Source organism: Aythya marila (genome assembly GCF_965140915.1).
Source record: "Aythya marila genome assembly, chromosome: 8".
Classification (NCBI taxonomy): Eukaryota; Metazoa; Chordata; class Aves; order Anseriformes; family Anatidae; genus Aythya; species Aythya marila.
In genome coordinates, this window is record NC_139049.1 from 28,067,057 (window position 1) to 28,188,952 (window position 121,896).

A 121,896-nucleotide genomic window follows, 5' to 3' on the forward strand; every position below is an offset into this window, starting at 1 on the left:
CACACTTAGGAAAGATTGGCTCTGGGGGAAGGAGAGAGGCAACCCCTGCCAATGGACCCAGCAGCTATGCCAGGAGCATCTCATTTTGCTGAGCTTGGGGGCCATGCTCCAGGCAACACCTCACAGGCTGGTGAGCCACGTGCTTGCACGGCTGTCCCTCGGTGAGCATGAGTGGAGCTCACCACGTTCCTCCTGCCACCCCAGCCAAAGGGCTTCCCAGGAGCAAGCCTTGCAGCCACGCTTTGTTAAAAATAATGAGTCTTCTCTTGCTGTTTGCATTGTGTCTTGAGGTACAAAAGAAAAGGAAAACACTCCTCAAGCACTTTGAGATTGTAAGTGATTTTGGAGATAAGGAGTTTTTTTGTGTGTGTTCTTGGTGCCTGCAACTATGTAGATCTGCATTGTAACTGGGAAAACAGATTTGAAAAAAATTGTTTAACATTTCCTAATGGGGATTCGTATTTTGACTTTCTGCCTCAATTCAAGAGGAAAATAGTAAAATATCTGAATTTCTCAAGGGATAGAAACCCCACATTCAAAACTGCCTTAATAAAGTGGGGAATGGCTAGCAGAACCCGCCAGTATTTTTGGCAACTATAAATACCAGCAGATCTTCTTGCTGATTATGTACCTTGGCTGATGGAGTAGCTGGTGGGACATACCATACAAATGTGCCTTTAGGATGTCCTTCCCTTCTGACTCGTGACATCTGCCTCAGTTTCCTGGAGTCACTAAACCCAAATGTGAAAGGTTTTCCTTGGACCAAGAAGGGTGAGTGCCTTAGAGCCAAAGCCATCTCAGTGCAGCAACCTCACCTCACTCCTGTCCGCCTTGGCACCACACAATATGTAGATATAGAGGTTGTATTTGCCTGTTGTGTTCTTAAGCTCATTTTTTGTTTAATAAACCTCTTGATTGCATGGCTGTTATGTGCAAAAAATGCACAGTTTTCCCTGTGCAAGGAAAGATAATGCACAGCATCTCATGTATGGACATGACCCACCCCAAAAGATCTCCCCGTGTCCATGTAGATGCCCCAAGGGCTGCAGCAGTGTGTGCAGGGGCAAGTGGAGCTAAATCTGTGCCATTTTTCCCCCTTTCCTTACTTAAACAGAAATAGCTGCTCATAAATATAATCAAATTGGGAGAAAACGTCTCGAGGCAAACTCAAAGCTCATTACAGGTCCCATGCTGGAAATGTTTGTGTTATGTTGCCCATAAAGCACAACGGGTATTTTGGTAGCTTGGCTCCAAGCAGCCTGCTCCTGATCGAACCCTCTGGCTGCTTGCAGAGGTGCCAGCTTGTCGTCAGCAGTACCGCTATGTGCTAATATCTTCTCCCAGAGAGGTCTGGCGGGTGGTTCATTAGCTTAAGCACTAATCCTCGCTGCCTTGGATGTATTTGTACAGAGACCTGCTCTGCAAGAGAGCTGCTTTCCATGCTCTTTCCTCTGAACTGTTAATCCACCTGCTCGGTGCCTAGCCTGGCCCACTTCCGCGGGGAGCTGCTCTCTTCTTTGCAAGATGAGACATGCATGGCTTAATGCCTCGAGTGAGCTTGCCTGTACTATTCAAATCTTCCTGCAAGGGCTTAGAAATACAATTGCCGCCTTATTTTCAGTGCCAGTTCAGACAAGGAGCAGGCACACAATTATTTGAATATTTTGTCCTTAATAAACAAGACTGAAGCTGTAACCCCAGCCTGGCATCCCTCCCCTTGCCCCTCTGGCCTATTTAGCATACAGTGGGTGGAAAGTCTTATGCAGGCTTTTGTTCGGCTCTCGTTCGTCGGTGTCTGTGCAGATAACTGTTATCAGCCCCATGTGCCGCTGTTTACTTTCAGCAAGGTCACATCTGCATAAGTCAGTTGCACTGCAAGAATGTAGCATAGAGGTAACCTCTGGTTCCTTCGTAGCTCCTCTGGAAAGCTGAAATGACTATAGGAATTTCTGCTGTGTGAATTTTAAGGTAAAGGTCAATATGTGGCAAAGCTGTCTTTCCGAATATATCTTAACCCTCCAGCTTTGCGTCAACCAAAGAATCATCTCCAAACCTCTCAAGGTCTTTTGCCATGTGTACCTTAGGTCATGGGGCCTGGTTCACACCCTTAACAGCATCACACCTGATTTATACTGAGTATAAATGAGCACGAAGTAACTTAGCCCCCCACTCCAAGCTTGGAAACGCAACCAACCTCCCCAGCATCACCTGACGAATTGCATCTTACACATTGGCATGGAAATCACTAATGCTCATCTTGCAAAGAGGCCTCTTCTGCAGCTATGGACAACCCAACAAGAGTGCAGTTATCCTTTCCCCAGAGCACCCCAAGGTCAAGCAGATAAGGTGCCTGACAGAAGCAGGCATGAAGGAGGGCAAATGCCATCAAGCGGTGACTCTCCCGGGGCCTGGTAGGGGTTAGGACCTGATAAGGGATCTCCTCTTTGACAGTGTCAGATAAAATCTGACCTACAGGCAGAAGGTGCTCCTCTCTAATTGCTTCTAAAAAGGAAAATTGGTCCTCAGCTATTCACTTCCCCACCGGTTTTGTGTTAACTTGCAGCCTTTCTGACATTTTTGAAAAGCGAGGAAAAACCTGAACAAAAAGTGAGCAGGCTTTAAACTTAGAAGCATTATTTACAAGCAAGGCCCATGAAAAGCTAACTAGGGGACTTAGCTATGGGAAAATGGTGTGATTTAATAAGATATTTTTTTTTTGATAAATAAAAACAAAGGGATATGGTACTTGAGAATACAGAGGCAGTTAGTAATGAAAAATAAGGGAGTTAACAGCACATTTTTAACAGTGAGGCCCAGGAGCCAGTGGGACAGCTGGCCAAGGCATGTGGTAAATCCTACGCAATTTGGCACCTTTGCATCAATCCTGGATGACTTCCTAAAGGCCATGCAGTACCTTAGCCATTGCTATCAGGCTAAACACAAAAGCTGTGGGACGATTTCTGAGCAAAGGATGGAGTGTTGGTGTACTGTTGGCCTCAGCATCAGTTAATTTGTTTGCCATCCATGTTGACGACTCCTGGAAATCCATGAGTTGAAAATGCCATGTCCAACCAGCCTGCACCCGTTCAGGGGAACCCTAGGCTGGGTGTGCTGAAAAGCACTGCCTCTCTTCAATTAAGCAGTGTTTTTTCAGCTGCTATTGTCTCATCATTTACAAGCACAACTTCCATAGACTTTTTCTAGTTTTTATTATTTTCCCATGGCAAGAAATACTTCATAAAGAAAAAAATATCAAAGCACAGCCCATTTTTTGTTTTAAGGAAAAGCTTCAATGGTATTTTCCCCCACCCCCCAAGCCTTGGTAGTTATTCTTGCTTTAATTTGAGCAAGGCTTATATCAGTTGAAGTTATACTTGTGCTTACTTGACTTCAGGTAAACAGGACTAATCCTGCTTAAAACTAAACTAAGAATATCTACACAGTTTAATGAAATGGATTAAAATTTTACCTCATATTAAACATTAACAATCTTTCTTGTTCAGACAAGCCCTGGGAGGCTGGAGAAACATTATTTATTTGCCTTCTACGTCACTGAAATTTCCTTGAAAAGAAGCAAATTATGCACTTGTGTAGAGGGCCAGGCCCTTTGATATAATGGTGTTACATCGGCTTGTGCTCATGGGAGATCTGGCTCCCTTCCTCTGTCGGATGAAAAGAGTGTTTCTTTTCTTTTTTAGATTTTATTTTATTTCTGAGTTCCTTATTAAAACAGCACAGTTCTTCCCGTTCCATTTGTGAGGTTTCTTTAGGGAAAAGATCAGCCTAGCACGTATTAAATGCTCTTTGATTTAATTTATATCTCCAAATGACCTCAGCTGGCACGCACCCACACCACACACCTGGAGATGGAGATGTCAAAGTTTGGGTGGAAAGCCAAGATTTTCACACCGGTTCCTGTACAAAGTGATGGCTTTGTTTCACTTCACTCTTTTTCAGGGTAAGTGAAGTCACATTATTTCAAGTTTTGGTGTAGCTTTAATTACTTCAAAGACTGCAGGAGCAGGCTGAATTCCCATTAATTCCCATTTTTCCCATCTGTGTATATGTATGTGTACGTATATTTTGGTGTTTGGTGGTTCTTATCCTCAAATTCCTGCTGACACGTGAGAACACTAAAAGACGTTTTTCTTAAATCACAACCCATTGTTCCTGTTGGTTGTGAATTCTCAGTACAAAGCGAGATCAAACCCTGCAGAGCTCGTGCCTTTGCACACCGCAGATGCTGGTGCCTTTGCTACCAGCAGAGAATTAGCCGGCGGCCTCACACTTCACGTGTCCCAAAAACACAGCACGGAGAGTCACCTGATTAGCGATGGAAAAAATGAAACACACCAACAAACAAACAAACAACAACAGCAGCAAAACACCAAACACCAACACAAAGACGGTCATATTCTAGGGGAAGAACAAAAATTAAACGTTTCACGCAGCCGCGCCTGTATATATTAAAAGCAGCGCTGCCTGCGAGCTACCGCCGCGGTCGCAGTCGGCGGCTCTCGAGCAGGGCAGGAACAGGCCGAACGAGACTTTCTAAGGAAACCAAAGGGCACTGGGAGATTTTTCCTCGTGACTGCGCTCCCTTCTAGCTACAGATAGGACGGGCTAGGTATTCGTCGCAACCAGTCTGATCACTGCTACCCAAACACATGCATAGGTGTAGTCTGTGCCCCGAGGAAATCATAACTTAAGACAAGCTCACACAGGCACTCCCACGCCGGCTGGTGCCAGCGGGGGTGGCGTGCAAAGGTGATAATTGAAAGTTGTTGGGTTCGAGGGTTGTTTTGTGTGTGTTATTTCCCCCCCCCCGCTGAATCAACAGGTTGTTGTTTTGGACCTCCTGCTTCCTTCAGTGAAGGTGGCGACTTGTCTTCAGGCTCACAGGTCTGAGCCCAGGCCTGGCAGGCCCCTGGCACCCCGTCAGCAAGTGTCGGGAGGTGTGCAGGGCTGGGCAGCAGCCCAGGTCTGTAAGGAGGCCCCCAGCCTGTGTTTACAGACGGCAGGAGCCGGGTGATTCACCTCATTCATAAAATCTGCCTCTCCGATCTCGGCCCCAGAGGTGAGGCTGAGCACCAGGCCTGCCTTTTGGGAGGGGAGCGGTGGGTGAAGCCGAGGGTGCGGCAAGAGAAAGGGGACGTGGGGTGAGAAATGCAGCAAACACGGGGTGCTGTCTCCTGAGGTGTCCATGGTGTGGTCGGGAGGCTGAAACCAGCTTCCAGCACCGAGCTGGAGGAGCTCAGCCTCACAGGTCCTGTGGCCCTGTGGCTGGCTGCTTGCTGGGTCGCTGCAAACAGCTGGATGAAACCTCCGGCCACCCAAACGAGCCAGGTTTGGAGCAGAGCACAGCAGGTCCCTGCTTGCAGGAAGGATCTCCTCCCTCTCCCTCCCTTGATTGAAAACTTCATATCCAAAAAATCATCAAGCAGAAGTTCAACAGCTTCAGCGTCTGAAGGCTGCCAAGCATTCTTGCTGAGGGAAGCTGTTTGGGTACACCGAAACACGGCCGAACCTGGGGCTTGCGTAAACCTTTCTTACCTTGGAACAAAAGATCTGCTCCCATAGCAGTCAGGTGCACTGCATGAATCGTGTGAAAACACGCCGAACCGGTCTCTGTGCAAAAAAAGACAGGTTTGACTGGAACAGCCCCTTGTGCAGAAAGGACCTGCCAGCATCAAAGGCAGATGTGTGCTGGGTGCTCCACAGCCTCCGATTAGCATCTGCAGGAGCAGAGCCCACGTTTTGCAGCACTGAAGGCCACAACGGGCACCCAGCCTCGGGCTCCAGCAACGTGCCTGGTTTGCATAAATGTGTTTGAGTCTTTTCATCCATCAAACTCACTGGGAGAGCTGCAGCATGAAAACCACCGTGCTGCCCAACCCAGCCAGCCACAGTCTCGTGGCTGCTCCCCATCCCCGCTGATGTGCATGAAGGACCAAACCTGGCACGGTGCTTGCTCCAGCAGCATGCACAAACTCTGCTCAGGGACTGCCTGCAGAAGTGGTTGCCTTCAGATCCTAGAGCATGTATGGTTTGGTTTTAAAAGTGGTTTTTTTTTTTTTTTTCTTTTTTCTTTTTCCATTTCACTCTTTTCTCTTTCACTTCCTTCCTGCCCCGCAGGAAGCGATGATAACAGATATGCCCCATTGCTGTTCTCATGGCTCACACTGCCTGCTCAGATCCAGCCACCCCATTCAGTCTCCCCTCCACACTTGTGGTGGTGCCTGTGATGTGCAATTGGCAGCTCACAGTGCTGCTGGATGCCTCCCACACTGGTGTCCAGCATGACCCTGCCACTGCCTGGACCAGCATGCCCAGAACTCATTTCTCCTCTAGCACCTATACACTCACTCTTCTGCTAATCGGGACAGGGCACTCTGGACTGTGCTGCTGGCAGTCATCACTCCCCTTTGCTTATTTACCAAGCAGTCAGCAGGGGTGAGCAGCAGAGCCAGAAATAGGACACGGTGCTACTGACACCAGGACACACATTATAACCTTAAAGTCTGCTGCCTTGTCCAGAAACATGCACTGACTGCCTTTCCTGCCCCGTACCTGGCCTACACATCCCACACAAGGCCTCCAGCATCTCACCACCTCACCAGCTGCCTGATGCTCCCCAAACCCTCCTCTGTCCCCCATATATCTGTACACCTGTTTCCATACACCCAACACTAGCAAAGCTCCCTTTACATTTAGGACAGGCACAGGTTTACTAAGTTGTTCCACACGTAATAAAATACTACTACTAATTACGGTAATAATAGCAAGTGCTAGCTGAGCTCTGCCTGCTTAATTTCCACCTGCTATTTATTTTCAGTTTGATGTGGTATTCACTTCCTGTCATGCATTCTTGCAAATTATTTCTGTGCTGCGTTATCTTGCCAATGTGGTTCACCCAAGGAGTGGCCGAAACGCAGCTCTGACTGAGGGTGTCACCACCAAGGAGTTAATTTTGTTCTCAGATCCTGTAGGAGTGGGGGAAAAAAAAATCAAGCCTGAAGTGGAACTGTACGCTGTGCACGTGTGTGTATGTGAGCACACGCCACTGTGGGATGTTTTTTTTTCCTCTTTTCCCCTTCCACCCACATCTTCACAACCCATCAAGCTGCAAGGCTTTTGGTTCAGTTGCAAAGTATCATGGGGTTGTTTCATGGGAAAGGTGTTGGCAGAGTTGTGAGCCCTCCTGGGAGACCCAGCAGCCAGACTCTTAAAAACAAACAAACAAAAAAAACCATATTTATTTAAATCTTAGAATATTGATGAAGAAAGGGATGCAATCAATAAAAAGAAATGTCTTTAAAGCCTGCGCATTGTCAGGAGCAGTTCAATGCAGACCTGTGATTGCAGCCACCATACCCTCTCCACCCAGAAGCCTACCTATGGTGGCATCGGGTCCCCTACATCCAGATGACTCGTGCATCAAGTCCCAAAGGGTGACCCGAGTTCCCTGGGCAGGAGGGCTCAACCCAAAGGCAGGACGCAACACACGTGGGGCTGTTTAGTTGTGTTATGAGCTTTTATTTAAAAAGCACATTTATACAGCAATAATTTCGCAGATACAAATTTTAATTTTGTATTCTACAAAAGTCTTTGAATATTCTTCTCTTTACAAAATGGAACATTACAAAAATACAGACAATTTAATATGATTTTTTTATACAAATGTCTCTAATTGTAGTTATTTTCATTAAAATATTACTACCACAGAACTACAATATTTTAGTCGACTATAAAAAATTAATTCAATGCTTTTTTAAGCAGCAAAATGTAAATAACACAGGTCAGGACACAGTTTATAGTCATAGTGGATATATCTAAAATTGTTTCAGAAATAATATTTTACATAGTTAATTTTTAAGGTTTTATACATTATTTATATAATATTTATATATAAAAAAATCATAGCTTGCTATAGTTGAAATGATAGGACGGATTCTGTACGAAGGATGTGCAAATGGCCGTTCTGCATGCTTTGCGTGATCCCTTTGCAAGCGCGCTCTGTGAAAGGTCTGCAAGCCAAAAACCTGTGGTTTCCGGGCAAAAACAAAAACTAAAAAAAAAAAATTAAAAAAAAAAAAAATCACACTCGGCGGAGGCACAACTGATTTCCCACCGGCGTCCCCGAACAGAGCACTCCGCCTGGCACCCGCAGCGGCAGCGCACACCAGGGCGCCAACGGGAGAAGCAGGGGGGGGGGATGCACGAACCGACTGACACCCAGGCTGGGACGTGCCGCCCAGCAGCCCGTCCCAAAACGGCAGAATTAAAGTTTCCCCGGGACTCAGCCCCGAGGTCGTAGTGCGAACGTGCCTCCGGCAGAGCCGCCACTGCCCAAACCGTGAGCGCACAGAAAATCTGCTGCAATTTTGAGGGGGGGGAGGACCGGGAAGCGGAGGATGCTCTTTTCCATTTTAAGGCCATTTGCGGCTGCTGCATGCGCCCAGTGGCTCAGGCAGGATGAAGCCTCGCCAGGAAGCGAGCGGGAAGGAAGAAATGTGGCTTTCTGTGCCAAGGGTGGGTTTGTTCAACCTCGCTGCGTGTCTCAGGACTGCTTGTGAAAGGTGTGTAGTGTGAACAGAGACCCTCCGGAGATCTTTGACTGGGCAAGCTTCTTCTACGCTAAGTCACAGTATGGAACAGAGGAGGCAAAAACAAACCAGCATCCGATAGGAAAAAAAAAAGCAACTCTTACAAACCAATCCCAGATCTTGACTCAGTGCTGTTTCTCATACATAGTGCTATATAATTCAATTGTGAGTTGTTTTTTTTTCCTCGCAGGCATTGGACATCTTCATCATAAAAAAGAAAACAAAAACAACTAAGATGGCCAGCTTTCCAAAATCCCTTAGTGTTCATTACGCTATGAACAATTTGGCGTTCACTACAACATGAACACTCAAACCAATTGCACATCCAGGACTCCGGCAGCTCTCTTTGCTTGTTCATCTTTTTGTCGTGTGTCTGTTTCTCACTGTCGCTTCTGACTTAGTTGACCACCACCCCTCTCCTCCAAATGTCGCAAGTTGAAAAGACCACAGAGTAAGACTTTACCGGTCGGGCAAGAAAGTCTCTCCCTACATTCTACTGTCTGATGAGATTTGAGAGCAGCAGGTAGTTGCTGTCAGCAGTCATTTTTTTGCAAAAATAAAAAATAAAATAAAATACAACGCCAATCCGATCTCTCAAAGGCCTACACCATGTTGTGATGGTTATTGCGTTCAATGATGTCCACAGGTGAAAGGATCTCCTTCCGGATGGGGGGCGGTGGCAGGCAGGTCTTTGTCTTGGGTTTGAAGAGGTCTGAGACGTAAAACACCTGGGGGAACAAGAGGGAAAGGCAAACTTAGCCCCACTGGGAGATGCTTCATTCACAAATTTGGTTTACAAAGCACGTACAAAGCTGCAGGCTCAAACACTTCTTGTGCTGTTGAATTCCTGCATGTAGCCCCAGCACCTGCTACCACCTTCCCGTAGGACACAGAAGGCTCAGACCTCACATAACACAGCATAAAAACATGACAGAACAATTTCATTTATTGCTGTGTCTTCACCAAGAGCAGGACCCCAACCCCACTGCTGAGCGGGTTAAAAAGCCAGGAAACAGACACACGGCTCACACTCACACAAAACAAAGGTCTCCAATGAGCCTGCCTGACTCATACAAGCCGTTTTAGGGATGGGATCGATGTGAAATAACACATTTAGGCAGACACCAGGTAGGCAATGAGACGCCCTCAAATCCAAATTGTACTAAACGTTACAGGCAGCAAGTCCAAAGCACACGATGGATTTGATTTACATCTTGCCCTTTCCCCACCAGCCCAGAGAATAGAGGAGGAGCCATTCCTGACTGCTTTTTCCTAAATATCCCGTGATGTAAGCCCTCTCCCGGATGTGAAAAAGCCAGCGCTTGGCAATTTTGGGAGGCAGCAACACAATAAGAAACAAAGTGCTGGGAGGAAACTTCCACATCCTCCCTTGGCAGCCACTGCACTGAGCTTATCAGCACCGTCAGACCGGGGCACTTTCTCCCATGCCAAACCTCAGCCCCACACCAGGAGGGAAAAGACTTAGACAGCACAGATCCTCCAGAGGTAGCAAAAAGCAGCCAGAACTCTTTTTTTTGTTAGCTGGTACCAAATCCCAGAACTTCAGTCGTGCCATCAGTGGCTTCTGCCAGCCCGAAGTCGCTGGCTCAGCTTCAGGTATCATCAAGCGCTGGTAACTCAGAGCAAGGTGTGGGTTAGCTGAACTGAAGCCCTGGGAAGAGCAGCATGTGGCAGCTGCAGGAATTAGCAGCACATTTGACTTTTCTCCTCCAGTACTCAGATCCAACATCTAAGCAACAAGATAAATGAGGGGGGAAAAAAAATCCAAGGTGCTCAAATGAGTAATATCAGATTTACACCTTCAGGCTGGGTAACACAGGGAAGGAGCTGAGACATTCCCCTCTGCCTCTCCACATTTTCTAGCTACCCACAGCCTCACACGGCAAGTTTAGTTGTCCTTGGAAACAACTTTTGCAAGTCCATATCAGCACAGGAAGATAAGGAACTGAGCTGAATAGACACCAAACCTGCTATAAATGGCAATTCACTCCTACAACCATAACTGCGGATTCAGGAAGCCGAGCTGTTGCTGCTCAGCTTTTATTGCTTCACAGACAGGCACGGAAGGAGCTGACATGCAAAGTGGCTTTTTCCTTGGGGACATGTTGGTATCTGGCTGCCTGGTTTTGTAACGGAGCTGGTAAAGTCATTTACAGGGCATCCAAGCAGCAGCATTTGCGCCTCTATTTCCATCACAGGATCCAGCTGAACCCACAGAGGATCACAAGCCTGGATCTGGCCTCTTGCTGCCGCATCTCAGAGCATGAGCATCTTGAGCTGCTCTGGTGATGGTTTTCCTCTTGGCTGTTAACAAGCGTAAAACCTCCGCTCGGCTGGCTGCTGGTGCCAGCGTTCTCGCGTGCCCACCTCGGAGAGCTGGATTCAATCAAAAAGATGTCCAATTTCTGCACCGACACAGCCATGACAAATTGATTTACGGGAGGAGAGTGCTCAGTTCAAGAAGCATATGGGGATTACGCTGAGCCTGGTCCTTGTTTTGGACAGGAGTGAGTTATGGTGGAGTGTCATCCTGCGCACTTCAGCCTTTACTGTGCTGCTTGCTGCTTTTCGGGGTTTCATTCAGAGACTGGGTAAGAGGTTTCCTTTCTCTTTAAACTGTATTTCACTTCAACGTGGCTGGAGGTTATACAAACACTTATAGGAATCATGAAACATGATCTTTTGGGGTTAAAACAGTGTGTTAAATCCTCCTAATGCTTGAAGTGTTTAACACAAAAAAGGACTAATAAACGTGCAAAGTTTTTCACTTGGATTAGCTCCATTTCCTGTAGAAGGTGCTCTCCACCCATAAAGAAAACTTGACAGCAGAAGACTGAGCGCCTGTTGTACAAAGCCAATATCTTATATTGCCACTTAGCAAGTCATATTCCTTTTCGGTATGCCGAAGAATTCCTTAATCACAGACAGAGAGGTTAAATCAACCTTCTGATCAAACCAGAGCAACACCAGGAGCGTGTCCTTCTGACACCTCCCCTTTTCTCTCCATCAGAAAAGACATAAACTGCACGACACATAGCAGGCTGCCTGCGACGTGCATAAAAACTATTTCCATTTAAGCAGTCCTCATTATATTTCACCCTGGAACCAAGTCCGAATGTTTCATCAGCTGGAAGCGCTTGACACTAATGTCTTCTGCTTGTTATTTCAGGCACTGGAGGACAAACGCGTCTGCTGCAGCACAACCTGGATTTAAGTCCTGGCAGTCCTCGGAGGTGAAACCCACAATCGGTTTCTAGCAGAAATTATAGCCTGATAACTACGGTGTTTTAACGGCCATCATCCGGCGTGCTGCTGAAGGCTGTGCTGCAGGGAGGGGAAGAGCAGCAGGTCCCTGCCTCTGCTTTGCAGCATCCCCTGCATGAGCACCTGAACCCAACCTGGGCTAGCAGCCCTGGGACACACCAACAAAACGCTCTAAGACCTCCACCTACCCCAAAGAGTCTGGGGTGAGGCTTTCCTGGCCTCCAACCCCTGTCTCCAAAGGGCATGGAGATGACCAGCCCTTCCACAAGCTGGCTGGAAAGGGCAGCACCAGCAAACTCGTGCCCACCTGTGAAGCTCGCAGGCAGCTGCTTCCTACACTGCTTTGCCTCCATACAGGAAAACCAGCCTAGCGCTGCTGTGGCCTCCCCTTCCCAGCACAGCTTCCATCTGCTGGGGGGAAAACGGCCAGATCTGCTGCTGGCCCCAGCCAGGAAGCCTGGGGATGTCTGCACCAAGCATCCGGAGAGCTGCTGTCTTCCTGACACCGTGATCCGGGCAGCCACTGCCCTATATCCCAAATACTGCTGGCATATGGAAAGGTTAACTGCACCCCTGTAACACAGCCTGGTGATGTGACCCGGTGTCTGGACCTCCTGCAAACCCCGCAGAGGAAAAGATGACCAGGATGTGTGGAAACACCCTGGCAGTATTGGTACGGAAGATGCAGGAGCTGTGCTGACGCTGGCGGCAGGGTTAAGGCAGCTGCCTTCTGCATCTGCTGGCTCCACGTGCCTGAACGGGACTTTGGCATTCAGCAACGCCACAACCCAATCTTTGCCCAGTGGGTTAATAATGCTTTATAACAACTTTCCAGCCGTGCCATTTTTGACTTAGCTATGGATTATTATCAATGAGTGGAAAGTATATACACAACCTATTTTCTCTCCCTGAGAAATAAAGCATTAGGGAACTTAATTCCTTGCCTCGTTTTGCATCACTTTTCCATCAGTTAAAGAAAAAAAAAAAAACAAAAAAAAACACCTCTAGACCAGAAAGTGGTAAGCTGTTACAGCCTTGGTTTGGGGAGCTTGTACAAAGACACGAGTGACCCCAGCCCCTTTGTTTCCAGGCAAGGCAGCAACCCTGAGAACAGCCCCAGTGCCCCCCACCACTTCCATCTGTCACTTCCAGTTACGGGTCCTGCAGTCAGGTCACTCCTCAGAGAGTAAATTGCATGAGAGCAGCCCAGGCTGCCACAGACAAGCAGACACAGCTTTTGTTAACAGTTTTCTCACGAGCCCTTCCGCTACATTAAAAAGCCGAGCTCACAGCAGCAGCACCAGTAACCCCTGCCCCAGAGGCCCCCCCTGCAGCAGCACTCACCACGCAGTAAGCCACCAGGGCTCCCTGTGCAAAGCCTGCCAGCACGTCGGTGGGGTGATGCTTGTGGTCTGACACGCGGGACAGGCCGGTGTAAAACGCCATCATGATGAGCGTGAACTGCAGCAGGGGACGGAGCAGGCGGGCGCCCTTCCACGTGAACCTGGCCTGCAGATAAAACTGCAGGGAAGAGAGAAAAAAAAAAGAAAAAAGGGTGAGTTAATTTGAGGGTCCCACCTGCACTGGGGTAGATGCAGGGGCCCCATGGAGCAAGGAGGGGGAGTTTTTAACACAAAGGATGCTCTCTACAGGCCTGTGACCTCCTGCCTGCCACTTTGGAGCCTGGCAAGGGGCTTGATACCCATTTACAGCCCCTTTTGTGCACCCAGAGCAGTTCACACTGCCTTGAGACAGGAGGGAACGAAGCTCTCACCAGAAACCCCAAGCAGCTTAATAATACCATTTACCTACTGAAGCAGAATTAATTGGAAAGCTGATATGGGGGAACCCTGTGTTGGTTGATTTAGTGTGTCTGGCTGTTGCATAAGCATTCTATTTACCCCTTTTTGGAAGGAATACACACCAGGCTTGTTAAAGGAAACGAAACATCATGTCATCGGAATGGAGCAGATGCTCCAAATTACCCAAATTGTTAGCCAATTAGCATGGAAGAGAGCAGCACCAAAACAGCTTGGTGCTGGCTAGCTCACATTATGATTCTGGGGAATATTTCTGCAAACCAGCCAGAGTCTGGGAACGGGGCCACATCCCCACAGCACACACCCCACACTGTGCAAACTGGTCCACAAGATGCTGGGGGACAAGCTATGGCTCTCAGATCCTTGTGGCACCCCCCACTGCTGCAGTCTGGTGAAGTAAATGTCTCAGGAATACTTTCAGGTCCAGGGTACAGTGCAAAGCTCAGCTTCCAGTATGTTGTTGCAGAGCAAAAATAGTTCCATGTACTATATCTTACAAACTGTTACCCTTAGTTCTACCAGGGGGTTTGAAACTTAATGTCTTACACTTCAGGCTGTGTCCCACTAAAGCCATTAAGAATGAAATTTGATGCTGGGTAACCTGACATTTGTCCCTTTAGACCACCCCAACATCCCCTCAAATCCTTATATCCCACAAGCTCGAACTAGATAGGTCTAAGAGATGAAGCAAATTTTTGGTTAAAAATTAGCAATAAAAAACTAACACTGAATTTGAACATGATAAAACAGACACCTTTTGGAGTCTGAAGTGATTTAAAAAAAAAAAAAAAAAAAACACAGGAAATTCTATAAAACAAGGAAAGAAATGTCTAACTTGTTTGAGATTTGTGCTTTGGGCAAACCATTTTATCAACTAGATTATACGGAGATTTTACCTTTTCTTTAGAAACACTTGCAAAAACTGCCCTCCCTTCCCCTGCCCAGCCTCTGCCCCCGTGTCCTCTGGCCCCGGTGCCTCCTGCTCCAGGAAACAGCCAAGTCCGAAACCACTTGGACTTGGAGCAAAACTTGCATGTTTGCATCGCGATGTCCCGTTCCCCTACTTCCATGCAACTTGCACTCCATCCCCACTGTGCCCTGCTGAAATCAGCCCAGGAGTTCAAAAGTTATCACAAATTGCCACGCAGATGCAGACAGCAAGGTCACGCAAGCCCCGTTTCCTTCAAATGGTGCAAGAGGCTGTTTGCAAACTGATTCCCACTTTCCCCAGCACAACCCTGGCCTGTGCAGCTCGTGTACACCCTCTGGCCCTGTGTAAGGCGTGGAAAGGCTGAGCAGCACTGTCCTGGGTGTCCTGGAAGCCACCAGAGCACCCAGCACCGACTCACACCCACACTTGTCTGAGAACCTGCTTTGGAAGCAGGCTGGGAGCACGTACCGAGCGATGCCTGCTAAGGACTGCCAGGTTTGGGTGGGAACGTGGGGCTGGACAAAGCTCTTCCAGGGAGGGGACGGCAGAGCAAGACCACAGCCTGGGTTATCTGCACCACAGACTGTCACAGGGCAGCTAAAGGCAGGAGCAGCATCAATGGGAACAGCCCAGAGAAGGGGTGGATGGAGAGAATGAAGCGAGATCACAGCAGGAGCTGTCTGGAGCTCCCACCCACTGCCTGGCTTCTGGCAGGAGCCGAATTACCACGGAGCAGATGGCTTCGAGGGCATCGCATAGCTCTGCTCCTGCCAGGGGACTTCCACAGCGTCGGCGGGGACAACCCGCGGCCACACACAACCCCTGAGCGAACCCATTGGGGAGGAGCTGGCAGGGACACGGGCTGAGAACCTCATCTCCAGCCTCCCAGGGCTCTCTGCCACCCAGACATCCCATCCCCTTCACGCTGCCCCCACCACAAGGCTGAGCTCCACCAACCACGGCTCTGAGTCACCCCAAGGTTTCCTTCTGGGAAGCAGCCGGTCTTGTTTCGGAGTTAACCTGACGTTACCTCCTCCAGCCCCATCTGGAGCAGTAACTGAAACGGTGTGAGGCCAGAAGTCCTCAAACCCTCGATGTAGGCAGAAGGATAAAGACCTCCCAGCACCACGTGGACGAGCTGATTGCCTCTTCCCCGCCTCTGCTGGCTGCACAGCATCCTCCCACCCTACTGGGAATATCGCCGTCTGCTCGGCAGAGAAGGTCGCACCTCGGCCCCAGCCTCTGGTATAAACCACTTTTTTCACGTACTTAGGTCACCACCAAGCCTCAATCCAAGTCCACAACCACCGTGGAGCTTCCCTCGTACACATCATCACTCAGCAGCACGGCAGCATTGGGAGCTTCTCTGCCCTTGGCAAGAAACGCCAGTGCAAAGCTCCATGGTCACCCAGGCAAAACCAGAAGCACCTGTAAGTTTCCATACAAACAGCAGACCGCACTAAAACCCCTTCTGATCTGAAGGCTTCAACCTCACCCACTGAACACCCATTTAACACCCAAGCTGCTCTGTTTTACTCTCATTTTCTCCAGAATCAGCCAACGCTGCTGAGGGATATTAACTTATCTATATCTATCTAACTTAACTATTTTCCTTCACCCTCTGAGCAAATGGCTGGGGTTTTGGGGAAGTTCTGGCTGAAAAAGAATAATCAGCATTATGGTCTCAGGTGCCTGATGGGAGCAGAAAACCCCACTGCTCCTCTCGAAGCCTCGCCACAAACTTGAGGTGTGGGCTGGGTGCACCGTGAGCTGTTACAGACCTCCTCCTTCCTCAGCCTGCTATAAATATGGGCTATGGGCTCGCTCAGCCAAGGAGCAACAAAGCAAGGAAAATTAAGACAAAGAGGATTGCCCAAGCGCAATTTCCCCTTTTAAATTTTTATACAAAGGCCTGATGTTAATTGGGTATTCTTGGTGACAAGGAGGCTGCGAGAAACTTAGCCCTGAAGTCTCAGGGCTTATAATGAAATCCCAGGAGCTCTGACTGTGTGGCAAACGCCTTTCTGTGGGACTTTTCCACCAAAGCCCTCCAGGGCTTGGCATCAATTCACAGGTCCCTGTTGGGATCCCATGCCCAAACCAATAGTGCCCAACAGAGACCAGCTGGCCACAGGGCTCAGTGCTGAAACCAGGCACTGGTCACCCACCGCCTCCCTGTTCCTGCCCAGCCTCAGACCCTGCAGGACCCTCTGCAGACCCAACACACTCCAGCAATGATGGATTCTGCAGGTATTTTCCCCAACGGAAGGCATTTTGCAGCATCCTTGAGGTCTCCAGACAGACCCTGTTGGCCACAGATCCCACCACGACATACAACATATTACTGACCATAAACTTGTTTCTGCACGGGGTTTATACACACCAGCACATCACTGGTGAGCACACACAGAGCAAACTTCCATCAAAAATATCCCCCTGCCCATGTGTGGATGCTGCATTTTAAAGGTGGCTTGACTTCAAGCGTGGGGTGATGTAATATCTTTTAATAGACCGACTAAAGCTTTCTGCACCCACGACCTCCATCGCATGGGACACAGGACTTGAAGCCATCGTCGTGCTGAATGGGCTGCAAGAGCCATGCCAGGGCATGCCAGGAAGTGACTTGTTCTTGGAAAATGAAGTATTGTTCAACACAGAGCTTGGACGCTGCACTTAGGACACGGCTGGCCAGCTGAACCTCTGCAGCTCTCGCTCAGCTCCAAAATGCCCCCAAAGTGCCTTCACCACCACCAGTGCCTCCAGTTTGCAGAGGTCCCCTGCCAGCTCCCAGTTGCCATTGCTCCAGCAACAACCTGCTGCCATGTTACAACTTCACCATCCCTAGCTAGTCTTCCAAAAATCCTCTCATTCATTTATGGCTGAACCCTGGGTGTGATTTTTTCCCCTGACTTTTTAAGGCACTGCACAACTGAACAGCCGGTCAGAGGGAGCCTGCTACCAACCTTATCTCGGTCACTGGACAAGGTATAGTTTAAAACAAAGTCATTCTTAGGGGACAAAACTGCTCCATGGAGAGGAATAAGGGGAGCAGATGGGGAGAGGAGCAGCGGCTGCTGGGTGCTGACAGCTCCAATGTTCCCATAAGGGGAAAGGAAAGGATAGTGAACAGATCGGAGCTGACTTTTTGCTCCGAAGTCATGGCCCCCAGAGTTACACAGGAGCACTTCCAAAGCCTGTTGCAAAGCTAAAAGAAAATTAGGCTACTTTGTATTAGTGCAGGCACTAGTACAAAGCAGCATTGGAAAATGAGCCACATTTTTTCCACATGTCCTAAGGGAATGCTACACGTTACTGCTTTAGGGTCTCCAGCGCACCCCCTGCCACCAGTGCCTTCCAGGCATCTGAATTCTCATTTTGCATCTCACTTGTTCCATAACCACTGTTTTTTCAGAAAAACAAGGGACAAAAAGTCCTGGCAAAGCAGAGCGGTCTGCATGGCGCCCTTTGGAAAGCGGGTCAAGCCCTGGCAGCGTCGGCCAGCTACGGCCAAAGCGAGCAACTGGGAACATGGGATGGGGCTGGGCTCTCCCCGAGGCACTGCCTGGGAAGCCCAGGTTTGTCCCCTACCCTGCCACAGGCTACGATGCTGTGAAAAGGGTGAGAGGTCGTGCTGGGCTTCCAAAAAGGCCTGGGAGCTGCCTCTCCTAAAAAATAAAAGTACCAGTAACCTTGCTAAGTATTCGAGGAAGAAACACGACCGACTTAGTGGGGACTGGCAGTCCCTGCTGCCTCCAGATGCCAGGCCAACTTATCTCCCTGCCTGCAGAACACTCAGAAATAAATAAATGCCCCTCCCGAGGCAGTGAGAGTGACAATTTCCAAACTCAGCTCGGAAAGTTTTGCGAGGGCAGGGCAGGAGGGCCGAGCCTCCTGCGAAGCATCACGAGGCGGCTCCGGCACGGGGTGGGGGAGATGCTGCCAACCACCACGCTTCGGGTGCCCTGGCTGGGGCACAGGAGGGCCATTTTTGTGCAAGCAGTGATTTTTGTCGGTGGGAAAATGGAAAAAAAAAAACAAAACAAAACACCACACACGCTGCGGCAGGGAGCTGGTTTCTCTTTTGTTTCCTGCCTCGTCCTCCCCACACTGGCTTCTGGTAAGGGCAACACAGGGGGTGCGGGCTGCTTCTCCCCCAGCCTAGCACCTGGCAGAGCTTCAACCTCATTATTGTAACGTGGCTGGGAGGAGGAGATGGCCAAACTGTTTCCCAAAATATTTCAAGAACAGATTAAAAAAAAAAAAACTACAGGGGGAATGAGGAAAGAATTTAATACACTCTCCCCATACAGCCTGGAAAGCTTAGTAATTAAATTACAGGAACAGCGCCCAGCCCACGGAGGGTAAATCCAGGGATTAAAAGCCAGGAGGGAGCTGCAGTAATTTATCTTTTCAGAGGAGAAAGTAGAGGGACGGGGGAAGCACTGCTAATAGATAAATAAGAGTTCATGTTTAATGTTTTTACAAGCACTACAAGCACAGGGCTGGTTCTTTGCTTGCCAGTCTGAGCTTACAGGAGATGGGGAGGGGGGACAAATCTTGAAAGGAACCTGAAACCGTTTTTTTTTTGTTTTTTTTTTTTTTTTTAAAAGCACAAATCACTATCCAAATCCCTTCCACAAAAAAAACTCAGTGCGGGACCTTTTTGGGGGCGCGGGGAGCGTGCCTGCGGCAGCCCTGGCAGGAAGCACCTTGGCACGGGCCCCGCGCAGGAAGGGCAGAGCCATTTGTCACCGACAAAGGAAAACGAGCCTCAGCCCTCCACGACAGATCCGGCCGGGCAGGCAGCTTCACCTGCTCCGCCAGCCCTGAAACACAGCCTAGGAATCAACCCACACCCCTGATGGAGATGCCACGGTGCATCCCCCCACCACCACCATGGCCAATGCAGTATTTTGGCACCCTCAAAATTCTCCCTGGTGGAAACCGCAGCTTGGGGTGAGCAAAAATGCACAAGTCATCTGCTGGGGTAGCAGGGCTCGGATTTAATTGCAGCCTTGGCTACATCCAAAAGCTGCACAGCTCAGCTATAACCCGGGAGTTTCCAGCCCAAATAACACCGCAGGGTCCAAAAGTGAGATTTTTTCCACCATTGGCGTGTTTGGGCTCTTGTTTTCAACCAACTCCCCCATCTCTAGTCCTCATCTCACTACTATTGCTACCGAACGGGGGGGAATGCCTTGGGGTGGGGGTCAGGGGTTGAACCAGCTCCATCTCCAGTAAGGCTGAGGTCACTTACCACCAAATACAGCATGGTGTAGAGGGAGAAGGACGCGTGCCCGGAGAAGAAGGATTTCCTGCAAAACAAACAGGTGCTAAGAACCAGCCACTACCATATTCTCGGTGTCACAAGATTACACATAACAGGGTAACTTGCCCATTAGCTAGCGAGATGGCCCCAAAGCAGAGGGAACCACAACTCCCCCATCTTTCGGGTTACAAAAGCCCTGTTATCCGCCCTGCTCGCTCCCGAGGCCGAAAACGAGCGGATGGGCAGGATGTGCGCATTGTTCGTCCCTTCCTGGTCTATTCGTGGGACAGCGCAGCTATTTCCAGGACAGCACGATAACTCATCGTCTCGCCTCAAATAACCAGGAAACCGTGAAGAAATGAAAAGCAAGCACTTCTCCGGTCGCTTGATTACGGCATTTAGGCGCCCCTCATTTAGGTTCCCCCTAAAAATGTCAAAACTGGGCATGGGATGAGTCTGATGAGGAGCGTGAAAGGGAGGTGCTAGGGACCTAAAGGAGAAGCCCTCCCTGCACAGCGGGACGGATGGCTGACATTAACTCAGCTCTTATGGTGAATTCCCACATTGAGCAACCTCTCACGAAACAATAGTGTAGGAGTACAGAGAAAGGAAGAAGAAAACTATTCAGGCGAACCCCACGACTCCCGAGGGAAACCACCCGTTGCTGCAGCCTTCCCAGGGACAGCAGCAGCGAGATCGTCTACTGCTGGCAGAGAAACCCTGAGAATATTTAGCGTGAGACACCGTTTTGGCATCAGCAGCCCATTTCTTTGGACGCTTTCCCCCCGACAGGGACACAAGGGCTCTCACCTGGCTTCCTGGACCTTGCTGTCGTTTCCCCTGCAGGTGTAGTTCTGGATGTAAACCCCCTTCCCGCAGCTGATGGTGGAGAAATCCAGGTCGCAAACCTCCAGGAAATGCGGCCGCAAGCGCCCGACGGACACTTTGGCAATGTCTGTGAAGGACTGGCTGATGGCACAGCCGAAAACGAAGCAGCCCACCTGCTTGTAGAGCGCTGCCACGTAGGGGTTCTGGATAAAGGAGTGCGACTTCTCCTTCAGGTAGTGGATTCGGTACAGCTCTCCCGTGATGATCTGCGGGGATCAAGCAACACAGAGGGGCTGGGGTTAGAGAGAGGGAAGGATGCTTTGCAAAACCAGCCGAGACAGCAAGATGAAGATGTGCCAAGCTGCAAGCCAGGAGAGACAAAATTCACTCTTACAACAGGCTGCTTAATGATTTGCTCTTCTTGCTATGAGCATCTCAAACCAAGAATCTGTTGCCATAGTGAGTAAAGCTTAGTCCAGAGGTTGCCACCTCCTGATCCTCCTCATCTTCCACTTTTTACTGCCTCTCAAGAAGAGATTGCACTCCTCAAAGTTTCGTTAATAGAAAATTTCAAAAAAAAAAAAAAAAAAAAAGCTGGATTTTGGTTTAGCATGTTTGTGTATCTTCACAGAACTGAAATAGTGCCCCATTCTATTCTATTTCAGTGTCACAGAAATAAAAATTCAACATAAAACAGATACATAACATGGGATTGTTTGGGAAGGAGAAGCCAGATCCACTGTCCCCACATCAAAGTGACTTTGGAAAGGAAAAAAAAAAATGAACAACTTCCCAACCTGTCTCTCTTCCTCTTTGAAACCCATGCACACAACAGGGCATGACTCAGAAAACGCTGAGCTTCCCAGATTCTGGCCCCAAATTTGCCACCACCAGACTCCATTTCAGCCATGCAAAGCCACCACACACACCAGGTATTGCTGGGAACCTCAAGGGATCCCTAAGTTGCATGGCAGCAAACGATGCATTTGTGGTGCCACCAAAGGCTTTGGCAATATTGCCATCGCAGAGCAGAGGGCTGGCTTCTTGTAATCCCAACTTTTAAAAGGCAGCTTAATGAAAATCTGGCTGTGAAACCAAGTCCAAATGTCTCACCTCTCCCAAAGAGGCAAAGGCTTAAGTTGTTCTCTGTCACGTTACACACCTAGCTTTTGAGCTCCAGATTTACAACTTCAGGATTTCATTCATTACTTTAAATGCTTTTATACCTGACCAATAAAGCAAGGCAAGGGGTTTCTTTGTTTTGTTTTGGCTGCCCCATCGTCTCTGCCCCTCTCTGGTCTGGTCACAAGGACGGCGATACGTAAATTCAACCATCAGGAAAAATGCCTTCATGTTAATCCCTTTCTGGAGCAGGCAGCAATATTCCTGCTGGTGTGGCAGCCTGCCAGAGGCGTTCAGGAGACAAGGCTCCCCTGCCTACCTTTTTAAAAGCTTGGCACAACGTTTGGAAACTAATAAACTGGAAAAGTATGGCAATTAGGCCAAGAAGAGATGAAGTTGTATCACTGTTTGAACTCACTCGTACCACAGCTTGGAAAACAAAGGTTGACCTAAGGCGTCTGAAATCACAGCTAAGCAGGGTTTATCAAGAAGAGATACAAGTACAATAATGAAAAAACAAAAACCAAGCCAGATCTTTCAGCAGCTGTACACAGAAATATATCAGGCAGCTGCACTGTCATCCAGGGCTTACACGTCAAATCTAATATTTACTCTTGGAAGCCTGGTCGTGCCCAAGAGCTGCCTGGGGAGCTGCAGCTAACCAGCTCCATTTTAATCCTCACAGACTCCAAACCATCATTTGCACAGTCTTTATCCCCATTCTGGGCTACCTTCAAGCCCAAGCTGGGATCCAGGAAATCTCTTTGCATGAGAACCACAGAAGAATGTCAGAGCATCTCCTGCTCCTCTGCCAGGAGGCAACACTTGGGCATCCGGAGTGGATGCAGATGATGGATGCGGATGGTCCTTGGGGCTGTTTGGAGACTCACTCCCATCCATCTGCATCTCCCTGGGCTCATTCTCATGCTGGTGACAAAAACCTGCAAGTACCTTGTCTCTGCCTTCATCATGCACCCAGCATACAAAGGCTTCTGCCATGCACACAAGGGCACAGCCACTGCCTGCAGCCTCCTAAACACCTAAATCTGCAAGAAGGGAGTTTTGAGCCTTGCAGCTCTCCAGCTCTTGCAAAGGGGAGACGAGCTGAATTAAGGGCGACATCTGATACCAGCTGATGTGCCATTGCTCCCAATGCACAAACAGCCACGTAAAGCTGAGGCTCCTGGCCTGGGAAAAGGCATGTGACCAACATTTTTAGCAAGGACCAACAAAAGTCTGGGGATTAATATTTTTTTCTCACCGTTGGTGGTCTCGGTAATTGCACACATGTAGCAGATTGTAAATTGGAGACTTCATTCCCTCACTAACACACGGCTGGGCAGCCGTGAGCCCTCCACGCTCAGTTAAAGTCATGGCTCAAGGTTAATGAGAAACTAAAATTGGGTAAACTTGTTTTTTTGGCAGTGCCGTCCCAGATAAAGCAGGATGGTGGAAAATTAACGTAGCACAGATGTGCAGGAACTGAAAAGACATCCTGAAAATGAGCAAGTCAAAGCTATCCATTCAGCTCTGCTCCTGCCTCGTGTCCCTGGCGAGCCATCCACGTGGGATGAGCGCCGTGACTGCCACACGTGTTCAAAAAAGTTGGCCATTATGACAAAGGCAATAGCAAGCTCTTCTGTCTGTGCATGCCTTTTGCACATTTTCAGTTCTCATGCCCATTTCACTGTTATCACAAGGTATCAGCTGCAATTCAATTAGCCTGTGATTGCTTAGAGTCTTTCGAACCCTTAGGTCTTTGGAGCATCGTTCTCTGTGCTTAATTGCATTGAAGCCTATCACCTCGAACTGCAAAACAGTCAGCTAACCTGGATGTGAAACTCATATTACCCATGAAATCCACCTCCTTAGGTATTTTCCACAGGTGTTTACAGCTCATCAGGTGTCAGGGCTGGGGCCACACTGCAGTGGTGCCTGCACAAGGCTCAGGAAGAAGAAAAGGGCATTTTCCATCCCAGTGAACACCAACGTGCTTCTTTAATCCAGGAAGATCAAACTGACAATTTTCTAGCAGAAACAGTCAGAAGAGATGTGGGAGCACACAGCCCACAACTTCAGGGTCATCTGCATGGGAATTTGCCTTTCATCAGTAAATACGTAGGTATTAAAGACAAATGTGTATCTCCTCACAGCCTGATGGAAGCAAAGGTCTGTGGCTCTGTGTTTACTTAACTGGAGCTCTGAGTGTCCTCAAGCCATTTAAAACATGACCTGGACCTTTTGCCCAGGGCTAGGCTGCCCATCACGCCACGTAAGGCAAGGGTGTAAGATTTTGGCTTTGCCACCCAACATGCCATCCCCCTGGCAGCCCTCCTAACCGCTGTCCTGCCTTTCGAAGGCAAATGTTTTGAGCAAAAAGGAACAGAGTCAGTGCTTTGTGGATTTGGAAGGAATTCCTATTATGCTACAATAATTCTGGTATCTGGGTTACATCTGAAAAAGAGGTCAGACTGACTTGAATTTTCCACACGTGCTGCCATAGCACAGAAATCTGTTTCTTCAATTCCTCGTTAGCCATTTGTATCACTCACCAGCAAATAACGGAGCTTGTGAATTTACCTTATTAAATTACATTTGTTGTGGGCACAGTGAAACCAGTGCAGAAACATCTAATTCTTTGGGGATTTTCTTTTTCTTTTAATTGACCTGCTATTTCTTGGTAGAAAGCTGATGGATCACATAGGCAGCTGATTATGTTTCCAGTTTCTGTTCCAACTCCTCTATTTGCCACCGCCTCATTACTGATCCGAAGCACACTCCGCATGCAGCCAGCATGACGATAGCTCAGGCAGTAATGTGAAAATGAGGGGCTTTCTCATTTCGTTTTTATGGCTTTTCCACACTCGGGGGTAATTCACCTGCAGGGTAAAATTCTGCTGCACTTATGGAATTAGGGGGTTGTCACCTTTTGGGGGTTGCTTTGAGTAGGGAGGGAATAAGGAGAAGGTGTTTTGGGGACCTATTCTGCTAAGTAAATGCACGTGGTCAGGGAATGATGGAGAGATGGGCACAAGCTGGCAGATGCACTGCACATCTCGCTGCTGCCTGCGAGCAGACTCATGGCCTATTGGCAGCAAAATGAAAGGAACGGGATGGTTTCTGCTGGCCCCAGTGAGAGGGAACATTGGCGCTTCATGAGCGCCCAGGGACAACACAGGGAGGCTATTCTGGGGAACATTCATTGGACTCCAAGATCTTTGAATGTCCCTTCCAACAGAACCGTTCTGTTATATTAACTACTCAAAGCAGCAAGGCTGGGGACAAGGTGTTACTGGAGCAGGCACCATGCCACACTAAAATATCTACCAGCCATGACATTGCTCCCACGAGGGAGGATGGAAGCCAAGAGGGGAACAAGTGCTCCTGACCTCCCCATCTCCAGCATGGAGCAAGAGGAAGGCAGCATCTTTGGGAAAGCACCTGAGCTGTGCTGCCAGCAGGTGAGCAAGGAAAATGCAGGTACTTTTCATTAAATAACTCATTGGGAATTTCATCTGCAGATGCAAGTGTTTGACCAGCAGCCAGGAGACGGCTCCTGCCCAAGCATGAGACACGTGCTGGTGGAAGGAGGCTCAGCTCCATGGGCTGAGTTCAGCTTTTTGGCTGAAATATAAAGCTCTCACTGTACAATCATCATCTCTTAGCATAGCTCTAGGAAACCTGGCAGGAAAAGAAATGAAGACGTTGGGAAGGTGGTGTATCAACTACCTTTTACAGTGAGGGCTCTGGGAATATGCTCCCCGTGGAAGATTTTAATTGTCTTTTTAATATGCCTGTATTATACAATCTCTTAAAAATCTAATACTAACCTGTGAAACTTTTCCAGGTACTGGTTAGCTGAAAAGGTTCATCTTTTTATTATTTTTTTTTCAGCCTTATAAAATAGGCAAATACCTAGAGTTATTTGAATAGGGACAAACCATGCCAAGTCCTCACTGACACTCAACTCTTTTTGCTTCTGCTCTGAACTCCTACCACAGGGTGAAAAAGCTCTTGCAGAGCTCCCAGACTTGCCCAAACAGCTTTGGGCCTGTTTATGAGCTTCGAGAGTAATCTTATTCCTCCCATTACCAGCTTTCATTTGCAAATGTTCACTGAACTTACACGGAAGTCAGATAGCCGCCGAGAAGAGGTGCACCTCAGTACATAGCACGGACCGGCTACAGAGGTTAAAAAAAGCTGTCATGAATGCCCAAGGGGCAGGAGAGGAGGCTTCAAAGATGGTACTTACAGCAAGGATGGCAATGAGGATGCCTGCAGCACACAGCACTGCATCGTTGATCGTCTCCATCGACTTCAGCGGGTACCTGATGCTGTCATCGTCGCAGTAGAAGCCCCGCTGGTAGGGCTGGATTGTGCTTGTTTCAATGATGAGGAAGGGCAACCCAGCTAGAAAGAAGGGGAGACGATAAGCAACCCATCAGTGATACAAGGTAAATACAAACAAGCCATAAAAATTATACATATATACATATATGTACACACATATAAAATAAAAGTAGAAAAACCCTTGCAAACCACCCAGTGCCATTCCTGATGCTTCTCTTTTCGTATTGCTATCTTTCCAGAGGGGATAGCTTTGGGTTTTGTTTTTCCAAGTTGCTCTTGTGGGGAGAAAGCATCTCTCCTGTTATGGTTATCAGATGTCTGCTCTGCCTGGTTTCAGTTAAGCCTCATGCACTGCAAATATTAACTTACAGGAACGGACCCCAAAAGCAATCCCTCGGCAAAAAGCCATGAAAGCAAAGCTGGCACTTTTCTCCACGGTGGGCTGATGCCCCACCACAGCGCCCTGCCGCCAGGCAGGACGAGCTGTGCAAACAAACACTGAGGGATTGGGTATCAGCACTGCATTTCCTACCTGACTGGCCCAGCTAAAGTCAACCCACGTTCCTTTTATGCCTTGGAAGCCTTCCCTTGGCTCCCTCCTATTTACAGGGTACGGGCATGCTGGTACCCTCCCATGCCCTAAGTCTATGTGTTTTAGGCAGCCACAGGACATCCGTCCTCCACCCATCCACACAAGGGTAACCTGAGCTTGCACCCAGCTCCAGTAGCTACTGAAAGCCCATCAGAGCCCATTCCCCTTCAATCACACTAAGGCCACGTGAAAATCGTAATAAAACACCATTTGAAAGCCCCTGCACAAGTCAGATGCATCCAACCAGCTCAGCTGGAGCTCTGCATCAGGTGCTGGGCTCAAAAAACAGACTGCCATGGATTAGGACACACAAAAGGACACCGAGATTGCTGTGCATGTGAAACTCCATATTCTCCTTAGTGTTTTGGTGAAACACAGCGTTACCTCAAAAGGTATTTCCCAGCCACAACGTTAACTTGCACAGGGCACACACATTCCTCATGCCTCAGTCTCCCCATCCATCTTTGCTGTTAAGCAGTACATCCCCATCAAAGCAAGGCCCTAATTCCCTGAACCCCGTTCAGAGCAAATCACAGACCACAACGTGCAGGAAACCCTCCTCCCACTCACAGAGCAGAACACTGGCAAGAGGAAAACAAACAAGGCAGAGCACCTGATGCAGCACAGCAAGAATATGTAAAGGATGGGGCCAAGGCAAAGCAGAAAAACCATGAGCCGTGGCCAGTGGAAAGCACAGGGGATGCCATTTAGGTGACAACGCAGAGTGGCTCAAGCTTTGGGCCAAAATAGCAAGTCTTATGCCCAGACCTAGTAGAAAGCATGTGGGAATGTTTGTCAACCATCAACTTGCTTAAGCCCCCCTTGGTTTGTTAGCACAGCTAGAAGTCCAAGAGATCAGTGTTTTTTTTTTGTTTTGTTTGTTTTAACCAGCAATGAAAAAAATAAAACAATTTTTTTTTTTTTTTTTTTTTTTATAAATTTGGATCACAGTCCACTGAGCGTGATTTGCAAAGGTACTGCTTGAGGAGTTAACACATAATCAAAATAACTTTCCTCATCTCCACGGGAACAATTTTTGTCCTTTGTTTGCGCAATCCATTTTGGCTCCCTTTGCTCTCTGTTAACAGGTTTACCTAATCCAGGATTATTAGGGGTTTTTTGTTAGCCTATTAACAAAAAAAATAAAAGAAGATAGTGCCACTCATCCGCTGCCTGCTCCAAGTGAGCAGGGCCAAAACCACTCATACCCAAAGCCTTTTGGAAGTAGCCAGGGCCACCACTCAGGACTCCTACCAGATCACCTCCAAAAGCTCCAGAAATGGGTTAATGGTGAGCATTCAGCCCTGCAGTGCTTGGCAGGACAGGGCAGTTTCCAACACATGTGAAATGATAAACCAAGGTTTCAGACCTGCATGCCCATCTCGGATTTGGTAAATACGATCGGACATCTCGTGTGAATCCAGTTGATCTTCATTCTGCTATTTAACTGTTCTGAGGCATAGCCAGCTTGGCCCTGAAATGTGCCTCTGATGCCAGCAATATGATATTAATAGGCCACTTAAAAAATCCTTAGTTTCCCAATGAAAAATTGCAGTAGAAGAGCTAACGGCGCTCGGTGTGATCCAATTTCACATGCACTTGAAGCGGCAGCGTAACAGTTGAACTCGGGGAGTAGACATGCCACGGTTACGTGGCTTATTGTTATTTCTCCAGTTCCTCTTGTTAATAGCTTTCACATGACAGGTCTGTAAAACACATGTTCCCACAGACAATAAAATACATCTGAAAGCTAAAACTGGCTTAAAATAAAATAAAAAAAAAAAAGACAATAGTGTTCCTATATATTATATGAACCCAGGAATAATAAAGATTTGTTTTCCCTTCATTCACTGAACAGCATGGGGTAGTATTTCCGCATTTCAATTATATGTACGCTTGCCACAGCTATAATAAGAGCATAACTGACCTATATGGTATATATTTTCTTTAAGCGCGCATAGGCATAGTTCAGAAAATCCAATGGTTTTGTTTTCTCTCCTACAAACTTGTGGTTTAGTGGGATATTGCCAATCGAGTCTTGACATTTTTCCAGCAAAACAGTAACCTCAGATTCCCTTTTTTTTTCTCCCCTCCCCTTTTTTTTTTTTTTTAACATGAGAAACATAAACACACTCCATAGCTGAACGGATATTGCTTAGAAGACATAACATGCCCTTGATTTCGAGGGCTGGGTAAGAGGCTGCTTTTGCAGCCATAATTACCCAAGCAACAGAAGACCCTAGCCCCAGCCTGTGCTGAATGGTAAATTGTGCTAAAGATGGCTCTTCTTCCAAGAGATTATTTCTTGGAGCATGGGTTGTCTACTGGACTAGGTCACCACCCACATTTTTTTGGCAAGGGGGTTCCAGCACGGAGAGGCCTGAAGCAGAGCCAAAAGGCGTCCAGAGAATGGGTTTTGCAGAAAACACTACAGAGGGAAGTCTGGAAGAACACAGAAAATTAAAAGCGGAGCAAGATGCCTTTGAGATCCCTTAGAAAAACACCACAGAAACTTTATTCACACTAGGAGGCAAAGGTAGCCAGAACTGGAGCTACAGCCCATGCACCCTTGGAAAGGCAAGGCAAAGTAGTGTAGGGTTATACCAGAGAGATCACATTTTGCCTCATGACTTCTTATGCCCCAGTGTAACTCATTTTAGTGATAAAAAATTCAGGTTATGAATCCCTGCCTGCAAAGATTTGCATCAACAAATTCAACAGCTGAACTGCCCACAATGGTGCTGACTTTCCAACCTCTACCACTTCCCATCTCCTCCACCCTTCCCACTTCCCATCCCCAGCCACAGTACAGAACTACTGAGGATAGATGAGGTACGTCTCAGAACATGCTAACAAGTGGCAATTTGCACTGAAGTGACCAGTAGCCCTACAAGGCATACAAAAAATTACACTGACTTAGGGATGGTCCACCTTCTCCTAAAATGGCCCTATTTGGCCATTCTGCCTGTCGCTATAAGGCACCTGTGTTCTCAGATCACTTGCAAAACCTTTAATAGCACTGCAGAAGGACTTCACATCCTTCTTATTACTGCTATCACCATGCTGAGATATTTTACGCAGCAGCCAATGAACCATCCCCTAATGCATCAAGACCACCCTGGCATATTCATATGGGACCATGTAGCCAGAGATGGGATTATTATCCCAATTTTTCAGACAGATAAAACCAAGGCAGAGTACAACAGAGGGATTTGCTTATTCCAAAGTAAAAAAGGTAAATGGAACAGAGATTGCCCTTCTGAATTGTAACATCCTTTGTAAGGTAAAGGAAAGGCTTTTTCCCCCGTACATAAAGGGGAATTTCTGCTTTAATAACAGAACAAGGAAATCCCAACCACATGCTTTTATCTAACTACACTGCAGGAGATCAAACAGGGCTCCAAACCATGAGCATAACAGAAATCTCCTGGGGGCTGATCCTGCCCCATCCAAACCCACAGGGGTTTGCCATGGGTCCGCGTGGAGGGCGGCACAGAGCAGGTGTGGACACTAACGAATTGTGCGAGGCACCACAGGATGCCACGGGGCTGGACGTTGAAAAATGATGTTGCTTTTGTTGGGAGGAAGTCCAAGTGACTTCGTGACCCCAAACCGCTGGTGTCCCATGCTAATATTGGAGGCTTTCAATTTATTTATCTTTCCATTTAATAAAGCCAATCAAGTTTGGAAAATCTAGCACCAAGGGAAAAAAAAAAATCCTTTCCTTGATCAGCACCTTTATCAACAGGCAATTAATAGGCAATAATCCTGGGAAGGCTGGCAGGGTGCAGGGGAAAGCTAAAACCTCACCGCCGAGCCCAAACAAAATCCCTTGCAAAACCCCAATGTACTCTCCGACCAGCTTGAAACGTGCAGAAAATCAAAGGCAGAAGAAAGGACTCAGTGTTGGGTACAGCACTTTGAATCTTGGAGCCTTTGAAAAGTTAGCACTTGTGCGGATTTAATGAGAAAAAAAAAAAATAAAGGGATAAGCTTTCCTTGGCCACCCATTGGAAAAGTTGTGGAGGGAGCAGGAGGGGAAGAGCCATTTTGGCAGTGACCCACCTATGTAGCTCTCATCTTCCCAGCCCAAACTTCACCTTTGCACTAAATTAAACACCCTCTCAGTCTATTTTTTTTTAATAGTTTGGTTTTGATGGAGGTAGTTTTTTTTTTTTTTCCAGAAAAAAAAATTCTTTAAAGAGAGCAGGTCAGTGGGATGTTGCTGGCTATCTCAACAAAGCAATGATAATTTCTAGCGCTGTGATGGGTTTGGCTGCCAGTGTCCAGGCCGTGGGCATGTTTTTAAGGTTTCAGTAGATTACAGGTCTAGCTTAGTAAGTGAAAAAAATCATTAAATAATTTGGCAGGGCTGAGTGGGGCATCTAATTCCTCATTCAAGATACATTGTGTAAATATTTGGGTTCCAGCAAGAGACAGGCTTTCTATTTGAACTATTTAGTGGCTGATCTTGGGTACATATAAACCTTATTTGGTTTACAATATTTGTACATATTTTATAATGCATAAAACTATATTTGGCTACGGTGAGCTTTTACTGGGGCTTTAAATGTTGGCTTCCCCAGCTTTTGGAGGAAAATGGCAGCACTTCAGATGAGAAATAAACACATCAAGCTTTGGCAGCTACTGCAAGAGTGAATGACTCTTGAAGACAGTTGACATTATATAGATACAAATATATGTACACACCGATAAAATTTTATAACACGAAGAATAAAACTATTTCCACATCTTCATCATATCAGGCATATGCTGACAGTCACTATAGGGCCTGACTCTGCACCAGCACCAACAAAACGGATGGAGGAACAAACAGTAGGAGGTTGGTCAACAAAAACTACATCTCAAAGGACCTGATCCATAGTCAAATGACAGCTAAAAGAAGAATCATGCTGAATTATGCTGGGATCTTCAAAGTTCTTGAAAGGATCAGTGAGTGCCCCCTCAATGTTTTTTTGACTGAATCTGGATACTTAATGCTCATATCTTCACCAGAAAGCTAATATCAGAAATGCACAATACCTTCAGCCTCACATTTTATTAGCTGCTCAGTTGTAATTGTTCTTCACCATGGTTCCAGCTGTCCAGAAGACCGCTCTGGGCATCTTCCCGTATTTTGGAAACACATTTAATGTCTTTGTTTTCAAAACAGATTCCCATTCAACTCACTCTATTACGGTTCTACTACTCAGCTACGCAGAAACGCATGGGGATAGAAGATTCCCTAAACATACATGTACAAACAAACCCTAGACTTTACTGTAGACCAGGTACCTGCTTTAGAATACCGAAGAACCTACAAACAAGGAGCAGTATGCATGGCATTTCACTGATTTGACCCGTTTGGAAAAGTCCCAACACACAAAGGGCTGATTTCCACTAGAACCAAGACCCTAGTCCATTTTCTACCTGCTGTAGGTTCTGCCAAGTAGCTCACACTAACCTTTGCGGCTGCCTACATCAATCTGTCTGGTGCTCTTCCTAGCTATCAAGACAGCGACACTTCCATCCACTTTATAATTATTAGTTCTATTTCAGCCAATTCATAGGGACTACACAATGTAAACCTCACCATTTTTTAGGTCTACCAGGTCTGCTTCCTGATGGGCAGACACAGGTTCATTGTTCATTTTGACCTAGATGATGATATTTTCTAGACTTTACGTTGTGTTCCCCACAACACCTCTTTAATAAGAGCTGGTTATGCAGGAATGCTGGGCAAAATGCCTTCTCATGCCTGTGAGAGCAATGGCAAATGAAGAAAGCAAAGAGCACTCATCTTCTATATGGACAACCCTGTAATATTTATGACCCCAAGCCGCACAGGTATTTGAGAAGTGCCTCTAAAAGGAAGTGGTGACGGTGGCAGGAACGCCACTGGATGACTGACAGCTATCTCTACCTTGAGACCAAAACCATTATTCAGCAGCACAACCCATCTTTTGCAATAAGTACTATCTGGAGTACGCTCATTGACCCAACCATTCTGGAGGACATTAAGAGAAAAGCTCTTGGTCACAGATACTTTAAACCAAATGTGAAATTATTCTCACGCACTGCAAATTCCTCTGGATTCGAAACCCCAGCAGGAAACGCTTCCTTATGTGGCCGGAGCTCGCTGTGCCAGACCCATGCACTCGCTCTCCAAAGGCTCCAGATGAACAGGAGCGCTGCCATTGCTGTTGCTGGGAGGAATTCTGCTCTTTCAGAGAGTACCTGTTACCTATTTCCAGAAGTAAACACCATGTACAAAGGAAAAAAGGAGAGAAAGGAATTCTAAGAAGTATGTTAAGTTGTTCCTCCTGGGAGTTTGGCGTTAGCTGATATATTAAAAAGAGCTTTAATATAAAGTGTGCATATATTTTTAATACCTAAAAAATGCGTTAATAAGAACAAAAGCTTATCCAAGTCACAATATCTAGATGCATATAAAATTCTGCATTTGTGGGGTAGAACGGATCTAAGCCAGACTGGCCAACCCGCAAAAGCTGGAGAGGATGATTATAAAAGACATTATAAATAGGAACCCAGAGACGGCGCCAATCAAGCATGATGGAAAAAAAGCCATAAGCTCACATTGTCTAGAAAAACAAATAAAAATGCAATGTGCCATGAAAACCCAAGGCATCAGATCTTTTGATGCACCTCTATATGGCCAAGTGCTGTGGAAGGCCTTCCAGATATGCCAAGTCTGACCTAGGATGACCCAGCTCAAATAGAGAGGGGAAAAAAATTAAGAACACATCCTCAAACCCTGCAATACCCAGGGCAAACAGAGCGTGTGAAAAACACGCTGTGGCGACCATTATGTTTTCAATTAGAAATGAAGCGAGCCCAGTTTCCTCTGCCAGTCAGTGGGGTTTGGAAGGAGCTCTGCCTCGCCACGGCTTCCCTGGGTCTGCCTTCGAGGAAGAGCTCGCACTGGCCCCACTGACACACACTGCCATGGGCACCCTCCAATTTGCCCTTATAACAAGGGGTCTGCTCAACTCTGCCAGCCCCTACTCAAAATTAAAGTTCTGCGGGCTGTAGGTCTCACGTTAATATACAAGAATAATGAGCAGCGACTCCTTACCTCAGCTCACTACTCCAAACACTGCCAGGTATAAGCTACTTTTCATTGCACAACCATGACAAACCTTAGCAAAAGCTTACAGTGGAAATATAAAGCTGCAGCCAAAGTGATGCAGTTGACCAAATCCTATTATTTTTTAAAACAGTAAAGGAGCAAATGCAGGAATACAGCCAGCTCACCTGGTCCACATCAGGCCCCTTAAAACAAAAACAAAACAAAATTCATCTGCTAAACTTCCCGAGCTTCCTCCCTGCTTGCCCGGAGCATCCTGGCCAAGCTCTACAGCCATAATTGAGCACGTTTTTGGGAGCAACTGCTCCTTTGCAGGAGGAGGCCGCGAGTAGCTTTGTGACCCCGTTCTGTCAATGTACCTATTGTAAATGCAAAATCCTGCTTCGGATTTGCAGCAGCAGCCACCTGCACAAATAATGCGGGGTTATAACTCTGTAACCGAAGACAAGCACTGAAAGCTTAAGAAGTTTGTAGTCCAAAATGCACTTCTGACCTCTTCCTTAAAAGTTCACTAATCACTTTTAATTCATAATTTATTTCCTCTTAATATACTCGCTTTATATAATACTCCCTCCTCTTATTTTTTTCCTTTTTTCTGGAAGTTCCCCAGGAGAAAATGGTATTACACAACTCCCTTGATTAACTGGAAATGAAACTTTTCCCCCTCGGTAGTCGTGATCTGGTACACTTTCCAGGATATAATGCACGGCGCTGAAAGAAAATCAAAAAAGCATGAGTGCAGGTGGAAATGGTTCAAGAGCCCTTCAAGTGATGGGGGTTTAATCTCACTGGTCCCATAGGCAAAGCCCCACAAGGCTGTGCCTATGCCCAATGGGTTAAAAAGATCCAGGATTATCTCATTTCTTCCTCTCCTGTACTTTGACTGAAGTCGCACCATGAGAGTGGCACCCTAATATACGGCAATGTGTGACATAGCTGAGACTGTGCTGGTATCCAGGTAATATTAAAAATATATATAAATAAAATAAAATCATGCAGTTAACTATACGAGCTTCATATTACAGGGAGGGCAAGCCTTGTACATGAAGGCTTCTGCCTTGGCCTTGCTGCCCAGTTGTGTGGGTTAAGATATTTTGGTGAAAAACAGCTGTGAATGGGCTACTTTGGTGGTCACCTTGAGCAACAGAGGTGGCTGCCCCGTACTACCAGCAAGGATGGGATGAACTACCTCTCTAACAGCAGCTCTGTGGCCAGGTGACACTACATGGCCCTGTTCCCTTAAGGCAGGGCAGAAATGGGGCCGGATCCGAACAGCACAGGCAACATCCAGGCTCCTTATTTACACGCACCCAGGGGACACAATGCATACAGTGTTCTTTAAGAGCAAAAAATGGATAACTCCCCATTTCCCTTTCCAGCCCCCTCGTAACAATGCCCTGCCCCGCTGTCAAGGAACGTGTGAATAAATTGGGGAAAAAAGGTTAAAGAAGCCCAAGGGAATGGCAGTCCCTTTTTCTTTATTGCGGTTAATTTTGACAAAGGCTCTACTGTTTCCCTATTTTTTTTTTTTTTTCTTGAAGGGCTTCGTGCCAAGTTGCATTATTCCTCTTCACCATGGTACTGCCATGAAACTTGCCTGGTATGTTTGCCTGAAAATTGCAGGTTTTCAGGGAAATTGTTTTTTTTTCCTTCAACAGCTCCCTTTGTCACATCCATCATGAAAAGAGGAGAGGGGCTCAGGCCTGACCACAGAAACAAAATGCCACAGAAAAGCACCCCCAAGCCTCTGAACCGGGCACCCTACAATGCCACTGCTCAGCATCACAAAAACCTGCAGAAACCTCCAACACCCCTTTTCCCACCTCCTTTGCAATCTCAGCCCCATGCAATGTGCCGCAACCCACTTCGCACAGCCTCTTTTCTAAGCGCTTCGACGATTGGGAAAAAGCCCATTTCTCCCTCTACCACTGGCATGGTTGTTTGGAAGGATGTTTTTAAATGGAAATAGTTTCTTTTCTTGCAGCCCATCGTGGCAACCAGAGCCCCCTGGCTCCTGCTGCCCAGGCAGGAGCTTAGCAGCTCGTAGGGGGTGTCCTCGATTTCCAGCCTATTTACTGCTCCGGTGAGAAAGGCGCCTATAGATGCTCCAGTTCTCAGATCAGAGCTTGGAGGGACTCTCTCATTCAACAAACCAGCTCTTTCTAAACGCTGTCAAAGGAGTGATTTGATGCCTTTCAGCGCTCGCTATACAAAACACTGAAAGACCAGCAAACTTCAAAAGCCGCAGAAGCAGAGCTGGAGTTTGGCAGGAGTTCATTAGCTGCCTGTGTCCTTCTGTGTGTGGCTTGTAATTACATGCAGACCTGATGCCAAATCCTAATCTACCGAGGGGTACCAATTAACATGCTGCTGGATGATTCACAGGTAGCTAATGTCGAGGTTTATACAGCCAGCATGTCAAATAATGCATGCATTTGTTGGGGGGTGGCAGGTTGGTTGTTTGGTTTTGGAGGGGGAGTAAGCTGGTCTTTTTTTCCTCCCTTCTTTCTGAGTTAGTGTAAAAGTGAGGTTCTGGCAGCAAAACTGGGATTGTCCAGCTCGCTCCCAGGCCACACACCAGTGGGGCTAATCCTGCTGTCACTGGGGGATGTGCACATCCCTTGGTGCACGGTCTGGATGGAAACCACTGGGGTTTTGCTCCTACACTACAAGCCATCAAAGCTCACCAGAAACATATTTCTTTAAAAAATGGATGAGTGGCATTAAATAGTTCATTACTGCTCTTTTGCTTCCGCTCACCCCAACAAGGGCTTGCAAGTTGAACCACCTATCATGTTCTCCCTTCACATAAACACTACTTTTCTGCTCCACAGAGGGAAAACTCTACAATTAAGGTGCAGGTTGCACTCCATACTTGCCATTCCTGCTGCTTTCACCCTCTTGCTGATGTAGGTAGTAAAACAGTGACAGCAGGAGCTTGAACAGCAACTGGAGAAATTGAGGAAGCAGGTACCTGAAGATAATTCACCTCTGGAGGAATAAATATATACAAAGCTCTATCTCCTGCAAAAGAAAATATAGCAGCTACCAGATCGTGGGAGCAAAAAAGCCCTTCTCTAACTTGAGATCCGCGTCCCTTCACAGCCAGCTGGCTCCCGGAGCAGCCCTTGGCAATTAAACCTTGGGAAGTCAAACAACGGCACGGAAGCTAATCTTTTGTCTTCCTGCTTTTTAATTCTTGTCCTGTATTTGATCTCTGAGCAGAAAACACAGGCATCGAGTTCTCAAGCAAAGGGGAAGCCACAGCGGAGCAGGTCTCTGCCTGCCGAGCCCCTCGCTCTGTCGAGCAGATCTCCAAGCACCACCACTGGTTCTCCCATGGAGAGAAGGAAACCTAGCCCTCATCTCATTTTCCTACTTGATTTTACACTTTCCAAAAGCCAAGGCAAGTCCTCTGAGCCTCTCTTCCCCCTGGCATGCTGTGGTTCAGTGGCCTCCTGTCCACAGAGGCACCATGAAACGAGTGGCACACAAGATGGGCAGCAAAGCTCTCTGCCACAAAAATGCATGCCAGCAGGCTGTCCCATCACCTACCACTCATCAAATGGGTGATAAAAATAATGACCATTACAGCTTGGAACTGTTAAAATGGTCTCTGGTCTCTGAGATGGGCTAGCCAAGCACGGGACTTTTTCAACATGCATCTGAAGACATTTTTCCATTTGCTCCCAAAGAAGTAAACCTTATTGGAAACAAAAGCAAAGGGGATAGGGATAACAGTTTGTTCCTGGCTGCCTCTCTGCCCAGGAGCCCTATGGATCTTTATTTCAGATTTACTGGAGGTTTGAGGCTGCTAGCCAGAAACAAGGCTGGACGTGTTGAGAGGGAATTTGCAGAACTGGTCAGCCCTGGTGGAACATTGCTCCTGGAGGCATCAGTCACGGGAGAGCTATGCACTCAAAAATCATGGTTTGGTTGCATTATGGATATAGCACCCAGAGGCCCTCATTAGCAGTAATTTGATAAATTTTGCTCTTCTACCTTTACCCAACAGCCAATTTCTATACAAAATTTTCCAACAGCTTTTAAGCATGCAGACGCCCATGTCTCCCACCATCCCTCCAGACACCCCTATTTCCCTACATTTGTATTTCCCCCTCTCCATAGGGCGAGCAATTCTCCCATCACACTCCTTCCCCCCATACCACTGCAAAAAGCCTTCAGCCCCACAGGGTAACTCAGCGCTGACACCGGCGGGCTGCAAGCACAGCCCAACGCTCACACCACTTTATCTTCCTAATAAACTTTTCAGTGCATTTGACACGATACAGATCTTGTCCAGCCAGGAAAGCTTTCTTGCTTATCAGAAGCATTTTTAATCAACTAGAAGGGAAAACATGGCCTGACGTTTTATTGCTTCCTTGCGCTTTGCTTTGAGATGTTTCAGTTTTCTCTGATTTGTACTATTGCTAATCTCTTTACACGGGGATGGGTGGAAAGCCTCAAGTCTTTCATGGCCAGCAGCTTCCCCCAGATAATTTGGAGGCAGGGCAGGGAGAGGGGCATGGGGCAGTGGGGAGGGCACATGGTGGGGTGAGAGAAGAAAGCACCAGGCACCAAGCCCTCACCCTCGCGGCAGGTCCTGGGACACGGTTTTATCCTGGCCACAATTACAAAACAACAAACAGCGTCTGTGGGGAAGGGTCATAAGAAGTTCAGCTTTCCTCTATTAAAACCATCTGGTGCCTATAAAAATAAAAAAAACGACTGGTTGGTTGAGATGGTTGGTAGCACCTCCTCTCCACTCTGCTCTTCCTGACATTTCTTAAAAGCTCAGTGGCACTTGGAGGTGCCACCAAAAGGGAAAGGGCTTGCACTGTGGGCCGTGGAGTGCCCTGCCCTCAGCACAACAGCAGTGGGGCGCCTTGTGGATGCACATCCCACTTTATCATGAAGGTGTCCTGGTATCCATTTCTCCCTGTCTGAGCCAAACACTTGCCCACCAAGATCCTGTCCCCCCAGCAAAGGGTTTCTCCAGGTTGGAGACACCACCAGGTTCCTCTTCGGCACCAAAACTCCGGGAGCTGGAGGCAAGGACCTTTATTTTCCCTCTCTTTAAAAAAAAAAAAAAAAAAAAAAAAAAAAAAAAAAAGAAGAGCCTAAACCTCCCCTTTGTTTCCAACAGAAATAAAGGGGAAAAGAGAAAAAAAGAAGAGAGGGGAGCACTTACAGGCAGGTCCCCAGCCTGTAACACAAAACCATGCTGTGCTGGGAAACCTTACACCGCGCCGCATCCAGCTCGCGCACTCCCGCGCTGCTCACTGCCTCCCGGATGCTTCCCCAAGCCCAAACTGCCCTTGAGAGAAGCCAAGTCTCAGCCTCTGCTGAAAAGCCTCTTTGTTTGGATTCCCTTTCCAAATCAGCGTATCCTGAGATTGAACTCCCTCCCACCCCTCTGCAGGGCTTTTTAATGTTCGGGTGCCTTGGCAGCAGCCAGATTCGCCAGCAGGTTTGCGGTCCTGTAATAACGTTCAAAACCTCGGCGCTGGGGCACGTACGGCGCTAGCAGCTTTCTTCACGTTAAAGGAGGAGGGGGGAAAAGTATTGCAGAATTACTTCAAACAGTCCTTTAATCGTGAGTTGTGACCAGAGGAGCTAAGTTCTCCTTAATTAAACAGCAGCTTTAATCAGGATTCATTAGGCTGCGTGAAGACACAGCAGCGAGCTGCAGCAGATTCTCAATGGGATGTTAAATCCACTTTCCTGTACTAACCCACTCTGTCTGCAAGCTCGGGGGAACAAGTGTGCTAAACCCACACAGCTGCAGCATGCAACTTGGTCTCCTATCTCTCTTTAGGTCTGCAAGCACCCCGAAAATCCTGCAGTGCCCCTAGGACGAGAAGATGCAGTGCATCCAGGACAGGACCTCTGCACTAGCACAGCCCCAGCAGAGGCCCTGCAGCACAGATGGCAGCGAGGCAATAATTGCAGTTACCTGGAGCTAAGCACACCAGACCTCACAGCAAAGGGCTGCAACTCGCCCAAGAAGTCCCCTGGTGTGCCAGCACCAAGTCCTGTGGTGACTCTGGTGTCATCTAAGCACAAAGCAAGGGACGGTGCAGCAGGTTTCCCCTCCACGTGGGTAACTCTGCCAATGCCAAAGGGAAAACGAACTTTCTTCCCTGAAACCCCACACCCAGAACCTGAAGCAATATCACTGGGAAAAGCTGGTTTTCCACTTGCAGTGAGCTTTTTCATCGACCTCAGCATTATATCTTTCCCTGTGAAAGCAAAATGCTGAGCGTTCAAGCAGGTGGATTTTCAGACTGTGGACCCAATCCTGCATTCGTAAAGCAACATCCAGTTTTGCAGATGACTTCAGCAAGAGCAAAAGCAAAGTCTCATATCTGCAATCCAGATGCATCCTATGGTCAAACTCACTCCCACTCATCTGACCATTTCAAAAATGTGGCACCCATAGACCCTGCAGCAACTTTAGGCATTGCAGAACTTCTTTGTGCCCGTGCATGTGATAATTTATCAAAACAGGCTCTCTCTAAAATGCTATTTGACTTTTCCATGGTTTTGCATTTCACAAAGATTCATGCCAGCTCAGTAAGAAAAATAAATGCCACAAAACTTCTCCTTTAAGGAAGAAAAAAAAACAAACACAAAAAAACCAACCCTCCCCAGACCAATGCTTTAGAAATGCTTCCACATGCTAATCAGCCTCCTATTCAGCTCCAGACTGAATAGGACTCCAACAATGACAAAGAAATACGCTGAACCTATTCCACATTTCATCCCCTTCACTCAAAATGTTGCTGTTACCTTGGTTTTCTGCTGCTTTGTGGGAGCTGCAGCAGAATGACCACTGCATGCTAACGCGACAGGGAGGGTCAAGAAATGGGGAGTGTTAGGCAATGAAAGAAAAAGAAACTTATCCTGGATTATGGGTGAAAATAAATGGGATTATTTTATGAGATAGTCACTGATGCTACAAACTTTTATAAGAAAATAAGAAAAAAGGCAGGCCTCTACTGAAAACAGCCTTGTATTGCTATGCAGAAAAAGGAAATTCTCCTTAGCTTGGCAGTTCTGAGGAAGCAAAAACACCCTCCAACCCCTTCTTCTGTGAACTATCCACCTGTGCCTCTTGTTATCGGTTGGTAGACCTCTCAGCACACCTCTTCCCATGCACCCTTACCAAGAAAAGCCTCAGCCCTGGTTTGGGGAAGGGCCGAGCCAGCTGCAGCTGGTGATCCAAGGCTGCTTCCCTTTTCTGCAGAAGTGGGAAGCGTGCAAGGGGGGCCACCTAGCTACGTTCACATAGGAACCAAGGTGGAAATTTCAGGGGCAGGTGCACACATATCCTAGGGACAGGATTCGGCCTGGCCACAAGAGCCACAGACTTCCTCCTGGATGGCACATGGCTGAGGATCAGCATTCAAAAGCTGCCTCCCTACCCGGCGAGGCCCTGGCAGAGGCCTTGAGCCTACATGAAATGATCAGGAATTAGAGGTACCCCGTTAGCTCTGCAAACCCCACCAGGCAGCTGGGCACATCTGTAATGGAAATTTGGCCTTTGAGGAGTGCCCTCATTGTGCTCCTGCTCCTCACCCATGGCGGCGGATGCTCCTTCATGTTCCCTACATCAAGAGGCACAAACCTCCCCGGCCACAAGGAAGGACAGCAGGCTCTGCACAGGGATCATTCCTTTGGGCCTTTGAGGTCCAGGGCAGAAACCCAGGAGCCAAAGGGAGCAGCAGCTTTGCAAAAAGCCAGGGCCATCTAATCACTGATCAAAGGGCTGCTTCAGAAACCTGATAGCACCAAACCGAGTCACAGCTATCAGCTTCAGAGGAGCCTTGCTGCCTGTCGCCGGCTCACCATCATCCAAAATAACCCACGAGCATCACTCGGGAAAATAAACGTACCCGCTGTTCGCTAAGCAGCATTCTGAGAGATATTTTTGGCTTTCCCTTTGGAAACTATCACTTTGGAGAGTGGTGGGCCTAACAAAAAGCCTTGGAAAGCCTCAAAGCTCTTCTGTGCTGAAATACTTGGGGTGCAGGAGCGGTTGCCACGGCCACTGCGCTGCTGCAGCAGAGACCTCGCAGACAACATCAGTGGGAAAGACCAGCAGGGCTGGGCTTTGAGAAAAGAGCATCAAACCACCCCAGAACAGAGGTGGGGAATAACTTCCCAGGCCAGGAAGCCCAGACCCCGCTTGTCACAGCAGCTTTCAAATGCAGTGGTTCGTCCCGAGGCATGCGATGTCTCAGCCATGAATAAGCACACACTGGATTAATGGCAGTGGAATTAATGTCTGCTTGCGGTGCCTTCCTCCAACACATGCACAATCAGATGAAGGGCACTGCTGTAAAAGCTTTCAAAAAGTGACCGTCATTCTCGCTAATTTACAGTAAAACCAGCTGAAAGCTAATTACAGGGAATGCAGCTTGTTGCTTCCTCTGCATGGCAGCAGGCTACAACCCTGACACCGTGGGGAAAAGCAAGCTCTCAGAGGGATCATCATTTGCTTCAAGAGGGACGTCTGCCCAAAACCACTAACCAGGGACTTTCACTTTTTCTGTTTAACCTCGTGGAAAGGAGCACCACACTGTGTTCAGCTCCTCCGACCGGCAAGCTGAAGCAACCCCAAGAGGTTCAGCCATCTGCAAACCCTCAGTGCCATGTAGGACACCTCCGTGCCACAGCTGCCGGCACTGTTCAGGGCAAGGCCCGGGTTTTTCCAGCCTAAACCAAGCAAGAGCACTGCCAATCCATCTTCAATTTGTGTCTCGGCCATTGCAGACTAGACCCATGGGTGTGCTTTAGCAGAAGGCTGCAGTCATCTCCCAAGCTTCTGTGCTGTGCTCAGTGTAGTTGCCGCATCCTTTTGGGGCAAGGGATGGAAAATGATGGGAAAGTACTAGAGGATTACAAATGCTCTCCAGTGATTCAGTGTCAGCAGCAGTCAGACCACACGCAGCTCCATTTGGGCTTTGGCTAGCAGCCCCAGCCCAGTCCCGTAGCTCCTGATGGAGAGCACCATGTGCTCTGATAAGACAAGTTCGCGGAAAGGTGCAAGCTACATACAGGCAGCACTGGAATGGGAACACCCAGCACAAAGAGCACAGGCAGCCTCAGAACATCAGGAGCTCCGGAGTTAGGTTACAGGCTCTGCTTGTAATATTTACTTGACGCGGAGAGTCGGTTTTCAACCCTCTGTCCTCAAAACATCCAACGCATGTGAAAAACAAGCCCACTTACGTGACCAACTTGAAAGTACAAGAGTTTAAATATATTTCTGGCACCTAGAGCTGCCTGGCCAACCTAAGTTTCAAGCTTTTTAATACATTGTCTTGGTGATAAACTTAAGGCAAGTTTTCCAGTGGTTTGCGTCAGGAAACTCCATGAAGACACTTTCAAACTCCTCTTTCTTGGCAGCATCCTTCCTGCTCAGGAGAATTCCTGAGCACGACCTCCCAACAGCTGCCCCAACACAACCCTGCACGCGGACACCTGATCTACACTGAGGAGCTTTTCGCGTGCTAAAATCGTGGAGCGGATCGTGCTTCTGCAAATAGGTGTCACGAGAGAGAGCGAAATGGAAAAAAGGATGGGGTGGCTCTGACTGGGATATGAATGTCCTTCTGTGAAAGGGATCACACTGAGCCCTCAGGAGACGGTGCATGGGGCATCCTCATCCCAGCTTTTGGTGAGACCTCTCCAGCCTGACAGAAATCTGGGCAGGGGCACAGGGCAGAGTCATAGTGCTGGAGGCACAGAGGGCTCCGTTAGCCTCTGCTGAACCAGTTCCCACTGCTCTGCCACATCAGCCACCCAAAGAATATACGAATCATGAAGTGTATTCAGAAAAACAACTTTAGACTTTACCATTACAGCATAAATGCTGGATTCTTCAAGTCACTGCTCTTCTGAGGCATTATCATTCACTTGGGTCACATGTTGTTTTTTTTAAACATGAAACCTGAGCTATCAAAAAAAGCAGCATAACTGCAGCAGCCAGGGCCCTAAGCACCAAAACACCACAACACAGGGCAATGATACCCAGCCCCCAGCTGGCATCCGGGGAGGGGGGTTCCCTGTTCCCCCCGTGACACATCCCCCGGGGAAGCTGCAGCTCTCAGAGCTGGCTGCATTGAGGCTAGGCTAGGAGGGCTTGGAGGCTGCTGCCTCTCCCCACGCTGCCTTCAACAGGCATGCCCTTGTTCGAGGCGAAGGCAGACCGGGCGACCACAACGGTCCCTCCTGGATTGCCACGGATGAAGCGGGAGCATTGTATGAATGAAACGGAGAGGACGGAGTCTGCTCCTCCACAGCAAGCTACAGAACAGGGCTGGGGTGTTTTTTTTTCCCCTCTTTTAACTCATTTCAGACAGAGATGGAGGCATGCGAACAGCCTTCCTAGCTCAAGTATGCAAACCATTTCTGGGCGGTCTATGGAGGCACGAGCATCTGGAGGATGTACTGTCAACCTGTATCTAGGCAAACAAAGTCAGACCAAGACAGCCCCAGAAAGGTATGCATATTAAATCGAGTTTTAAAGGGTATAAAAATAATCTGTTTGATCTGGGAGCGATGTTTATATTATTTTCTGTGCTCACTACAAACAGATATGATTAAAAAAAAAATGTCGTCTACTGTAATTGCGATCCCATCTCCTGCCTGTCTCAGCAGCAGGTACACAAGATTCAAAGCACTCCTGGCCACGAAGCAGTAGCACGTAATCCTGCTTTCCTGGAGACACATCTTCAGCCTGGCTGAATTCCACCAACTCAGGAAAGCAAGCAGATTTATACCCCCGAGGACTCGGTCTGCCATAGGTACAGCACTTCCTTGTTCTGCAATTAACACCTCAGGTATAATTGTCACTAATAACCTGCTCTTGATACTTTTTGTTTCAGTTTTTATAAAGTCAACACACGCACACAAAAGAAAAAAATATTTTAAACACCTCCAAAACATTTCTCTCATATTTTCTTCCAGTCATCTTTTGCTCTTTCTGTCCTCCAAAAAAGGGGCAAAAACTGAGGATGGATATCATGCTTGGATGCTGATTGCTGGTTCAGTCTTGAAAAATTTTTTAGAAGAAGCATCCCAATCAAGGTACAATGGGATGCAGCCATACAGCCCCTTACCAAGATGCCTCCCCTGCAAACCTGCATTCACCAGAGCACTTCCACAGCATCCATCCCTGAGACAGACCCTGCTGCTTCGTGACAGACCTCTGCCATGAGGAGCTCCTACCAGGATGAAAAGAAGCAATACGTAAACACCAACAACCAAACCTGATTTAGGGATGCTCCAAGCACGATGACGGCTCTCCACCCACACAGCTTCTGCCGTGTGGTGCAGGCCCAGACCTCCCCAGCCCAGGGAAGGCATGGAGAAGACACCACCAAGGCACTGGGACTGCTTGGCTGGTTTAGTGTGGCCAGAGCTCATTGTCCCTCACCAAAAATAAGAAACAGCTGAGTCAGCAGTTTTTCAGGTACCTATAGGAAGATGTTACCTGCACATCTGCACGCCCTGCATGGCAGGGTAGTCGTAAAAAAACAAAACAACAAAAAACAACCCAAACAAAACAGAGTTGCTTAGCTCATCGGATTCAACTTTACAGCCTCCAAAGAACTCTAACCTCATCCCTCATCTTTAATTCCTCCCACTCCTTACAATTAAATGACAAACCCAGGCCTGTTTGTGCCAATTTTTGTGATGGCATGGCAGGGGTTCAGGTGGAACTCAAGCCTTTTTTGCTTCTGGAAGCTGGACAACAACACAATTTTCTACACAGACGAGAGTTAAGAGTAACCTAAACTGTTAGCCCAAATTACAAGATTATATCCCCGCTTACATAAACATTTCAAGGTCCTGCTAGCATAAATATTTACTTTCAAAGTTCATTTTAGCATCAGACTCACAACAGAAGAGATGCCAAATTTGTGAGAAAGCTGAAGAGATATTAAGGGCGTAAGAGGCCTATCAATCTGTTGCTTCAAAACTTCCTGAAGGCAGTAAAACTTGTGTTGTGTTGACTAACTGTGACTGGCAAAAAAAGAAAAAATTCAATTAGAGACAGAGGATGAGAAGCATGGTAAGTTAAGCGTGCTTTACATCTCACCAGCCCTAAATACACATGCCCATAAGCCTGACTTCCACAAGCAGAGGAAGCGGGTCAGCCAGATGAAACCCCTCTATTTTATAGCACAAGCAGGACGTTTGGGAAGCTGCTGTACCTGCGCAAGCTGCAAAAACACAAGCTACTGAAGACCCTAGCGTGCCCTGCTGGCCTTGCTGACGCAGCCTTCCCCTCTTCTGAGATGAAACGCTCGGCTTGGCGCCTGTCAGCAGAGCACAGGTGGCTGCTCACAGTTTGCCTAATGCAAAAAAAAAAAAAAAGCAGGACTGAGAGGAGCAAATTTAACCCTAGATGCTACTTCCATGGGAACAGCCTCCAAGACATCCCACCTGAAGGGTCGGGATAGGAGGACTTGCCCCACTGGGCCCACGTCCCATGCAGAAAGGTGATGGCTGGTTGAGCTGCTCGCAACCAGGGCGACCACTGTAGGTGGCGTGAGGTCCTCACATCAGAGCCTTCCTCAAAAACTCTCCCGTTGCTCCTCAACCCATGCCACTGACTGTCTTAGCGGGGCCAAGCTGAGCCCCCCAGGCCGAGCTCCTCAGCCACATTTTCAGATGTGTCGTGGTGACCAGCAGGACTCTTCCAAACCACCAGGCTTGCCTGTGGCCCTAACAATTTCAGGAAGCATCTTCTAATTCTCTAAACAGAGCCATCCCGAGAAGAGGAAGCAGATGGAGAAAGTTATTTTCCCCCCCTCAAATGACCTGGTTTAAATGCACATTCAGTTCTTTTCTGCCTCTTTTACCCAGTTGAACTCTGACACAGTTTCTGGGATGTTCACGGTATCTGTGATGAAACCTCTCGTTGGTGCAAGGAAGTGGAGATTTGTCAGTATGGGTGCTTGGCACATTCATAGGCAGAGTGCACTCATCAGGAGCGGGGTATTCAGAAATATTTAGCCCAATCCAAGCTGGAAATGCGGGGGAAATTGAGGGTGATCTGGTTTGTCAGATCTTCACGAAGCCCACCCCACCAGCAATGCTCTGGCAGCTGCCAAAGCAACGTGCTCCCATCAATGGATTGACAACTGCTCCCCACCATCCCCGAGGAACAGAGATACTAATCTTCCCCTCATGCATTTGCTATCAAGATAACCATTGTAATGACGATGAAAGACAAAGTGGATCTTTCTAACACCTTGCATCAAATTAAAGCTGGAGGAAGCTCCTGATAGCGCTGCTTTACTTATTTTAACTTTCTGAGATGTTTATGATAATTGTCTTCTGGGTAATTTGGTTAAATTTGTATGTAAACAAAGAAGAGTTTGTACACATCTGCTGCCTCACAAAAAGCATGTGTCATTTCTGAAAGGCATTTCAGCCATAGCTTATTCTTTTCATTTCTCCCCATAGAATACTGACTCAGGGCAGACTTACAGCAAAATAACTGCAGCAGAAGCCAATGCATCGTAGCCCTCTGCAAATCAAATGACCAGTTTTAATATTTCCTAAAGTGGTCTTCAAATGAGAAAAGCCTTCTGTTTCCCTGTTACTCCGAATGTGTTTGGGCAGCCACTCAAGGGGCGTAACTCACTTTAACTGCACTGGAGGCCATTGGCCATGCCTACGTGCACCAGCAGAAGACCCTGGCTCAGTGCATCCACCTTAAAACAAATCATTTCACTCAACTCTGCTTCTCATTAGCTTACGTAGGACTCTATTTCTTTACTGGACATGTAAATACCCCTCATCTTGTAACCATCCAGGTTCCTATTCCAGGCTTCAGCTAGAGCACTTATTTTTCCCTCCCTCACCTCCAAAGTGTTTTCCTTGTGACAAAGAAAAATAGTAATCAAGTGCCTGGAAAACTGCAAACTCTTAGTTTTCCCTAGAGGAAGGCAGAGAGAAGAGCAAGCCAAGCCTCCTGCGAGCTGGGCAGCTGGCTTTCACAGCAACTCATGCAAAGACATCCACCAGCAGGTCCCATACTGCTGGGCTGGGTGGATTTGAAAAGCCCATCCACAAACACACACCCCGGCCTCTCCATCACATAATCACCTCCCTTGGCACGTCCCACCAGTGCTCTTCACCTGCATGTCATTAGCCAGACCAAAGCTCTCTTCTTCAGCTGTTGAATTCATGCTCCTACTTTCAAACATTCCTCACCCTAAAAACAACCCTTGTGTTTACTCTCCGATTTCCACCTGCAGTAACGTGAAACAAAGCAACAATCACAGCTTTTGGTGTATCACATTATTCACTGCTAACAATACCTTCCAGTGATGCTTGATAAGTTCTGTTTACCAAAACCATCACAAGTAGAATAACACATGTCAACTAATTGCTTTTTCATTTTGGACCCTTAGTCTAGAGAAGAAAAAAAACAATACACAACAACAAAAGTCCTTTACCCATTCAAATAGCACTTACTCATGCCAGGAATGCCTAAAGTCAAGAAAACTTGAGTAAATAAAAGTTTAAAAGTTCTGACTCCTAGGAGTTGTTTTACTAGGAATCCAACCTCCTGTTTCAGTAAGTGAGGTAAGTCAAGCTACATTTCTGCTTACGTTAGTTTCACATAGAGGATACCGAGTATTTTTATTTTTTCCAGATACAAGATGAAGCTTTCTGCACTGGCCCCTATTCTTGTGGGAATATAAAGAGAAAACCATGCCTCTCTTCTTAATATATTAGTGCCTCGTAATATACACCAGATGATCAATAAACTACAGAAAAATTAAATCAAACTGACAGTCCTCAAAAAAACGGGCCCTAAGCAGAAACAATTGTTTTAAAGACTGTGGTGTCTGGAGTATTAAACTCACGTGCTGTTGCGTTATTAATCTCTTTGTTGGAAGCCAGTTGATTTCCCCTGCCTGCGTCTGTCAATTAAATATTCGGCATCGCAGCCATAATTGACCGGTTGATGTTTTGGCATGCGAAGGCTTTTCGGAGGCAGAGCGCTGACAGTTTCTGTGCCTGCCCCACCACTTCCAAAAAGACCAGCGGGCTGAGGCTGGGGCTCCTCCAGGCACTGGGAGATGCCCGGGCGAGCTTCAAAGCAGCTTTTTAAACAACCAAGGGAGATGGAGGGAAGCAGCACCATCCCCCCCCGGCACAGAGCAGAGTCAAAGCTTTGCTCCCTGTCCCCGGAGCCCCCCAGCACTGCCTCCACCTGGAGCTCGCAGCCCCTGAGGGGCTGCGGGGACCCTGCCGGGGGCACCCCCAGCGCCGGGGGAGCGCACGGCAGCGCGGGGCCGCAGAGTTAAACAAGTTTGGGCTTTAACAAAGTTAAATAAATTGCAAAAAGAGCTAGCTCGGGGGGTTGTGCACACTTCCCAAGCTTGTGTGTCTCTCTCTCACCCCCCCCCCGCCTTCCGTAGGGCCCCGCTTTTGTTCGGGAAGCGGCGCGGCCCCGGCCCGGCTGGGCTCGGCTCAACCCCGAGCCTCCCTCCCCAGCGGGACCCGGGGAGAGGATGAGGAGGAGAGGGGAGAGGAAGGCTGGGGCGCCGTGCTCACCCATGACGAGGCAGAGGAAGTCGAGGCAGATGAGCAGGGCTTTCTTGCTGCTGCCTTTGGCCGGGTTGTTGTTCAGCGCCGGGCTGCCCCCGTTCTTGCTCTCCGGCGCGATCGCCTTGTCGTACTTGTAGCTCTGCATTATCGGGGGCGAAAGCCCGAGCCGTGCCGTGCCGGGCCGAGCCGAGCCGTGCCGAGCCGTGCCGGGCCGGGCTCGCACGCGGTGCGCCGGGGAGGTGCTGCCGGAGCCGCTCCCGGCCTCTCCGCTGGGGCCACGGGAGGTTGAAACGCAGGCGGGTCTTCCCCCGAAATAAATAAATAATAGCAACAACAAAGTTTAAAAAATTTAAAAAAAGAGCAAAACAACAACAACAACAACAAAAAAGCACAAAACCACCAGCGAAGGTGGGAGGGAAGGGAGGAAAGAAGAAAAAAAAAAAAAAAAAAAAAAAAAGAAAAAGTTTGCGGCTGTCCCAGCGGCGGTGGAAAAGTCCTGGAGGAGAAGTCGAAGGGAAGGAGAAAAGCCTCGGCGTGCGCCTAGCAGGGCGGCTGGGTGCCGGGGGAGAGGTGCGGAGCGAGGGGCGAGCAGCTCCCGGGGGCAGGTGGGCTCCGCGCTGCGCTGCCTTGGGGGCTCCCGACGCGCCCGCCCCGGCCGCTCTGGGAGCCACCGGCTCGTTGCTGCACTTTTATTTCGCGAGCTCCTTTCCACCCCTTAGAAAAAAAAAAAAAAACGAAGGGGGAAAAAAAAAAATATCAGTCACTTCGCCTCGGATGGGATATCCAAGTAAGCACAGCCCCTTTCCTGCATCTGACATTTTACATAGCTAATTAACTCCACATTTTTCCCTGAGGGAAGTTGGAAAAAAAAAAAAAAAAGAAAAAGAAAAGAAAAAGAGTCAGGAACTAAAGTTTTTTCGCAGAGAGCCTCTAGCGTTCACAAAGCAGAGGAGTGCAACGGCAGAGGGAGGGGGGGAAGAAAAACAACCAGCCTTTCCAAGGGAGGACTCCTGAAAGGTGGTTGTGGTGTGAAGGGGAGAAAACTGGTGACAAATAGCTTAAAACTCTTTTTTTTTTTTTTTTTTTTTTTTTTTTTTTTCCTCCTTCTGTTTTTTCCCCCTGCCTCTAAGCTCTGTTCCCTGTGCTGGGACAGGCCCTTTTCCAGTGTGTGCAGTGCCCACAGACCCTAAAACCCAACAGACCCCAAAAGGCCACCACACGGGGCCGGGTCCTGCCGTGCCCATGTGGGGCTGTAGGATGGGGTCAAGGGAAGGCTGGGTGCCACCACCGAAGCCTAGCATCCTCATTCTCCTGTGGCAGCGGCACCAGCTTTGTGAAATAAAGGTAACAAGAGCGTTAGGAGTTAGGTAGGGGATTGTTACCTTGGCTAATTGTCCCTTTGGTCTAATTAGGAATTGCCAGGGATGCAAATGAAGCGTTCACCAGGAATCCCGGATGGCAATTTTAACAGCTCCGAGCAGGGAGGCTGGGGGAGCGGGCAGAGCCTGTGGGTACCAAAGGATGCTGCTCGGGACAGCATCTGACCGCTATTTTTTGTGCTTTTGCCTTGTAGCTGACCTCGGGCTCCCATCCGCGCTGGAGAACCACCGCCAGCGGAGCTGCAGACTGCAGCCAAGGCAAGAGCCCGCGCCTCGGCGGGGGCAGGTTTTCCAGGAATCTGTTTAGACACATACCTGGGCACATTTGGGCCAGCCTGGGAGGAAGAAAGCGAAGTGGCTGTTTTATTATTTTACTTGTATATGTGCGGTGTAAAAAGAAAAGGGAAAACAGACCTTGGGTTTTTCGCCAATTCTTTCATCGCACCTCAACGGCATGGACTCAGGTGCTGTCTCCCACCTTGCTTTGGAGGAGACACCTCTCTTTTGCCTCACATCTCATGGTGAGGAGGGCAAAACTATCAGTTTTTGACCCAAAACCATTCCCGGTGGTGACGGTCACCCAGCTGGGGCCACCTTGTGACTTCAGGACACGTCTCAAGGTCTCTCTCTCCTTCCCCTGACCGCAAGTGCCAAATTTAGGCTCCCCAGCTGCCTGGAGCGAGTGGAAAGAATCCTCACATGGGAATTGTCACCTACCCGGGGACAGCCCTGCTGCCCAGCCCAGCTCCCTCCCCGAGGGCTGGCACCAACCTGCCCCAAGGAGCCTGTGGCTTTCGACAGCCGGCTCCAGCCGCCCCGAGCATGCATCCAAACCTGCTGATTGACAGTGATCCCCATGGAAATTCCCTGGGTTCAATTCAATTTTGTGTTTAAAGTGAGAAAATAAAATAAAATAAAATAAAATAAAAAAGACCTGTCATTGTAACAACAAATGAGTAAAAAAAAAAAAAAAAGCCTTTCTTTTGCTTAAAGGGAAAGTGAGGGATACTGAAATTAAAGTTTTATATTTGCATTTACAAGGCCCCTCAGGCCACTAATGTTTGCATTTTCATAACAAAAAGATTGTGCTGTTAATTGATGCAAGCAATGGTGCACAAATAAGTCCCAATCTTGGGCAATTTCTTAAGGGAACAGCCACTACAATCCCCCATTGTCAAGCGTGAACTGAGCAAGCCATCAGTGCCAAAAGGCAGCTTCTGTGTCTTGGTCAATAATATGCAAGAGATTCGTTGGTAATAATTAATTGTTCATTCATAAATGCAATTATTGAATGCACCACGCACCAGCTACCCTTTTAGGGCTCAACTTTTCTTCTCAGTCCTACTCTAAATTCCTGCCGTGGGCTGTACTTGTTCTTGATATAGATTAACCAAACCAACTGCCTTTATGTTACCAGTGAATTTTACCCCACTTTTTTGGAGATCTCCCATGATTTTCACCATCTTCCATTGTGAGCTGAACCAGGCCCCAATGAATGAAGAACACAGCGTGAGGATAATTTATCAGAAGATAAAGCATTTGCAGTAAAATTTCTTCTTGCCCAGATCTGCACCTTAACTGTAGTATTTCAGAACCCAACAATATTAAAAGAGAAATCGTGTTTTATTCATCCAGTCTGGTCATTTTATGAGAATAAGCTCCTTTAAAACCACCGTTGTAGCAGGAGTAGCAGCAATGGGATGCTTGTACTCCTTGTATCTTTGTATCTGCAGGACGTGGCTCCAACCCCCCTATGGAAATCTGCTTGTTCCACAACAATAACTTAAAACTGAAAGCACCTCTTCCACATTCAGTGTCACCAGTCATCATGATTCAGGTCAAAGGGTCTCACTTCTGTCAAAAAGAAAGAAAAAAAAGTTTAAAAGTTCCCGTTTTTACTTTTTCTTCTATAGGAGAACATGGCCGAGGGGGGCAGTAGGATCTGGTTTGGGGGCAGAGCACCCTACGGACAGCTGCAGTTTCCACCTGGTGCCCAGGGTATTTTTGGGGGAGAGAGAAGGGAAGGGAGGCAGTTCCTGCTCCAAGGCTCATGGGTGTATTTTATTCCGCTCACCCATTATTTAATGTAAAATCACTATTAATTGGGTTGGGAGTGCTTTGTTAGCCCCTACAACGTGTTTCATTAATCTGGCATTACCACTGCAGCAGCAGCCCCATCCAGCCCCACTGTCCCTCTTGCAGTTGTAGGGGATCCCTCCCGCTTTGCCTGATGTGCTGAAGCAATGTGAGGCCGCAGAGCAGATGGGTGTTTCAAGCATGTATATTTGCATGTTTAGTGATGCACAGCCCAGTGCCAAAACCACTGCCCCCTCAGACATAGAGTGGGGTTTTATATAGGAGTCCCTGTGGCTTTTCCATCGCAGGGACAATTTGGCAGCAGCTCTTCTATAGATGGGACACGCAGTGGGAAGGGGCAGGCACTGTCTGTTGTGTTGTTCAGAGCCATTCATGACCACGTCTATAGGAAACCTAAAATAAGAAATCAGTTTGCAGGTTGTTATCCTTCCGTTATCTCAGATTGTTCCCTATCAGATGGGGAAATTGGAGCAGTTAACATGCTGAGCATCAGGTGGCCTGATCCGGAGGCACAAGTCCTGAACAGCAGGGACCTTTTCGAAAGTCCCAAGCTGAACCACTGCTGCCCCGCTCAGACCTATTCTCAGCCCCATCTCTCCCCAGCCAGGAGAGGGTGCAGGGGGGGCCCTGCCAAGGCCAGCCCAAGCAGTATTTTCTGCCCTTCATGAAATCAGGCATCCAGATTTATGCAGGCCAGGGGGGTCAGCCCTCAAGCACGTGCCTCAGTGACCCACAGGGTAGGAAGCTGGGTCAGGGACCCGTTCCTGGCATCCCAAATCACCCACGGGTCAGATGCATTTGATTTGCCAACAGCCTAAAAGTCCAGCCTGTTTTGAAACCAGCTTTTGTCCCACTGCCAAGTTTCACAATCCTGGTGTTCCTCCTTAATTTAATTTAGTTCCCCTAAATCTTGCTGCCTCCTGAAGTGCTCTGGTTACAGGATTCTGCTTCGCATTATTAAAAAGAAAAAAAAAATAATAAAAATCAAGTGACACGATTAGGAAGAAAAACAGCCTCAAAAAATCATCCGAGAGACCAAAAGGCACACAATGTAGGAAAGAGCACCTCGTTATTTCACCTGAAGGTGTCGTGAAGTCAAAGGAGCCCGGTTTGGGACAGGGGCCCCTGGGCGCAGGCAAGGGCGCAAAGCTCCTGCGGAGGCAGCGTGAGCGCCTTGTCCCCAAAAAGGAGGCTGACAGCACCCCCTGCTGCCTTGTACCTGCCTCTGCTGGCCCAGCAGCATCCTTCATCCCCGGCCCCACAGCCCTGGGGAGGCACCAGAACAAATCTGGGCTGGGAAATCAAAGCAGAGCTTAATGACGGAATGGGCACGTTAATTATCAGAACCCCCCGTCCTGCATAACGCGCGCCCTCCCCAACTGGTGGCATTAAAAGGGATTTCAGTGTAGCAGTATTTTCATATATTTCCCTTGAATCCTTTCATGTGTTTATTAGCAGAGCCTTAAAGGGCTGCCTGTATAATTCGTCCTTATGTGCAATTTCTGCCAGGGAAGGCATTTTCACAGTCAACAACCGTTAATGAAAGAGGTGGTGCATGGCCGCGCTGCTCCAGACCCGCTAAAACCCAGCTCTGTGCTCCGTGCTGGCTGGCTCCCAGAAGTTTGTTTGAAAGTCAAGAATGTGGCATGTTTTAATTACTCTGCAAGGTCAGGATCTAAATGAAAGCCCCGTTGGAAAGAGCAGTCTTGTAGGAAAGGTCCACACTCGAGATTTTAGCCCCGAACCGATTACCGGTTAGCTCGCAGCAGTTAACACATTGGTAACGTCTCGTCTGGACACTTCCCAGACAGTTGTTGTGGGATTCAAACATTCATGGTTTATAATGTAAACAGGCACATCTACCTTTTTTCAGCCTGGACTGATTTTGGGTCGCAAACCATCTAAACAACCTGTTTGAAAGTGCTCAGCATCCAACCAAAAAGAGAAAAAAATATATATGTATTTTTCTCCACGTCTAGACCAAACCATTTTACAGGCCACCCGATAGCTTCTGGCATCTCCTTCAAAGCAGGCATCGAGCTCCTGAGCACACAGCCAGGCAGGTGTGTGGACTGGGGCCGAGGCGGAGTGAGCTCGTGTCCTCCCAACATCTGGTACGAAGATGGAGATGCACCAGGAAAAGCTCCTTCATCCTTACTGCCGTCCCACGTGAGATGTGAGAGTCAGGCTGGGCATTTGTATACAATGCACGAGTCCCCGGGCTTATCTGCTCACAAGTCTCCATCTCGATAATTCATTGTCAGTGAGGCTGAAGTATTTAAATGTGTTTGCAAGGGGCCAAGCTGGACCCTCCCCAAATATTTGCTTCAGCACACAGGTTTGGTTTGCTCTCACCCTGGCTATCCTGGTCTTGATCTGTCCATGCCATGCAATACCCAGGAGGTTTCCTCCATGTGTACCAGAGGAACACTATCCCCCTGGGCTGCGAGCCCTGCACCAAGACTTTGAGGGGCACAGCACACAAAAAAACCTCACCAGTAACCTTCAAAGCCTGCTCTTTGCTCCCATTTATCTTATCTAGCACTCCACTGAAGTGTGGATTTACATAATGCATACCTAATATATTAATGTTCCTATTCATCGGGGGGATCTCAACACTGTTTTCTTTGAAAGCCATGCCAAAAAGCTCCTTGCAACAGAAGATTGTTTTATAGCTCTGAAAAGGATTTTCTTCCCCATTTGTCTTCTGAATACTCTTGCAGGGGCTGTTCGATACTAGGATAAGAGCCCAGTCCCAAAATTCGAGGAGTGGTGGGATCAGCTGTTGGGTTAGCAGAACGTTACAAAACTACTACAGCCCTCACGTTACTGACTCAGGATGAACCACTTGGTTCACGCCCTCTGTCTGTCTACAATATTTTCCCAAATTATCCTGCAATGTAGCCTAATAGCCAGAAAGGGTCAAGCCGGGCCTGCTTTCATTTGTCACACATTTCCATGAATGCAATTAAATGCCTTTTTTTCACCTAAGTGCACAACCTTCTACCTCACTTTTCTGTGCCAGTTTAATTTTTCTCGGGACATTGGATTTCAAAAGACTGAAGAAATGCAGACAAAGAAGAAAAGCCACTGAAATAAATGATGTTCAGGATATGATACTGGCTTTAATACAGCTCAAATGATGTTACAAAGGCATGCAGACCACAGCATCAAACCACTGGAAGGATGCTGCTCTGTTTTCTCTGCAAAGCCACAGAGATTCACTATAATACATATCTACCCTCTTCTTTGCTTTATTTTGAAAGGGCTAAATAAATATTTGCTTTTATAAGTTTGTTTGGGCATAAGTCATCTTCTAGCCAAAGGCACATGAAGAAAAATGAGGAGTAAATTACCTTTTTTATTTTAAATACTGATAATGATCACCTCTTGGAACAAACTGTTGGGTTAGTGGTTGATCTCTCCACTTTCATGCCATGCCTGAACACCTTTCTGGAAGATATGCAGTGGCTGAACAAAAAGTATTGGGCTCGGTACAGAAGAGGATGAAGTTAGGGGGCTTGAGCTATCCAGAGCCTACAGCGTTAATGGTCTCCTCTGATTTTCAAAATCTGCAGGTTTGCTCTGAACCAGGGATTATGAAATCGCAAAGAGTAAATCCCTTTAAAATTGCTAGTAAATGTCAAGAAATACACTTTAAACACACAAAGACAGATTCACTGACAGTTGTTGCACAATAGATCACAAATAGCTTGCGTGCCTTGTCACAGGCCACTTTATCTCCTTTATCCAGTCCTGCCAACACCAAACAGTAAATGTCAAAATCCTCTTTCAAAACCCTGAGATTGTTTCGAAACAAGAGGAAACCAAAAGCAAAAGAAGACAACCCCCACTGTTCCTGATAGTGGACCATGGGGAGAAGACATGATCTTTTCCCATTTTTTGATCCATTCTTGGTCATGTTGCTTTCACATCCCACTTGAAGGCAGCAGGTAGAACAGAATGAAACAAACATAAATAAATAAATAAAAGGCACAATGAGCACAGTAGTTAAATTGATATGATGAAAAAAAAATCCCTAAAAGGGGAATCCTGCTCCTTAAAATAGCTTGGCACCAGGCTGTAACAAGAGACCCTTTTGCTGATGCCAGCGGGGGAGGACGAGTACAACATGACTGCCCTCGGAGGAACTCAGCCTGGAGAAAGCAGAGACCTCTCCACCATGACTGTTTAACACCTCTGATCTTACAAAGAAAGCAATAAACAGCACCCTACTTCAAAAGTTTCATGGTCCATAGAAATGAAACTCGGCTAGTCCACCAGCAGCCAAAAGGCTATTATTATTGTGACTTCTTGTGCTGATATGATCTAAAGAAAAACACACATCTAGGCCTAATAATAATAAATAATAAAGCTATTCATACAGCCTGCTGCTTACACGATGGCAATTTCCCCATAATTGTAGGTAAAAGGAACAGGCACACAAACAGGAGCCTGTAGTAACTCAGCATTACCCAGTGCTCAGGCTGAAGCTATTTCTTGTAGGTACATATACTTTGGGGAAGAAAACTATTTGAACTCCAAGCGAACCTCAGTAAAACTCTCCTGCATTCCTGGAGCTGTATTCACACCAGGAAATAAAAACAAATAAACAAACAGACAAAATAAAAAATGTAAGGGCATGAAGGTGTTTTAGAAGGAGAATGGGGTTTGGATAGTGATGAGACCCAAAGTGATGAGGTTGGTGCAGGACCTCCAGGCAGTGAACCCTGACAGTGCTAAAGCCACCTCCAGCATGTGGCGTCCTGGCTAGTGACAGGGTGATCTGAAATGATGCTGGCAATTGCACAGCACTCGTTCAGTTGTTAAACTCCAGGTCACACACAGGCGAGGCAGGCAGGGAGCGCCTTGCTCCTCCTGCCTGTGGCTGCCCACAGCCACTTACTCATCTGCTCTCCTGTCTGGCTCCTGCAGACATTTACTCCCCAAATTGGGGAGTAATCCTGCCCAGAGTGGAAGCTGTGTGCTCCCTGAAGCACACAGAGGAGTGGGATGGGGCTGGGGGGATGCTAAATGCTCCCCCTGCTCACCCACACCACCAAAAAGACATCTTCTCCAGGGCAGAGAGAAGGAACTGCCATCCGGCCAAGAGCCACCTTTTGTGGTGTCTCTGCTTTTCCCAAAGTTCAGTGACGGCCTAGGGAGCTTGGCTTATTTATAAAACTAGGTGAAGTAAAAGTTAATTCCCTCATTAGGGGATGTCTACCAGCAGTATTTCCAGTCACCCGCAGTTATCCCCTGACCGCACACCTCAGGGGACACCGAGGGACAGCAGATGAAGAGACAGCAACGTGCACAGCATGCTCGAGCACTGCTGAGGCTGGCAGCATCCCCAGCAAAAGAGGACATGAGCAAACAGCCACTGGGCTTCAACACACCTTGACTGGGGCACAGTGCCTTCCCCCTCCATCCCCTCACCATAGCTGCCTGCCCCATGGTCCACTGCTCAGCTCGGCAGAGAAAAGCCCCTGTGGGATGGTAGCACAAGTGGGAAAAGTCCACGTCCCCTCTCCTTTTTATTCTCCCAGCTGTCATTAGTATTTTTGGACCCAGCTGCAATTGTCATTTCAGAGCCCAGGAGCCCCAGCTCCACACTCTGTGTGCCATCTAGTGCTCAGAGCTGAGACTGGAGGAGCCCTCGCAGGTGCCAGGAGCTGCTGGGATCTGCTCTGCTCCTCTTCCAGCAGCTGCTGCCACCCTTCTGGCTTTAAGCAGCTTGCTCACACCAGGCTGTTTCCCAAAATCTCAGCAGAAATCATAGAATTGTTTAGGATGGAAAAGACCTTCAAGATTTTCAAGTCCAGCAATCAATCTGACCTATTGAGTCCCATCACTAAATAGGAAGGAATGGAATCATTTAGGTTGGAAAAGACCTTCGTCTGTGATTTTTAATTAACAAACTTTCTTATGACTGTTTTTTTTTTCTTTTTTTTTTTTTTTTTTTTCTTTCTTTCTCTAATGTACAATTTCAGGATTTCAGGAATGACCAAACATAAGGAGGTGGGGTTCCTTCAGAGGACAGCATCTGCTGGAGCCATCTAAAATCTGTCTCCAACCAGTGTAAATACTAGTACTTGAAGGAAAGAATTTATCAGATGTATAAGAGAAGGCTGCCCCAGGAAGTGCTTATTTCTCTTCATTTAACTGTGAAGTGAACCAAAGTGGGATCCAGCCACCTCTTCAGTGGGTGGCATGGGTCCTATGCAGGGCTGTCCTGGTTTTGAGGGAAACTTTGGATAGATTTCCACAAGCCAGCATGGTGAATTCAAACAGAAGAGGATTCTTCGTGGATTCAGAGAGGTACCTCTCAAAGATGGTTTTGGTCTCCATGTGAGGAACCATACAGCCAAAGTGCCAGGGCTTGTCCCAGTGCCAGGGTAAGGGGTGATGATGCTCAATCAGCCCCTGAGATTTGTGCATCCTAAGCAGGACAGGCAGGTATTTTACCCTAACTCCAGCACAGTGCTGCTGGCCTTGACTTTCCTGCATGGTCTCCACAGGGTGAGCATCCCACTGGTGAGCACAGCATATGCCAGCCCATAAAGCCCTTCCACCACCCAACCTCAGTCCCCCAAAGCATCACAAGACTCTGAGGCTGGAATCCTCCTTCCTCCTCCTCCTCTTCACCTCATCCCAGAGCTGGGGGCACCCGCTCCACATATTCCAGGTACATCACAACCCCAGTGGCCAAGATCCCAGTCTGTCTCACCCAGCCCAGGTCTCACCTCCATGCCACAAGGCAGACGTATCCTCAGGGCACGTCTGCTCGCCGGGCTCCTGCTTCTCCGCTCCTGCCTGGATCTGGCAGGGTGCAAGTCAGGTCTGGTCTGGCAGCCACAGAGCAGTATTACGGTGCAAAGCAAGCTGTCTGCCTGGGCTGCACCCCCTCAGCAGGTAACCCTGCTTTCCCCTGCCTGCCCCCAAAAAATGATGTGCACCCACTCTGGTGCAATGAGGCTAGAGGGATGGTCACTGCTCAGTTCCCTCGTGGCAATGCCTGGCTCCCACCGAGCCCTGCTCCCATCTCAGCACCCAGCCTGCTCTGGGAGAAGCTGCAGTGATTCACTCGCAGGCTCGCTGCTGGTTTATTAATTCCTTTTTTTTTTTTTTTTTTTTTTTTCATCTGCAATTTCAAATGGTGCAATTTAGAGATCAAAGCTCTTTCCCTTGCGCTAATGGCTCTGTGTAAGTCCTGGCCTTCCCGCACACAGCAGCCTCTGCCTGGAGGAGAGAGGTGAGACTTCATCTCAGCCAACACGAAATATTTCACAGAGAAGACAAGCCAGGCTAAATTTTGCTCTCATTCCTACCCATCCAAAGTTAATTGACTTTAATGTGGGTAGAACTGATCTCAGTCAGGCCGGGCCCATCCCTGCTGCGGGTTTAAGATCCGCTGGGTGGCGATGCCTGTGAAATCGCTGCACTTACCCCAGCCTGAGGCTTGGAGGAGGAGCTGGAGAGCACGCCACATGGACAAAGAGCCAGCAGGATGCAAGGCAGGGGGCTGGCATGTCCTTCCACCTGGAGGATGTACATTTGTGTTGGGCTTCCTGAGCAATATGCAGCTCAAAGTTTCATCAGAGATGCTAGTTACACTCTGCTTGGTTTCTTCAGCACACTACAGATAGTCCCATTTATATTCTTTCCACCCCTGCATCAACACTTGTATTCTGCAGGACAGAGAGAAATTAAAAGGGGGTCTAAAATGCATGGCTGGACATTGACATTGCCCAACATCACCCAACACATCAGCAGCAGGGCATCCTGTGCTTGGCACAACAGCCAGCGTTTAACAGAAGGTAAACCTGTACAAAAAAGTAGCAGGACTTTATTTTGGTTTAGACCTGTGACAGTAAAGCTTGGCTTAAATTGATTAGGTGTTGTTTTATGACAAAATTAAATCTCTCAGATAGGATGGAACATCACGGCTCGCAGTCCTTTGTGTCCCCCAAGAAAAACACTTGGCTGCTGCTGCTACATGGCATGGAGCAAGGGGCTATCCTGCTCCTGGAGCTGCATTCCCACTCTCCCTCCTGGTCCTGTGTGCACAACCCTGCCCAGAGGTGATGCAGTTTTTAAAAAGGGCTCAGGGCATGGGTTTTGTCAGAGCTGGGCTGGATTGGTCTGTAACGTGCGACAGTTCATGAATTAGGAGCAAAACAGCTTCCCTTGGATTTGAAACGAGTTCAATCTTTTTTCTCATAGACCTACTCCATCATTCTTCATTTAAAAAAATATACATATAAAAAAAAAAATAAAAAGAGAACAACACAACAACAAAAAATACTCTTCGTTCTCTTATGTCAAGCAGAAGCACTTCAGACAACAAGGTCTCTTTTCCTATTGGAAACTGTAAGTACATTTGTTGTGCACCGTGCCATTTGATTTATGTCTTGCTGATAAAAGACAGGCTCTGGTTTAAGGAATCAATACAACAGTCCCGTTCAAAGCCCCTCTGAGCAAAAAGCTTCTTGATGTTGAACGTTTCCTTATCTAATCTTTCATACTTCAGAATTCCTTCATTTAGAACACTGATAATTGAAAACGCAGAGGGGGATGATCACAAGGAGAGAATAATTAAAGAATATTAACAAAGTATTTGAAATAATAGTAGGATTTCATTACAGAGAAAAATGTTTGTGCTCTCATTAACTCTCATTTCTGCACATAGGGCTTAGGGATCCCAAGCAATGGCTCTAAACCCCACTGTGTAAGGTGATATGCAAAGACAAGCCCTGCAAAGACACACTCCCTACAGGATAGAGAGGCAACCTAAAAGATGTTTTAATCTTCAGTTTCTTTAAGAGAGATCCTTAAGTTTTTGTTAGTTCTTGCTGATCTCCAAACATTGATAAAATGCTGCCTGAACAAAGACTTGAGGAGCTCTGTTCTTTGATCTACTCTGCATTTTATGAAGAGGGATGAGCATCAGATGATACATCAGTTAAAAATAACTGGAAAATATCAAGCAATTATAAGTACCTATCCCACAGGTTTGCATATCTTAAATACTGTAATGCCTTCCTATCATGCATAAGCAATGAGTCTCACTTTTGCCATTGAAAACGGTTTAAGCAATGTGCTCTGTTTTGGTAGATTTGTTCTGGAAGGATGTCCTAACAGACACTTCTTGGTGCTGAAGTTAAAGAAGGCTGACTAAAGACCTCTGCAGCACAGCTGGAGTAGAATTGGATTTGAGGTTTTTGCTGGAAACTAGTTCTTGGGGAATTTTTCTCAGCAATCTCATAACAACCCTGTAGCAAACCTGCAATCAACAACTTTATCATTTGTAAAAACAGGAAAGCTAGCACTGGACTCCAAATGAAGGATAAACAGCGAAGTCTTAGGACTCCTTCCAGCTAAGAGCATCACAAAATAAAACACTCTATTCACTAGGGGCCAGCAAGCACCAGGACTGCCTTAAGAGTAAAATTTTCCTGTACTTTACATGGAGATCCAAGAGCATCCTGCATCATGACACTATGTAAAGTGATGGTCACTGTGGACCAAAGAGAGGTGAAATTCAAGGCCTACCTGGGTACCACAGCTGCTCTGCAAGACAAGAAAAATGTAATGCATGTGAAGTATAAAAATCTGGCCATCCAGAGTCATTTCACTGCATAGGTAAGCATGAGATGGATCTGATTTTTATTTCTTCCCTTTAGGCACAGTACAGCAAAACCAGCTCACTGAAGCCACTGGAGAGGAATCATGTTTTACAATAGCTTCAGCATGCCTTAAATGGCTAAAGTAGCCATTAGACAATAATACCCTGATCCTATCTAGTGTTTCTCATCTATACAGCTCAGGTTGCTTTAGAAAGGAGGAAAAGCAGCACCCATCACTTACAGGGAGAACACAACTGAAATGAATACTACTCTTCATTAATCTAAAAGTCATCATAGATATAAAGTGAAATATCCCACAAAGATATCCTTGCTCAGCAAGGAAGCTGTCTTCTTCTCATGCCTTTACACACAATAATAAGACGAGGAAAATGCGATGGCCCAACTGCCTAGAAGCTTTCCCCAAGTCTTAAATTACTTCCTCCTTGTTCCTTGGGATCAGAGAAGAAGAGAGCCAAGTTATTAAAAATAAATAAATAAATAAATAAAATTATTTCTAGAATGCCTAAGCTGATTAAGGGCTCACAAATAGTATGGTCAGATGAAGGAACAGCAAACATGAGCTGGAGGTCAGAGAACCACAACGCAACAGGGAGGAATTCAGCAAATAAAGAGGTTGCCAGTATTACAATGGATGAATTTTATGGTGCTAATCCCTCTAACTTCATTATCCCTAGCAAAGCTTGGGCCTGAAACAGATTTTGAGAAATGCAGGGTAAGGGAAAGTCACATCAGAAGAGGTGAAAAGAATCAGAAGCGGCATTTTTCCTCTATTACCTCTTATACTTTATAGCCCCACCTCATCAGAGTACATGATCATACATGGTATAACCTTCAGGAGGTGAGCTCGTACGTTGTCCTACATGACATGCTGTCAATCACTGTACAAATCACTGCTCTCAATTTTTCTCATGCTTGCATTTCAACTGAGACTTTCTCAGCAAAAGCCGCTGTTCAATCTCAGAAAGGTTAAATGGTTTTCCAGCTGATCCTTGGCCACCGTTTCTATCTACTCAGCTCAAAACAAGGGCCAAATCCCAACTTGGCTCTGAGCCACCTGTTTCAGTATTACTCGATAAGTTTCTTTTGTCTGGAAAAACCTTCAGATTTATCTCCCACTTCTCCCTCATACAGAGATAACAGCCAAATCACAAGCGCCTTTGCCGAACATGTGCGACTCAGATGGCCATGAAACATAGCAGGGCTCCGTTTCCACACGCTGACTTACACGACCCAAAATCATCAGCCATTTCCCTCTTGTCAGACACCCCAGCCCAGGCCAGCTATGACAATCAGGGACTTTTGGGACCCCATTTCATTGCTCATGCAGCTTTGCCACATCCGTCGCCGGGCCGCACAGCAAAACGCGGTGGTGTTGGGGCTCTCCGGGGAAGTTCATGAGATTCCACCTCCATCTGCATATCCCAGATTTTTCCTCCCAGCCCAGCAAACTTGGCAATGACATCTTAATTTCTGCTGAAGTGGGCTGTGAAAGCCTCACGTTCTCATCTCAGAACAGGTCTCTGAAGATTTCTGGGGAGGATGCGAGCGTGGCTCCCACGGCCGGGCCATCCCGTGGCCTGCAGCTGAGAGGGCACTATCAGGCTGGAAGTGCTCCGCGGTGCTGGCAGGGCAGAGGGGTCTAAAACAGTGTGGCTGATTCTCAGAAACGATAAAAACAGATTAGGAGATCTAATCTCTAGGCAGCAGGGGAAAAACTGATGGGAAGGCCAGCTGTGAGAGTCGCTTTTATTTAGGCAACACATGGAACAAAAATGCTACCGTAGGATGAAGTTCTCTATCATGTGAATTGGTCAGAAGACATTTTCAGGATCATTATAATATGCTATTTCTCAAATTAATCAGCTCATTTGCAATACAACATACACTGAAGCACATGGGGAAAAAAGACTGCTTTCAGTATGCTTTGGAACAAAATGAAAAATTATACTAATGCACAACCTTGCGATAGCACGCTAGTAAAATGATATCCTGGCTTATAAAAGCGGTCGTATCAAGCAGAGTGGAAAGTTATATTGATGCACTTGCGTGCAATATACCCGAAGCAAAATATGATATTTCTGGCTATACAGTAATATTGCTGCATATATCCAGTGGTCATGATTAGTGTGTTATGGGGTTGTTTCTAAGACACACAAAATATAGCTGAAAGATTGTTATTTCTTATGAAAGAGGTTTTGCTTTGTTTGTTTTTAACATGGATGGCCAGATTTGGGTTTATTTTCACAATATGCTGCTGAGTTATTAAAGAAAGTGCTGTTTAGAGGTTAACTCAGAAGCCTGGGAATCGGGGAAAACACCCCTTATTAAGTGTGATTTGGTGTTTATCTTCTGATCAGTAAAATGTGAGTAATGCCCCTTTGGTGAGGCCTTAATTCATTAAGGTTTTTTACATGATAGTAAGGCACGCAAGTTGAAGAGAAACAAGACATATGAGTGCTGTAAGTGGGAGAGCTTACATGCCCACAACATGCTTCAAGGGCTGTGACACACAGTCACGTTGCTGCGGTGTAAAACATTACCCCATTTGGGGTGATCTCTAGTTAGTGCCCAGGTAAAATGCCTTACATGTGTATGAAAGCAAGAAAATTCATGGCAGCTTGCTCCACATCTACACCAGGGTAAGCCTGGGCACGTGAAGCTCCCGTGGAGCTGCTGGTGGCTGAGAACTTCTTTGACAATGGCAACTTGTTCATGTACCAAAGCCTTTAGCAATTATTTCCAACAAACTCTCTACATAATTAAGTCCCTTCTACAAACGAGTGCAGCAGTTCATGCACGTTTCCCATCACTGCCTTGTTAAGCTTGGTGACCTACATGAGCAGTGCTGCTGGAGCCTCAGACAAGTTTCCAACTCACAGACAACAAAAAAAGTGCCAAAGCGTCACGTAATTACCTCTGAGCATCAGTTCTGGGGAAGCCTCAGCACAACCATTGCAGACACTGAACTTTTCATCCCAGAAGATGACCCCGCCAGAAAGGGTTTGATGCACACAACTGGGGTGATGAGGGGAATTCCCACTCTTTCCTACCAGCCAGCAATAATCAGAATTTCTGAGTGTAGACCAAAAGCAAAGGTACAAGGGCCCTTCAGACAGTTTGTGGTCTCCAGAGGGCTCTTTTGTTTATTTCTGATCTGGCTGAGATTCAGACTGATGCAACAGAAGTGAAAAATCCCTACAGCTCCTGCAAATAGATTGAGCCATCACATTGCCATGTCACACAAATTTATAAGGAAAGATTTGTTCTGTTTCACCTCTCCCTGCCATGCATAGGTCTAGGAATAAACGATTGTTTAATGAATGCCTGTAACTCGCATCCACTCCATCTTAATGACACCACAGCCTATATATAACTAGATCCCCCTCTGGCACATTTTCACGATTCACCTTCAAAATCCTAGTGGGTGAGATTTACATTTGTCCAGATCTTTTCCTCTCACTGCCGGCTGCCTGCATTGCAGTACAGGAACACAGAAGAGCTGGGAGGGTCCAGCCACTGAAATAAGACAATAAGAAAAAAAAAAGCAGGCTCTGGCCAGAATATATTATAGCAAGAGGGGCAGCTGGATTGCAGACACTGCAGGGAAGGGCTGCCCCAAGTCCCACTGTAGCTACTGCCCAGGTGGTACCACCCTTCTGAGGGACTCCGAGCAAGGCAAAAGCCCCTCTGAGCAGGGAAGTACCCAAAATCCCAGCACACAGGTAAGCACAGGGCAGATATTTGCCCAAAATCACTGACTGTAAACTGTCCAAATCCTTCCTCCAGAAGATGCTGCTTCCTCCCCTGTGCGGTGCATGTGCACCAGAGCGAGCGCCCATCCCTGTCCCACGCCTGCCTGCATGACAAGTCGCCCAGACGCAGCTCTCCCCGCCATGCAAACTCACAATTCATCCAGCTCACTGCCGTTACCATGGTTTCCTCTTTCTCTTACCAAAGCTCATTCCCATGATGTAACGAAAAATGCTTTCCTAAAACCTACAGGAGATTCCCATGTGTGGATGGCGGTCCTTATCTCGTCTTCTCCCTGGTAGCTCATTTATTAAAAACACCTAACCCACAGCGTACCAATTTCTCGAGAACATACCCCAGTGTTTTCCTGAAGGAAGGGTAAGTCTATATAAAGATGTCAGGAATGGAATTTCAGCCACAACAACTAGGGAAACATCAGATCTGGGGATGCAATCACATCGAGGTCTTGATGATCCTTGTCATGTGTGAGATTGAAGTCATCCATCTCTCAGGTTTTCTTCTGGTTAATGACATTTGAAAGAAGCCTCTCAAACCGTGATTTCTGATGCAAGAACTCCACACCGCAGCCCCAAAATAGCAGAATTAGGAGTGCTAAAAGTGTCTATCATAGCTTTTATTTTAATTCATATTCGAGAAAGGTTTCTAGCAGCTGGAGAAAGTAAGAGCCGTATTCATAAAACCCTTGGCTATTTGCCACACAAATGGTGCTTTTATTGAGCCGGGGGGTTGGGGGTGCAGAATGTGCCTACTCCACACCAGGAATGCATATCTCCGATTCATAAATCCTCCCCCTCTCCCCCAGCTGACTGAAGGAAATCTTTATCAGTTTGCCACTGAGGTGAGAGAGGGCAAGAGCAATCCTCTGAGCATGCCAGCCCCAGAGATAGGCATTTCACGTGGAACAACCCGCACATTAAACACAGGCACAAACAGCACTATGTGCTGTGATAAGGCCAGGAGTGCTCAAATCCAGCCCAGATGACAGCAGGGACAAATCTCTTGAAGGGACAGCCAACCCTCCACACCAGCATCCTGCCATGATGCATCACATCCTGCAATACTTACATATATTTTCAGAACAGGTCGGAGAGTTTCCAGCCTAAAATACCCTCTCAGATACTGGCAAGGAAAAAGAATAAGTTGTGAGGACTGGGAACAAGCACAAAGACTGTGAGATACGACCAAAAAAAGGATCTATATTTATTTTAACATTGGTGATGGAAAATTATATGTAGCCACAACTGGAAAAGGGAAGCAGAAATTTCCCCCAAGCAAAGCTTTCTCCCAAGCCACAGGTACTGCAAGGTGCTAAAGGTGCTCCCAGGGCACCCAGGTATTAGGCACAAGGGAGGGCCCACATCTTGGGTTGCTCTGGGTTAGGTAACTCCACAGCTCAGTGCTGGTAAAAACAGAGCTGTTTGTGTTAAAAAAAGGAGGTTTGGCTTTTTTTTTTTTTTTTCTTTGGCAGATTCCCATTTGGGGAGCTTAATAGTAAAAAATAAATTAAAAAATATTAATAATAAAAAAGCCACCTAAACATCAGGGCTTGGCAGCAGCAGAGTCAGAGATTCGGATCATGATTTTTCAACTTCAGCTCAGCTCCCCCACTTTGGGGACTTCAGCCCTAAATTTCACGTGGCCCTTAGCAGCTTGCCCAGCATCCCACAGGGGCTGAACCCAAATCCCAAGGCCCTGACTGGGACATGAATCAAACGCTCAATGTGCGGGAACTGACCTCGCAGCATCCTTCTGCCCTGGGCAGGAACATCTGCACTCCACAGTCCCAACCAAATAGGTTCTGATGCTTCAACAAGCCTCATTTTAAGCATTTCTTCATTTCATACCATCTGTCTGTGGTTTAATTTTAGCCCTATTCTTGTCCTGGCCATTGTGGACGTGGAGAACATGTTGTTCCACCCTGTCTGCAGCAATCCTCTGATTCAGAACAAAAATACTGAAGAGGCAAGGAAACAGTGGACTGATTCTGCAAGGCTGTGAATCTTTAAATAGCATTTTATAGCAAGGTCAAAAGAGGCTGGATTGACTTTATAGGCAAAGGACCAAATCCTGAAGTTTTACAGTCAGTCGCTGGAGCATAACCTCACTGGTCCAAAGAGAAGGGTGCTAAGTAGCAGTGAGGACACACTTCAGACTCCTCCTCACCAACAAGCCCTTTCCCAGATGATTTAATTAGGCAAAGCCAAGAGAAGGTCTGCCAGCTCTCGCAGATTATGCCCTGAAAGAAAACATACTTGGCAAGCCACAGAAAAATGCTATAAGCAGCTCACACGGTCACTGCTTTTCCCTCTGCACTGCTAGAAGTTATCTTCCAGGATTTGGAGCTGGACTGCCTGTATTTGTAAAGAAAAGGAGGGCGAGGCTGTGCAGAAACAATATAAACTACCCGTAAAGCTCACTGTAAATCCATGTCGTGCTACACATCCGTAGATACAGCCTAAAAGATCAATTCCATGACTGCAGAAAAAGGAGTAGTGTACACATCTGCCTTACAAATGACCCCAAAGTGCCCAGATAAGCCATTGCAGAGCATACAAAAAAACAACTGTAATTGATTATTATTGACTTCTAGTGAGATGAGGTATCTCATTACATGCACATTTGGCCTCTAAAATCAGATTTTTGGTGGCACAAGCAGCCTCTTTTCAGCAGTCTCCTAATTAAACAACTGTTTAGCATGTTGCATGCTTGAAGTGTTTTATTTAGGATGTCAGAAATATCACATTCATTGCCTCCCCTGACTCCGGGAGGGTTTTCAGCACACATCCCCAGCAGAGCATCATATGTTGCCACGCAGTCCAGATTTTCACTTAATACTGAAAAGAACATAATAGACTTTGGACCCATATGCACTACATTTTTGGAATATGCTTACATCACAATGAACTAATCACAAGATTGTTTTCAAATAACTAACCCTCTGAAAAGTTCATTTCCAACACCGTAGTACTGCAGTTCAACATCTGCTCTTGGCCAGCGCGTGCAGTTTGATAAATAACATCAGTTACATAATATAAATGGAAATTGCTTGGTTACAAATCTAGTGTCCATAAGCCTCTGATGCATGTAGTTTCGGAAACATTCAAAATAAATCATTTCACATGTCACAGTTTACCCGCTGCTGCATTATCTCATTAACCATCTCCTCCAAACAGCCCGGAAAATCAAATCCTACTGAAAATCCACAGATTTAGGGCACTTAACAGAGTTGGACGGCGTGGCCCCGAATCTGAGCTCCCATATAAATAGATGCACAGCGTTCCTAGTCTTTTTTGGTCACATTGAACCAGAAAACATGGCCTGAGCCAGAAAGGGCAGCATCGTAACGCATCCCCAGGCAAGCCGAGAGGTTCAGGGTGCCAAGCTGAAATCCCCACAGGGCCAGATGTGGCTGGGGAAGGCATAGGCAGAGCCAGATGTGAGTTGGAGTCCTGGCACTGGGGTCCAACAAGGGGCATGAACAACAATACATAGAACAAGCCCCAGCAGGATGCATTTAATAACCCCCGGACCAGAAAAGCCGACTGCTAGCCCATGGTGGCTGAAAAAGCACAGGTAAACAGCCACAGAGGAACCTGAGCCATGGTGCTGCCTTCCCACAGCACATCGGGATCTTTGCAAAACTGTTCTCAGTGATCTTGTGCAGGTGGAAGGTGCCCACCCACCTACAGACACGTCTGCTTCTGAGCAAAGGGCTTGCTGGATATCTCCTGTAAGCATTAAGCCCAGAAAATGTATCTGTAGATTAAAAACTTTATTGATATTAATTCAATATTATTGTATTAAGTCAATATTTCTATTTACTAGCATCTGTATGTAATAATAAGCTGCATCAATGTTCATGATGCATCAGTTTGCTCTGAGATTTAGCTACCAGCTTTGAAGAAACAAGCAAGGCTAAATAACGCACCTACATACAGCAGCTCCTGTTAAACACATTAATTTAGCCATTACAAAAATACCATGCGAGATCTCACTAGTTGTTGTGGTGCCTCATTCAGGCAGGCTCAGGGCTTGCCAAGACTGGAAGCAGAGATCAAACAAACCCCATGTGCTCGGGTGTGCTAGGAGTGAAGAAAGCTGCCGAGACTTTGCAAGGTAAAGACTTGCACGGACGGATGTTTGCAGCTGCCTGAAGACCAGTTTTCATAGGCTTTCCAAGACATAGTAAACTTCAGATAAGATAGTAATATTGTTATTTGTAAATACTGCTTCTCTTACAACCTGATGTACAGCTATTGTTCTGATTGAACAGATATGGTTTCATTACACTACATATGGTTTTATACTGCAGCAACCTTCTTGTCTCTGCCCTGAGATTGCTATTTTATTTACATGAATGGATTTGTTGAATTAAGTCGTCATTTTATTATTTATGACAGTACGGCTGCACAGTCTGGTCATTATTTTATCACACATCCTTTGTTTATACATCTTCCCATTCCAGCTTCCCAAATAGCTCTTTATTATTTCAGAACGTGGACTGCATTTGGCTACCTTCTGCTACCTCTTGCAGCTGAATAACAAAGTTCAGTATTGGAGAGGTTAGAATAAAAACATGTCAGGACCACACTTGAAATACATGAGATCCATTTATTTCAGTGCTCAGCCTTGCTGCTTACTTGGGAAGAGCACATGTGTTTTTTTAAGGTGATGTTGGGGTCCCAGGACCATGCACCTGAGGCCACAGGGCTGTGAAGGAGGCAGACCATCACCTCATTATATCAAACAAACCTGTGCCAGCTGCTTGCTGAGCTCAGTTTTTGCACAGTGGGGAAAGGGGCTTTCTTTTTGGGGTTACAGTTTTCCTCTTAATAAGTGAAAGGGGAATCTTCATTACAGAATAAAGTTGGGATTGCTGAATGGGTGTTTCCTTCAGGATAGCTTTTTTTTTTTCCCTCCCCTAAAGTACACTTTTAATGAGACAGAAGCTCTAGCAAGAGGAATTAGCCCACTTAAAGCAGTTGTGTTGTTATTTAATTTACAACATTACCATAGCAGACCGTAGGCTGTCCCAGGGCTGAAATGCTAAGGAACAGATAACGCTATCATTAGGATGAGCTGTTAGCTCAGGAGAAGCAGCTGACAACACTGCCAGGATGTGGAGATGGCTTCGGCTGGCTGCACTGACTGATGTACGGATGCTTCCTTCCCTGTGAATCTGTTTCATTCCCTTGTACTAACACAGCAAGTGACCCGCAGGAAGGCTCCTGGAGCTGTTTTGCCAAGCATGAACCTCACAGCAGCCCCCACAGCCCAGCCAGCAGCTGCTAGAAGCAGGCAGCACCTCCATCACCCAAAGCCAGCCTTTCCCTTCCTTTCCCTTCCCCTCACCCTCACCAGCCCATGTTATTTAATCGCCCATTATTGATTATTTTCATCCTTTCCCTCCACCTGCCCATCTCATCTCCCAGCCCAAGCTACATCCAGGCCACACAGGGCACGTATTGGGCCATGCCTCCTGCCCCACAGCATCCCTCTTGTGGGGATGCACTTTATAGACCCGACACAATTCCCCTAGCTGGTGTCACCTGAAGCAAGGTGTCACCACAAGCAGGGTGTCAGGCTCAAGCAGCTGCTGCCCAAGCTGGGTGTCACCCCAAGCCAGGTATGCCACAAGGGGGTATCAACCCAAAGAGGGTGCACCAGAAGAGGACACACCCCGAGGGCAGATGGGTGCTACCCAGGTGTGACACCCCCAAATAGGTGCACCCCAAGGACACTGCCACCCTCAGCTGGGTGTCCCTCAGAGGACAGTGTCACTTTCACACAGGTGCACCCCAAAAGGGATGCACCATAAGGCAGGTTTCACCCCAAATAGCATCCCATGCAAGCAGGATGCATCCTGAGGCCAGCATCACCCTTAGGCTCCTGCACCCCCAGGATGCTGCCACCCCCAGGCAGACAAAACCCCCTACTAAATTCCACCCGAGCTAGCAGCCCCCCGAAGAGGGGACACCCTAAGGCGACCCTCCCCAGCAGGAAGGGGGCGCATCCCGGGTAGGGCGCACCGGGGAGGCAGCGGCACCTCCTCGGGGCTCCACCCCGAGCACGGGGGACACCCGCAGGCAGGTGCACCCCGGCGAGGAGTATCCCTGAGGCCGGCCTCAGCCCCGGGAAGCTGCATCCCATCCCACCCCATCCCATCCCACCCTATCCATCAGCACCGGGCGCGCCCATCCCCGCCCCCGCGCACCCAGCCCGGGCCGCCGCCGCCGCCGCTCCCCGCTGCGCACGCCCGTTGCGCTGCGCCGTGCCGAGCCGTGCTAAGAGCCGTGCCGAGCCGTGCTGAGAGCCGTGCCGTGCCGGGCCAGCCCTGCGCATTGTGGTCCGCCGGCGGGGGGCGAAGATGGCCGAGAAGCAGAAGCACGACGGGCGGGTGAAGATCGGCCACTACGTGCTGGGCGACACGCTGGGGGTCGGCACCTTCGGCAAAGTCAAGAGCTGAGTACCGAGGGGAGGGGATGGAGGGAGGGGAGGGGGCTTGGCTGGACGAGGGGGGGGGTCTCCATGTCGCTCCGTGTCGCCTCCCCCCCTCCCCTCCCCGGGCATCGCCCCCTCTCCGCGCTGCATCCCGGGGGCGGGCGGAGGCTGGCGCCGCGCCGGGTGGGCGCAGAGGATGGGGCGGCCCCTGCAAATTGGGGGTGTGTGGGGGGAAAGGGGCGAGGGAGCGCCGAGCTGGCCCTTTGGTAGCAGCGGCTGCGGCCCCCTCCCTTGCCCCCAGCGCCTGTGGTGCCCCCAGCAAAACTTTGAACCGGCGGCGGGAGGCCGGCGATGCGGGAGGCTGGGCGGCAGGGTCGCCGTTGCCGAGCCTTGCATGGAAAACGGGCTGTGGGCTGCTTATCCTGCTCGCTTCGAGCCGGGGGGGTGCGAGGAAGAGGAAGAGAGAGGGGGTCTTTTTGCTGTCCACCCCCCTTCCCCGTGCGAGCAGCCCCGCGGCCAGACAGGGCTGGGGCTCGGGAGGGTCCCCTGGGATTCACCCCAGAGAGGGCAACTCAAGAGAGACACCAGCTTTGCTTTACCTGACACCAAGATTTCTTTCTCTTTTTCCTGCCAAATCTGCCATTTTCACACTGAGTCATGATATTAATAAATAAATACATTTAAAAAGCTTTATAAAATTTTGTTATCTAAGGGAAATGAAGAGCTGTGATTCCAGACTGCTGGTGCGGAGCATCTGCCCCGCTGGGCTGTCCCCTGCCCTGCCATGGGAGGCTGCTGCAGCACCCAGAGGCTGCTCAGACAGGAGATGTGCCCGCACTCAGCGGCCGGAGTATTAAAATAAACCAAAACTGACAGCAGGGGAGAGAAAACACCTCGACCGCTGGAGCTAAATCCACCTGTGACCATTAATCAGGCCCCTAAAAATATATTGCTGCGTTTAATCCCAAACCACAAATTAGCGACTAAAGAATTATCAGAATAAATATTTCTAACAGTAAGGACTGTTTAAGTCACTCCTGTATGCCAGCGGACCTCAAAAAGTGTTTCAAGAGCATTTTTTTTCTTGCGGACCAAATTAAGCCTGCCAACAAAGCCTGTTTTCCTTAGCTACCTTTCAGGAGTAGCTAGCACCAGCACTCCCAGCGCATACATCTCCCTGCTTTGGTTAAGAACAGTTTCAGAGGTGCGTTTAAAATAACACAAAAATGATTTCTAAACTCAAAGCCTTATATGAGTAAGTAGTACGCGCTATACTTGTGTATTTTTCACATAGTATTTTGCCTGTGATGGCAGTTGGTGTTTGACAGGTGAAATCTGGATGTGAGATTGGAAACCGAGACATAGAAACTGGATCTCCTGTTTGTGCAGAATTGTGGTGTTTTAATCTAATGGGCTTTAGAAAAGACCGTATTCACCGTGTTTAGCAGAAAACACAGGGAAAGCAAAGAGATTTTTTTCCTGGTTGCTTCAAGCTTTGTGTACGTTGTGTGTGATAATTACTTCTGCACTCAGCAGGCTGGGGCCATCCGTGCCGCGTTTCTTGTTGCTGATGTGTTTTCTTCAACCTGCCTTGCACAAGACTTTGCGAGAGGCACTTTTTCTGCCTTACTCTCCATGGTTAAGAAATAATAAATTGCAATTTCCAGCCGTGAAGGTATTAAGGAACCAGAAACATGGCAGTGGAAGGGTGGGGGGAGGATTTAGTGGTGATGGGATGCTAATGGAGCTTGAATTTGTGGCTGCAGCTGAGGAGTCACTTCCAGCTATCAGAAACCAGAGGTATGATAGCAAAAGTCACTGCTGCCCTGTTGGGATGTTCATTCTACTTCAACGCTGCCCGTGTCATTGGTGCATGATACTGCCTCACTGAAAGCTAAAAGAAATAGTTACTTTTAAGCCCCTTCAGTTCCTTAATCTCATTTACAGGAAGACCACACAAGGCACGAGATGAGGGGAGCAGATAGGTTGAGAGATGAGAGCAGGATTTTGGTGCTAATGCTGAAATCCCAGTTGGAAGAGCTGATGGGAATACAGCACTTGTTACAGGGGAGGAAGGTGGTGGATGTGAGTGTGGATGGACAGCAGGCTTTGGAGGAAGGCTCGGAGCTGCCACTGGTGCCACAGGGTTTTGCCAAATCCAGGGAGAGCTGGTGATAGTTATTCCCCCTGACCTCTACACTCAAGACGAGATGAATTTGCAGAAAATAGAGCTGAGGTGTCCGTATTGTGGATTTGGAGCTTAGGGAAGAAATATAGCAGCAGGAGGAATTGCTGCAGTGTTTCTTCTTGTGGTGTCATGCTCAGCGTCTCAGGTGGCCAATTGGTGGTTTTGTACCTACGCTTCTTGGCCACCAAAGTGATCAATTCATGGTTCCTCAGGGACCTGCAGATCTTGGGTTATGTTTATATCTGTTCGTAGGGCTCGAGGCAGGGTCAGGTCCTGTTTTCCATTGCTGCTAAAGGACAAACCTTGCACTGGAGGATGATCAACTAGAAGAGCCTGAACAGATGAAGGAAAGGGAGAGGAACGGTGACAGAACATATGAGCAAGTGGCACTGGGACAGGAGTAATACGTCATGGCTAAATATATGCTTTGGATTGATTTCATTTGTAACTTCAGGCTAAGATAAGGGCCAGCACAGCTGATAGGGAAGGAGTTTTCTCTCCTTTCCCCAAACTTTTACAGTCCTTGTAAAGTATTTGCAAAAAACATAAGTGCTTGTGCTGCCTGAGCGATGCCAAACACACACCCAGAGGTGGGCTTCATGTAAAAAGCCACGCTGGCAAGGGGCTTCAGTGATTATCTTGGCCCACTGCAAGATAAACACTATTCATCCTTATCTTTTTCTCATGTAAAATAACAAAACAAAAAAGGTCTTCTGACAGAAACTCATTCGGTTGTATCTTCTCTTCTTTCTCTAGTAGCATCTGATACTGAAGTGTTCTTGTCCCCAGGCAGTCCCATGTGTAAGCAGATGCTGTAGTGGCTGAGGACACTCGCACCACGTCTGGTTTGGTGCCAGTTTTAGGAGTTTAAGGCCTCTGTTCAGTACACAGGGCTGCTCCTCATCTCAAGGTCAAATCCATCTCCTCTACCTGCCCTGAAGGAGCCTTGGTTGCTGATTTTAAGCAGCGGGGGAGCTTACCAGAGCACTTGCCACTAAAAGACGAGATGTGCACCAATCCCTCTCCTAATACTGCTGCTCAGCCCTCCCTCCTCCCCGTGGGCTCTTAATCCGGGCAGGGAGGGAGAAGGAAGGAGAAGGCTCCCTCAGCACCACCATCCCAGGGACCAGGAAAGGACAAACCCATAAGCACAGAGATGGCTTTCAGCCCTACCCAAGCACGTGGGACTTGCTGGTGTTCCCGTGCCAGGGCTGCACCGTGCCCCCGGTGTGTGCTGGGTTGGAAACTTAGTGAGCAGAGGGGAAAATTGTCCCTAGAGCCATGTGTGGAAATTCCCGTGTCCGCAGGCTGCAGCAGGAGGGACCCAAAAGGCTTAAAAGACACCCACCACATAGCAAATTATATTCTCTCTTTGTCTCTCTCAAGACGTTCGAGTAGGCTTAACAAGCCACTGGGGACCGAAACAATAATATCTCTGTATCTAATGCTTACTGTAAGCAAAAGATGGATTACAAAATAGACTGTTTATTTTTAATTATTGATGTCTTTGAACTAGAAAACCTTTGCAGAGTTGAGTGTTGTTTGTCATGGGTGGAAAGAAGATGAACTATTCGGCAGTAGTTTAAAAACAATAATTATTCATTCCGGGAATGGCTTTTTTTTTCTTTTTTTTTTCCCCTGAAGTATATACTGGGGTAAGGCCAGACAGACTTGTCTTGAACAAAGGATGGCAGTGATCTGAGTCTTCTTCATAGTTCTGCCATAAGCCACTTTGCTTTGCTGGTCCTCGTTTTCCCAAGTACTGCCCTAGTGCACTACAGTTCTTGAATGGGACTAAATGAAGCAAGGGCAGCTTTCAAAATGCAGTGTATTGCATTCCCAGCCACAGAGGTAGGGAAGGAGAGGGCAGAAGTATTGCAGCACAAAGGTCAACCAAGTCAAATGTCTTGAAGACACCTGCTGCAGTTGTTGCTCCCCCTCTGTTCTGCCTTCCCCAGCCTCCTCGGTGCAGCGTGTACTGTGCATAAACCCTGACAACCTGGGCAAGGAGAGGTCGGCGCCTTTTGCAGGCCTACTATCGGCCAAAGCACAGCAAGTTGGGGAAGATTTCTTGCAGTGAATGAAGAAGCTGTGCCCTGGCCAGTAAACCTGGGGCAGGCTTTTGCACCCCTTGCACACAGGCTGCTTTGCAGAGTTTTGCTCCAGCACAGCCTCCCTGCAGCGGGGCAAGTCCAGCACTGCCCTGCTCTCCCATCCCCGAGGATCACCAGGGAAAATGCCTCCTCCGACTATTTTCAGTGCTCTCCTTGTACCACACGGGAGGAATTACCTCCCTACTTCAGCCCTCAGCTAATCCCTAAATTGCATCCAAACTGCAAAGCTGAGTTTATTTTCATTTCATCTGGTAGTTTAAGTATTACGAGGAATAAAATGGACATGCAAAGTGGTGCTTTAATTTTCAAGGGCAGTAAAGTGTTTTATTTTTAGGATGGTCTTATTGAGGAAAGAATCTCCGGCAGGTCTTATCTCGTGGCTAATAATAGTGACCTTGCGTGCCCTGAGCAGTGCTGGTGCTGCCGTCCGGTCCTTCTCAGGCTGCCTGCTTATGCAGGTTGCTTCTGATCACCTTGTTAAAGGCTCCAAAATTACAGACTCTAATAACATAATAACAGGGTTCGCTCATAATTATTAACTCCTTGTGCTCTATGTTATTATTGAAGGGGTAATATTCATAATTAGGGAGACCAGATATGTACCGTAAGCAGGTTTTGCCTACAGTCTTTAGAAAGCCATCTCTATGCCACCTTTTTGAGTGTCACACCTTGAGATACTGCAGAGGGGTAGCCTGTGGCCAGAGAACCCTTTTAGATGTAAACACCTGATGGACAGTTTTCAAGCAGTTTCAGCAGTTTAACTTGACTATAAATTTTGCTTCCTGCAACACAGAGCAATTGTTTTCCTTTTTAAAATAGTCTATTTGTTGATAGCAAATGGATTAAATTCTGAATTCATTTTACATTACTGATAAATTAGTGCCATTACACCAGTAACCGTGGTGCTACTCCAGATTATGGTCACTGTTTGTCCTGATGTGTGCAACAGATAAGCATCACTGTAAGTGCACCATGTGGATATTATAAAAACACATATTAAAGTTTGTGTCTTTTCTACAAGCAGAATTTGCTGGAGCTCTTACTCTCCAGTGTGGTGTTCCTGCTGCTTGTCATCAAAACAAGAAGCACACTTAAGGAAGTATAAATAGAAATTCATTTTAGTAATGCAAATCCCGCAGTCCTGTTTTGGGCAGGGAAAAATCTCTATATCTTTTTTCTTAAAGAAGCGTGATGTTCTAGTTTTAAGATTTGGTTTATCAGGGATTTACTCAACCCATGCGTGACAGTGGAGATTCTCTGCTGCCATTTAAATATATCTGCTTCTGATCGCTGTAACCTTTTCGTGCTATAAATCCTTGCAAATTAGCTTTGGGTATGAACACCTCCAATAACTCACTTTGCAGATAAGTCCCCTCTTTTCTTCCTGCACTTCAATGGGAAAATAATAAAGTGAAGAGACACAAGCTGACTTTTAAGCACTCAGTCATTCTTTATCCAAATTGTCTTTTTGAATAGGTCTATTGGGATTTGCTTTACGAATGTGCCAAATCTAGTTGTAAAGTCATTTATATATTGTGGCACTGATTTCTGCTCTTTTAGTTAAGGCATTTTATGAAATGCTGCACCATTTTGCTTCCTTTAAACTTGCCTCTTTCCCTGGGTGTTTGGTTCCAACTTTTCTCTCTGAAAGAGGGCTTAAGAAATGTGAAGAGTACCTATAGGAAAGCTGAGGAAAATAAAGTCCTAATATCCAGACTACATGCAGAACATCCCAAGTTCTATTGCTTTTTCCCTTCGAGAGTTGCTTTTTGCTTAGAAATTGTCTGTCTCAGTATCTTAAGTTGCTTATGTGAACTTTGGTTCTCTGTTTAGTGACTTTGCAATGCTTTCTTTCTATTTAGTTGGCGAACACCAGCTGACAGGGCACAAAGTGGCAGTAAAAATACTAAACAGACAGAAAATACGCAGCCTGGATGTGGTTGGGAAGATCAAACGAGAAATTCAAAACTTGAAACTCTTCCGGCACCCTCATATTATCAAACTGTAAGTACATTTTCTTCCATGTGTTCACCTTACTGCGCCATCTGCAAAGGCTTCACATGGCGACTTGGCTTCAACAGAAGGCTTATAGTTGTAGAGGATGCTAGGTGCATGGTCAAGTTTTTGCATTTTAGAGCCAAATGTTTTTTTGAGAATCCTCCTGCTAATTTGCCTGGGGACACAATCAACATATTGAGAAATGATGGAAAATGTGTCTACCATTGGGAGTTTGGGCCATTATACCGGCCATCAGACTTGTCCCCGCACCAAGTTTGGCTTAGCTAAAGTTGCACAAAACATCCTGTTTTCCTTGCTGAGGCCGTTACAAAGTTGCCTGGAGAGGATCTGAGGATCTGTACTTTCCTGTGTTGGGATGCTATATGAAATTTCTGTGATTTTTCCCTTTTTTGGGTTGGTATTTCAGGACTTGAAGCTACTGAGAATCATGCCTGAGGAATTACAGCACAGCCAGGCCCTTAGAGTGAAGCTTTGGCCTGAATTCAATAGGATTTATGTTTTAATGGCCTGATTATCCAGAGCTTAAAGGAACATTTTTATTTATTTATTATTCAGACATAAGTTTTCAACATTGCCACTCTGATGAACCTGAATTTAAGTTGTAAATCAGCACCTGCACTGCAGCCTCTGGGATTCCTTCTCAATCCCCAGTTTGTGCAGCCAGTCCACATTAATGAGGCACTTGATAATATCTTTGGCATTTCTATAAAAGAAAGCTGTTGAATGGTAACTGCGAGGATAAGTTGACATTTAGGTCAGCCTTAAAACTGGCATGAGATATAGCAAATACCTGGGACTTAGAGGCAAGGGAAAACAAATTCTCCCTACAGTTAAATAACTAACCATGCAGCAACTGTTGACTTTAGAGTAACTTCACAGTTCCCTGGATTTATTGGAGAACACATTGGTATTATTTTACAAAAAAGCCAGCAAGAGTCCTCAGCTGTGCATGCAGTATCCTGCAAGTCCCGCTCACACATTTATCAAACAACCTTTTAAAGCCTAGAAATTAAAACCAGTTTAAAAACATTGGTGTCCTACAGTAAATACTGCAATCCTGAAATACAGTGATAAAGAAAAGACGTGAGGAGGAGACTACAGTACATAAGCCTCCTCTTTCAGTCCATTGCGATGTCCCATCACTTTACATATAAATGAAAGAAATATTAGTGCTACTAATAACTTAGATGTCTGGGTGCAAAGCACTTCAGAAAAATTAAGTTGATCCTATTGATCCTTATTGAACTAACACCTGTTCACTTGCTGATCTCTGAAAATAATTTGAAATCTATTTACCAATTGTGGAAAAAAAAAAAAAAAAAAAGGGTGTGGGGGGGCAAATAACCTGTCTAAAACAGGGCACCTCGGCTGGTGCTGCTATGAATTACTACAGCTGCATTGACCGCAGCTCATCACCGTTAGGTTCTGCCAGCTGGGAAACTGAAGTGCATTTGTGGCACTCTGGGATCGTTTAGCGGAGGTGGAGAGTAAATTTGCAAGTCAATGGGGATACTCTTTTCCCCCACACACCTATCATTAGAATATAAAGGAGTTTAATGTTTGAAAAATAACATTAATCTGGAGCACTCATCTTTGTCTCTATGCCTTTCCAAGGGCAGCTCCCTCTAGTGTCTAGACTTCCTTTATTTATCTTCACCAAGAGGGAAACCAAATATACCCCATTCCCATCCCCATTTTAATAAAGCCTTCATTTCTGAAGATTTTGTTGCAGATCATAGCCAAAATGGAAATTTGAAAGTCAGGACAGCCCTAATTGCAATAGGATTCTCTGGCAGAGATTTTAGAGGATTATTGAAAAGCTTGAAGGAAGAAGGTAAATCTGTAAAAGAGATTCTTTCATAGTCAAGTGAAAGATTATCCTGACTTGCCCCTTGAAATAAGAGATGGCTTTTCAGAAATGGAAAGCAATTATAAATGCAAGATCCAAGCACTGCTTATTTTAAGGATTGACGGGACACTAATAATCTGTTTAAAAGCCTTTCCATTTCTTACTATTGTTCTATTTTCCCCTTGTGTTTTTGAAGGTACCAGGTCATCAGCACACCAACAGACTTCTTCATGGTCATGGAATATGTATCTGGCGGAGAATTATTTGATTACATCTGTAAGCATGGACGCGTAAGTGCCAGTACCGTGTCAGCCCAAACACTTGTGTGGGAAGAGGATGATGTTTAGAAGTAAAACGGCTGCTACAGGGAACACGGTTAAGGTTAAGGCCCAAAATAGAAGTTGCTTCACAGCAATCCCATCTGGAGCGTCTCGTACTCGCCTTGCACAAAAGTTGTGTGCCATTTTTTGCAACATTCTGTGATGTATTTCGATACGCAAACCAAAATATCCAAGGTAACGTGTTGCTTAGCGAAAATATTTGGAAAACTACCATATATTTATTTTTTTTAATTTTTCGCTATAGATTGCCTGTCAAACCCCCCTGGTTCAGCAGCAGATTTACGTGTGTGCAGGGCATTGGAGGGAAAGAGCACTCGGTGTGGTCTCCATCCCAGTCATTTTCCTCCTCCAGACTCCCCCTTGGCTCCATGTCAGACTTTTTGAAGACTTTTTAAGGATGTGGCTTATCTGAACAACATTTTCAAATGACAGTATTCCTACTGGGTATAAATCATCTGAGGAATAGGTTGAGTGCATGAAATATGATATTATGGTTACAGAGAAAATCACTTGTGGACATCCTCATAGTTAGGGAGCAGTCTCAGGTCAAAGAGACAAAAATGGACTAAAATGAACATCCAGAATAAGGCTTCGGGTGAAGGATCAGTCCATTTTCTTCTCTATACTACAAAAAGTCAATCAATTTACAATTTTATTTTATTTTTTTTAGGTTATTGCACTGGTAGACGGAGCTAACTAATTTATGTTTTTATATACAGTTCTGATTCCAGCATAATTTCTGATTTTGCCCACTTGGATCTGTCCAATGACCAGTTTGGATCCTTTCTGAACTCTCACATTCAGAAACTAAATTTTCACGAAGGGAATATTTAGGAAGTCTTCAGCATAAACAATAAGTCTCCTGATCATTTTATATGTAGATTTTCTGTCTGTAGCATCACTGCAGTATCATCATCCCTGTAGCATCCTCTGCAGTGTTTTGATCTTCATATGCTGTACAACAGAGCCTGTCCCCTTGTGAAAGCAGGCTATTGCCTGATAGGTGTCACCAGTAGGTTCTCCTTGACAGCTCAGCCAAATTTAGTTTTCCAATTTCATCTCATTACCCCCAGTTCTGGGCTATATCACTTGAAAACACGAGCACGTTATTAAATGCCAGTGGGAAATTTGCTTCATTTGCTGCTCCTGGTTCCAGCGTGGTCACAAGCATGTCATAGTTTTGTCTCCGCTCTGTGAAAGAGTTTTGGCTCCTTGCTAAGGCAAACCTCCCCTTGCCAGCCCCGCAGCCTTCAGGCCGGTTTCCCCTTGCTTCTGCAGGTTGAAGAGGCAGAGGCTCGACGCCTTTTCCAGCAGATTCTCTCTGCAGTGGATTACTGTCACCGACACATGGTTGTCCACCGAGACCTGAAACCGGAGAACGTGCTGCTGGACGCACACATGAATGCGAAGATAGCTGATTTTGGTATGTGACCCCAACAGCATTCCAGAAATGCAGCCAGCTACAAGCCGCTTGCTGGAGCGTGTCTGCGTAGCACGCCTTACAAAACCCAGAGTCTGTTTTCATAACCACTAGCAGTTTCTCTACCTGAAAAGCCCACAGTTATAAACACTGGCTTCTTAGCAAAAGCAGGGATTACTTATTGTAGGCTGCTTCTGTGCTTGCATTAATAATGGAGAAGCAAGGTCATTTGCAAATCTTCACTATGTTTTATTATAATCACCTAATATAAAGATTTAGTTAATTTATGTTTAAGACAGACTCATCACAGTTAGTTCCAGGGTGAGCTGGCTGCATATGTTTATTTTCATGTGTGTTCTCCTTAGTATGGCCATGTGCTCTTGGCCTCACTTCATTTTCCAAATGAACAGTAACAGGAGTCTTTAAGTGGCATTACTGTTTGAAATCCAACGTAAAAGCTGGGTTACCAGCTCAGTCCCATTCAGTCTTTTCTAGCAGTGATAAATCCTTTTAAAGATTTACAAATTTCACAACCCCACACAATTCCCATATAAACAACACACTCTGGAGTGAATTATATCTCTCTTCCTCTGCTAAAGAAGGCTCCGAGCTTTGCAACTCAGAGAAGCAAAGCTAGCTTGGAGTCAATATTCCTTGTATGGATGTGAAAAGAAAATATTAAGGATTATCAAAGCAGCTCAGAGGTTTCTGCCTAAATGATGTCAAATTTCCCCCTCCACTTGCCATATCTCTCCTCCTCTGTTGAGTCTCGTCTGTCTGGACATTCACATCAAATGTCAATATGTAGCGAACATCTTGTTTTTAGGATTGTCCAACATGATGTCAGATGGTGAATTTCTTCGCACCAGCTGTGGTTCCCCAAATTATGCAGCCCCTGAAGTCATCTCTGGAAGGTAGGACATGCCACTTCTAATCAGAGCACATGTGAGTATGTGATCTTTAAATTTGCTCTTGGGATTGGAAACAGCTTTGTACATCTAGTAAAAGCAGCTGAATGGTTCCAGTCTGTGTTTTATGTTTGGGTGAATCTACTAGCAAAATAATAAGGTTTTCTCGGTTATTACATTTCTCAATGGCTGTAATAGCAAAACATGTTTTGCTAAAGTTGTTTACTCTGGAGAAATTATTAATAGCAGATGTTTACTGTTTATATTGCTAATTAAAGAGGATGGAAATTGCTCTTTGAATGCAAATACTGAGGTTTCAGTTGGAAAGGCTCTTTCAGGCCACCCCCTTCTCTCCTGCCCACCTATAATATAAAACACAATGTTAATGAGAAAAACCATTCACTATGAGAGCAATCAGTATGTTCTTTACTTTCTTCCCTACACCGCTAAGCTCTTGTATTGAAAATCCTTGGCTTCTGGTTCCTTAAGCTAGGCTCTTTTTTTTTTTTTTTTTTTTTCAGTAGGTTCAGCTGTCATAGCTTTGTTTTGAATTGATGAATTGAACTGACAAAACGCCAGTGCAGTGGCATATCTGAGCTGCATCTTGCTAGTGTGCAGCATCTGCATGCACATGGCATTTGAACTCAGGCTACAAGGCTGAGTTCAGTCTTGTCACATTGATACAGACATTTTAACTCCCGTGTTTTTCTGTCAAGAATCTAAGCTACATCGATTTCCATTACTTTTCTGTAATGGCATAGTGCAGATTATAAACACAGATTTTCAAATTTACAGCCCTCTGCGTGGTCTTTCAGGCTGCCTGTCTCCTTAGTATCTGCTCTATATGTTTTAATCATCCTTTGCATGAACATTAGTTTTCATAGTCCAGTATATTTATACCTATAACTTTTAAATCCAGCATTTTGTTTGAAGTTGTGATTGTGACTATTTTATGCCTGTTTACACAGGCGCATGTGTTGGCAGAGTATCCTAGAAACTAGACCAGCATCCAAAAAGCCTGTTGTGACTACAGCTCTATATATGAAAGCAAGCAAATCCTCATTGTCAAGAGGGGCACAATGCCAGAAACTCTGCTGTGATTCCAAAAAATATTAACATTATCTCTTTGTCCTTTTCAATAAAGGCCAGAAATGCATTTCTTTTTGAGTTCATGTAAGAGAGAAGGCACCTGGGAGATTAACAAGAAGTATTTAGTCTCTACAGGTCCTGGTATGCAGAGTGTAATCATTCCAAGGATAGAGGGAATACTGCTTATTAACAAGCAAAGTAAGGAAAAAAAGCAACACCAAACCTGCCTGTGGCACTTTTTCACCAACCACAGTGTTTCCTGCAGCCATCCCGCATCAGTACCGCTCACAGCATCAGTGAAGTGACTCCTGTGATTTATACCCTTGAATTATGTGCCAAGCTGCCCTTTCCTCAAATCTGTAACAGCATACGAGAGCTGTGTTTGTGGGGGAGAGGAATGATCTGCCGTTTCTGCCAGAGGGTAAATATACCTCTGGGGGTGGGTATGGCAGGCTGGAGGAGGTGAGCTGCTTCCAGAGCTCTGCTGCCTTGGCAGGTCCAGAATGTGAGACCTTGGATTTCAGCGTAACTGAAGGATGCCTCATTTGGTATTAAAAATCCAACCACTGTTCAAACAATGTGACTACCAGCCAAAAAATCTGGCCTCCTATCTACTGAAAGCTGGCACGCAGTGGCAGGACCAGGGGGTGGCTAACTGATAAGTGCATTTTCAAAATGCCCTAATTTCGCTGCTGGACTCAGTGGGGAAAGTCTCACACTTGGAAGCAAAGGCAGTGTTTTGGTGCTCTGGTAGCATTCAGAGAATGACAGCATACACGACTGGTGCTTTTTGTATACCAGGTGTGGCTGCAGCAGAGCTTTTCAAGAGCAGCAAGTGCAGGATGATTAGGTTTCATGAACGGACCTCTGTCTTTCCATTTCCCCCTGTCCATTTTGATTTTTCAGCCCCAGGGTAGCACTGCCTCCCAGAGTCTCTAAGAAAGCATCAGTTGTAGCAAAAAGCAACAAACAAATTGAGCAGGAGAGCAGGAGCAAAACCCATATATTTGGGGTGTCCTGACATGGTGATGCCAGGGAGCACATTAGCAGCTTGTCGGAAGCAGGAGCTCTTGCATACCAGCACACAAACTTCAACTGAAAATAAACACTCAAGAGATATAGTATCTACTGCCACTTAATCTGCCTCTCTGAATGAATAGAAATTGCTGGCTGAGTTGCCTGGCCCTGGGGGCAAAGGAACAAGCAACCTGGCAGAGCTCCTGGAAATGCGGGTTTTGGCTTTTCCATAGGTCTGGGGGAGACACTCACATACCTGCTCCTTACGCCATGGAGGAACGTGGTCAGCCAGCACCAGCTCTGCAGGTCATTGCCTATCACTCTTGTGTGGTTTTGGGCTTAGATAGGTTTTTAAGGTAGCTGGGCCCAGGGAAGGAGAGCAGAGCGGGAGGTGGGCAGAGGGGTGACCCCTTTCTCCTGCCCTTGTCTTTGTGCAGGCTGTACGCTGGCCCAGAGGTGGACATCTGGAGCTGTGGCGTTATCCTCTACGCCCTTCTCTGTGGCACGCTGCCCTTCGACGACGAGCACGTCCCCACACTCTTCAAGAAGATCCGGGGAGGTGTGTTTTACATCCCAGAGTACCTCAACCGCTCTGTTGCCACGCTGCTCATGCACATGCTGCAGGTTGACCCCCTCAAGCGAGCAACCATCAAAGACATCAGGTCAGCCCACAGCATGCTTTACAGGAGTAGTCAGTTAATCCAGCTGGGTTTTGTCCTGAGGGATTTAATTTTGGTACCCTCCTGCAATGTTCTGTGCTGATGGAGAGGTGGGTGATGATGAACCTGGGGTGGTGACTTTCTTTCTCAGTGGCTTCACCAATGCGTGTGAAAAAAGGGCAATAGGTAACTTCCTGCAATTTTATATATATATGTTTGTGTGTGTGTATATATATATAATTTATATATATGTATACATTTCCATATATATAATGCTGTGTTATTGCATGATAAAAATAACGTCAAAAATGTCTTAAAAGTCCTTAGGAAAACCAGGTCTATAACACAATAATCCTAAGAACTTAATATTCATCAACCATTTTTCAGTATTTTATTTTAAGAACATATCCCTCAGGATACCAGTTCAGAATAAAAGGGTAGTCAATTTATTTAATGTCCATTCAATAAAAAATTAAGAGGAATGCAAGAATTACTAAATTAATGTTAAAATATCAGATATAGCTTAAAATGTGAGCAAATGGTTTATCTTTAAATGCAGCATCCTTTTCTTGTGTAGTCAATGAGTGTACTGCTCATGAGCCTTTGCCAGCATGCATCACTGTGGGTATTCAAGGTAAAGGGAACAAGTGGGCTCTTAAGCAGATATTTGAGCCTTCAGATATCATTAAAAGTTCATGACTGCAAACAGGACTTCGGTAATTTTAAAAAAGCTTTGTAAAACTTGAGCCCAATATGTACATTTTATGAAATTTATGGTAGCTGTTACATGTAGCTGGTACACTAAGCATATACATAAATGTTACAGACACTTTCAGGACTTCCTATTTTTTGATATATTTTTGCAATTGATGGCTGTAATTTAACCATTTGAGTAAAATTCAGATCATAAACGCCTTTTTTTTTATCTCTTGAGTCCTTAAGACTGGAGGATTTAATTACATGTTAGAGCTGCAGCACACATGGTAAGATTACAGTTGGTACATGGCACCAAGGCTCTCTGTGGCTTTTACCCACTTAATTATCATCGACTTCATTGTAAATCCATGGGAATTGGGGGCCTGGGTAGTTCTGAGTCTCAGCATCTCTATCAGACCCATGGGAATGAAAAAGCATGAGTGTCTTTTAAGTGCTGCCTCTTGCTGCAGAGGCAGGTGAGCAAGCAGCTGTGTGTCCGCAGTGCTGCAATGTTGGGGGAACCATGCAGGACCAGGTCCAGCTCCCCTTTCTGTGTCTGAGGATTAGTCCTAGTTTGACCAAGCAACCTGTGTGGGGTACATGCAGCCACCCCATTTCTCATCCAGAGATATGCAGCCAGAGAGCTCGTTTTCTCCGTCTCCTCTCCTGTACAAAAAATATCTAGTTTTTCACCAAAGTGGCATCAGTGGTTGCCCAGAGCTGACAGTGGCACCTGTCTTTCCCCAGGGAACACGAATGGTTTAAGGAAGAGCTGCCCAGTTACCTCTTCCCAGAGGACCCTTCCTATGACGCCACTGTCATTGACGATGACGCAGTTCGGGAGGTCTGTGAGAAGTTTGAATGCACCGAGTCAGAGGTGATGAACAGCCTGTACAGTGGTGACCCGCAGGACCAGCTGGCAGTCGCCTACCACCTCGTCATCGACAACCGGAGGATCATGAACCAAGCCAGCGAGTTCTACCTCGCCTCCAGTCCCCCCACTGGCTCCTTCATGGATGACAGCACCATGCACATCCCTCCTGGCGTGAAGCCGCACCCCGAGCGGATGCCACCTTTGATAGCAGACAGCCCCAAGGCACGATGCCCTTTGGATGCACTCAACACCACAAAGCCCAAACCTCTGACTGTCAAAAAGGCCAAGTGGCATCTGGGGATCCGCAGCCAGAGCAAGCCCTACGACATTATGGCCGAGGTGTACCGCGCTATGAAACAGCTGGATTTTGAGTGGAAGGTAGGAAATATGTTGTAGGGAGGTTTTCAAGGGTTATTTTCTTATGACCTGAGTTGATCGACAATGTTAGTAAAAGTGTAGTGTCAGTCTCACCTGTTTCCAAACAAATACCCACACCTTGTGATCATCCCTGCTAGTGCTTATTTATACCAACACACTGTGTGAAGATGCTGGCTGTGGCTCAGTATCCATGCCATTTATTTATGGCATGAAATAAGCGTTTTCTCCCTGAATGCCCTAAGCCTCTGGCTGGAAAGATAATTCTGCCTTGTTTAGCTGTGGGGATAAGAGGAGCTGGTTACATTTCTAATTTTAGTGGCTAATTCCTTGCGAGGTCATCTCGAGTGCTCCCAAGAAAAGCAAGTCCCATTATTTCTGCTTGGGCCATTGCAGCCACGTGTCCTGAAATAGCACGATACGTGTTCCCTTATTCCTTCTTATGTGGTGATTTCACACTGATGGGCAGCTAAGCTCCACCACACTCCTCTCTCACTCCCTTTTCTTCAAAAGAACAGGGAGAGAAAATACGATGAAAAAAGCTCATGGGTATAAGTAAGGACAAGGAGAGCACTCACCAATTACTGTCACAAGCAAAAGAGACTCAGTGTACAGAGATTAATGTAATTCATTGCATTTTACTAACAGACTAGAGCAGTTGGAACTAAAAACAAGCTAAAAAAAACTTTTCCCCATCCACCCTCTTCTACCTTCTCCCCCCAAGTGTGCAGGGGAACAGGGAATGGGGGCTGCCATCAGTCCCTGATGCTTCATCTCCGCTGCTCCTTCACATGGGCTCCTTCCCACAGGATGCTGTCCTTCCTGGACTGATCCTGTGGGGGCTGCCCAGAGGCATCAGCACTTCAGGAACCATGAGGTCCATCCCTCAGGAGCAAACTGCTCCAGCATGGGTCCCCCACGGACAGCAGCTCCCCCTAGCCCCCTGCTCCTGCGTGGGCTCCTTTCCACGGGCTGCACCTCTGGCCCGGGGCCTGCTCCTGCAGGGGCTCTCCATGGGCCACAGCTTCCTCCAGGCCACATCCACCTGCTCCACCAGGGGCTCCTCCACGGGCTGCAGCGTGGAGATCTGCTCCATGTGGGACCATGCAGCCCCCCCACTACCAAAACCTTGCCCTGTAAACCTGCTACATCATAGAAGAGGCCCAGATGAGATGCTGGGGTGTTTGGGGGCAGAAGCCACACTGAAGCTGTTTGTATCGTTGATGTGGTGGCATTTTCCTTGACAGAGCCAGAGCAGTGACCAGATGTGTTTCCAGACATTGCTTCCATGGTTTAGGGCTGAGCTTCTTGAAGCCTGATTTAAATCCAAATGACATTTTAGTTGATAATATTTGCTTCAGATATTTCAGCAGAGGTACGCAGCATTTGGTCACAATCTTTTTCATGTTCGGATGAGTAAACCCATGAGCGAGTCCTCACTATGGCTACAGGGTCCAGCTTCCTAAAACTAATTGCAGTTGTGGGTGTGGGCTCTTCTGGCCTTTTGCTGCAGCCTTGTGCAAGCATCAGGACCAAGATAGGAGAATTTCTGCCTAGATCTTCATCACCAGAGTCACTCTTCTCATTCCAGGTCCAGAGGGTTTTGCAGGTTGAATGTCACACTTCAGCACTTAGAAAATGCCCAAGTTTTGTGCCCATGCAGCTTTGCTCCTTCAAGCATGCTGGCACACCTTCCTTCATCTCGCTCAGTAGCGAGCATCTGCCTGCAGGAAATGCTGTTTGTGTTTGGTAGCTGCATCCCAGCTGGATCCCAGGCTTTCATCAAAGCCTCATATCTCCTCCTTATTTTGATAATATTGTTACGTATTTAAAGCTAAGTAGCGCCCAGAAGCCTGCTTTCATGGCACCAGTGAAGAGATGGACTGTCTCCAGATGCACATGCCTACAAGAGCCAGACATTTCTTAGCTGCGCAGCTTTGAGGAGAGCTAACAAACCTAATGTATTTCTGGTGTAGCTTTGCGAAGCGACTCAGGCAAACGCCTTTATGTAGGCAGTGGAGCTTTTTTTGTACAAGGAGGTTTCACAATAGTCCTTTCCACCCTAAGAATAACTTCAGCTGTGGCTCTTAGTCAAAATAGCTCTCCCATCCATGCAATCGCTTCGTAAATATAGCACAGAGAAAAGATCTCGTTGCAAATGAGATGCAGCAGATTGTAGGGTGGGAAGTGGCAAGAGAAAATGCGTAGCATGGCTCAGGACTGATTCACGAACACTGAGTTTAGCTGTGCTGATGGGAGAGATTACTGGTCCCCACCATCCAGCCTGCCCGGTTTTCCCAGGCACAGTCCTCGTATGCGGGTGTGCGAGTGGCCTTGTGGCTCATTTGGCCATTGCTGCTGTTGAGGGAGCAACAATGTCAGCTTGGTGCCTGGCAGACAGGCTGCAAAGGCTTTGTCTGCCAGCAGGGATGGTGAATCAGAGCCCCAAGAAGCATTTTTAAAAACGAATTCTAAGAGGAAATAGGTTATGAAGCCATTTGCTTATTTTAAAATAATTAGTCTTTTCAGAAACTGTTGCGTTGGTTTTATTTACCTCAAACGGTGTCTTGCTAGTATTTAGGAAAAAAATAAGGATTCTTCTTGCTCCCTTGAATGGTATTCCTTAAAGCCAGTTGCATGTTGCAGGTGGTGAACTCCTACCATCTCAGAGTGCGCAGAAAGAACCCAGTGACGGGCAACTACGTGAAAATGAGTCTGCAGCTGTACCAGGTGGACAACCGCAGCTATCTCCTGGACTTCAAAAGCATTGATGGTAAGTGGGAAATGGTGCAACTTGAGATGGAAAACATACAAAATGGCAAGTTTGGTGGTTTGGAAGAAAAATAATCATTCTTTCCATTCCCGAATGCTTTTGTAGCACACAGTGCTGTTCAGTTAGAATTGTAATCATAGAATATCTGAAGTTGGAAGGGGCCCACAAGGATCATTGAGTCTAACTCCTAAAGCCCTTCTGATCCATTCGTCTCCACTACTATTACTAGTTCCTTAGCAAACATGTTAGGGATGCCAAACTAATGTTGCGTTTTATTTTTTCTTGCCCTTTTTTTTTTCTCCTCCTTGAAGACGAGGTGATGGAACAGAGGTCTGGCTCATCCACCCCACAGCGCTCGTGCTCTGCTGCAGGCTTGCACCGGCCGAGACTGAGCATTGATGCCGCAGCAGCCACCGAGTGCCAGTCACTGATGGGGTCCCTGAGCGGTTCCTTCGTGGGCAGCATCCCCTCGGTGCCCCCACGCCTGGGCAGCCACACCATGGACTTCTTCGAGATGTGCGCCAGCCTGATCATGGCTCTGGCTCGCTGAGCCAGGCACCGCTCCCCCAGCACACGGTATCGCACTGTGAGGATCAGGTCCGACGTGGCCGTTCCTTCTTTCTTCTTCTTCCTTCGTCCTCCTCACCGCTCCATAGCCTGCGACACAGAACCAATTCCTTTTTTAAAAGATCCAAAATGTACTCCTTTGTACTCTCAAAGGATCCAGTCCCCTCTAACAAGGCATTGAGGAAATCAGGAATAACTTAATTTCACTCGTTAGACCTGGGTGAAATGTATACAATGAACTTTTCCTTGTGAACCAAATTGGAAACATGGGCATGGCTTTAAAGTAGCAAACGTATCACTGACTTTTTGGTAGACACCTTCCTCCTGGTTGATCCTGAATTTACAGAGCTGTGGCCAAGCATCTCTTTCTATGACAAACACAGTGTGCAGCGAGGTTCATGTTGAAACCTCTGTGCTGCTCCAAGCACGGGGAGGATGTGAGCCTCTGGCAATGCTTTTCTCCTAAAACCAGCAGCTGCTGAAGTGCTCCTGCTTCTAGTGCCATCCTACCCTCTGTTCTTTTTCCCCTACTAAAGAAGGGTGAGGGGTGGGATGTGCAAAGCTCCCATTGCAGATGTGGGACAGGATGCTCCCGAGCCCCCCCCAAATCCAGCACTTTGTCCTCAGTATTCTCATGGAGGGGGAGCTTCCCTGCACACTCGAGAGCCAGCAGCATGGCCCTGGCACATTTACCTTTCACCTTTCCCGTAGGAAGCTTTTGGCCATCGTCACCACCCCAAAACCTCTGCCAAAGCCGCCTGCCTTCACCTACCGGAGGATCTGAGAACAAAGAGCTCTGCTGTCCTGATGCTGAAGGGGCTGGGACCTCGCCGCTCCATGGAGAAGGCAGGGATATCTTGAACATTTCACTGTTCCTTTACTATCTGAAGGATAGGATTTTATACTTTCAGACAAACTGTGGGGATTTTTAAGGTTAAAATTCTTGTTATTTGAGGGTAAAGTCTAGTGCGTGTGTGACGACTTCTTTGTTTAAAAGAGTTACTACTTCTCATCGCATAGGCTTAATCTCATGGACAGCGTTGGCATCTGCTTGGCTTTGCTATGGTATTTAATTCCATTTACTTGATTGCGAAGGAACATAATAGGCTAATCAGTCAAGGAACAAATGCTTTATGAAAAGTTTGCCAAAAAATCCTGGGTGGTTTTTTTTTTTTTTTTCATACTTTTTTTGGGTTTTGTCTTAAGAAAACAAAGGAGAACCAATGTTACTGGTCCCAGGAATTTGGTCGTTTGATGTTTAAAAAAAAAAACACAACAAAACAAAACAATTTTTTTGATAGCTTCTTATGACCCTAGATGGTTTTTGCTAGGAATTGGTTTTTTTGTACAGTTGCACTTTAATTTATACTTTCTGAAAGTTTCTACGAGAAGCAAGGAAGAGAAAGACACGTTAAGCCTTTTGTACTAATCATTTTAGGTAATGAAGACAAATACAGGATATTTTTGCCATCTACTGGCAGTTAAGTGGACGTTTTCAACTTGAAGTCCCTTTTTTTAACAAACACAAAATTGCCTTACTTTTGTTACAGATTACACTTTGATTCTCACTAGTGTGAATTTCCAGCTCCATTTTTTCCAAAAGCCGCACAAAGTAGAAAGCTGCCAAAAACCCATCCGTTTTGCTGTTAAGTTCTCGTATGCAGAATCCAACACGGCAGTGTTTGGATTACAAACCTGACAGCAGAACAATTTTGTTTTTAAAAGAAACACTGGAAATATTTGTAGTACTCCTAGGTTTTGTAATAAGCTTTTATTATATTATCGTTATGAAATAAAATACTCTGGGGTGAGGGATGGCTTTGACAGTGTGCCTGGTGGCTATCAGGTGATGCATATCTCCTGTGCTCCAGTATAAGAAAGAACAGAGAATACAGAAGCCTTCATACAAAACAAAACAAAACAAAAGAAAAAGCCCTAGAGCCAAATCTGGCCAGCATCTTGCTCCTTAGGAGCTTTTGGATCAGTGCTGAGATGCCAGCAAATGTTAAGCAAACAGACCTGGATGTTTTAGGTGTTGGAGAGAAGCTCCTCAGAAAGGAGCAGGACAGGGTGGACAAGTGGCTGTAGGTACAGACAGGAATTCCCATCTAGGAAACAATTAGGAATCTCCGTGTCCCTGCTGTGAAGTATATTTGAAATGTAAGAGGCTGTTTAAGTCATCACTCACAATTTAGCATCTTGCCAAGGCACTTGCCCTGGAAACAACTGTGGCCCAGCTGATAATGGGCTCATGCATTAGATGTAATCTGTTGTTCAGAGGTGTGTAGATGTACTGATGTCTCGCCTTAAAATTACACTTGTCCTCTGGGATTTCCTACCCAGCAGGACTAGTAGTGCTAAGCAGCAGCACGTTCCCTAAGGAAGAAATACTTGCTTCCTGGAGGCACGTGGGATTTCCAGCTGGTAGGATAAGACCTTGTGGCACTTCGCATCTTCTCAGACCCATGCAAACATTAACTAAATGTATGGGTCTGCAACACCAGTCCTGCCAAAAAGGCAACAAGAGTGTCTCAGGTTTCCATATGGAGAAAAGCAAAGAGACGAAGCTACTTTCAGCAGAGGCATTGAAGCAAGTAGGTCAAGGTGGTAAGCACGTAGAGCTCCAGCCCAGAGCTGGTGGAAGGACCTCCTCAGCGAACAGATGAGATGAAACTCTCCGTTAAACAGCCTTACCTAAATCCATGCTGCATTTGGAGATGTTCTGAGAGGTTTCATCATTTTTATTTTTAATTTTTTTTAACCCTCAAATAGGCTGTTTTCTGGTTCCCAGAAGCAAAGAAACTACTGACCTCCAGTTATAATTTCTGGAGGCAAAGTTTAACTTTTACACTGTTACACTGTGGTCGGATATTTGAATTATACTGGTACGTGCACGACTATTAGGAAAAGCAGGGTAGATGTATTTGAACTAAACAAACTTGAATTCCTCCAAGTGCAATTCTTCATAAGCCACTGGACAGCTGTGCTTTGCAAGCCACAGATTCACCTGAACATTGCTTCAGCCCAGCCGGGAGAGAGACACCATGCAGAGGTCAGTTAGGCTCCAGCATTAACCTCCAGCTCCTGGTGAGTTAATTCAGAAATAGCTTGTAATGTACTAGTTGGCAAATATATATATGTGTATATTGTATGGGCAGGGGCAGTTTGGTTCTCAGGAGTTGGAGCTAATCAGGCAAAGGCAGCGGGAGGTTTTAGTTTAATAAGTTAGAAGTGCACATGCAGCATGTGTGTCGAGTTCAGCTTTTCAGAAGGTGTCTACAAGCACAGGGATGTGGGCAGTGTTGTAAAAAGTGAAGCAACTGATTCGTATCTGTTGTATATACATTTTTTTGTGTGATTATAATGCCAAATCATATCAGAATAGATGAAGTCTGAACAAAGTAACCGTTCTGTCTACTCCGTTTCATTTTAATGCTCTTTACCATCAGTCTTTTGTGCACCCATGTAGAAGGAAGAGAGACCCTAGCACAGGACATGAAATCGTGCCTTCAACACACATTAGGACTGCTGGAAACTGCAGCTTTATTTCCCGAGGTGCACAAATCTCGCAGCTCACGCAGAATCATACCGGTGAGACATGCAGGCCATGTTCCTGAAAACTTGAAGTATCATTTGTTGTGCAGTTTTTTTTTGTTTTTGTATTGGTTCAGAGAGGGATGGGGGGAAGAATCTCACATCCGTCCCTTCAGGTGAGCCAAACGAATCCCTGCTCCAGCTTCTATATTGTTTTATTCTAAAGTTTTAGGATTCATTTTTGTGTAACTATTTACAGCCACCTTTCTTAAGGTCTTACTTTGATATGGGTTCTCCACTTAGTGCTTTCCTTTGGCTTCCTGAGTCCTTCCCTCATTGATTTCTCTTCACCATTTACTTACAAGAAGGCAACAGCTTCCTATAATTCTGAATTTCCAGTCCGCCTCTTGGGACATGGATTTAAAGGTTCATTCAGAGGTTTCTCTCTCCATGCCTGAAAGATGAACTGATTTTCAGAATTCCCACATTATTCCTGTTGACCAAACACTGACTTTTGCAGCAGAACTGATGCTGCACATATGTAATGCACTTATCTTTGCTAGTTTTAAGCATCAAAATTAGACAGTCAGTCAGAACTATGGATGCAAAGCATGTTTAGTGTTACAGAAACAGTCTGTTTCCAACAAAAAGCCTTGAAATTTTTGCTGAAGCTGCCTTAATTAAAAAAAAAAAATATATTTGTAAGACTCATCTCTAAGTTTTTTTGTTTTTTTTTTTTTTTATCCAAGTTTTGAAATAGTTTATTTATCCTCATCTCACAAAGCTGTGAAGTAGATACTGTAGACATGGTAACATTTATTCTTGTTGCTGAAAGCATGTTCATGTGTTCTGTATCATGTTATATTCATGTGTTTTGTACCTCAATGCATTTGTTTTTTTCTTTTAGAGTGCAAAGCAAAACTGAATCCCAGGACAACTGTAGTACCCATGGCCCAGCATCTCTGGGCAGACAATCCTCACCTCTGAGATAGGAACCAGACTAGCCCATTGCAAGGTTTTGTTTGGATTATAAAGAATATTTATGATTTTTCTTCTGCTAAGATGCTGAACTTTAAAAAGCTCTGAGTATAAGCATCTCTTCCAACATATCATTAACATGAAGCTCAGAAGAGAATACTGAGTTCTATGACTACTCCATCCTTCTTGACATTATGTACTTTGTCAACTGATTGGGAAGGTTGTGTTGACTGGTTCATTGAAATTGAGATTTATTTCTAGGTATAGCCTTTGTGGAAGGGCACAGAGTTTGGGTTCAGTTTTGGCCTTTGTGCAAGTAACTGTGCATTAGATAATCACAAAGAAGCCTTTTACCTTCTGTTGATGGTGTGGAAAGTGGTTCTCAGTGTACTGCACTGCATGTGATAGCTGTTTCCATGGTTGACATTTGCACTTTAATAAACTCAGAGACAAAAAAAAAAAAAAAAAAAAAAAAAATGATAACAACACATCTTTAAAACTTACTGTCTGGGTGAAGGGGCAGGAAGGAGTTAAGATGTCTGAGTGTGTAACAAAAACAGCTTCCCCAACCCAGAATGCACACCATAAGCCAGACCCACAATTTTTTCTCCTATTTGAACATGAATCTATTGGAGCTGATGAACCTGTACTGAATCAGATCTTGACTTCTTATGCAAAAGAACAGAAACAAATATTTTAAAGATATTTTGCAAAAAATAAGAGTTTGGATAAGAAACTGGGGGCTAGTTCATGTATGCCTGTGATACAGAGGGACGTAAATTCAATTATAAAGCACAAAGCTGCAGTGAGCGCTCCAGCTTCATCCCTATCTGCAGTCTCCTTTAATCACAATTTCTGTGATAGAACTGGCTTTAAGAAATTCCAGTTCTCCCTCATATTCAGCAGATCAGAAATGTTAACACAGTGATTTCCATATTGAAAAGAAATGGGAGTTTGAAATTTACATGCTAATTTTTTCTAAGTTTTGATTCATTCAGGATATACCAGCAAGGCTATTTTTTAAAAAAAAAAAAAAAAAAAAAAAAAAAAGGAAAGGAAAACTTCAATTTCCTAAACAGTATCTTGACCTAAGTATAGCCAATCTGTGGTTTAAATGAGGAAATCTAATCTAAGGTGCTGTATGTAAAGCATTTGGTATTGTCTTAAGTCAATCCTAATCAGGCACTTTCCCTCTGTGTACGTGTTGGAACCTGGCCATGAAGAAAAATAGTTCAAGTGCATTGCGAGGCTTCCGTGCATTATCCAAGCTGCTCGCTGCAGCCAGCACCAGCACAGCCCTTTGTGCTTCACCTCGACGAAAGAGAATTTGCACGTGCCGCTAATGCAAGACTCACCTATCGCATCCGCTGGGTGCATTATTAACAGGTGAGGCCTTCTGAGCTATCCTGGGATAGGGAGGAAGCAGTCATGAAGAAGGTGTTTTCCTGATGGGATCACTCCTAAATATTGCCATACAAGAGAGCCTAAAGGTAAGTTAGCATCTCCCTGGCCTCTATCGGGTCCGTTCCCCAGGAAGTCTGGGGGTGAAGGACACATGTCCCTGGCTGCTCTGCAGCCAAGTACGCACCCTAGCTCCCCAGCTCTCCATCTCTGCTAGAGAAGTCTAAATATTTGGGCTGGCAAGCCTGCAGAGCTGCGCATGCTTGAAGGGGGTTGGGGTTTTATTTTGTTGGTCTTTTTTTTTTTCCAGGGTGGATGCTGGCCAACACACTTAATAGTAACCACATGGTAAAATAAATAAGAATGCCTGTATAGACTTTAAAGTAAATGTTAAATATTTGCTCTGTTTTTCTGATCTTTTCGATGCCAGTTTTCAAATGGCCCTGTGGCAAACAGTGTTTTTATTTTGCTGTGTTTTCATAAGCCTGGAACATTTAATAATTTCTAATTAAGCCATCTACATTTTTAGGATTATTTATGAGCGCACTGATACAGCGCTGGGGAGGGGTGGGGGCTGCACAGCAATAGTCAAGTTTGTTTCTGCCAGACCCGGGAACACAAAATCAGAGTCCACATTTTTTGTGTGTTGAAAAGGTATCCAGCCACTGGATATGCTAAGGAGAAGCCAGTGGCAATTTATATTTCTCCTCCTACTTTTAGGAGCATTTTTCTTAAAATAAGCACTCAGCTCTCCCAGCCTCACAGCCCAAACACAGGGACAACTGTTGGGTAAGTACCTGCTGCTAAGCAGTGGGGGAAGCCAAAAGGCAGCCTTTACATATCTTGGATGCCTGAGTTAGCTTGCAAAAATAAAGTAAATTTTTACTGAAAGCTTTATTTACTTTTTAAAATGTATGTATTTTTTATTATTTGAAAGGAATGAGTCAACTTTTCCACTGTTTTATATACTGAACCTAGCAAGAATGCAGTAAATACTTGTCCCAATACTTCTATCAAGATCAAAAATTTATATGATTTGATTTTTAGAGGAACAAATCTTTATGGAAACCTTGCAATTCCAGCCCCTAAGATGGACAGTAGTGAATGGATGTGGAGTAATTACATTTCTGTTTTCTGCATAAGATTTTTTCATGCCAATACAGAAATGTAAGCCACTTCAGAACTGAACAAGGAGGTACTCCAGAAAGTAAGAAACCCTGAAAATAGCTAAAGTTCAGAGAAGTCAGTGAACTCATTCAAAATAGACAAAAAATGAAAAAGTCTCTTGCATGTTTACAAGTGTAAAAAAAACAAACAACTTTATTTACATGTGTATCAGGTCTGCACCGTTGACAAATGTGGGCTCTCACAGGCCCATGAAGCTCAGAAGGGCGCTGCAGGGATGCTCCTGGGAGGTTAGTAGTGTCTGTCAAAGAAGAGAATTTCACAGCAACAGACACATTGGCAATAGGAGGTTCATTTGTAGCAATTACAATGGGGCATGCAAAGAAATACTGTCGCAGTAGGGGTTTTAAGGATGTGTTTTGGAAGGGCAATGCACACAGAGTGGGCCTAGTTTGAAGCAGATATGAATTAATAAGGCATAGCTGAAGGCAGTCAAGAATCTCCAGTTTATACAGCTCATGACTGGACAAGCATTTTTTTTTTTCTAGCTGCATTTGGACTGGAAACCTGGGTAACTAATAGCAGACTCAAACAAGAAATATTTAATAGTGTCTGTTCACATTAGCCATCCCTTGGCTTTGGAAGTTTAAAGCACGATTCTCTAGATCTCAAATATCCACATAGAGGGAGAAGAAAACATGCATCACAATAAATAAAACCCAAATTTACCTGAAGTTTAAATGCTCCACTAGAACATACCCATCTGAGAAAAGGGAAAAAAAAATAAGTAAATCAGTAAACTCCTGAGCAAATACTATGGCTATGCACAAAGCACATAATATTTGATGAGCCAATTTGCTCCTTAAAACTAGATTGAAAGATGACCCCTCATACTAGAAAGTTTCTGCAAACTTACATCTGCCCTCCGAGTTGCGGCATATCACTGCATTGCCCTCCGTGACATCGATCACATCCAGCTGCTCGCCAGCTGTGAGCGGGAGATCAGCTCTCCTCTTACTGGGGACAGAGCACTCGGCAGTCGCGGTGTTGATGACACTGATCTCCTTGTCGTACTGCAGGAAGGAAATGAAAACACACATCGTCCTACAAGTGTGTGTGATGTCTTCAAGGGCAGCGGGGAGAGAGGGAGGGAACAGGTTGTGAGGCTTTGTTTGGGGCTGGAGAGGGGGGGAAAGCCCAACAACATCCCTGATGGAGATGTTGGATGAGGGGAGAACACAGCAGACCAGGTGGATTTATCTCCCAGCATAGCTAAGAACCAAAAACTTCTCACTGTACAACTCTTAAACATGACACATATCTGCTTTCCTCCTATGGCACAGATACAGCTCCAAAAAATCTCACATACCAGAAACATTTCTCTAAAAATCTTCTCTTCTTTTTCCATCGTCTTGATTTTTTCTGCACTGTTCTTCCTGATTTTGAGGATACTTCTGCATCAAGAGAAATATACATTCTGAGCATCATTTTGGTGTCCTCTGGCACTGGGTGACAGCAGGAAATGCAACCCAGAGCCTTGCTCCAGGTTTGTCTGCAATGAACTCTATCAAGACCGAAGCACACCATTCATTCTGCTATTTTATTTAACAGATGAATATGCAACTCAAATTTATTGGTGAGCATAACTTGAGCCATTTGGTATCTCCATTTGGAACAAGTGTTCTCGCTGTAAACGGCAGGAGAACAAATAAGCACTTTATCAAGGGTTTAAAATCAATCATGGTTTTGTAGAAGACAGTTGACTTTTCCCCCAGCAATTTATCTCCTGTTTTAATTTATGTTCAAACAAAAACGGTCCCCAGGTAATTTTTATCATGAGCCGTTAATGAAAGAAGGGCTCAACACAGCCTTGCAGGTTTGTGTTGCCTTTTTAGCACATGGAGGAGAATGTCACCAAAACAGAAGTTTATATGGCACTATAAAATGAAAAACAAGCTCTTACAACCAAGTTAAGGGGAGTAAGGGCCATGGATATGGAGATGCCACTCTTTCTGGTTTATATGTGGGGTTACAGTTGTGACATTCATTTCAGGGGAAAAAAAAATACACAACACTTGCAATAAATTATTCACACTTGGCTAACTTTCATGCTTTTAATTTTAAGAGGAAGGGGAAACAAGAGCTGAAATTAGGGACTTCTAAACTGTTAAGAAATTTGTCATTGGCAGACTCCACTCACAGGAGCTGTGCTCTCTAAGGAGCAGATGAAATCACATCAGTTTCCTGATATTCCCTACAATTATGCACATGACTTCGCACAACACAACAAGCAGTGTTTTAGCAACCCCATGCAGAAACTCTGTGGTAGGAACCCAGAAAGTATATCACTGATTGCCATTTGTTTGAAGTCACAGGGTCTGGGCCATGGAAAGCTCATTGCAGCTCACATTTTTCTGATCTGAAAGGGAAATGAAATTGCCTGCTTCCATGCAAGGTTTTGCAGCACTGGTAACGAAGTTTTACCTTCAATTTTACGTGCACAAATGGTACAGCAAGAGGCAATGTTATAAACATTGATGGGGAAGAAAAAATAAATAAAAATCAATACTTTAAATAAGGGCAAGGGGAACACACAGGATACTGTGTATGGGTCTTCAAAAACAATGTTCTTGCCAAAACAGCAACAGCTGATCTATGGAGATGAAATATTTAATCAAGGCATGATGAGGGAAGGAATGGGGCTGAGCACGGCAGAAAAGCAGCCCAATGCATAGCAAGGAACACCTTTTTGTCTCAGCGAAGCAGGAAGAACACATACACAGTCAGTATGAGACCCTCAAGGTATCCCCTACTTGTACACAACTCTGATCCAAGAATTTGTTTTGCCTTCAAAATACTTTCCGTAAAGTTTCCAAAAGCTGGGTTCAAAGGAAAAGGACCCTGGAGCAGCAGCCAAACACCAATGTTTGCTTAAGCAAGGGCATCCTGCTCCTTCAAGTGACTTGAGAACCGCATCACGACACACCCCATACAAAGTCAGACAACACAGGAAAAACACTTAATGCAAGTAAAGACCTGTCCACGTCGTCGCTGCTTTTCCTTCGGTCCTTCTCATCTCTTGACATCAGGAATTTTGGCATCCAGGTTTTGTACTTGTCGTCCTTCTCTCTGAGAGGAGGGAGGAGAGAGAGCCACACAAATTGAGGTTTTGCAGCAGGACACATCCCCTCCCCAAACCTGAGTTGGTACAAAGCCGTGATTTTTCCCTCTCTGCCTCCCCCCGCATCTCCCACCCAGATGCAAGCATGTGCTGCGCTTTGTACCAGCACACGCTGCCGCTGTGATCATCTGGCAGCCAGGCACCAAGACATGCTGTTCCTATTAAAAGTAATTTTTCTGACAAGGAGCTTGCCAGGACCGCGCTGATTATCGGCTCTGGGAGCTGGGCTTTTCCTTCCTTAGGAAAACTATCTGAGTTTTGCTGCACGGCAGCGAGCAGCTCTCCCCTTTTCACATCTTTGGCACTAACTACGTCACGTCAAAGGAACATTTTGGGGGATGTTTCTTGCCAAATTAAACACACAAGCAGAGTGCATCTGGACTGTGTCCAGAGGAGTGGGTCCTGCCCAGCTCATGACCCTTGGTGCCTCGCAGCCCGGCAGGGTCCCCAGTCTCACAGCAAGGGCCCCATCTACTAGTCCATCCCCTGAAGAAGGCCCTGCTCCTCACCTGGGGTCTCTCTGTCCCGCCTCAACATCGTCATACACCATATCCTCCTGGGAGACATTTGCTGGAACCCAAATGCAGCAGAGACAATTGAAAAAGGTCATTCCAAGTCTGGCACTCAGCACAGTTTATTGCAGAAGAGGATGGGGATGTTTTAAGCCACTCAACCCAAAGGGGCCAAGGCAAGGCGAAAGGAAGAGCCTCACAGCTCCAGAAGATGGCCAAAACTCCAGCACAAGGCAAGATGCTGGGGTCTGACAGATGTGTTTGTGGGCAGTTTTCTTTCCCAAGGACACGGGGAGTTCACTCTGGCACCCTCGCATGGTGGGAACAGTTGGTGTGCCCATCCCAATTACAGAAGGCACAACCCTGTCCCTCCAGCAGGCAGTTAATGCCTGATCAGCAATGAAGCTTTGCAGAGAGCCCACATTGCCTCCCAAGATATATCCAAATCCTCAGGATCTTTAAACAAAACTACCAAAAAATAAACAAAACCCCAAGTCTCAACTGCAGCATAAACCTATATTAAGCCTTCAAATTAACACTGCCACATTACACATTGTGCCCATCTGAAAATCTTGTAGAGTTGATTCTCCATTGTGCAATACATTTTCCTCTTCATGCATGCACAAATTCCCAAGAGCCAGATACATGAAAGATGCTTACCTAAATTTGGTACCGAAATGGAAAACAATCTGAGGAGAGAAAGATGCTTTTAGAAGCAGGCTTTCACATCAGCATCACCAAAAAAGCCATGAGCACTAACAAGCCAGTGGCATGCCATATTTGCTGCTGAGGCAATGCAGGGCAGCTCTGGATGCATGGCATCCCTGACAGCAAAAGCTTTTGCCAAAATGCCATCCCTTGCTAATTAGTCATCTCTACCCTCTGGTAGCAACAAGAGCCGTGTGTTCAAAAAACATGTTGTGAAAGGTCTACAGTGCATCCAGAGAGCACCCTTCCTCAGATAAAAGAGGAAATGAAGAGAAAATAACCTGGAATTTCCAAAATAATAAGAAAAAGTAACTTTTTTCAGTCTTGGCCCTACATCATGCACAAGGTGAGGCACACTCTGGCAGAGGTGAAGGACAGGCTCTACAAGCAGCCACTGTACACCTGGGGAAAAGCTGAAGGAGTTTTTCCATGGACATTTAACCAGGGTTTTAAATACTCAAATAAGAATGCCTGAAAATGTATGTTCCTACAGGAAGTTATACAATATTCTCTCTTCTTTTTGCTGCTCCCTTGTTAGACTACAGACTCAACAGTAAACCTAAACAGCAGATGCTGTTGCCAGCTTGACGACAACTGGTATTTGGAAGAAAACACTCGATCCTGAGGAGCCACATCAACAAGCCTTTGGCTAACAGGTCCAGGCAGCAGGTATCGTGTTTCTGCATTCCCTTGAGCAGCTGCAACATGCTGAGGTATTGGAAAGGTACAGAGGGCAGCAGAAAACCTTAGAAAACTTGGATGCTGCTCTAGGACCAGTTCCTCCAGATTGCTGATGCCAAAGAAGCTGCACAGATAGGCCACTGTCCACATCTGCCATAACAGCTCCTAGTGAGTTGGCAAAAGCACTCTGAGTGTTGTTTTTCAGGTAAAGATGTACTCACTCCTTACTTCTAGTCCTCCTGATCTCAGACTGTTGCAGATACAGCTGCTCAGGTTTGGAGGGGGAAAGGGCTGGACAATCAATGTTTCCTTACCTTAAGTTTTCCTTAAACCTGGTATTCAGTTTCAATTTTTCTATTTTAAAGAGGTTTCCAAATCTCTTTTGTCTTTCTGATCTGCCCAAAACAGAAAAGATTTTAAATTAGAGAGTCGCTAGGCACTGAAGTATATGAGGTGCAGTATTCAGAGCCCCTGAGATCCCAAAGCATGTAGAGGAGAGTCAGCAGACCTTAAGCCTCACTTCAGCAATATCGTTTAAGCTTATCGTTATCCTTAATAGCATCATGTGGATGAATGATGGTTTCAATGAGATAGTCAAAGATGCAGTGAAAGGTGACTAATTATAAAGTCCAAGCTCAAATCTTTTGCCTAGCTTTAAACTTTTGTGTTAACTGCAGTTAAAATACAGAAGGGGCGAAGTCCCTCCCTGTCCTTCCCTGACCGAGCAGCTGCAGACTGATCCAGATGCATTTGGAGTAAAAACTGATGAAAGGGACAACAATTCCCCAGCGGCACACAACGCACATTAAAGGAGGACATCCAGAAGATTGGTCTGTGCCACCCTTCATCACACATTTCTGTCATGTACGCCCTTCAGAAAGGCGTTCCACTGCACACACACACCTCTCTGGAGCTTAAGAGAGGCTGCAAAGCTACAGTGATTTTCTATTACTCTATCTGCAGAGAACCAAGATCCTCACATGGGGGATATTACCCATGCGCAAGTGCTATTAAAAATACCTCATGTATGTGTTAGCATAGCTAGCCCTGCATGGGGGAACAATAGAAAGGTTTTGTAGAGTGCTTTGGGGGTTAAGATACTGAGCTCTGAACCCCCTGAATTTGGTCACAGCCCCAGCTCTGATGAATAATTCATTTGCAACAATTCTTTACATAGTTCCAGCAAGATGCTCTGCTCCTCCATTTTCCCATTAATTAGAAGAGTTTAATTTCTGCTACTGTTGCACACCTATGTACACAGAGGTGCAGGACAGGCATGGGGAAGGAGCAAAGCTGGAGTTGGAGCTCCCTGCAGGCAGTCCAGGGATGGGATGCAGACACCAGCACATCTGGCTGGAGACACTTGTGCACCTCCACCACACAACTCCCGTGGACAATCAGCAGAGAAATGATGCTATCACCTCTAAATAACTGCCCAGTCACTTCCAGGGTTTCAAGTTTCCTCTACTTTTTTTCCCCCCTCTCTGAGAGGAGCAGGCTTTAGGTGCATGCCTAAGCTAGACTTGAATCCAGATGCACGCCAGTATGAGTCCCACATCCATAAGGGAAAAGCAGATGTACAGAAACACCTTATTATTCCTCCCACATTGCTCCTTAGAAGAGAGCCACCAGATGCACTCGAAGTAATTGTGTGCAGCATCCGCAGCCCATATGCCGTTCCCAAAGGCTGTCTCTATTTCTTACAAAGGGATGCAGGAAATCTGCAAGGGCAGGGAACCATACAAAACTAATAAGTAAAAACACAACTAACTTCAAGTTTCACCATTTGGGAAGCTCAGGCAGTGTGTAAACCTGAGGCTGCAAAACTCATTGCTTTTATAACACAGCCTCTGGAAGCAAACATCATGAGAAGCCCTGTAAAAAAAGAGCAGGCTGCAAGTAACTTGGAGCATGTCAGCTGCAGGCTTTAGCTCACAGCCTGGACTCCTTTCAGCTTTCCAACTCTCTGTGATCTGAAATGTCAGCATTTTGTCCCTTTTTATGGGGACAGTGTCCCCATTTGTCCCTTGGGCATACGAAGAGGTGCCATTTCTCAGCTACAGCTGAACCAGGCTTTTGCCCGAGAGGGGAGCAAGACTTTGCGCTAGCAGGGGTCCGTAAGGGGAGCACTTCCAGTGGATGGAGAATGCTGCAGGCTCTCATAGAAAGGCCTTGCTGCTAAGGGAGTTAATTTTGTTGACTGGTTTTTGTTCCCTAAGTGTCAGCCAAAGGGGAAAGACAGAGGAAGGGGGGCAGAAACCCACACATACAACAACTTTCCTGGAGTTGCATTAGAAAAACAAGGCTTGCAGCCAGTACCTGGCATGTGAGATCAAGTTTGAAATACAGGCTAATAAATTGCAACTTACTCCTCTTTTGCTGGATTATCACCCCCGATCTCAACATCTTCATATGTTTCTTCGCAGTTGCTTCCTGAAACTTAAAACCAAGGCATGCCATTATCACAAACCACGTTCAGTAGCAATGAGGTGAGTTTTGCTGGACAAATTGCATCCAGGCCGTTACATATTACCCTAACAGAGGCTTCAAAGTTGCTCAAATGAATTCCATGCTAGACACGTGTATTGCTCCCCACTGCTTTTAATGGGAATTGAGAGCAATCGGGCCCGAGGAGACACTATAGATGTTGAAAGTTAAATGAAGGTATTCACGTCATCTACCAGGCACCAGCCCAAATTAAAAGCAGCCCTGCTTGAGCTACCCCATGTGCTGCACTTACTGCTGCCTGAAGCAGATGGACTCGAGACATCTGATGCATGGCTGCTAGAAGACAAGACAGAAATATTACTTGGGGGTTTGCTGCAGCCTATTTTATCAAAGACATTTCATTTCAGCCATTGCAATGAGCCCCTCCCTGTCCATACTCACAGTCTATCCTGCAGTCCTTCAACATCATCGTACACATCCTCTGGTGTCAGCAGAGTATTTTGGCTCAAAGCTGTTTCTTCTTCACCTGGTCTTGGAGCACCAACATACATGTAGCGTGCTGGAAACAAGAAAGGATTTTTTGCTTTGGGAGCTTCTCTCAGCAACTTCTCTCAAGGCAAGGACAGCTGTTGAGGATGGCAGTTGGAGTCCAGAAAAGTCTCTTTTCTGAGCTACTTTCAGAAGAACTTTAAAATAGTGTAAGTTTTAAGACTTTAAAAAAAAAAATAACCTCAAGTTTTGAAATATTTTATGTTTTAAAAAAAATAAATTAAATATCCATCAGTATTCTCAGTTGTAGCAGCTTTGAGCCAATTCCTCCTCAGCTGAAAACTTCCCAAGGGACTATTCACAGATGTTTGCAGGTGTGGTTAAAGGGAAGGCTTAGCATGGCTTCTAGAGCTGCTGAGACCCAAATAATGGGCCAGTCCATCAGGAATCCACCTGTAAATCAACATGTTGGAAAGGAGACGAGGAGGGAGAGCCTCCCAGAAGTGTTTTCCACCAGTGGATGGAAACAAAGCATGAGAGCTGCACCTCACGAGGTTAGAAACTGATAGTTATCAGAGGACTCTGTTCAGTGGCAATATTAAATGCTTAATGAATTTAAAAGAAGTGTTGGAATAATATATTTAGAAGAAATGCAGCCACACAAATCAAAACAGATACTATTCCTAAATGAACACAGGTCCATACCTGTGTCTGGCTCTCACCAGAAGCATGTACCACCACAACATGCTCTAGCTAACAACAGAAATTTCTGCAAAACATTCAGGCCCCAGAGAGCAATTCTCCTTGAGAAGAAGAATGGGGGCTTGAGGGAACATCAGTTCTCAAATCAGCCCCTCTGGTGGAGCAGGAGGCCCACCATGAGTACTTCTAAAAAAAAAAAAATAAAATAAAATAAATTAAAAATCCCACGAGAATTTGCCTCCAGCCATCCAACGGTCAAGCAAACCAGAAACACCGCTTACAAAAACAGACACCAACCGAACCGGAAAATGACTATGAAGTAATTCAAAATTAAAAAGAAACAAATCCCCAGAACCACACCAATAACAACCATAGCCAATTTGCACTTTCTCCATCACACCCCTGTTCTGTCCACAGTGCCCAGCAGAGCTGCATTTCTCTCCTGCACCTCTGAAATCCTGCCACAAAACACTAATGGCTTGCAGGGGCAGGGTCAAGGCATAGCAAAACACAGCTCACGCACGCTTACACCCGAAGCAAAGGTAGCATTTACAGAGGAGACATGGCTGGGTATAACTGCAGCTCAGGTGCACGTCACCAGCTCTGGATGCTGTCTCAGAGCACCTTGAGAGGAGGATCCCAAGGTCAGATGCCATAACCATACAAGAAGACTCACTGGAGCCACTGAGAGGATAGAGCAAGGAATTGTCATCCATCTTAATAGGAGACAGAGGGAGACGCCAGGCTCTCATCCTGCTCACGTGTGTTTCTACCACAAGCCAAACCCTCTTCTGAGACTCAATAAATTATTTGGAGCAGAGGAGATGGATTTCAGCTCTCTCGGATAAGGGCAATCTGCTAGAAAAACAAACACCTCGGTTTGAGTTATGCAGATGGTTAACCAACTTAGGAAGCTATTTGCAAAGCCAAAATAAATGATTCAGACCAGAGTATAAATGTGCATGCAACCTTTTGCCCTGGTTTAACTAAATTGGTTCAAGAGTTCCATCCAAATTTAATGTCTTTTCCCATATGGAAGAGACATTTGGGCAACAGATGGGACTGAGGATTGAGGAAACACTCAACAGCCAAATGAGATACTCACGGGGCTCTGCTCTGTCTTTTGCCAGCCCCTGTGGGGTAGGATGCTTTGCAGGCTGGGTACTGGTCACATCTTGCTTCACATGCAGAGCCTTTATCCCACCTCTACCATCTTCCCTGGTTTGGCTGCTGAGAGATACGTATTCGTTTCCACCTGCCTGAGATCAGACATCTGGTTCAGTGGATACAGCCTTCAGAAACAGCTTTCTGATATAAGTTAATATATAAGAATATAAGTTATCCTTCTGTGGACTTAGAAGGGTTTCACACCTATTTTCCATCAGGGATTTCTGGTAGATGTACATGCTGCTTGGCAGCATTACAGGTCTTTTAGACAGTGCCAGTTGGGCAATGGACAAACAAAGGAGAAGACAAAAAAAAAAAACAAACACAGGTGATTAAAGAATCAAATATTTCAAGTGTTTCATGAACAAAAGGATGGTAGGAGGAGAAGAAATAACCTTCAGTAGCTATTAAAATCAGTCTTAAGGATATGATACCTTGAGTATTTTCTTTAGTTCCTGTTTCACTCTTTCAAGATTTGGTTTCTCCTCTTTTTCATCTTCTATGGTATCTCTCCAAGGACTGAAAATTTCAGAAATGAAAGGGATCTCAGAAAAGAGACACTGAAGTAAAGTCACCAACAAACATGTTGCTTTATGACTGTGCCACAATAAGCAGCTCATTTTCCCTTTGAATGGGGTAGGTGCCATAAAAAAACACTGGTACTGTCAGGGCAAATTCAAGATCTAAAGGCCACTGGTTACTTGGAAAACAAAAACAAGCTAAGATGACTGTTTTCTAGTAACGTCAATGGAGTAGCTAGATCCACTTGCCAGAGGTGGTACCTGGCTCATGGGACTTGCCCCTTGCTATATTATTTTGCAATTTAGGGAAGGAGATACAGCAACAGAGGCAGCAATGATACTTTTTTTTCCACAGCATCATATTTCCCAAAGAAGTGATACCATTTTATCATGTGTTTCTTTAACTCCCACAAAAAAACAAACAAACAAAACAACAACAACAACAAAACACTTCAGCTAATGACAGTAATTAAACACTGCCAAGAGTTTGAAATGTGCCATTTACAGGGTGAAATTTGGTGTGGACCTTGCCTTACCACACAGCTTTGGAGCTGGAACTTCCCAGTCTGGAGCTGGGCTTCCCAGTCTGAGAACTCAATGCCTCTCCTTTCTTACACTGAAAGAGTTCCAGTTTCAGTAAGAAAACAAGATTTGTGTGTGTGTGTGTGTGTGTGTGTGTCAGTGGAAAGAGACAACCCCCTCAACCAACTCTTTATAATGAAACAAGCTGAGAAATCTTGAGTGCTGATGCAGAAGGGCTTGATCTTCTACATTGTCCTGGTCATGAAATGTATGAAATTTCATTCTATTTCCTGAGCGTTGCAATATCGTAACCCTAACCTAGGTTAGCTGTGGGGTTAGAAGCAGTCTGGGAGAATGGAAAGGAAATTACCTGGATTTGCCAAAGGGAAGAGTCTTCTGTTTCTAGAATAAAGAAGAGGAAAGCTTTTAGGCACTCTGCTTTTTGCAGCAGTCAAACTTTTATGCAAGACCTCAACTGTCAGCTAGTATTTAAAGAAATATTTCTTTAGAGAACCCAGAAGCATTTCACGTTTGGAATAGTCATCATACAAGGATGTTTCCTCTGCTTGCAGGACAGGGGATACACATATTGACAAACTATATAGAAATAACGTAACAGTGCAAGGGATCAGGCCAATGAAGCTACTGGTCAGAAAAACAGCAATTACAGGCTGGAGAGCTTACAGCAAAGGAGGAATGTTTTTTTATTACTTAAAGATTTTCCAACCTTCCATAAAATAAGACTACAGATGAGCCAGAGAACTTCTCTGCAAATCATGCACAGAGAAGTGCATTTGGAAGCCTACGCTGCTTCCTGGACAATTTTGATTGCTTTGCAAGTCAGTATTTGAAAGTGGAGTTTGACCTTTTCTAAAATGCAGTTTTCCCTCTTTTAACAGAGGCAGAACTGACACCCAGTCGTTCTCTGCCACGAGGGGACTTGCTCTCTCAGCCCAGTTACCCACCACGAGCTACAGACTCTGCTGTGCAGCCACACTGGGCTTCCCTGTGGACACCTGTAGCAATCCCTTCCAGGCACCACCCTATAGGATGCCTCCCCTGACAAGGTGAGCTGCCACCGGTTTTGTAGCCAGGGTACAATGAGAAGTGTTGGGTCATAGCAGCAGGGATCCCTGCAGCAGAGGACAAGAACCCGTATGGTCATTCCCACAAACCTTGCCCTCACTTATGAGCCAAAGCTCAGAGAACGCTGCTGTGATAAAGAAGTTAGTTCACTTTTGCTTTTATGCCTTCAAAGAGGGATTACCAGCACCACCTTGCCTTTGGCAGGAATTTCCAGAGCAATTCAGTGGATTTTGCCTTCAAGAATTTATGATCTTGATGCTGGTGCTTGACACTTACTTGGTCTCCTACCAATGTCCAGATGGTGTTACCACTTCCTTACATGTTTGAAGAGGAAGTCAAGGGAATTGACTCTCACCTCGACTGTATTTGGAAACCTCATTAATCTTCATGTCCCCTCTGCATTTTCTTATTTATTCTTTGAGAGTCTTCACAGACAACAAACATACAGAAATACCCAGCATATAAGAAATATGAATATTAAAAGCTTCTAAGATAGGAAAACTCTGGATGTACAGTACAGCTGAACCTGAAAGGTCAAAACAGGCTGTGAAGAGACTTACCTTCTGTTCTTGAGGCTCTACCTTTGGTACTAGAAAAGATATTTGTGAACAGGTATTAGTTTTTAGTAAACATTAGATCACTGTACTTCAAGTTGCAACCCCCAAATTTAGCCCATATGCTCAACATCCAGGCACACATTCACCATGTTATACTGCCCAGGGTCCTTGAATTTGTTGTTTAGCACTGGTTTACGTTCTGAGCACTGCAGCATCAAGTCAGGCTGGCCACAATTTTCACAGTCTTTGGGGCAAACCCAAGAGGGTTTTGATGGGTCTCCCCAAGGAGGTTGTTTTGCTCCCATTCCAATGGGAGATTAAAACAAAAAAACAAGGCAAAAACTGATTTCACCTCCAAGTGGCAAATATTAAACAAACAAACAAAACAAAACAAAACAAAACAACCACAGAGCACTGGCAACTCTGATAGAGAAAATTATACTCGAATGAAGTAGTGATGGAAGAGGAGGTGGAAGAGAGCCTTACACTGAAAGCCCTCATTGCCAAGACAATACTTTACTCTCTTCTTCCCTTTTCCTTCCACATGATCAATGTGTGTTGAACTCTCCCCACTGCACTTTTACTGTAAGCAGCATCTCACCACCAAAATGCTGACTTATTTTCTGGTCAGTGCCCCAGAGTCCTCATACCCTGCCAGTGTGCAGAGAGACAATACAGGCAGTCATCTGTTCAGCCCAACCAATGTGCAACTGTTGTTTTTTTCAGCTGAAGAAGAGATAATATTGCCTTTTTTAAAGGCTGTCCCAGACAACATGCGATTCCTTTAACAGTCTAGTCTTGCAAAGTACCTTCAATGGCACACAAGGTTGTGGTATCTCCAGACTGATTCGGGTACATCAGGGTTTCTTCACAATTATGCTGCTCTTCAAGTTGAGCACTGAGAGGATGAGAGAAAAGAGAGGAAAAAGTGTTTTTCTGGCCTTTTTAGAAGTCTGAAAAAAATAAAAATGTATTCATCTTAAGGACAAGAGCTTCAAGTGCTTTGATACCGAGCCTACAAGAAAGCGAAGTGAAATCAAGAATTCCTCAGAGGGAGAGGAGACCTGTGCACAATGCGGGGCTCAGCTGAGCCCCCCCGTGACCCCACACTGCCACTTGCTTTTCCTTTAGGAGATTCTGCTGCAGATACAGAGCTTGAAGCACATCAGGGGACTTTGTACTTGGATTATGGTCCTCTGCCTACTGTGATACGTCAAGGAGAAACGGAACAAAAAGCCCATGGAAATCTGAGTGCAACAATTTTCAAGCTTACTGCAACTACTTAAATAATAACAACAATCCCATTGCATTGTTCAGCAAGCTGTTTCTCACTTACAGAAACAGGCAGGAAAAAAAAAAAAAAAAAAAAAAAGCAAAAACAGGTATCAGAGGGTACATACAAAGGTATGAAAAAGTGAGGGGCTCCATGCTGGCAGCATCCAGCCCCACACCACACAGCCTCAATATTTGGATTCCCACCCCAGACCCTCTCTCCTCAACCTCCTTTTTCCCTTTCTTCCTGCAGAAATTCAGATTAATGCCATTTGGGAACGGGTGCAGGGAGAAACACAAGTCCTCTCAGGCAAAGCTAGGTTGTTTCATACAAACAACTTAAAAAAATAACACAAAGAGAGTGGGGGAAAGAGCCTCTTCCAACCCCATCCACCTGTGAAACAGTAGGAGAAGGGAAGTTCGGCTCATTTGTTTGGGTGCCCATCGAGGCAATCCCCTGGGTGAGAGAGCATCAGGAAGATCTGTAGCAAGAACTGCACGGGATATCTGTTAACACCAAGTCTATAATAAACCTCAGGGAAGGATTGGTTTCCCTTTAATCATCCTGCTGCCACAACTGAGCTCCAGCAGAGGAAGAACCAGGTAGTCACTGCAAACTGCAGCAACAGGAACAAAGAGCTCAAGGTGCGTTTGGACAGCTGTGAAGTCAGAATGAGAAATGACAGCTAGAATTGGGCAGAAACTTGTGCTGACACCAAAGGACTTCCTGGTCAGGAAGAACCATGGCCTTTCACTTCCCCATTCCTGGGGTAAAATAACATCCTTGGTGCTTGGCTGGGCACCAGACCATGGTTGGTAAGCACCACAGTGCTCCACTGAACCTGAAACACAGCTGGGCAGGTGGATCCCTGCCTGTTTATCCCCAAACAAGGAGCTGGAGCCCAGGATTAGGTGCCCCAAGCAATAACACCAGGGGCTTTGAGGGACTGTTTTTTATTACAGTCCCTAAGAGCTGGTGAGGCTTCCAGCTCTGGGATTCAGGGAGGAAAATTTCTCCCATTATTTGCTGTTATGCAATTAATTCGTTTCCCCATTTACAACATGGTTAATATTTAACAAGTGACCTATTGTAAAGGCCATATCACAAGTATGAGAGAAAGATTGCTAATCTTGATGTAATGAACTACCGGGACAGCTTCCTTGTGGTGCATAACAGTTATTGGGCTGGTTATTTTTTGACCAGTTCTCTTTTGACAAGTAAAGGCTGAAAGTTAATCAAAACACAGGCCCGCCCTGGCAGGAACACCTCACAATGTGAGAAGCACAACTGTCTGTGTTGTTTGCTGCAAGAGCTCATTGTTTGGGCGCTGAAGGTATGTTAAGAATTTGGCTCCTTTTCCTTTAGTTCAGCCATTCTGTTTCCCATTTTCACAGTATGTTCGTGCATCCAACATATATATATATATATATATATATATATATATACACACATATATATATACACACATATATATATATATACGTCCATAAACCTGTCAAAAACAGGTATATGAACACTTCCCTACAAACCAACATCTCTTTGGTACAGATCTGGGATCACCCTACGACCCCTCATGACAAATCAGAGGCATACCAGAAGAAGTCAGGATCACCTAGCACACCAAAACAATCGTGTCTGAGATTTTTTTGATCCATTTCATACATGGCCACACCAGAAGCTGAACTGACCGTCTCACATCTCCCAGTGAAGAGTTTCGGGTGGCCACCCCATAAAATTCTCACCTGGGCATCTGGAGGCAGCTGAAGCTGGAGGGCAGGGGCAGCACTGCCCTTGCTGCACAAACACACAGCGAGGCTGCTGCCAAAACCCCAACACCTGCCAGGGCTTTGTTTCTGCAACAGCTCTCAAAAGCATCACCTTGCCGAAAACCTTGGTGGGTGAGAGAGAGCAGGGTGCCCCCACCACATGCTCACCTTTCGGGGATCAGGTAATCCTCGTCTTCAGCAGCTGCACACAAACACACAGAGGATTAGCTTTTGGAGGCAAAAAAGCATCTGCAGGGACGGAGAGGTGCAATGGGGAGGCCTTTCCTCAAGGCAGCACACAGAGATGGGCATGAAATAGGATTGCCAGTGGATGTGGCTATGTTAATATGTCATTATTTCGTGTTTCCAGGCAACAGTCTCAGGCCTTCTAGAGATCAATAGTTGAGCAATATTGATAGGGCATGCAAGTGATGACATATAAATAACTAGTTTCCTCTGTGCCATTTACATGTTTAGAAAAGGCAGGCACATTAGGGAAGACTTTCAGTGAAAATCTCTCTGCCTGTGACTCCTGCTAAGCCCAGAGCAGAGCAACAAGCACAGGCTCAGTAAGCCAACAAGATTTTAGCTGAGCCCTTCTTAGAAACGCAGCTCCCTTTGAATTCAGCAAAAGTTGTGCCTACAGATCTGGCTGTAATTAAGCCCGTATCTATAAAGAAACAGCATTTAGCAGCTTAATAAGCAGGCCAAAATATTCTATTATGCAACATCAATAGGGTTTTATTATGGGAAATTCAACTCTTGCGTTTCTTGATGTTGGAACGTTTAACGACGTTGCCCTCTGTTGTATTTAAAACATAAGGGGGGGGGGATTAGCAGACTGGTTTCTACCAATTTTATTGTGCCTTCCCACAGCCGTGTGCTCCAGAGCGAAGGCATTTCGCATTGAAGCGGGGCGATAAAGATCAGCTCGCAGTGCTTTGCAGCTGGCCGTAAAACCGCAGCAGCTGCCGGCGCTCGCAATGGAGCTGCAGCAAGAATGGAGGCAGGTTTCTGCACGGGGGATGGCGCCCAACAAGGAACACTAGATCCCTTCCCCAGATTAAAGGCAAAAAACATCTGCGTTGCCAATGATCAGCTCTTTCTAATATTTGAGGAGGATGCGAGAAATGAGCAACGACCCCTCATTTCCACACGTCTTATAGATGTCAATGAACTGTACTTTTTCATTCATTTTCTGAAGGGCTGGTTTGGGGAGAAAGGCTAGAAATCTCTTACTTGTTTCATTTCCTCTGTGGACTGAAGGCATTGCACTTCGGAAAGAGCTGAGATCAACGTTCGGGGGTCTTGGGGGTTTTCTGGGGGCAGGACCCAGGGACGCAGCTGAAGGAAGAGGTTTCACTTTTGGTGGCTTGCTGCCCAGGCTGCTCAAGCTTGTTCCCACTCCCAGATGGCACAGGAGATGCTCCGGCTCTGCTCCAGGGAACCACAAACACAGGCACAATTACCCCTCCTTGCAGCACAAATCTGCCCAGCATCACTAGTTTCTACACAGTGATTTCTCACCATCACTGCTTCCCCCTGAGGTCAGCGTCCCCATAACACAGGCTCTTACCACACTACCAGAATGGAAAAGTGGAGAAAAATGCCACTTTTCAAGATTTTTACAAAGTTTGCCATGTCAGGGCCTCAACTCTCAACAGCTCCCTTCCTGTTGGTTATAAAACACTAGCCTAATTTTCTGTACCGATAACTCTTTAATCTGCCAGGATTTGGGACTGTGGCTGTTTTCTATACCCAGCCCAAGCGGGGAAGCTTTCCAGAGTAAATAAAGACTCAGCCTTGCAGTGCCCTGCTGCTCAGCATGATGCTGGCCAGGGGAACCTCACTGCATTCAGCTCCCCTTTCTGCAAGGAGAACACGCTCTCCTTGCTGACGTGTGACCTGCTGCAAAACTGAGAGCGTACAGAGACTTCAGGCTTAAACCACTTTTATTTGAACTAAACTACCTTTGCAAGAAATAAAAGCCTTTGTACGTCTCTGTGAAAACCAAACAGCAGGCTGTAGTCATGTTTACCTTGCAGTAGGCCAAGGCAAATGAAAATAAGATGCTCTCCTTTTCTCACACTTTACTCTACTCTCAGAAATTTGGCGATTTCTTAGAGTGGGGTTTTGAAAAATGCAGTGGAATCAGGGAACCCTCCCCTATCTCCAGGACCTTCAAGGAAGAACGGGAGCACTCCAACAAGCCAGTTAACATCACACTTTGAGGGGCCCAGCTTGCTCTTGCCTTCCTCTCCTACCTGTTGTGCTGTACCTTGCAGATTCAGAACACCTATATACGCTCACGTGCGTGTGTGTATATATATAAATAAATAAATAAATATATAAATATATAAAATGTATATAATAAGATTATAGCTTACTATACCTTTATGGCGTTCAGGTTGCAATGTGACTGTTGCAGTGCTCTCTGCAGCTCTCCCATCTCTCCTGGCAGCCTGGGGAGAAGTCAGCCCGAGGCCACGCAGAGCATCCTTCCTCTGGGATGAGGCAGGCTGGTTTCCATCTGGTTGCATCTTGCTGCTCTCCAGCACAGTGGGAGCATGCATCATCCTCTGCTCCGGGCGAGGGTTCACGTACAAGTTCATCACCCGCTGGGCTGGGAGCTCTGTGCTTGCTTTCTCCCCACAGGATAAAGTGTTTTCCCACATCTGCAGGGCACGGTGGAAAGATTTGGAGAGCGGAGCATCCTCAGGGACCGGTCCTTGCTGGTCAGTGCAACAGGGCATTGGAGGCTTCTGAGAGCTGATCCTGGGGGAGCTCAGCCCTTTCTCCAAGACATTTCCTTTGCTCTCTTCCTTATGCTCCGTTGGCTCCGTGCGCTCCAGCTTGGCCCACCACGCGAGAGCAGAGGGCTGGGAGGCAGGATGGAGAAGTTCATCCTTGGGTTTGGGTATGAGCACTTCTCTCTTACTCACTGGCACAGGGCTGGACATGCCACTGCCTCCAGAGCCCGGTTTGGGTGCGATTTTGGGTGGAGGTTTCTGGCATGGCCGCACCAGCTTGTTGGCAAGGTTGGAGTCATTCTGAAATTTTGCTCGGAGGGCTTTGAAATCAGTCACACCTTCCTGGGTGGGAGAAGAAAAGAGAGCAGAAAACATCTGCTTTTAGAGGCAATTTATGTGATTGTTTCAGAGAAAAGGAGGCTTCAGACTTGCTGTTGTTCCCACCCCATGGCGCAGAGGGCATGCAAACCACCCATGTGGCACACGAGAACAGCAAGAGCATCTCCTGGGCTGGGTGATGAACACTGGCTAAGACACTTGATTCCTCTCCCATACAGCCACCAGTCCCAAGGTTATATACAATTTTGATTAAAAATAAATATATAAATAAAAATCAGTAACACCACACTTTGAAAGGGCACTTATGGAACATTTTGTTCATCCCTTTTTCCCCAGACATCTCGATGCCCCACTACAGAAAGAAGACCCCAGTTTTTGGCTGCAATGCTGCAGCTTAAACTCAGCCCCAAAATGAACTAAGGAGAAAATATGAAGAAAAATTTATGAGCTACTTAAGTCCTTGAACTGCTCTATAACTTTTTATATGCCATGATTACATTAGGTGCACTACTCTGGCAGTGTAGTTCAGTGCTGAGAACTGTAAGGCTTCACGAGAACCTGTCTAATGAGGAAATTGGAAAAAATTATCTGGGACAGAACTTCGTTATTCTGAAAAAAGCCCCAGCCTTAAGTGTTAAGGCAGAACAGATGAATAGCATACTGAGGTTTTATTGCATTTAATTGCACGATTTATTAAACACTGACAATTTCTCTTGAATAACCCCTTTCACTAACTTTATTACTTTCACAGGGTAGTGCATGATGTAAAGAGCCAGCCCTTGGGGGAGAGGTTTGAATTGCTCCAATTATATTTCATATTAGTGGTCAGCAGTGTGATGCCGTGTAAGCTGCCCAGACAGCCTAATCTAGCAGAGAGCCTACAGGGAGTGGGAATTTTCAGAAGCATACGGAGGATGAATCAGGTTTAAAACAAATCCCACGTGTCCCAGATCCCTCCAGCGATGCCAGACAGGAAATAAAGCAGCGCGGTGCCCTAATGCGATTGCACCAAGCTTTTGCACGTGCTGTAGCAACAGTTGAAGAGTTCAGCGCTGTTTACCTCTCCTTACTGATTTCCTTTTGCTTCTGCAACACGTAGTTCCCCGGAAGCACCCTTGGAGATAGAGAAAGCAAAAGAAGAAGTACCTGCGTGTCTCAGCGTGCCCAGCACCGCAAGCAAGGTGAAACAGGATTTTGGGCTGGGTACTTGCTGGGGCAGACAGGGCAGCCCCCTGGCTGGCACCTTGGATTGCACAGAGGTGGTTTCAAGGCTCCCTTTTTTCTCTTCAACTTGTTATTGCTCTCGCCTTGAAACGGCAGCTTCAAACCACTCGTGTAATTAATGTGAAGGTAATCTGTGCTTAACACACTCACAGGGACCTTCACCACAAGGGTTTTCCCCATTTTGCAGCCACGTGGGATATTTGTGGTGATGCCACAAGCCAGGAGGGACACAGACAGCCCAACCGGGTGCCCCAAACCTCCTGGCAGGGGCTGCAGGGATGCTCGGCATAAATCTCACCCCAAACCCGATGCCACCTCCCTCCCCACAAAGCTTGTGCTGAACTCAGCAAGGTCCTGTGCTGTGCAATGAGTTCTCCAGGTCTCAACAGGGCATTTTCCCCAGCTCTGCCTGTAGCCAGCTCAGGGAGATGAGCCCTGGAAGCCCCTCGCCCAGCTCAGGGCACACGTCAAGTCCTGGCCCCCCAGCCCAGGCTGCCGGGCACCCAGCCGTAAATCAGAGTGGTCAGCACAGTGGGGAGAAGCCACCCGTAAATTTAAAGGATTGGAAAAAGCTCACAGCGTGCATTACAGCTACATCTGGCCAAATAATTCACCGGGAATAATAATGCACTTGGCAAAAGAGCATGCAAGATGAGAGAGGGAGAGAATAAAAAGGAAACAAACTTTTCCTGGCCGGAAAGCTACAAGCATTATGGAGTCAGGGGACAGCTAAACTTTCCATATTTTCTCCCTATAAATAAAGTGCTCTTCTAACATTAATATCATGCTAGGAAGCAGAATAAAGCTCAGCCTAGGGCTTCAGTATGGGCACCTTTCTGAGAGAGCAGCAGCTGGAGGTCTGTGCTGTTATAAGGGCTGACCAAACAGAGCCTGAACTCTCAGTACCTTTCTGCTTTTCTAGAAATAATCGACAGAGGGAGAGAAACCCTACTGAAGACGGGGACAGGAAGGACTGCTCGCTCCCTTCCTGACGTGCCTCTGTTTTCCTCCCCTCTCTGGATCACCAAGGGAGTTCCCATGGGTGAATGTGTAACCGGCGCTGCCCTCTGCCCACACGTAGCCGCCGGCTACTCATTAACTCACCGGCTTCTTCTAAAAAAATTTAGGAAAATTAAAAATCCACCTCTATTTTTCAGTAAATTAAAAGGGAGCCACTGCCACTCATCTCAGATCGGTGGGGAAGAAGCCAGGCACCAGCAGCCCCTTGGTGCCTGCTTTGGGGCAGGGAAACATCCCCGTATGGCTCCACAGAGAGCAGAACAGCTCTAGGAGCGTTTATCTCACCAGGAGGATAAGCTACTACCCGCAGCCCTGAGTATATAAATATGTGGAGGGGAGCCAAGCAGCAAGCATTTCATGCAGCTCAGCCCCTGCTGTAGCAGAAAGGAGCAGCCCGAGGGAGTTACCACGTCCATGGCTTCGCTCTTCAGCGCTGGCGTCACCCATCCAGCCCCACGGTGCCCTCCTGCCTCCTGCTCCGTCACCCTTCCTGCTGCCCGGCGAGGCGGAGCGAGCCCGAAACACACCTGGGCCACGGCTCTGCCCCCGGGGTGGGGAGAACCTCACCTGGGCTCAGCCCTTCCCTCCTGCTTATCTTATCAGCCCTCCAGCTGGAGGGAGGTTTTGCCTTTTTGCAAGCCAGGGATCGAACTGTCACAAGTCCTCTGCCTAGGTTTTGGTTTCGTTCCCAGTGCTGGTGGAAAAGGCTCGCAGCCTGGCTGGAGGTGGGGAAGGGGTGGCCAGCAGCACCACACACAGCCCCTAACCTTTAAAATACAAAGAGCCCCACTGACCCTTGCTGCTCCTGCTCATTGTGGTCTCCCCGCTGCGATGCCCATCCCACTGCATCCACCCAGCCTGAGCTGAAGAGCTTGCAGGGATTAAAGCAGGCATTTTCCCAGAGGGGAAATGTGTTTGCTTCATCCCTAGATAGCAGAGCCCAGCAAAAACTGTTGTCCTTGCTGAAATCTGTACTTGTTCCCTGGTGAAGCTGCTCCTCCTCTCAGTGAGCTTTTCCTTGATGTCCACAGGGCATGCCAGCTAAATATGAGCAAATAAGGCTTTTCATGGATGTTTTGGTCCTGGAGAAGAGCCTGAAAGGCTCTGTCCAAACATTGATCCTGTGCTTTTGCAGAGCACATCTCCTAGGAAAAGCAAGGCTGCTGAGCTTGGCAGGAAGAGAACCACGGGAATTCCCCTTTCCCTCCATAACTGATCAGATTTATTTGGTCTTTCTTCTGTAGACCAGAGGGATGGCAGCAGCATCAAGCCCTAGCTGGGCAGTACTCAGAGGTGAGTTTCCTAAGCAATGATTGCCCCTGTCAGGCTGGCCCTACTCCCAGCTACCTCTCACATAGACCATCCCCAAGGATCTGCCTGGAAAAGAACCCCTGCAGCACCAGGAGGCCTTGTGGTTGCAGGAAAACATGCCTGTGATGTGTGGGACCTGCTGGCAGACCGTGTGTGTCCGGTGTCTCAGGCATCTGAAATTTCTTTCCAATGATTTGATGGTAATAGGGGTGATATGTGGCTTATGGATGGGCATTGCCTCTCTGCACGTGGGCATCAGGCCTTGTCCAACCACCCGTACCACCCCTGGGAGCAGGACTGGTGCTCTCATGACCCAGCCTGTCAGAGCCAAGCTTGCTGATGGCTTGAAAAAAATATATAAAAAATAATAAAATAAAATAAAAAAGGGGGAAAAAAGAAAAAAAAAAAAAAGAAAAAAAAAAAAAAAAAGAAGGAAAATAAAAGGCTTGGTCACTGGAGACATGACTCAAAGCCTAAGTCTCACTCCTGGCCACATGAAAAGCCCTGCTGCTGCGTGGTGGTCTCGGAGAAGAAAGAGGGGGTCCCGCCGAGCCGCGCGCCGGCAGGGAAGTCCCCCAAGCCCAGCCTGGAGTCGTGGCGTGACCAGAATGAATGGTGGCTTTGTGCACAGGGGCTGGGGAGGATTTACGAGCCGCCCAGTGCTATGAACACAGGCCCTGAATTAAAGCAGTGTTGGAGAACAGGGAGATTGTGACTTTGGAGCTGGGGTCCTACGGAAAGGGACAGGGCAGTATCCTTCTTGCAGGCCCTAAAAGAAATAAAGACAAGCCAAAGGTGTCTCTAAAACAAGCATTTGGTGAGTGCTAGCCCTGGTGGGACCCCCGCTTGCCTCACCTCATTCGAAAGCAGCCCCAGGG

At 46.4% G+C, this 121,896-nt stretch overlaps 3 protein-coding genes across 9 annotated transcripts; 1 reads left to right on the top strand and 2 right to left on the bottom strand.

Annotated features, from left to right (window-relative positions):
- Nucleotides 1-8,776: 8,776 nt before the first annotated feature.
- Nucleotides 8,777-50,190, bottom strand: PLPP3 (phospholipid phosphatase 3). Of its 2 annotated transcripts, none has more exons than XM_082765899.1 (6): nt 49,503-50,190; nt 26,114-26,271; nt 20,722-21,005; nt 19,900-19,957; nt 13,236-13,412; nt 8,777-9,334 (listed from the first exon to the last, which is right to left on the bottom strand). In XM_082765899.1, exons 1-6 carry the CDS (start codon nt 49,639-49,641, stop codon nt 9,209-9,211), a joined length of 942 nt encoding a protein of 313 aa, XP_082622025.1. In that variant the 5' UTR covers nt 49,642-50,190; the 3' UTR covers nt 8,777-9,208. The 2 variants fall into 2 exon arrangements, with proteins under 2 accessions (XP_082622025.1, XP_082622026.1); XM_082765900.1 differs by lacking the exon at nt 49,503-50,190 and adding an exon at nt 28,173-28,457.
- A 22,437-nt stretch (nt 50,191-72,627) lies between these two features.
- On the top strand, nt 72,628-97,098 carry PRKAA2 (protein kinase AMP-activated catalytic subunit alpha 2). Of its 6 annotated transcripts, none has more exons than XR_014318017.1 (10): nt 72,628-72,854; nt 78,999-79,140; nt 81,201-81,294; nt 82,624-82,768; nt 83,592-83,679; nt 86,217-86,441; nt 87,882-88,386; nt 91,030-91,156; nt 91,468-95,314; nt 96,165-97,098. XR_014318017.1 is itself a non-coding variant. In XM_082765954.1 (10 exons), the coding sequence occupies exons 1-9, from the start codon at nt 72,761-72,763 to the stop codon at nt 91,704-91,706; spliced, it is 1,659 nt and encodes a 552-aa protein (XP_082622080.1). In that variant the 5' UTR covers nt 72,628-72,760; the 3' UTR covers nt 91,707-91,742; nt 92,435-97,098. The 6 variants fall into 6 exon arrangements, 5 of the variants coding, with proteins under 5 accessions (XP_082622080.1, XP_082622079.1, XP_082622078.1 ...); XM_082765954.1 differs by having other exon boundaries at nt 91,468-91,742; nt 92,435-97,098; XM_082765953.1 differs by having other exon boundaries at nt 91,468-91,732; nt 92,435-97,098.
- A 2,388-nt stretch (nt 97,099-99,486) lies between these two features.
- FYB2 (FYN binding protein 2) lies at nt 99,487-120,219 on the bottom strand (the record flags this gene model as incomplete). The annotated part of the gene is made up of 19 exons (XM_082765592.1): nt 120,115-120,219; nt 116,767-117,466; nt 115,614-115,808; nt 114,543-114,576; nt 112,145-112,233; nt 111,339-111,367; nt 110,063-110,094; nt 109,084-109,168; nt 108,588-108,741; nt 106,733-106,850; nt 106,584-106,627; nt 106,213-106,282; nt 104,158-104,238; nt 103,115-103,143; nt 102,452-102,512; nt 101,798-101,890; nt 100,131-100,215; nt 99,678-99,834; nt 99,487-99,524 (listed from the first exon to the last, which is right to left on the bottom strand). The coding sequence occupies exons 1-19, from the start codon at nt 120,121-120,123 to the stop codon at nt 99,487-99,489; spliced, it is 2,103 nt and encodes a 700-aa protein (XP_082621718.1). The 5' UTR covers nt 120,124-120,219.
- Nucleotides 120,220-121,896: the final 1,677 nt, after the last annotated feature.

Bases quoted from the DNA above. Each gene is read 5' to 3' on its own strand.
- PRKAA2 (XM_082765952.1), top strand. From the start codon at position 72,761: ATGGCCGAGAAGCAGAAGCACGACGGGCGGGTGAAGATCGGCCACTAC. The intron at 72,855-78,998 runs GCTGAGTACCGA...CTTTCTATTTAG, and splicing joins CACCTTCGGCAAAGTCAAGA to TTGGCGAACACCAGCTGACA. The intron at 88,387-91,029 runs GTAGGAAATATG...TGCATGTTGCAG, and splicing joins AGCTGGATTTTGAGTGGAAG to GTGGTGAACTCCTACCATCT.
- PLPP3 (XM_082765899.1), bottom strand. From the start codon at position 49,641: ATGCAGAGCTACAAGTACGACAAGGCGATCGCGCCGGAGAGCAAGAAC. The intron at 26,272-49,502 runs GTGAGCACGGCG...CCTTCTTTCTAG, and splicing joins CTTCCTCTGCCTCGTCATGG to CTGGGTTGCCCTTCCTCATC. The intron at 19,958-20,721 runs GTGAGAGCCCTT...TTTGTTTTGCAG, and splicing joins AGCAAGGTCCAGGAAGCCAG to GAAATCCTTCTTCTCCGGGC.